The sequence below is a fragment of the Physella acuta genome, unplaced genomic scaffold (genome assembly GCF_028476545.2).
Source record: "Physella acuta isolate Inbredline_101_S28 unplaced genomic scaffold, ASM2847654v3 ptg000168l, whole genome shotgun sequence".
Lineage (NCBI taxonomy): Eukaryota > Metazoa > Mollusca > Gastropoda > Physidae > Physella > Physella acuta.
In genome coordinates this window covers 931,059-1,055,359 of record NW_026731687.1, presented here as the reverse complement: position 1 = coordinate 1,055,359, position 124,301 = coordinate 931,059, and the positions used below count along the sequence as shown (strand labels likewise).

The 124,301-nt window shown below is 37.3% G+C and overlaps 2 protein-coding genes across 9 annotated transcripts; one reads left to right on the top strand and one right to left on the bottom strand.

Moving 5' to 3' along the window:
- Nucleotides 1-3,098: 3,098 nt before the first annotated feature.
- Nucleotides 3,099-98,874, bottom strand: LOC131936102 (ras-specific guanine nucleotide-releasing factor 2). Of its 8 annotated transcripts, none has more exons than XM_059292969.1 (30): nt 98,543-98,874; nt 74,690-74,796; nt 73,001-73,148; nt 67,595-67,687; nt 59,074-59,189; nt 58,800-58,937; nt 58,592-58,671; nt 57,192-57,385; nt 56,727-56,837; nt 56,247-56,364; nt 31,714-31,886; nt 22,709-22,787; nt 19,403-19,617; nt 18,874-18,956; nt 17,756-17,779; nt 15,461-15,536; nt 14,698-14,915; nt 14,259-14,512; nt 12,846-13,643; nt 10,914-11,058; nt 10,379-10,488; nt 9,974-10,083; nt 7,789-7,968; nt 7,453-7,550; nt 7,269-7,353; nt 6,936-7,133; nt 6,183-6,262; nt 5,889-6,006; nt 5,466-5,534; nt 3,099-4,941 (listed from the first exon to the last, which is right to left on the bottom strand). In XM_059292969.1, the coding sequence occupies exons 1-30, from the start codon at nt 98,810-98,812 to the stop codon at nt 4,825-4,827; spliced, it is 4,605 nt and encodes a 1,534-aa protein (XP_059148952.1). In that variant the 5' UTR covers nt 98,813-98,874; the 3' UTR covers nt 3,099-4,824. The 8 variants fall into 8 exon arrangements, with proteins under 8 accessions (XP_059148952.1, XP_059148955.1, XP_059148956.1 ...); XM_059292972.1 differs by lacking the exon at nt 9,974-10,083 and adding an exon at nt 8,670-8,752; XM_059292973.1 differs by having other exon boundaries at nt 13,470-13,643.
- A 5,987-nt stretch (nt 98,875-104,861) lies between these two features.
- On the top strand, nt 104,862-105,428 carry LOC131936111 (circumsporozoite protein-like). The gene has a single exon (XM_059292987.1). It carries the CDS (start codon nt 104,862-104,864, stop codon nt 105,426-105,428), a length of 567 nt encoding a protein of 188 aa, XP_059148970.1.
- The last annotated feature ends 18,873 nt before the right edge of the window (nt 105,429-124,301 follow it).

Below are 124,301 nucleotides of genomic sequence, written 5' to 3'. Positions count from 1 at the left end.
TTTGTGTTGTCCCTGCCTTTGATTCTGTTCATCAGAAATATTTCTTTATGTTATAACATATTATGGTTGACAATACTTCAGATAAGACATGTTAGAAATGTATGATGGCAAGGCTGTACATGGGCAAAACATCAACAACTGTGAATTTGACATTAGTGCACCATTTTACTCATAATTAGATTTTCTTTTCAGTAGCCAATTAGTGCCTGTACACTTATGATTGAAGTTGAAAGCCTTGATTGGTCCACATTTCTTGTTAGTTTTGTTGTTAAAAAAGTATTAACTTTCAATGCAGCTATTGCTGTGTAAAGATTAGCACATAGGGAACTAAACCTTTTAAAGTCTATGTATTATGTATACCTAAATGAGTCTGTTAGATTAGGGCAATGTACCATATGTAAAGTTTAGTGATTTGGGCTAGGTTTCATTTTATTAATACAATCTAGAAAGTTGAATAGATGTTTGTGGTTTCATCTTGGAAGCACAAGAGCTGGCTAATTAAAAGCAAGCCCTGACTGATGTTCACTTTTACAAGAGGCTTGAGTCCTGCCTGATTCTTTATCTTTCTATGGACAACACAACAAGCACATGGCAGTGATAACAGGACAACACAACAAGCACATGGCAGTGATAACAGGACAACACAACAAGCACATGGCAGTGATAACAGGACAACACAACAAGCACATGGCAGTAATAACAGGACAACACAACAAGCACATGGCAGTGATAACAGGACAACACAACAAGCACATGGCAGTGATAACAGGACAACACAACAAGCACATGGCAGTGATAACAGGACAACACAACAAGCACATGGCAGTGATAACAGGACAACACAACAAGCACATGGCAGTGATAACAGGACAACACAACAAGCACATGGCAGTGATAACAGGACAACACAACAAGCACATAGAAATGATAAGAGGACAACACAACAAGCACATGGCAGTGATAACAGGACAACACAACAAGCACATGGCAGTGATAACAGGACAACACAACAAGCACATGGCAGTGATAACAGGACAACACAACAAGCACATGGCAGTGATAACAGGACAACACAACAAGCACATGGCAGTGATAACAGGACAACACAACAAGCACATGGCAGTGATAACAGGACAACACAACAAGCACATAGAAATGATAAGAGGACAACACAACAAGCACATGGCAGTGATAACAGGACAACACAACAAGCACATGGCAGTGATAACAGGACAACACAACAAGCACATGGCAGTGATAACAGGACAACACAACAAGCACATGGCAGTGATAACAGGACAACACAACAAGCACATGGCAGTGATAACAGGACAACACAACAAGCACATGGCAGTGATAACAGGACAACACAACAAGCACATGGCAGTGATAACAGGACAATACAACAAGCACATGGCAGTAATAACAGGACAACACAACAAGCACATAGCAGTGATAACAAAACTCAAGGTCTTGACAAACAGTTTTAAAATCATGATATATTTGTAACAGTTTTGTTCTTTCAGACGACAAACAGTTTTTAAAATTAAGATAATTGTGTAACAATTTTGTTTTTCTTTCGAACTAACCACATTTTTTAAAAATTCATAGTTAATTTGTAAGTGACTTTTCTTTCAGACAACAGTTTTAAATCATGATATATTTGCAACAGTTGTTTTTTTTTTTTTGAGACGACAAACAATTTTAAAAATCAAAATACATTTGTAACATTTTTTTTCTTTCAATCATGTATAGGGGTAATGAAAAGAAGAATAGTGTAAAGCCTTTCGGACAACACTATACAACATTAGATAACACTGGTCTCACCATTTTGTGATATACATCTCAACAATAGCCTCACCTCTTTCAGTTGCTTTATCTTACAACTAATGGAAACATGGACAATAAATTCTTGGTCATTTTTCAGCATGAAATATTTCTTTAAGTTCGGTGAATATTCTTATGGCAGAAATGTATGGGGAATGAATATCATATCGTTTTATAAAATTATGAATATAGTATGACAAAACCATGTTTCAAAAGTGCAAAAAAAAAATGTGAACTTTGTATCCAATAAAAATTCATGTCATGAGAGCATAGATCTGACGGTGCTAACAACCAGAGTCAATTCACATATGCTTAGGAAAATTATCTCAAAAATTTAATTGCAAATGCAATTTTTTAAAATAATATATTTTGCATTTAATATTCACAACTGAATATTTTGCATTTCAAACTCATACTTTGAATCAAATCAACACATAATTTCCAATGCTCAAATTTTATCAAAGTGACAACTAATAGGGATGGAGACACTATTTACATATTTATCATATAGCAAACAACAAGAGCAGGTAATTCACACAGTAATATCTTCAGTAGCAGAATAACTACACATAACAACACTCAAAAATTATCATTCTATAACATAACTAGGTATGCAAAAATGGAAATGCAATATTTCTAAAAAAATAAATATATGAAAAATATTTTTTTTAAAAACAGTAAATTGAATTCAGACAAAGAATGTAAAACACTAAGTGTCATGGATATCATGAAATAGACTTAGTAGGGTTGATCTATCTTCCACTACAAAAGCATTTTACTTTTCATGATAGATATTATAAATGAGAATAAATATATTGTGAGCATTATGCACATTTAATTACATGACTTCACATGGCCCTTTATTGTACACAATTGTATTATATTGTATAAATTAGTGTATAATTAAATGCAGAGAGACGGCTCTGTTTCAGGAGAAAGAAAAACTAAACATCTCAACAGAAATTATTTTAGAACTCTTTCAAAATGGTCAGTAAACAAATTTAACTTTACCAAAGCAATGAGTTAGTAGTTAAAACCTCACAATACAAAATCTTAGATTAGCAGAACTGTGTATAACGTGTATAATATATAATGTTGATATTTTGAGCATTACCAATAAATTTAAAAAAAACAATGTATTTATTGTTATAGATTTTAGGGAATTACAACCTTATACAATTATAAATTAAAAAAACAGGAACATAATATAAAAAAAAAGGAGAATCAACTGTAAATTTTAATGTAATGTATAAATTTAAAAAAGATGAGTTTTGTGTGTATTTAGAGAAGTAAGTTCAAAATGAGTATACAAGAGGGTTTTTTTTAATATTGTTCCCTCTGTTGAGTAACCCTTTAAGTTTAATCAATGTTTTAACTCTTTGATCACTGCTGTGTTTAAATATGATGGTATCAAACATTTAAATACTCTGTTTAATGGAATTGATTGCTATGAGAAAGTAGGAAAAAAACAAGTGTTTAAATATCTCTTAGAGAATGAGAATGATTAGAGAAAATGAAAATAAAAATTAGCTTAGAAGCTTTAAACAATGTAGGGCCTATAAATTTATCTCATAACTTTGAATTAATAAAAAAAAATGATTAATTTCCCAAATTTATTCATGTTTACAATGTGCTTTTTTTTTCACATGTAGGCCTATATGTGTATCATCATTTAAATCTTATTTGGCAAAATGTTTCATAACAGCAAAATTTAATATTTTGAGTGCTGAGTTTTGAAAATATCATCTGCAAATTAATTTGTAAACCTGTCAATAGACTTGACAATTTTTAGTCTAGTTGAGATGCTGCCTTTTAAGTCTATGTTGGCTTGAGTCTAACAAATATCTCTAGGAATCAACTCACCTACATAGGTGAATGTCGGAGCAAAAAATAAGTCTACAACACTGAGAATGACACATGATTGTATGAACAAGTCTGAGTCGTGTTTGAAACATTTGACAACAAAGAAAACCAAGAACCTTCCCAGCTGAAACAAAAAACTGTTGGAATGGTGAAGTACTCATGAGGTAATGGTCCCTGGGTCAAGGGGGGATTCAACTATTGTTTCTAGAATGATTTCACACACAGCGAAATGTTTGAAATATTTACATGTGTAGAACAAAATGGTTTACAACTCATAAGTGCTAAAAACTGTTAAATCAACAGCTAAGAGGCAGAAACCATCAACCATAAAATAGCCATCAATAATATATCACCTATAAAAACTATATCCTCACAATATTTTTGTCACAACAGAAATCTTAAATCCAAGTTTTAATGCACCTGTACAGTTCTTTAAAACTCTCAGACCCTGATTATGCTCAAAATGCAAATTCGGACCAATATTTTTGCCTCTTAACAGACTAAATCTTTAACATTTTTAGTTAACATAATAACTATTATCCAATGTTTTTCATTTAGAGATTTCCACCTTTTTTGCTATTGAAACTTAAATTAATCCAAAAATACTTCAAGTAAAATGGATAATATTTTGAAACAGGAAGCCAATTAATCATGATAGGATGACAGAGAGGGGTGGGGGTTTCATGGAAAATTAAACTGGGGTACAGAAAAAAACAATTGTACATAATTAATATAAAAAGAAATTATCGAGTACGGTAAATTTAACAGATTATGGTGTGCCTTATGTTTTATTAATTTAATTATTACAATTCTTCTTTTAAACCAAAAATGTATACATAATTTAACACTTGCACAATTTTCCTTTTCTAAAGAAATTTTGTATGACTTGACATAGGACAAGTGTGTTACTTTGTGTAATGTAAAATCAAATGATATACATTGTAAACATAGTTTGAAAAGTTGATGGAATACACTTGAACTGCGACCAGCGCTGAATGAAGATATCACCACTTGGATCATTGGAAACATCACCAACAAAATGTATCACAAAGCTATGCCATGGCATGTGGCAAGCGTAGAGTGAGTCATGTCAGAAAAACATTGAGAGGGAAAAAGAGAAGACTTGAGCTTTTCTCAGGAAGGTGTGGAGATCACTGACAAACGAGACTGTTTAGGTTCAATCTCCAAAGATGCTTTGTATGTTTGATCCTCATCTAACAGCCGACTTGGATCAAGCAAATAGCTGGTTACCTGCATTCAATTAAACAATTTACATCCAGCATTAGTAACTTAATGATACAGGTCATGTATTTTTCTTTCACACATAATCAAACTTTACTTATTCTAGAATGAAACTATTTTTCAAATAAAACCCACACTTGATCTTATTAGCCAAACACACAATGCTGACTAGTATTATAAGGTGGGGAGGTGGTAATGCAATTAAGTTGGGTGAGGACAACATAACTTGAAAAATTGCTGAATTTGTTCAAAGTTAAATGTTGATGGCATGGGGCTTGACACCAAGGTGAGGATCATATCTAACAACATGTCAGTGGAGAGAATAAGAAAAACTATGGTTAAGTAACTGACCATTGTTTAACTGCTTATCTTACACAGCTTTAATGAACTGGTTGTAAAAGTGGCTAAAATGCTAAACTCTTGTTACAGCTTTGTAAATGCCTGTTTTACCTTAGATGTGCCAAATTTGATCTCATTATTTTAATTTTATTCTTCACTGCAAAGAATAATCAATGCTATTTATAAATTCTTACCCGTGGATGATGTTCAATCTTGTAGGATGTTTGTTGAAATAAACGAATTTCTCTGATCACATGAGCAATCTAAATGCAAAAGATTTATATAGTTCAATAATTTCATTCAATTAAAGTCACAATTTATTATATAACAAAGCATGATCGATTTAAAATCAATAAAATTTAGTATTTTTTTAAAAAAACTCAGCACGACATATTTAAGGTTGTATTTGGCTAGTAAACGATGCACTTACTCTAGTCCAAAACCCTAACCTTGATTCTCAAACTAACCCTACTACTGAAACCACAATAATATACTACTGTACACTAGTATATAATAAAACTAAGAGATTAAAACATTTATTGTTTAGTATTAATTTTTTAAAAATTCTTTTATATTTATTTTATATGTTTCAGTTATGAATGGTTATATGGCCTTACCATTCTCATTTTAGAAAAATTAACAAGTCCCTCTTCTGTAACATTAGGTGTCCCTTCTTCGATGAATGAGAGATCAGTTAGATACATGCCAAGATAAGGAATGCATGGCGGATCACATCTAAACAGAAAGACAAACAGTTGATAATCCTTATCAGAAAAATACATACAGAAACTTAAATAGGGAATAAATGAAAGCATACAAAACAACCAGGTCATTTTATGACAGACACATTCTGAGAAAGTATCCCAGCTACATGAGAGACAAAACAATAACTTGAAAACTGTAAAGCATACCTGTGTAAAGCATCTCTCATGTTTTTAAACCGGCCTTCAGATGACACTAAATTCTGAAGTCTGTCTATCATCTGTTTAGTCTACATGGATAAATATATATAGGAACTTTTTCTACATGGTAAACAAAGACCAATTTTTGTTGTTACATCAATATTTAGAAGGTGCTGAAAAAACTCTCATGTATCCAGCAACTTGTACCAGTGGTAAAACCTATACTTTAATACTAAACTAATGGATTCAGACTGTTGTTAACCTTCACTATACAACATGGGAGCTATCAAACTAGAACACTGGCCTTAGTTATGTAACCATTCTATATCAGCATAAAAATGAATTACATTAATCTTAAATAGGGCCCTATATGTTTTGAGTGATATAGACTTATGTGTTTCGAGCTGTGGGCCTCTTTCAAGTTTCTTTAGGTTTGTCACCCAAGAAAAAAAAATTAGCTTAATTAATTACATGAACTTTTAACCTTCTGGATGAGACTGCTAAAATACTGTTACATCAAGGATATACTGATAGTTTTAACTTTAAGTTTAGCTGTTCATGAACTTTTTTGGTTTTTCAAGAACAGTAACTAACCACATGTAAATATGATGTGTGTGAGGTTATTTTCTAATAATATCTTTAATAGTTATGTTTTTCTCTATAAAAATGTATGCCTGGATTCTACCCACAAGATACTCTAAGAGAACCCATGAAGGATAACCAAAACAGAGTGCACAGTTATAAAACCTGACCCTAACCCACCTGTTTAGATAGTTTCTCCCACGTTTTCTTGAGCCTGTAAACTGAGCTATTTACAAAAGCTGCACAAATCTGCAGAACTCCATTGTAATTGTGCATACAGCGGCAGATATCAGCAATGGCTGCCCATTTCTCAATACATGCAACACGATCTTGCATGTTGGACCTGCTGACTATCTCAGACACAACCAGACGACTCACCTACAAAATCAAAGAGAGAAGTTTTTACTTTATTTCATGTCTTGGTTTAAAATAGTTGAAATACAAATCAAAGAATCACAGTATCAATATTAAAAGTGTGCCATGGTTACTGCAATGAAGGAAATAGAAACATACTTCATTGAATCTTTTGCTGACTAGGAGAACATGTTGAGCTTTGTGGCATTTATCAGGTTTCATCCAAGCTTGACTTAACAACTCCCTGGCATAAAAAATAGTTTGAAAATGTAGACTAAATATAAACTGTATGCATAATGTAGCAGTCAGCTTATGGTGTAAAAAATACAACTCTTTTACTTACTCGCTTCTAATAGCAATAAATATTTGATGATCTAAGTATGTCAACTGTTCAGCAATGTCTAAAGCTGAGAGTGTATCCAGGTTATCTTTCGATGTTGACTAGGAAAAAAAATGTGGTGAGCATTTACTTTAAAACTTGACACATTTGAATCAATATACAATGTTTACTCTTGCGTTCCATACCAAAAAACACACTTTTTTAAAAAAATGTTTGTATCAAATTTTAAATCGGGCAACAATTATTATTAAAAAGAAATTAAACAATGAATAATAATGTTTAGATCTGAGTTAAGTAGGCCAAGTTAAATTCAAGGTAAAGTGAAAGAGTGCAACATACTGATGGAGGCATGAGTAACTGTGTTAGGTCCACCCTTTTCTCAGGAGATGGTTCTTTACTTATAGTGCGGAGTATTGAAGCAGCAGCTTTGTGTTCGGCAGGCAAGAGGTTGCTATTGACAACCATTTCCTCCAACAAATCAACAACTTGAGACTTCAGTTCAGGGTCTGATTCAAAGTCCTGTGTGTTTTATAGAGAGCATTACTTTTTAAATGGACATGGAATCATATCTTGCTGATGTTTATTTAAAGCTAATGAAGTTGACATAAAAATTATACAATTCTTTTTTATAAATAATTTTAAAACTATGAAGCTGGCTACAGTAGACAATGAAGAAAAAAAGATTAATGTGCATTAGTTTATCCATTTGATCCTTTTACTCTTTTGTCACCAATGCACTATTTATATAAGTCTGATGTAAGCATTGCTTGATTTATTTTGCTTTTATTTCAATTAAACTTGTATTTAAAAATTTGTGAGAAAAATCTAAATTTTACATACAAGCTACACCATAGTTTATTAAATATATGTCCAACACTGATACTGTACAATCATACTTTTAAAAAAAAACAATACTAGTTAACAATATTGATAATAATATATCAATAAATTTTAAAATCTAGAATAAAGGTGCGACCAACAACAAGGACCATCAACACAAATCTATGTATAATGTAAACAAAAGGAATACTACAACAAATTTAGGTCTTCAGTTTTACATTAAGCATAAGTTCAACTGAGACAAATCTTTTTCATTGCTATTTTTAAATATTGAGGCATCCTTTTAAAATGACAAAAATATTTAACATAAGAAATAAAGGTATTAAAATAGAAGTGTTAATAAGATAAAATCAGTGAAGGATGTTTTTAAAATCTGTTACCTCATAATTACTAAAAATCCAGTTTTTCAATATTTTAATGACTCTCATAGTGTGAACAGAGCCAATACTAAGATGGGGGTGACCTGCAGGAACACACAACGCAACATTAAGCAATGATATCAATACAACAGTGGCACCATGCTGGCAGGTTGGGACTGACAATATCTACTGTACAATGGCTTAATGCCATTCTATGGGAGATGTTTTTACAACAGACAGTTGGCTGTGTTTCATGCACAGGTTTATTTTGTAATACAGGAAAGAGAATTAGTAGGTTTGTCAAACACTGATGGATGGTAGAATGTTTGCATACAGTTTAAGATTCACTATCATCAGGCCAACTTTAGTCTTATTTATTCTAAAACTTATTTATTTACTTGGATGAAAAACTTAAGAAGAGGTATTTTTTCATCCTAAAATTTTTACAGCTACTCTATTTAGGCTACACCTGTTTTAACTTGTAGTAAAGTGATGATAATGTTAGTATTTCTACATCAGAGGTAGAAAATAACATTTCAATTTTTAATTATGAAGTCTAAAAATCTAAAATGTGCATATTTTGGACTGACTCAATGATTATTGTTTGACATTAATGGCATAAATGATAATCTGATAATTCTGAAAATAGCTATTACTTTTAAAAAATCATGCCTTGATATTTTAAACATTTTGTTTTCTAGAAAACAATAAACAGCTAATTAAATAATTTCTATTAAAATACATTGCATATATTATTTCAATACTAGCTTTATATATTCTGGTGCACATCACATTTAAACATATTTGCTGAAAAAATATTCATAAAACTGCTCAATAGTTAAGTAAATGTTCTGAAAAGTTGCATACTTTCTTACCATGATATGTTAAGTGATTCAAACAATATTAGTAATTTTAAATTAATAGACCATTAGTTGAATTTATTTTTAATTTTATTTTACAGATTGGTAAGTATATGTTTCAAACAAAAGTATGCAAGATCCCAAACACTTGGATAGATATGATCAAACAAACGTTAAAACAGTCTCACAACAACTACTCTCTAGATTACAGCTACATTATGCAAATACTAGTGCTCAAGATATTTAGTCAGAACTTTGTTAATCATTGTTAAATATTTCTACTACTATTAAACTAAACATCATACTAAGTGAAACAATATGAATAGATAATTGTACGGCTATAGTGCTACAAGTCAGCTGCCAGATAGAAAGACAACAAAGAGTACATTCCAGGAGAATAGTGGTGAGCTGCCATAGATACAACAGTGAGTACATTCCAGGAGAGGTTTCCACCTGCTAGCTTACCTGCTGGTGCTTAGAGACCCAGTGTTTGAGGACATTTAGAACACGCATAGTGGCAGCGGTACTGATGACTGACTCTCTTTTTTTCATGACCGGGCGTGCATCTAATGTACCTGTTAGCCAATAGGGTGTTCAGTAGTTTGCATTGGAGGACTACGGGGTGTCAAAGACACAGCATATCATGAAGAGGACACATATCCAAATGTGTGACTTATTCAACCATGCCAGGAGTGGTGTTAGCAACCATCCAGTGCAAACAATGAATGCTGATATTTTTTCATTGCTAGATCATTTTTATGATAGCAGCTTTTTTTTTCTAGTTTAACTAATTGGCTTGATAACAAAACAGATAAACTAATGAAAAGAATTTAAAGTTAAATAGCCAGATAAAAAGGTGCCAGCACTTACCTGTCCCTACACTGAGGTATCGAGAGATTCCTTTTTGTTGCTGGTCAGCACAACTGGCCAGTCCAGCTGTAGCAGCAGCAAATGCAGTGGTTGCTGCAGAGGAGCTGGATCTGTAAGGGAATAATGGCAGAAAAATAACAGTCAGCTAGGAATTCAAGTGATGGGACGGAGTGGTCTAGCGGTAGAGAGCTGGACTGCTAACCGGAAAGTCTCGAGTTCGAATCCGGGTTCAAGTCAGCAGACCGTCCATGAGTCTACCCAACTCACGTTAGGGAAAGTAAAGGCGGCTGGGCATAGTGCTGACCACACTATATCTTCATATGCCGAGGTCACAGAATCAAGTGAACTTTACTTCCCTTGCCCCATAGACCATCAGGTTTGAAAGGGAAACTTTTAGGAATTCAAGTCAAGTCTAACCAAGAGAGACAGTGGGAAATATGCAAGAAATTTAAGTCAAAACTGTATTAAAATTAAAAGTTTTCAAACAAAAGCACAAATTGTGAAGTTTTCTAGAAAAAAAGCAAGTATAAATTACCTCCTTTTAGAAGCCCGAGATGATGTAACAACAGTTCCAGCCTTGGCCCTGGTTGGAGGGGACCCATCCATCTGGGCAAAACTACTGCGAGGTGAAGATACCATACTGATGCTCTCTGCCTCAGCACTGCCTCTCTTACCTGAGACTAAGATTTACAGAGAAATTTGTTGACACCAAGCTTTAGGTCTTTACTAATGTGTTAAAGTATTTCATACATTAATGTGTCAAAACTACACATGTTCATGTTACAAAATTGAAAACATTAATTTAGAAAGTGCAAATTGTAAATATACAAACATTAAAGGTGTAATAACTAAATTTCAGCATAAAATAACATTGACTTTGTTTGCTTAAATATATATCATTGGAAGAAAAAATAATAAAAAACTTTTGAATTACTTTTTTTTAAATTTATAACTTTTTTTATTTTTCAAGTGTTGAATTACCTTATAACTATAAGTAAGTAGAAATTTTAATTGCTTTTTTAAAAAAAATGTGTTTTGTAGAAAACAAAAGCATTCTGTGTTAGATATAGGCTATAATGAACATTAGGAATACAGAGGATTAACAAGCTGACAATTTGTAAAAAGAATCTAAAATTAAAATGCGTAGGTTAAGATCTAATTTCATTTCAAAGCAAACAGATGTTAGCCATTACAAGGTATGATGAAGTAATTATAAAATACGGCCTACTAAAAGATATTGAACAAGGTTCTTTTTTCTCACTTCTAATTATCATTTCAAAAATTGTGTTAAGAGTGCCAGTTACAGCTGGAAGATTGGATGCGCATGTTCCAGTTCACTTAAACAGATGTTTTTAAGGTCAAGAGAATTTGTGTACAGCGTACAATAAATTATTTTTTAGTCTGACCATTTGTCCTACAACAAAAAAAGATTTTATTTTCAATTTTTGAAAAGGTGTTTTGTTATGTTTTTTTCAAAAGATTGTAGTGTAGTTTAAAAATAAATATAGTATATTACATATCCAAAACATTTAAATGCAGTATTTTGTTAAGTACTGAGATAGAAAGTTAAAACCTTATTTAATAAATGAACATGACTAAAGATATTATAACTAATCTGTATAACTAATCTGACTTGTATCAGTTTTTAGGCAGTAAAAATGTATTGTACATGATATACGAGCAGGAATTATGTAAATAGTAGTGTTGTTTCTTGATGTTTTCCTCTTACAACACACTTGGTATTCAATAAGTTTGAATTATGGCACAATACTGGGTGGCTTCAACTGACTTTCCTTTGTAACTCTTCTGTCTAAAGAACAGCTTTTTGTTTAAATACCAAGTTTAGACTAATATTTTTGGAGATTATCTTGATAAAGTAACAAACTGGTGAGAATTAAAGCACACAACATAAAAACAACAACAGTATATTTATCACATTTATAGATTACATCAGCTTATTTGTGAATTTCACTATTTGAAAGTGTTTCATAAGTAATCTGATTTTCAAATTTCATTCTCTTAATAAAATAAAATAGTTTTCTCCAAAGGAAGTAACAGGCACTGGTAATGTATTAAAAATGAAATATTGTAATACCTAAAGAAATGTTAATCATTTACTTAATGAAGGAAATAACTATGGGTGCATGCAATCTGTGTGAGTAAAAGAGTAGGCTACACATTGCCATGGCTATTTCTACTGTTTGATTACAATTTTTCCAAACTGATGAACAATCTAAGATGGAAATGTAGAGCCAGTGAAGACACACAATAGTAAACAACATTTTTTCAACAATCAACATGTTGCACATTGTCCAATTTAGTGAGTGCTGTTCTTTCATTTAGACCTAATCAGTAGAGAACTACAGTGATAGCAGCAGTGTGGTTGTAACACAGCCTTTGAAAACACAACTACATTTAAAAGCTGGATCTTTAGAAGACAACATCAGGGTGAAAGGGAAAGACTCACATGGTCGTATCTTGATTTGCGGAGCAACAATGTTAGGAGATGAGTAGCTGTAGCTGATGGGAGATGGCGCACGGCGAAGCTTGGGACTGGAGGTAGGTGAGCGGGCTGGTGAGGATGTAATCCGACCAGGAGAGGAGGCTCGTTTTTGTGTCCCCGGAAGAAGAGGGGATGGAATCCTAACAGGTGAAGACATTGGGCGGGGTTTTATGATTCGAATAGGACTACTGCTTGGTGATAGAGCTAGTGCATCTAGTGTGTACGAAGTCTCCATCACTCTGCTTGGTGTTGACGGCCTCTTTGGACTTCCAGACGAGGAGCTTCCATTTATCTTGCTACCCTTCAGTCCTAAACCTAAAACTGGAACCCGTTTGGGACTTCCAAATGGAGAAACCAATGGCGAGGCTCTAGGAGTAATTGGAGTTCTTGGAGTCCCAGGTGTGAGTGTGTCAGAGCTGACAGCAGAGGTGATAGTCCGTGGACTTGAGGGTGAGACCAGAGACTCTGAAGATATGGATCCGGCAAATGTGGATGCCATGGAAGGAGTCAATAGCTGCTTGTCGTCAGCTGTGTCTATATAATCTGCGCTAGACTCATCATCAAGGTCAAAGTCTGAGAGAATGATACCTGTGGGAGATCCTGACTCCTGTCTGGTGATTGAGGGGATGTCTGGCACATCCTGGTCATTCAGAGTTTCACAAGAAGCTATTGGAGCAAGCAGAGCTCGTGGTTTTGGTGGTTGGAGAAAAGATGTGAGTTCAGAGCGGCTATCATCACTGTCCACAGATTCACCACGTTCAACTAAAGAACACAATGTGTAAATTGTAAGATATTTAAAATCAATCTACACAGTAGCTAATGTTCAGAAGGAACACTTCATAGATCAAATTTTTTAACGTGGTTCTTTTTTGCTGGAATCTATTTGTTTAACTAGAGAATAATCTGTTATATAGTTTAGAAATATCTTGAAAAAATCTATTTTAGCCTAATCTTTTGAAAAAAATTTCACACAAACCCTTAAGAAAGATTTTAGTGGAATACTAGGTACAAAACAGGATAGGGCAAAACTACATTAAATAACTTTTTTTTTCATTAAAAGTTTGAAAAAAGTTATAAAATGTTCTACTATTAAATGAATAAGATTTATGTTTCAGGTACATGCTAAGTTAATTAAGGATAAGCATCCAAAGCCTGGTTAGTTTGTTAAGATATTTTCACTAAGGAAGAAAACTAGTCATTAGTAGGATTGCTGTAAACAACTATATTAATTATCTGTGCACAAGTGACACATTTTCTTGCTAAAAAATTTTTTTTAACTTTAGGCTAATAAAATATTGCTGTACATGTTAGAAAAAATCAAAATTTAAAAGCTAAATAAGTAAGAAAGTGTGAAGTAAGAATCTAGTGTAAACCTACATTTCTGAGCTAAGTTGAGGGGATGCTGTTGTTGAAATGAGCCCCTTGATTCAGTACTAAATGATGTCCTAGGACTGCTGGCGCTACTGCTAATGGACACATCATCATCATCTTGCTTCATGCAGCCTGTGCTGATCCTTCGTAGCTTCTCCACTTGGGGCTTTATAACATACCTAGCATCAACTTCTGGAGGTTCACCTGTAAACTCAGGTGGGCTGCCGGTCTCCTCTGTACCTTCCTCTTCTGCTTGACAGCTGTAACACAAGGTGAAATACCAACAAATGTTCAACCAAGATTTACACTACAGATTTATTACAGTAAAATGAAAGTACAATTACCAGATTTTTTAAAAGCAGATTAAAATTGTACCAATTAAATAATTATCTGTGTAATTAATACTAAACAAATATTGATCATATTGACTAGTAGTGAAACTCACTGAGCAACAACTGATGATAGGCTGTTGGTGAGATTTACTCCCCCTTCATTGTTTGGCCCTCCCTCGTGACTTTTGTAAACCTTTTTGAGAGCCTCCAGCAGAGTGTGGCCAGTTGTAAACACTCTGTAAGTCAGCAAGAATGTGTTCAGGAAGTCGATGCTGAGAAACCTCAAATCTGTCAGGCGATCCAAAAGCCTTTCCACACTGGCATGGCGTATCTGTAACAAAACAATTAGAGCTATTAGTAAACAACAATGGAAAAATTCATGTGCTCTTTACACTATTACATCTTAGTGAATTTAGAATTTTTCTAAAAGCATTTTATGAAAATCTTTTTTAGAAAATTAATGCAAATGTCATTAAACAAAAGTGAACTGTGTTTATCTGTAAGTAAAAAATTGCCCTTTAAACTTACTGAAATTGTGTATAATTATCAACATTTAAAGTGATACAGTAAAAAAAAATTGTAACTAGATATTTAGTAAATACATTATTTTTTTGATAGTGTAAAAATCAATACCATAAATGGATCTATTTCATACCTACAAATTAGATAAAACTAAAAAGTTTTGTAGTTTAAAATTTATGAGTTTTCTAAGGAGTTCCCACTATTTTTACTAGAAGTGTTGAAACATTTTTTGTACACTTCTAAATAACTTATTTCCAAACAGCAATTTTAAAATTACAAGCAATGCTGCAGTAACAGAAGTTTAAAAAACAATGAGTTTTAGTATTCTCAAAATAAAAAAGAAACTTTTCTTACCTGAGGAACTTTACACGAGTTCAAAGTTCTACTAAATTTTATATCAACGTCATCACGGAATAGCTTAGGATCAGACCTGTTAAAAAAATAAAGATTTGTCGTTTTTTCTAAAGAAAAAATTAAAATTTTACTAATAAAAACTGTATCAAAAGGAACTAAACAATAGTTTAGCAGCTACATCCATGATGATCTTTAGCTCTTTTTCATCTTTTTATTAAGTTGAAAGAATCAATAGCATTTGATGAATTTTTAAACAGCCATACATCAAGAACAGCATAAAGTACATACTTTTTTCAAATTTCATTGAGTATTTACAACATGTTTTTGATAATAAGTGGTAGATCTATCCCATGGATCCTGAATATTTTTGTAACTGATCATTAATTAGCTTAATATTGAATAAGTGTAATGATTAAAGCATTTAGAATTAGTTTTTATTTTTTCTTAACATATACTAGGTGGTAAAGTAAGGCATACATAAATGCACAAAACAAAAACATATTTCAATATTTTTGTCTAAACCAAAATTTAGAAACTTAAATATTAAAAAATACAGAAAGTAACAAACTTTTAGTCTAAAATAATCTAAGCAACAAAGTTGCATACCAATATGGCAAAGTAAATAAATTTACGCCAACATATTTGAAAAAAAAAGTTAACTACAGAAAATATAGAAATATCAGTTGAGTTTGTACTTAATAAGATGTATGGAAAAAAAATTATTTGAATCAATTGATGAATTTCTTTAAAAATCTGTGAAAATAGCTCAACATACAATTATTGAATGAGTCTGGCGTGCCTTTGTAATGAACTAAAAAAAGTCCCTTGCTGCAACCTCTAATATATCATTTCTATTCTTGTTGCAAGAAAAATGTGCTGGCTATGGTTAGTACTGAGCCATTCAGGCATTCATATTAAGTCATTCACTGCTGGAGGTGTGCAACAGAGAACTTTTCAGTGAATTGATTTAAATGTAGAAAAAGCTCAGAAGTCATGTTTTTGTGTCACTAAAGTTTGTGTGTCTTTATACCTTCATAATCTATTTAAACATTTTTAAACAGATATAATTTTACAATTTGCTAGTCAAGTGCCACTTCTAAACAAATAGTATAAGGATGTTATGTTGCAAATTAAGAAATCTACAAATATATATGTATATATATGTAAATATATAAAGATAAATATGTGTGTGTGCTTTTTATAATAAACAATTTAATAAACAATGGTGACTAATAAACATGTTATTGTTACTAAGCGAAACTGCTTATTGATCGCAAGTCTTGAACAAGAAAAATAGTGTGATTGTTATGCATGGTTATGTTAGCCTATATGTAGGCTCCAACAGGAATACTGTCTATAGTGCATTATAGAATTTTGTATGCCTAAGGTGTTATTGCATTTACTAAGCATTGTAGGATGTTAATGTATCCTCCAAAAAAAAAATGTTTAGTAAATGACTACTTATAATATTAGTGAAGTGAAGTTAAACATGATGGGATAAATACATGATAAAGGAACTTTGATTAGAAATTAATATTTCTCCTTTTTATAGTATGGGCATGAAACAGGTATATTTGATAAAATTGTTAAAAATAACCACATATCTATGTCAACAATGACAGGTAAGTAGCATAAAACAGATCAAGCTAAATGTGTTCTATAAAAAATACATCAGATTCAAAAATGTTTTCATTCTGATGGAATGTTGTCTCATAATCTTTAAAATGTAATGCCACATTAAATTGTCAGCTAAAAGATCTAAACCAAAAAAAAAATTAAGAATAAAATGTGCATTCTGTGACAGGGGTAATCCATATATGACATCAAACTTCTAGTGTGAATGGTTACAATATTTGTGAACTGTAGGGGAAAGAGGTTAAGAATTGGGACAGTATTTTTTATTTCTCACAAATAAAATGATGAAAATCAAGATAATTTTCTTAACAATTTTTGTTATGTGTCTGTGTGAGAGGCTGTGATCATTTTGTGATCAATTTAAACGTACATATTGGGAAGAGGGGAAAATTATATAATATACAGTGATGTCATTTACAGGTGACCCCCATAAAGGCTATTGTTTATTGCATACAGCAAACTTTAAAAAGATAACATGCTTGGTAATAAAATAAAACATTTACTTGAAAAAAAACTATAAAGTGTTTTTTTTTCTTCAAAACATCATTTTTTTAAAGTTCAACACAGGATCTGGTTTGTTTGTTGGTACAAAATAATATATAATATGAATAGTTTGAATATGTAAAATGGCTTTAGTAGTTGCAGATTTTAAAAACTTACCAGATCTGTGTACTGTGTATGTATCTGTGATACAAAGGCATGAAACTTAACTTTTCTAGCCAGTGACTAAAGCACTATCACATTTGGGCTGATGTTTGCATACAACCATTACTTGTGCATAAATTACAAAAAAGGCTAAAACTATTACTATTGTTACAGTTACTTTCAGAATTTTTTCAAATGCATTATTTCTACTAGTTCTTTTTTCTTCTGAAAGATAATAAGTTACCCTGTTGTTTGATAAAAATTAATTGTTTGAAAGGTTTCTACTAACCAGTAATGCTATAATGTGTGATCTGGTGTAATAGAGTGTTTATTGTTTTGTTACCTAACTATTTCTACATTTCTCAACAATAAATAACCAATTAAATGTCAACCGAAATGTTATTTATTTAACATGATACAGAAAAACCTATTATAAATTAAGCTCTGTTAATTTCACTAATTTTCATTTGACATACAATAAGGCTATAAAATGACCTGCATTTAAGTAGAGGTTATTTTGTTCAACAATTTAAACTATGAAATCTATGACTTTCAATGTAGTAAAATTTAACTCAAATTAACATATATAAATCACAATATATAATTGTTTGAAAAATGTATATAGTTATGCCTTATATTGATTACTAAAAAGTTATTTTACATATGCAAATGAACTGATATTATCATATTTTCTATTTTGACAACATCATGAAGAAGTCATAAGACAATAGTTGTACAATGTGGCAGTGAGGTGAACACTTGTAAAGCAACAGTTGTCTCAAACTACAAGAACATTCAGTGAACTCATATTGGCTAATCAAAGCTTAAAATTATCTAAGCAGGGATCTAAGTGAAATTAACCTTTTCAAAAAATGTGCTTATAATATCATTATAATTACTGTATATGCAGGAATTTATTGATAGATCATGAAGTTTTGGATATTCTCAATAGAAACTAGCATGCTATACAACTTCATGCTTGTCAGTATCTGATCTCTAATTACAATAGAATTTGGTACTTAAAGACCACAAAGAAGCCTATTACCATTAATAGGCAAAGTGCAAAGGGAAGATGATCTAATATTTGCAAAAGGACTTGTAATTAATATATTTTAACATCTATAATACTCTACCTGACAGACTGGGGCATAGTGACAGAAGATGATTCGCTCATCGAGCTGTTGAGCAGATCACTGTAGTGTAGATTTTCTATACACTAGAATAGTTAAAAAATACCTTGTTATACATGTATATTTCTGTGTGTATGTGTGTGTTTTTATGTGTGTGTGTATATGTATTTATGTATAAACAGATGTATATGTGCATGTGATTGTGTATGGGTCCAACCTGTACAAGATTTCTGATTATATCTTTAAGTTACAAAAATCCCAAATTAGAATTAAAGTGTGCATGATTGTCAATTGTTTGAATTACCTGACAAATGTCACTATCTGATTGCCAATTGTCTGAGTTACCTGACTAATGTCACTATCTGATTGCCAATTGAGTTACCTGACTAATGTCACTATCTGATTGCCAATTGAGTTACCTGACTAATGTCACTATCTGATTGCCAATTGAGTTACCTGACTAATGTCACTATCTGATTGCCAATTGTCTGTTACCTGACTAATGTCACTATCTGATTGCCAATTGAGTTACCTGACTAATGTCACTGCACCAAGCTGCCTTCTCGTGGAGGGTGCTGGCCACCAAGGTTATTGTCACTGGAGGACCACTTTTTGAGTCAACAATCAATTTGAAATCAAGACCATTGTAATCAGCCTTTGCTTCCCTTTCAATCAAACCTTGCAATGGCAGGAGATTAGCAGCAGAAGTCTGACTTCCAAGGCTAAGGTTTGAGTCCAGTGAAGAAGCTATCAAACAAAACAAAAGTTGCATTTTATTTAAAAGTACAAAAATAATGTATCATTTTTCAAACATTCATTTGTAATGTGTGATAAATAATTTATGTTGAGTTTTGATTTTGGTATAATGTAAAACATCATACACTGTAAATTTATTGAAACTTTTTATATGTGTTTTTAACATAGTAACTTATTCTTATTATAATTATATTTTTTACCCTTAATCTAAAAACAGTTAATTTTCTAATTATTAAATAAACATGTTTTTATAATGATTTACATTTACTTCTAGTAAGGTCCTAGTAATGGATGTCAGAGTGTACACAAATGTGACATGTACATGGAATGTTTTAAAGTTAATAATGTTTCATTGTTGTTTGAGTGTATACAAATGTGACATGTACATGGAATGTTTTAAAGTTAATAATGCTTCAACGGATCTTTGAGTGTATACAAATGTGACATGTACATGGAATAATTTAAAGTTAGTAATGCTTTAACAGATCTCAGAGTGTACACAAATGTGACAAGTACACAGCCACATAAACAGACTACTGACATGGTAAATCTAGTCACTAATGAACTAACAACAGCAAATCTAAAAATGTACTCTTTTCAGCTGCATGCTTAGCATCTGAAAACATCTGATTAAAAGCACATGCAAAGAAGCACTGGATAGCTTTAATTAAGTTGATATTCTTTTGATCCTAATAAACTACACATTTTAAATTGTTTTAAAAATGTATTAACATCCTTTTATTGATATGTTGTTATAAATAACATACTTATGCCTATATCAGTATTATGGATATATAAGTAGATTAACAATTGTTATCACCATCATAGGCTTACCATTATTTCCTTTTATATCACTTGAGCACAGCACATATTATAAACATAACTCTAGACAGTGTCCCACACATACACACTATGCAGCTACAAGGCTATACAAAACATTGACTACATAAGCTCTGTAGTGAGCAGCTTGTAACACTTGATGAGAGACAACAGTTACAGTCTACAGATTCATTCAATCTAAGGGAGGCCACTCTAAGTGAAGTTCTTCTCCATCAAGTTACTAGATGGGTGCCAAAGGACAGTGATAGCAATGACTTCTGAAACCAGAGTACCAATATGAAAACATTGACTAAGCATACAATGACTGGGTACCTAAGTCCAGCAACTGAGTACTTTTGAGAATCCAAGAAAAGTTACCAATATTATCCAGGGAAGCTGAAACTGAAAGTAGACACAGTTTCAATCTTCCCTTGCTAGAGGGTGCAGTAGCATCTAGCTAAAGAGTTCTATACAAACTTTTTTCAAAATTACTTTTAAACAGTGGATGATTGGGAGCTCTTAACACCCAACAATACAAAAGTATTTAAAGTTCTTAAACACTCTAAGATCAAATGATGTACACACAAAAATGTAAACTTTATGTGACTGCAAAATGTGTTATACTAAGACAATGGTTGTTGTTTTTTTTTTATATAAATACTACAGCAAGACAATTTGCCTGCTGATTTCTTTTGAAAATGAATACCAGCCCATTGGTTGTAAATTTATATTTTATATGGCTCTGAAAAACATTCCATTCCATTATGTCACAAAACTCACAATCAAGTTGTACACTTGATACTATCTTAATTTTTAATGAAATCCATTCAAAATGGATGCATGTGGCATTTTTTGTTAGAAGAAACAAATTATATTAAGTTTGTGTGTTTTCTTAAAGATGGTGAGAGGTGGGGGAAGGGGAGGGGGTGTCACATAATAAAAAAAAAAAGAAACATATTCATACAATAGCTTTGCTGAAATCAACAATAACAGACTTCTGCTGAAATATATAATTTATTCCTTGACCTCATTTATTTTAAATTTAGGGTAATTATTTTGTATTTCCTTCACAAAACGAAGTTAAAGGTTAAACCTATATTTCCACTCCCTACCTCTTAAAAATAACAATTTTAGCAATTTCTGCACCTTTTCTTGAAACTCCCCCCCCCCCCCCATCCCAAGTAAAGCAGCTTTAATAGTCTGAATTCTCCTCCTCCCTCACCCCCACCTTCACCACCACACTTTCTCCAAGGTGTGTGAGTTTCTTACACCAAATTTGACTTACGATAAAAAAAACTGCTCGCTAAAAGAATCTCCGTTCATCTCTGTTAGAGAATAATTCTTATAGTCTTGGACTACGCCTAAATTTGGAATCATAAAATACATAGGTCTAGACCTAGTTGCTTACTTTTATGAATTTATTGTGGAAATTATTATTTTGAATGTGCGTGTGTATGTGTTTAGCGCAATACTCTCACGATGCTAGGTCCTTTGTTGTGTTTTGTATTGTGTGCGTTTAGTGTCGCCATAGAGCCGCTGAGAAGTCAGCTCTTACGCGTGTGTAACTACTTGATCAGACGACAAACAATGACATGAGAAGCACGTGCGGCTGTCTGTAGAACTGCGTCGCCTGCTCGTCTGCTCGTGTGTCATTTTTTATTTACAACACCGGCGACACGCTACAGTCGTCGACTAACTGTTGAACAGACTGATACGTGCTTAGACTCGAGATATGGATCTACTGAGTTTAAAAAATTGTAATGGTGTTGTTAAAGGCCATCCTTTCTCGCGGATGCTATAGGCTATGAGAGATACCTGAGTAGCTTACTCACGACATGTTAAAACTCAAGGTCAGAGGTCACACGTTTTCAACAGCGTCTGGGGAAGAGCCCAGATAAGAACACCGGTTTTTTTTAAAGAAATATCCTACTGTCTTCTACACGGCGTCGAGTTTATACAACCAAGTAGGCTAGCCGACAAATACTAGGCATACTTAGTAGTCTATGTCGGCTATATCTTGGTAAAAACAAGCCATATCGACCAATCAAAGAGAAAGTAATAGGCTTAGAATTATTCAATGAATGCGATACATGATTGTGATGTTTTGTAAGCAGTAGTGTTGCTTGTTTTTAATAATACAATATGAAGCCCATAGTGTCAGCGGGAAATCAAACTTTAACGGAACTAAACTTGAAAACAAAAATACAAGACACCACATGAAGCTAAAGAAAGAAACAGGAAAAAGTATCGAACAAAAACTTACTTTCTTCGTCAAAGAAGAATATGTCCGAGTTGGGATCTTCAATTAGTGTGCAGTCGAGAAGAACTATTTTACCGATATGCTGAAATAAAAGTGATGCCGTTTATTAACAAGGTAGACTTGAGAGTATTGTAGCAGATCATCTCTCTGTTGAATGAATACGAATCCCCCATAATTTTAAGGTCAGTATTATTTCTAGTTAATCTGCTCAATGTTTATATGTGAAGGCTAACAAAGTGACATATATTAAGCCTACAATTTAAGAGGTGGACGGAATGAATGGTAGCACACACCATCTCCTCATCTCCTCACCCACCCCTTTTCATTATTCAACCCAGACACTATTCCAGTCAAAGTTAGGATGTATAGATCTGTCCACTAACATTAAGTTAGGCGATGTGGTCAAAGTTAGGATGTATAGATCTGTCAACTGACATTAAGTTAGGCGATGTGGTCAAAGTTAGGATGTATAGATCTGTCCACTAACATTAAGTTAGGCGATGTGGTCAAAGTTAGGATGTATAGATCTGTCCACTAACATTAAGTTAGGCGATGTGGTCAAAGTTAGGATGTATAGATCTGTCCACTAACATTAAGTTAGGCGATGTGGTCAAAGTTAGGATGTATAGATCTGTCCACTAACATTAAGTTAGGCGATGTGGTCAAAGTTAGGATGTATAGATCTGTCAACTGACATTAAGTTAGGCGATGTGGTCAAAGTTAGGATGTATAGATCTGTCAACTGACATTAAGTTAGGCGATGTGGTCAAAGTTAGGATGTATAGATCTGTCAACTGACATTAAGTTAGGCGATGTGGTCAAAGTTAGGATGTATAGATCTGTCCACTAACATTAAGTTAGGCGATGTGGTCAAAGTTAGGATGTATAGATCTGTCCACTAACATTAAGTTAGGCGATGTGGTCAAAGTTAGGATGTATAGATCTGTCAACTGACATTAAGTTAGGCGATGTGGTCAAAGTTAGGATGTATAGATCTGTCAACTGACATTAAGTTAGGCGATGTGGTCAAAGTTAGGATGTATAGATCTGTCAACTGACATTAAGTTAGGCGATGTGGTCAAAGTTAGGATGTATAGATCTGTCAACTGACATTAAGTTAGGCGATGTGGTCAAAGTTAGGATGTATAGATCTGTCAACTGACATTAAGTTAGGCGATGTGGTCAAAGTTAGGATGTATAGATCTGTCAACTGACATTAAGTTAGGCGATGTGGTCAAAGTTAGGATGTATAGATCTGTCAACTGACATTAAGTTAGGCGATGTGGTCAAAGTTAGGATGTATAGATCTGTCAACTGACATTAAGTTAGGCGATGTGGTCAAAGTTAGGATGTATAGATCTGTCAACTGACATTAAGTTAGGCGATGTGGTCAAAGTTAGGATGTATAGATCTGTCAACTGACATTAAGTTAGGCGATGTGGTCAAAGTTAGGATGTATAGATCTGTCAACTGACATTAAGTTAGGCGATGTGGTCAAAGTTAGGATGTATAGATCTGTCCACTAACATTAAGTTAGGCGATGTGGTCAAAGTTAGGATGTATAGATCTGTCCACTAACATTAAGTTAGGCGATGTGGTCAAAGTTAGGATGTATAGATCTGTCAACTGACATTAAGTTAGGCGATGTGGTCAAAGTTAGGATGTATAGATCTGTCAACTGACATTAAGTTAGGCGATGTGGTCAAAGTTAGGATGTATAGATCTGTCAACTGACATTAAGTTAGGCGATGTGGTCAAAGTTAGGATGTATAGATCTGTCAACTGACATTAAGTTAGGCGATGTGGTCAAAGTTAGGATGTATAGATCTGTCAACTGACATTAAGTTAGGCGATGTGGTCAAAGTTAGGATGTATAGATCTGTCAACTGACATTAAGTTAGGCGATGTGGTCAAAGTTAGGATGTATAGATCTGTCAACTGACATTAAGTTAGGCGATGTGGTCAAAGTTAGGATGTATAGATCTGTCAACTGACATTAAGTTAGGCGATGTGGTCAAAGTTAGGATGTATAGATCTGTCAACTGACATTAAGTTAGGCGATGTGGTCAAAGTTAGGATGTATAGATCTGTCAACTGACATTAAGTTAGGCGATGTGGTCAAAGTTAGGATGTATAGATCTGTCCACTAACATTAAGTTAGGCGATGTGGTCAAAGTTAGGATGTATAGATCTGTCCACTAACATTAAGTTAGGCGATGTGGTCAAAGTTAGGATGTATAGATCTGTCCACTAACATTAAGTTAGGCGATGTGGTCAAAGTTAGGATGTATAGATCTGTCCACTAACATTAAGTTAGGCGATGTGGTCAAAGTTAGGATGTATAGATCTGTCCACTAACATTAAGTTAGGCGATGTGGTCAAAGTTAGGATGTATAGATCTGTCCACTAACATTAAGTTAGGCGATGTGGTCAAAGTTAGGATGTATAGATCTGTCAACTGACATTAAGTTAGGCGATGTGGTCAAAGTTAGGATGTATAGATCTGTCCACTAACATTAAGTTAGGCGATGTGGTCAAAGTTAGGATGTATAGATCTGTCAACTGACATTAAGTTAGGCGATGTGGTCAAAGTTAGGATGTATAGATCTGTCAACTGACATTAAGTTAGGCGATGTGGTCAAAGTTAGGATGTATAGATCTGTCAACTGACATTAAGTTAGGCGATGTGGTCAAAGTTAGGATGTATAGATCTGTCCACTAACATTAAGTTAGGCGATGTGGTCAAAGTTAGGATGTATAGATCTGTCAACTGACATTAAGTTAGGAGATGTGGTCAGTTAGGATGTATAGATCTGTCAACTGACATTAAGTTAGGCGATGTGGTCAAAGTTAGGATGTATAGATCTGTCAACTGACATTAAGTTAGGCGATGTGGTCAAAGTTAGGATGTATAGATCTGTCAACTGACATTAAGTTAGGCGATGTGGTCAAAGTTAGGATGTATAGATCTGTCAACTGACATTAAGTTAGGCGATGTGGTCAAAGTTAGGATGTATAGATCTGTCAACTGACATTAAGTTAGGCGATGTGGTCAAAGTTAGGATGTATAGATCTGTCAACTGACATTAAGTTAGGCGATGTGGTCAAAGTTAGGATGTATAGATCTGTCAACTGACATTAAGTTAGGCGATGTGGTCAAAGTTAGGATGTATAGATCTGTCAACTGACATTAAGTTAGGCGATGTGGTCAAAGTTAGGATGTATAGATCTGTCAACTAACATTAAGTTAGGCGATGTGGTCAAAGTTAGTATGTATAGATCTGTAAACTAACATTAAGTTAGGCGATGTGGTCAAAGTTAGGATGTATAGATCTGTCAACTAACATTAAGTTAGGCGATGTGGTCAAAGTTAGGATGTATAGATCTGTAAAATAACATTAAGTTAGGCGATGTGGTCAAAGTTAGGATGTATAGATTTGTCAACTAACATTAAGTTAGGCGATGTAGTCAAAGTTAGGATGTTTAGATCTGTCAACTGACATTAAGTTAGTGGTGTACGACCAGATATCTTGATGAAGTGGTAACTACGCCCTGACCCTGGATGTATAGATCTGTCAACTGAAATTAAGTTAGGGGTGAACGACCAGATATCTTGATGAGGTGATAACTACGTCCTGACCCTGGATGTATAGATCTGTCAACTGACATTAAGTTAGGGGTGAACGACCAGATATCTTGATGAGGTGATAACTACGTCCTGACCCTGGATGTATAGATCTGTCAACTGACATTAAGTTAGGGGTGAACGACCAGATATCTTGATGAGGTGATAACTACGTCCTGACCCTGGATGTATAGATCTGTCAACTGAAATTAAGTTAGGGGTGTACGACCAGATATCTTGATGAAGTGGTAACTACGCCCTGACCCTGGATGTATAGATCTGTCAACTGACATTAAGTTAGGGGTGAACGACCAGATATCTTGATGAGGTGATAACTACGTCCTGACCCTGGATGTATAGATCTGTCAACTGACATTAAGTTAGGGGTGAACGACCAGATATCTTGATGAGGTGATAACTACGTCCTGACCCTGGATGTATAGATCTGTCAACTGAAATTAAGTTAGGGGTGAACGACCAGATATCTTGATGAGGTGATAACTACGTCCTGACCCTGGATGTATAGATCTGTCAACTGACATTAAGTTAGGGGTGAACGACCAGATATCTTGATGAGGTGGTAACTACGCCTTGACCCTGGATGTATAGATCTGTCAACTGAAATTAAGTTAGGGGTGAACGACCAGATATCTTGATGAGGTGATAACTACGTCCTGACCCTGGATGTATAGATCTGTCAACTGACATTAAGTTAGGGGTGAACGACCAGATATCTTGATGAGGTGATAACTACGTCCTGACCCTGGATGTATAGATCTGTCAACTGAAATTAAGTTAGGGGTGAACGACCAGATATCTTGATGAGGTGATAACTACGTCCTGACCCTGGATGTATAGATCTGTCAACTGAAATTAAGTTAGGGGTGAACGACCAGATATCTTGATGAGGTGGTAACTACGTCCTGACCACAGGCGTCCTTGACATTATCTTTTTTTTTCTTTTCAGGTTTTCTTTTCAGCTGTAGCTGGTTTCGGAGCGATTATGTAATGTTTCAGTGTACCATGGTTAAAATGAGATTTGTAACGTGTTCACTTGTCAGAAGTTGACTTGTGTAATGTCTCTGTATAATATTGTGCCCTGCTGTATGTTATATCGCACTGTTTGGTGCTATATGGTCCTGCTGACTTTATGTATTAGCTATTACTATGTCTAATATGCCGATTACTTGGCCCAATACATCATTTTTACTTGCTCCCCCTTAGTCTCTCTTTGGCAGTATTTATCTGATTTCTGTTAGTATATAATTGTAGGAATGTTCCACGCAGTTTAAAAAAATGATTTAATTAGTGTTTAAAATGACGAGTCATGAACATGTACCACTGTAGACGCGAGTTTGAAATTGCTGTTTATAGTAATTAAAGGTGTCAATGCTTTATATTTGTCGCTCTTGCTCTTTTTAAGTCCGTCTTTAACTTGGTAGGCTAACTCGCTAATTTAAAAACTATGGTTAAATAATTATTTTTTAAAAAGTAATTATCTACCGTTCTTTAAATCAAAAATGTGTTGGGTATAATATAAGTGTGAGTTTACTTCGAGCGCACAATGTGTAGTCAAAGTCTAGCCTACTACCACTACTTCGTTTCATCCCACAGACTATGTAAAACTGAGCAATGATGGCAAAGCAGTAAATTGTTGATAAACTTGAGATGAGGGGGACATCCATAATGATGTTATGCAATATTAGTCAACTTACCCCTCCTCCACCCAGCACCCCATTAAGTCACTAAGTTCCAACCCAACCTTCAAGCCTTAAATATTACTCGTTACGTTTTTCATCATGTAATGTAGTTAAAGTAGAAAATATATGCTACGTCACATTTCTTCAACTCCCCAAATAACACATCGTTACAAAAGTCTGAACATGTGAGGATATTTTTGAACGGCCCCTTTGTGAAAACTATGCATAAGTAGACTAAGTAATAGACCTAACATCTGAAAGATCTGTGTAGGCTATCGAAATGTATCTAAATAGATAAGGCTCTTAAAGAACTTGTTGGATCTAGCCATTGCCAGCGTCATGACGCGTCATATTGTTGATGTTTTAGAGCCGAGCTATTTTTAGCTCCATCTCTTGTTTCTAAGCATAGGAGAGTCAAGTCTTATCCCGCGTGGCCGTGTTGACGTTCTAGATCGGGCTATTTTTGGCTACTGGTCCATACCTGCTAAAGCGACCGTTTGATTGCTAAGAATGGAAATAATCAATATCTATTGATGGCTAGCTATTATGTATGTATATCAATCAATAGTTTTTGACGACAAGCTATTTAGACAGACGTCAATTTGTGATAACTCAACAGGTTGAATGAACTGGTCAGTCTAGGGGTTTTTTTGTCTCTTCTGATGTTTTTTTTAATTACTTATTTTAAAATATGAAGTGATTTTTGGTACATGTTATTTTAGTAAGAGAGGGCTTTCTTTATAAAAGAACACTGAGGACATAAAGCAACCTGCTAGATGTATTTCAATTGTTAGAAAGGAAATGGTGTCTGGTGTAGGCTGAATCTGAATTATGGCCAATTAGGCCTAGATCTAGAGTCTATATATTTAATTGTGTTGTCTCAGGTTGAATTAAAATAATTTAAAAAAAAAAATACTGTCCCCTCTGTATGTTGTTGGATTAAAACATGTCCACTGTATGTTGTTGGATTAAAACATGTCCACTGTATGTTGTTGGATTAAAACATGTACACTGTATGTTGTTGGATTAAAACATGTCCACTGTAGATTATGTTGTTGGATTAAAACATGTCCACTGTATGTGTTGGATTAAAACATGTCCACTATATGTTGTTGGATTAAAACATGTCCACTGTATGTTGTTTGATTAAAACATGTCCACTGTATGTTGTTGGATTAAAACATGTCCACTGTATGTTGTTGGATTAAAACATGTCCACTGTATGTTGTTGGATTAAATTATGTCCACAGTATGTTGTTGGATTAAAACATGTCCACTGTATGTTGTTGGATTAATACATGTCCACTGTATGTTGTTTGATTAAAACATGTCCACTGTATGTTGTTGGATTAAAACATGTCCACTGTATGTTGTTGGATTAAAACATGTACACTGTATGTTGTTGGATTAAATTATGTCCACAGTATGTTGTTGGATTAAAACATGTCCACTGTATGTTGTTGGATTAAAACATGTCCACTGTATGTTGGATTAAAACATGTCCACTGTAGATTATGTTGTTGGATTAAAACATGTCCACTGTATGTTGTTGGATTAAAACATGTCCACTGTATGTTGTTGGATTAAAACATGTCCACTGTAGATTATGTTGTTGGATTAAAACATGTCCACTGTATGTTGTTGGATTAAAACATGTCCACTGTAGATTATGTTGTTGGATTAAAACATGTCCACTGTAGATTATGTTGTTGGATTAAAACATGTCCACTGTATGTTGTTGGATTAAAATATGCCCACTGTATGTTGTTGGATTAAAACATGTCCACTGTATGTTGTTGGATTAAAACATGTCCACTGTATGTTGTTGGATTAAATTATGTCCACAGTATGTTGTTGGATTAAAACATGTACACTGTATGTTGTTGGATTAAAACATGTCCACTGTATGTTGTTGGATTAAAACATGTCCACTGTATGTTGTTGGATTAAAATATGCTCACTGTATGTTGTTGGATTAAAACATGTCCACTGTATGTTGTTGGATTAAAATATGTCTAACTTAAACATGAATAACAAAATTGTTTAATTTTAAGAACAGCTAAACTAATGAAACAAAAACTTTTAATATACATTTTAAAGATTAAGAAAACAGAAATGATATATAACTACAATTTTTTTAAATATTGATACAGATAGGGATATTTTTTTTATTTTTCTGTACTTGTGGGCCCACTGTGTTTCATGCTTAAAAATATTTTAATAAACAATTGTTTTAACATCTCAATATTTGGATTAGCTTTACTAAATCCAGCAATATAAGTTTACACTATATCCGATAAAACTATTTTTTAAAATGTAAAATCCATAACGGAATTTAATTTTTTTTCAACTTTCATAAAATGGTAATCATTTTAGTTTCTTTAACAGCCCTACCTAAATAATATCTTTCAATATTTCCAAGAAACTAAACAAAATCTATGACTACTGAGGCTACTTGCATCAAAGTAACAGTAATTCATTCTTGCTTTGTCATCAGGTATTTTTCACTTTCAAAAACTGAATTATCAATTTAAGTTTTAGAAGTTTTGATATGAACAATTTTTATTTATTACAAGTGCATTTTCTATTATTTATTTCTATACTTTTAAATATTCCAAAGGTAAGAATTAATATTTTTTCTAATGTTAAATATTTTAAAAAAAGAGGTTGATATAAGCCTACAATTTTTTATGCTCACTAACAGAAAATTATTTCAGAATGGCGTTGTTGTTTTTTTAAATATTATATTTCTAAACTAAGAGCACTGAAATTGGTATAATCCTTTATTATAACATCTACATAGAACATAACATAGAACATAACAGTTTACCTTAATTATCATTTATTTATGATTAGAGAATGAACATTTAATGCTGTGAGCCATCCTCTTCGTGACTGAGGGTAAAATTATTCTATGATGTTGATTGATCCCCAGAAGAAATGTTCAAGTAAAAAAATATGTGACTACCTGCACGTATTTTAATCAGAGTTTCTTCAAGTCATCTCCCATAGAGAGTCTACCCCCCCCCCAAACAAAGTGGAATGTATATAGTAAATATATTTTTTTAACAGTGTCTACCCCCCCCCCCAAACAAAATGGAATTTATATAGTAAATATATACTTTTAACAGTGTCTACCCCCCCCCCCCAAACAAAATGGAATTTATATAGTAAGTATATACTTTTAACAGTGTCTGCCCCCCCCCCCCCCCCCTCTGTCTAGTTGATCAATTTCTCTGACTTTAAAAAAATTATAGTAGAGGCATGATAATGGTGATTTATTAGCAATTTTATGAGATTGATCTAATTTTTGTAGTGTATTATAAAATAGTTTGACTGATTAATAATGGATTAGCCTTCGTGATTTTGAAATGTGATAGATCTTTTAAAGGAAACCAAAATGACAAATTAACTAAAGATCAAATTTTAAGCTAGTATACGTTTTATGACATAAGTATGCTTATGGTTTTGTCAGTGTTGCTTTTAAACAATTGTTTCATAGATATAAAATTTAAAATGTTTGATACATAGATGCCTGCAAATACGCATGATATGTTCTATTCCTTTAGGTCCTACTATTTTCATGTAAATTATGCATTGTGTTGACGTGTGTTTGGCTTCAATATGTGCATGACCTGGAGTAGTTAAAATGACATAAGAATTTAAGTTTAAAAGTGAATTACCTTGGCAAGGTGTAGTCGGCCATTGGAAGCCCTGGTTGTGAGCAAAATATGGTTGGTGAAGAGAAAAACTTGTCTCACCACTTCTTTCTTGCTTTCCTTAAACGACGAACTAAAAGAGCCTAGACGGCCTCTGTTTGACTTGCCTTTCTCATTCAGAATCTGGAGTAGTGGGCCTGTACACAGACGAAATAATAAATGCTAATAATAGCTGGACATAAGGTTGCAGACAACCCAATATACATAGCCTGCATCGAGGTTTTAGCAACTTCCCCTTGGATGCTGCATCTCCGAATCAAAACAAAATGACCACCAGTACTACCTGAATGATAGCCAAAAAAATCTGCTCGGGAAATCAACACGCTTCGGTCACACAGACTGTCCCTTCAGCGCGCGCTCGGCTGGCAGGGAGACATAATCCGATGACATGAAAAGGGAACAACAGACCCAGACGGTTCTTTTACACAGTATCCAGTAATGCTAGGAATCACAGAACGGTGCATAAACATCCCGAAATAAAGACATCACATAAGCAAGTGTAGAAGACTGTGTCACAAGTAGGAGACTGGATGTGTCATAGACGCACGCTGTTGCTGCCAGTCAGCAAGGAAGCTAAAACCGCTATTCAGCCACGCCGCTAGGTGCACACGACAAATTATTGATGAGTTGGGGCTGGTCGCTCGACACAAACACTCGCCCTGCTTCAAACACATAATACGGCTCTCAGTGGTTTAGGCACTATACGGCTCTCATTGTTTGGAGCGCTACACAGCTCTCGCCCATTGAAAGAACACACAACACTCATCCCTTTAGAAACAGCGCGACTCGCATTGCCCTTCGGTTCTCTTTGTAGTCGCCTAAATACTGCAGTCTCTGGTTGATGCAGACACGGGTAAAAATGAATGCGGTCACAGCTGTCAACCGACTCTATTAGCAGTATATAGGGCCTGCTGCACCTCTCATGGCTTAAAGGGCATTACTAAACAGCCCATGCCAAATTTTTTCCTTAATACAAAACTAGCATGAGTTTCTGTGTGTTACAAACTTTAATTAGCCCCCTAACATGATTTAAATAGATAATGTGCACGTTATTTATATTTAAATATAAGCCCTTATTTATCTTTATTGTATATCCTTACGCTTATACGACCTAAAAAACCTTTATGTTCTTATGACACGAGGAATAAACTTGTATAACCTTCTTACACGTACATCACCTTATTACACGTGTATCACCACCTTACATGTACATCACCTTATTACACTTGTATCACCTTCTTACACGTACATCACCTTATTACAAGTGAATCACCTTAAACGTGCATCATCTTTTTTACATCTGCATCACATTTTTACATCTGTATCATCTTACACGTACATCACCTTCTTACACGTGCATCACCTTCTTACACGTGCATCACCTTCTTACACGTGCATCACCTTCTTACACGTGCATCATCATCTTACACGTACATCACCTTCTTACACGTGCATCACCTTCTTACACGTGCATCACCTTCTTACACGTGCATCACCTTCTTACACGTGCATCACCTTCTTACACGTGCATCACCTTCTTACACGTGCATCACCTTCTTACACGTGCATCACCACCTTACACGTGCATCACCTTCTTACACGTGCATCACCTTCTTACACGTGCATCACCTTCTTACACGTGCATCACCTTCTTACACGTGCATCACCTTCTTACACGTGCATCACCTTCTTACACGTGCATCACCTTCTTACACGTGCATCACCTTCTTACACGTGCATCACCACCTTACACGTGCCTCACCATCCTACACGTGCATCGTACATCACCTTCTTATACGTGCATCACCGTAATACAAGATTCAATAAAGATATCACTCATCTTTTTAAAAACCTACAGTACCCAACTAACCCTTTTGAGAACATTTTATCTACCTTTTTCAGAATAGCAATATATAGGCGTACTATGCATACATTATTAACATGCGAGCTATAATCGTGATTTTATATAGACCTATCATCTACAAAGAGTTGAACTATACTTAATCCTTGTTGACACAACACCTACATTCCTGACGTGCAAACTAATCTGTATCTTATGCCATTTATTGTTGTTGAAAAAAAAATTTAAAAAATAAAAAAATCGTATTATTGTCCCAGGAAGGAGAGGTTCAGAATTGTGTGACGAGAATGGGGAGGAGGGGGGGGGGGGGTCTTTAAGTATGACGTCAACGCATTTGCATTTTTTAAGTTTTTTTTTTTTTAATTCAGTAGGTCAAGTTGTTTCTCGTACTAAAAAACTTTTTTGTTATTGATAATTTTAAAAATATATCAAAACAATCTTGAACCAGCTCTATCAAATTAATAAGTGAGAACGGAATTCGAGTTTAATTTTTTTTTTAAATACAAAACTTTTAATTGAGACAAGTGGTAGGCTGAATCAAGACGACATCTGGGGGGGGGGGGGGTGTCTTACGATGGGCGAGGTTGGAGGGGTAAGGAGAAATGATAAAAGAAACAAAAAGCGTGAAGTGGTTTACGGAGTCCAAATAAACCTGTGTACTAACTTTATATTATGTTAGACATTATTAACCATGTTCTGTTTCAACTAAATAAACCAGGACGAGAGAAGACACTTGCGTTAATGTTTTACCTACACCTATCCTGGCAAACGAAACAGGCCTACCATAGGGCGAAGTTGACATTTATTCAGTATACCTGCAGTCATTAATTCAACACTTCTTTGTTTTAAGCGGCAAAGTCCAAGACTTATTCAAAGTCCACCTAAGATGTATATCTCAAGTGACTATGTCCAACATTTAAGTGAGTCAACCAAACAGCAGTCGCGTTTATTCTGGGTCATAAACTGCGATGAATTTTATTGTAGTTCCATCCCTATACGTCTAAGTGCACAGAAGCCTGCACACGTCTATGTCATGTCTGAAGTCACTTGTTCGATTGCTACAGCGTAACCTCTTGTCCTTTCTAAGACAGTTCTATAAATACCTTCAGCTGTTAGCGAGACCCGATAAAACAATAAAACTATCTACATCTGTCGAGTCTCGCCGCTGATATTCCACAAACAAGAATAAAGATCTACTAGGATGCTATTCCTAAGCATGTATGACTTTAAATGAAACGAATGGAATAAATAAAATAAGTGTGAGCTTACATCTTCTGGAGACAACAAGCACATGATGGCAGATAGATTTGGGCGCTTGTGTGTTGGACGCGAGGGGTGATCTCATGCGATCAATCGATTCAGTTTGGCCAACATTTCTTCGTCTTCTGCTCAGTGTTTTGCCATTTATCTTACTTTTGTAGCACCATTTTAACACTCGACTTTTCTATTGCACTTGCAATTTTAATAATCCACATTTTTTTAATGACCTACAATTTTAACTTTTCTATTAAATCTACTATTTAACACTAGATTTTTCTATTAGACCTTCACACTTTTTACAAGATTTCTATGAGACTTGCAATTTAAACTCTCGGGGTTGTTTTTTTTTAATTAGACCTATAATTGTAACGCTCGATTTTTCTATTAAAACTAGTTTTAACACTCGACTTTTCAAAAAAAAAAAATCTACAACTTTAACACGTATTATAAAAATGAGTTGTAAATAATAACAGACTGAAGTGTGCCTTGTCGCACCCATACATCAAAACGTTCAAAGCAAGTCAAGTAATGCGTATCTGTGAGTTATTCAAACACTCATTAATTATTTAAACGCGAAGCCGGCGTATAATATTCAACAAATGACATGATAGTATCGGGGAAAGATAAGTATCACACTATGTGGTCCAACGCACCAGATATGGATCTTTTATTTACCACTTTTAATTCCCGTCCAATAAATCTTAATGAATTATTTATCTGTATTCAGAAAATCTGATTAACAGATATCATTTTACAAAGAAATGTTTAGTTTCACTGAAGAATACAATGTTATATTGTCTATGTGCTTGACTGTTCTGGTTCAACTAGTTTATTGTTGGGCCGACATATCCGTCTTGAACACACTGAGCTTCAGTGAATTATGAATGCCACTCCATATTCAAGATCTATTAGGAAGTTGATTTGACTCAACATTTTTAAACTCTTGGATGACTATTCAGGTGCATATTTTTCTGTCATCAGGTATTACTTGAGTCAGCCTTCTGTTGGGGTGAGATGATAATTCAGATGAAGACTTTGTAATTGACCCAACATTCGTATGTGATTGGATGACCATTCAGATGCACCAGAGAAGCGTACAGAAGTTGTGTTTGCCTTACCCAGAGCATGTATTTCTCAAGGAATCTCATGATTCTCATCACATCCAACCCTTACTGTGATCGAAAAATATCAGATAAGAGCCACGTTAGGCACACACCTTCTTATTTACTCGAAATATCCTTTTAATTTGAAAGATTACGTTGAAAAATGTATCAAATAAACTTCATGCGAGTAGTATATTAGGTCCCTTTTGGAGCGAAGGCGCAGGCGCAGGCGCTGGGTGAGCAGGAGCAGGAGCAGGAGCAAAGGATATATAGGAAAATACTCGGATGCGGATGGACAACGAGATATAGTAAAATACTCACCCACCTGGGTGGAGTGGGTGATGCGGATGGACAACGGGATATAGTAAAATACTCCCTGGGGGAGCAGGAGGTACACCGACATATAGTAAAATACTCACCCACCTGGGTGAAGGTGGGTGAGGGTGGGGGAGCAGGATGGACAATGACATATAGTAAAATACTCACCCACCTGGGTGAGCAGGTGGGTGAGGGTGGGTGAGCAGGATGGACAATGAGATATAGTAAAATACTCACCCACCCTAGGGTGGGTGAGCAGGAGGGGGAGTAGGTCAGTAGGTCACCACCGGTGACCTTGTGACGTAATCAGTGACCTTGTGACGTAATCAGGGACAATATGACGTAATCATTGACCTAGTTACGTAATTTTAATGCGTTTTTTAATTAGTTTGAATTTAATTTTTAAATTTTAATTAGTTTTTAATTAGTTACGTAATTTAATTACTTTGATTGTATTTTTATTTTGTTTAATTTGTTTGTTTACTTGTTGTTTAATTTAATTACTTTGTTTATATTGTGTAATTTTTATTAACGAGTTACGTAATTTGATTATTTGTTTACTTTTTAAATTATTTTTATTTTGTTTATTTTTAATTTAATTTTATAATTAGTTTGAATTCAATTTAATTACTTTGTTTATATTGTGTAATTTTTTATTGACTAGTTACGTAATTGGATTTTAATTTTTTAAATTTTTAAATTTAAATTTTAAATTTTAATTGATTTTAATTACTTTGTATTTTGTTTGTTTATTTTGTTTGTTTACTTGTTATTTAATTTGATTACTTTGTTTATATTGTGTAATTTTTATTAACGAGTTACGTAATTTGATTATTTGTTTACTTTTTAATTATTTTTATTTTGTTTATTTTTAATTTAATTTTATAATTAGTTTGAATTCAATTTAATTACTTTGTTTATATTGTGTAATTTTTTATTGACTAGTTACGTAATTGGATTTTAATTTTTTAAATTTTTAAATTTAAATTTTAAATTTTAATTGATTTTAATTACTTTGTATTTTGTTTGTTTATTTTGTTTGTTTACTTGTTATTTAATTTGATTACTTTGTTTATATTGTGTAATTTTTATTAACGAGTTACGTAATTTGATTATTTGTTTACTTTTTAATTATTTTTATTTTGTTTATTTTTAATTTTATTTTATTTTATAATTAGTTAAATTATTATTAACTAGTTACGTAATTTGATTTTAATTACTTTGTTTAATTTATTTATTTGATATATTTCTTTTCTTTGTTGTTTAATTTGTTGGTTTGTTTATTTGGTTGTATGTATGTTTTAAATTCTCCCCTACAACGACCGTGTACAAAAAACAGGTTAAATTCTCCACCACAACGAACGTTACAAACATAGAACATTCATTTAATCACATCTGTTACGTATCGACCCGCCCGCGAAGTTTTCTCACCGCTGCCCGTTTTAATGGGAATGTATTGATCGCAGCCGCTGGCCCATCACACCTAATTAAATTTTGTTACGCATCGTCGATTTTATGTGTTGTTCACGGACGCGAACACCGTACGGTCCGGTGTTTAATGAGGTCCATTAAGCGCGTCTCCGCGTTAAGTGTGGGAACACCTGTTACCACGTTAATTGATTTTTTCCCCGCTCGGTTACTATAGTGAGAAGCCATCACGTAACAGCTGGTGCTGTAATTACGCCGACTAAGGACATTGGTTGTAACTATTCGCTTATAGCGAGGGTGACCGAAAACAAAATATATATATTTAAGGGTTGGAATTTTCTTTCAACCACCGATAAATCAGGTTTTGAGACGAAACGAAGTCTCCGTAGGTTCGTGTTTTTTAACGGGCGACAGGGCGACTTAGTGCGTTGGTACGTGAGGTATGCGGGGTAGACATGTTTTTTACAAGTCTGGAAAAGTAATTAAGTTTTTTATGACCGTTTCGATTTTCTTTTGATCTGACCACCACACACATACGCGCGCGCGCGCGAAATTCATACTAGGTCGATAAAGGCGGAGAGAACTTATAGGTATTCATTATCATGGTGACAACAAAAGCGATCCTTATTTTATTTACATGAAAGCGTGTTTTCCAAAAAAGTGTCGCCATACCGTTGTCATTTTCGCAGCGGGGTTTATTTTAAGTGCACCTCGTGCACGTTTGTTTACATTTTAAAAGACGTGTCCCGTGTCTTCCCCACATGTCTTCCCTAATAGAGAAACGAGAGGAAAGACAACTGTTCTAAAATTAGAACAGCCTTGTTTACAGCCACGAGTAGCGTCCCTTGTGAAAAAACTCGCGTCAGAATCCTTAACTAAACATTCAATTTCTTTAACAAGTTAAAAAATAATTTAGGAAGACAAGGGTTAACAACATTAGACGCCACCGTTTTTGTTTCCTGTGACGACAAGGCACAATACACTTTTGTATTTTATGTCTCAAGTAGAGGGGTGGGATATTTTTTCTTTGTAAGAGTCTTGTAAACAATAGGTAGAGGAAGCGATTACCAAACAACAAACGCGTAAAGACTAACAACGACAGTAACGTTAATTCACACACCACTATTTTTCCTGTAGACGACCTACCCATGATACGTTATACATGTGACATATGTGAGCATGCATTCACCTGCAAACATGGTTTGAAACGACATCACGATACGGCACACAGACGACGAAGACATACATGTAGAGAATGTTTGCAAGAATTTACAAGAAAATATAATTTAACGAACCACTATAAAATACCACACACCATCAAAACATTACCAGACGACACATCAGCGACCGACACGAATATCCCATAGGATGACTTCTCACAGACATCTCCTTACACCCAACACAGAAACTCACTTTCTTACTTTTATATTAAAAGACAAGTAGACACAATGTGACATCTCCCCTAGACTGTAGACCGATGGGGTTGTTTTTATTCAATAAAAATTTATTATATATGGTCTTTTGTGATTTTTTAATGTGTTATTGTTTTTGTTACTTGTCCCTGAAAGTTATGTAACTCGGTATCCTGTATAAGAGGTATGACTGGAATCAAAATCACGGGAGAGAACGTGACGTACATCGCGATATTTGAAAACAGGGCGATGTTTAACCTCAACCAAAAAAGACAATGAACCTAGAAGGAAGACGAATATATATCTTAGTCTTGCAGCAGATTACCTTCCCATGTTCGCTTTAGTATTACAGTTTTCATCAAACTTCTTTTTGACTTGAACTTCGTTAATTTTTAAGAAAGTTTACTTATACATAATACATTACGTCTAATGACAATTTTTTTATTTTTACCACTCAATGTATTTTCTTTTTCTATATCTTACATTGTCATCTTAATTTTTGATCACCTTAGGTGGTGGTAAGGTGGTAAGGTGGTGGTAAGGTGGTGGTAAATTTGCTTAAGATTATAAACTTCAAGTTTTAAAAAACAACAACGTTATAGTACGTCGTGTCAAATGACACACCGTTTAAAATGTCTACATTTAAAGTTCACCAAAATAATGACGTAAAATCTAAATATGATATGACGTTAGCATACATATCATTCAACCTAATCACTCTAAAGTACAAATCAATAATTTTTATTGATTAAGGGGCTGGGTGAGTTATTTTTATTCGGGTGCCCAGGGAAGGTTTGGAGTTGGTTGGGACAGATTTTATACACGAGTCGGTGACGTTTTCACCGAGGCAGGGTTCGAATCTAGACCATGCATGTTTTGGAATTGTTAGGGAGAGTTAAACTAAGGTCGGTGAAGTTTTCACCGAGGTTGGTTTTGAACTCGGAACATGCATGTTTTGGAATCGGTAGGTGTAGAGTCCATACTAGGGTCGGAGAGTTTTGCTAACACTGAGGCAGGTTGCAAAGTTGGCACATGCATGTTTAGGAATTGATGGTAGCCGAGTTCATACTAGTGTCGGTGAAGGTTGGTTTTGATCTCGGAACATGTATGTTTTGAAATTGTTGGTAACCGAGTTCATACTAGGGTCAGGGGAGTTTTTGTTAACACCGAGGCAGGTTGCAAAGTTGGTACAGGCATGTTTAGGAATTGTTGGTAGCCGAGTTCATACTAGTGTCGGTGAAGGTTGGTTTTGAACTCGGAGCATGCATGTTTTGAAATTGTTGGTAACCGAGTTCAGACTAGGGACGGGGGTGTTTTCACCGAGGCAGGTTACAAAGTTCGTATATGCATCATTGGAATTGTTAGGTAGAGTTAAACTAAGGTCGGTGAAGTTTTCACCGAGGTAGCTTACAAAGTTGGTACATGGATGTTTAGGAATTGATGGCAGTCGAGTTCATACTAGGGTCGGGGAATTTTGTTAGCACTGAGGCAGGTTGGAAAGTTGTTACATGCATGTTTGGGAATTGTTGGTAGCCGAGTTCATACTAGTGTCGGTGAAGGTTGGTTTTGAACTCGGAACATGCATGTTTTGGAATCGGTAGGTGTAGAGTCCATACTAAGGTCGGTGAAGTTTTCACCGATGATGGTTTCAAAGTTAGTACAGGCATGTTTTGGAAGTGTTAGGGGCCGAGTTCATAGTAGTGTCGGTGAAGGTTGGTTTTGAACTCGGAACATGCATGTTTTGAAATTGTTGGTAACCGAGTTCATACTAGGGACGGGGGCGAGGGCGGCGGACAAAGTTGTCGATGTAGGTAGGGTGCAAGAGATATTCAACGAGGAGTGGTGTCTACAAGTTATGTATCCCAGTCTGTTGGAGTGGTTTCTAGGGGGTTGTAATATTAGTTGGATAAATATTTGTCTGTAGGATTGTCATACAGCCTTTGTCTCTTAAATGGAATAGGTATAGTGCAGGTAGTAGTAGTAGTACGGTCTGTTTATCTAACGGTTGGTATTGAGGTTAGTGTGATGACGCAAGGTTGGATGGGAGAAGGGGAACGGGGTTGCGGACAAAGGGAAGGGGAAGGGCGAATAGTGATAAAAATAACTCACCCAGCCCCTTAATCAATAAAAATTATTGATTTGTACTTTAGAGTGATTAGGTTGAATGATATGTATGCTAACGTCATATCATATTTAGATTTTACGTCATTATTTTGGTGAACTTTAAATGTAGACATTTTAAACGGTGTGTCATTTGACACGACGTACTATAACGTTGTTGTTTTTTAAAACTTGAAGTTTATAATCTTAAGCAAATTTACCACCACCTTACCACCACCTTACCACCACCTTACCACCTTACCACCACCTAAGGTGATCAAAAATTAAGATGACAATGTAAGATATAGAAAAAGAAAATACATTGAGTGGTAAAAATAAAAAAATTGTCATTAGACGTAATGTATTATGTATAAGTAAACTTTCTTAAAAATTAACGAAGTTCAAGTCAAAAAGAAGTTTGATGAAAACTGTAATACTAAAGCGAACATGGGAAGGTAATCTGCTGCAAGACTAAGATATATATTCGTCTTCCTTCTAGGTTCATTGTCTTTTTTGGTTGAGGTTAAACATCGCCCTGTTTTCAAATATCGCGATGTACGTCACGTTCTCTCCCGTGATTTTGATTCCAGTCATACCTCTTATACAGGATACCGAGTTACATAACTTTCAGGGACAAGTAACAAAAACAATAACACATTAAAAAATCACAAAAGACCATATATAATAAATTTTTATTGAATAAAAACAACCCCATCGGTCTACAGTCTAGGGGAGATGTCACATTGTGTCTACTTGTCTTTTAATATAAAAGTAAGAAAGTGAGTTTCTGTGTTGGGTGTAAGGAGATGTCTGTGAGAAGTCATCCTATGGGATATTCGTGTCGGTCGCTGATGTGTCGTCTGGTAATGTTTTGATGGTGTGTGGTATTTTATAGTGGTTCGTTAAATTATATTTTCTTGTAAATTCTTGCAAACATTCTCTACATGTATGTCTTCGTCGTCTGTGTGCCGTATCGTGATGTCGTTTCAAACCATGTTTGCAGGTGAATGCATGCTCACATATGTCACATGTATAACGTATCATGGGTAGGTCGTCTACAGGAAAAATAGTGGTGTGTGAATTAACGTTACTGTCGTTGTTAGTCTTTACGCGTTTGTTGTTTGGTAATCGCTTCCTCTACCTATTGTTTACAAGACTCTTACAAAGAAAAAATATCCCACCCCTCTACTTGAGACATAAAATACAAAAGTGTATTGTGCCTTGTCGTCACAGGAAACAAAAACGGTGGCGTCTAATGTTGTTAACCCTTGTCTTCCTAAATTATTTTTTAACTTGTTAAAGAAATTGAATGTTTAGTTAAGGATTCTGACGCGAGTTTTTTCACAAGGGACGCTACTCGTGGCTGTAAACAAGGCTGTTCTAATTTTAGAACAGTTGTCTTTCCTCTCGTTTCTCTATTAGGGAAGACATGTGGGGAAGACACGGGACACGTCTTTTAAAATGTAAACAAACGTGCACGAGGTGCACTTAAAATAAACCCCGCTGCGAAAATGACAACGGTATGGCGACACTTTTTTGGAAAACACGCTTTCATGTAAATAAAATAAGGATCGCTTTTGTTGTCACCATGATAATGAATACCTATAAGTTCTCTCCGCCTTTATCGACCTAGTATGAATTTCGCGCGCGCGCGCGTATGTGTGTGGTGGTCAGATCAAAAGAAAATCGAAACGGTCATAAAAAACTTAATTACTTTTCCAGACTTGTAAAAAACATGTCTACCCCGCATACCTCACGTACCAACGCACTAAGTCGCCCTGTCGCCCGTTAAAAAACACGAACCTACGGAGACTTCGTTTCGTCTCAAAACCTGATTTATCGGTGGTTGAAAGAAAATTCCAACCCTTAAATATATATATTTTGTTTTCGGTCACCCTCGCTATAAGCGAATAGTTACAACCAATGTCCTTAGTCGGCGTAATTACAGCACCAGCTGTTACGTGATGGCTTCTCACTATAGTAACCGAGCGGGGAAAAAATCAATTAACGTGGTAACAGGTGTTCCCACACTTAACGCGGAGACGCGCTTAATGGACCTCATTAAACACCGGACCGTACGGTGTTCGCGTCCGTGAACAACACATAAAATCGACGATGCGTAACAAAATTTAATTAGGTGTGATGGGCCAGCGGCTGCGATCAATACATTCCCATTAAAACGGGCAGCGGTGAGAAAACTTCGCGGGCGGGTCGATACGTAACAGATGTGATTAAATGAATGTTCTATGTTTGTAACGTTCGTTGTGGTGGAGAATTTAACCTGTTTTTTGTACACGGTCGTTGTAGGGGAGAATTTAAAACATACATACAACCAAATAAACAAACCAACAAATTAAACAACAAAGAAAAGAAATATATCAAATAAATAAATTAAACAAAGTAATTAAAATCAAATTACGTAACTAGTTAATAATAATTTAACTAATTATAAAATAAAATAAAATTAAAAATAAACAAAATAAAAATAATTAAAAAGTAAACAAATAATCAAATTACGTAACTCGTTAATAAAAATTACACAATATAAACAAAGTAATCAAATTAAATAACAAGTAAACAAACAAAATAAACAAACAAAATACAAAGTAATTAAAATCAATTAAAATTTAAAATTTAAATTTAAAAATTTAAAAAATTAAAATCCAATTACGTAACTAGTCAATAAAAAATTACACAATATAAACAAAGTAATTAAATTGAATTCAAACTAATTATAAAATTAAATTAAAAATAAACAAAATAAAAATAATTAAAAAGTAAACAAATAATCAAATTACGTAACTCGTTAATAAAAATTACACAATATAAACAAAGTAATCAAATTAAATAACAAGTAAACAAACAAAATAAACAAACAAAATACAAAGTAATTAAAATCAATTAAAATTTAAAATTTAAATTTAAAAATTTAAAAAATTAAAATCCAATTACGTAACTAGTCAATAAAAAATTACACAATATAAACAAAGTAATTAAATTGAATTCAAACTAATTATAAAATTAAATTAAAAATAAACAAAATAAAAATAATTTAAAAAGTAAACAAATAATCAAATTACGTAACTCGTTAATAAAAATTACACAATATAAACAAAGTAATTAAATTAAACAACAAGTAAACAAACAAATTAAACAAAATAAAAATACAATCAAAGTAATTAAATTACGTAACTAATTAAAAACTAATTAAAATTTAAAAATTAAATTCAAACTAATTAAAAAACGCATTAAAATTACGTAACTAGGTCAATGATTACGTCATATTGTCCCTGATTACGTCACAAGGTCACTGATTACGTCACAAGGTCACCGGTGGTGACCTACTGACCTACTCCCCCTCCTGCTCACCCACCCTAGGGTGGGTGAGTATTTTACTATATCTCATTGTCCATCCTGCTCACCCACCCTCACCCACCTGCTCACCCAGGTGGGTGAGTATTTTACTATATGTCATTGTCCATCCTGCTCCCCCACCCTCACCCACCTTCACCCAGGTGGGTGAGTATTTTACTATATGTCGGTGTACCTCCTGCTCCCCCAGGGAGTATTTTACTATATCCCGTTGTCCATCCGCATCACCCACTCCACCCAGGTGGGTGAGTATTTTACTATATCTCGTTGTCCATCCGCATCCGAGTATTTTCCTATATATCCTTTGCTCCTGCTCCTGCTCCTGCTCACCCAGCGCCTGCGCCTGCGCCTTCGCTCCAAAAGGGACCTAATATACTACTCATGCGCCATTGGACATATTCAAGAGTCAAAGCATTATTGTTTACCTAGGGCCCACCTACAAACAAAAAATTAAAAGCCTAACTACAAGAAGATCTAATTAATAGAGGAGCGATGCGATATTCTAATTAAGGGATCATAAGCTATTTCTGTATACGGTCATTTTTTAAAGTTCTCTATGAAATCACATGGGCTTACATCGACTTTACTTTTTTTTTTAAAAAAAAGCTATCTAAAACGTCTAAAACTGAAAGTGGAGTATCAAAATATTCACGTTTATGTTGAGATGTTGAATTGATGGTACAGCTCTTTAAAAAAATAATGCTGAAACCACCAGGCCTTACTAACTAAAGCATTATCTAAACAAGGTTTTTTTTTTTTAAAAGATAAGCTAACAGCCTGGAATAATTGTGTAAATTAAATACATGCATACAACTTGGTACAGATCTGATAAAGCAGCTACTAGCTACCCACCGCATTGTCAGACACATGAGTAGCCCAGCACTTTGATAAAACAACAAATGTAACTACACACAGCTCGCGTTAGCAGCAGCGACGAGGGACAATCACCGAGTGTATACAGCCAGCGCAGGGGGGAGGGGGCGAGATATTGTAGTACTGGTTGTCTGAGATTCAATATCGATCCTCGACAGACACGTGCAGTGAGGTCCTAAAATCTAGGTCAATCCCACGCACGCGTTCCAGAAATATTCTGACAAGGTCACAAGCATAGAAGCTACACGCGCAAAGTCGCAGCAATAGTGGCGCTCTTTATGTCTTCTCCACATAACCACACATGTCAGCAGTGGCACTCTTTTTGTCTTCTCCACATAACCACACATGTCAGTAGTGACACTCTTTTTGTCTTCTCCACATAACCACACGTCTTTAGTAGCACTCTTTTTGTCTTCTCCACATAACCACACGTCTTTAGTAGCACTCTTTTTGTCTTCTCCACATAACCACACGTCTTTAGTAGCACTCTTTTTGTCTTCTCCACATAACCACACATGTCAGTAGTGGCTCTATTTTTGTCTTCTCCACATAACCACACGTCTTTAGTAGCAATCTTTTTGTCTTCTCCACATAACCACACGTCTTTAGTAGCACTCTTTTTGTCTTCTCCACATAACCACATATTTCAGTAGTGGCACTCTTTTTGTCTTCTCCACATAACCACACGTCTTTAGTAGCACTCTTTTTGTCTTCTCCACATAACCACACGTCAGTGGCACTCTTTTTGTCTTCTCCACATAACCACACATGTCAGCAGTGGCACTCTTTTTGTCTTCTCCACATAACCACATGTCAGTAGTGGCACTATTTTTGTCTTCTCCACATAACCACATGTCAGCAGTGGCACTCTTTTTGTCTTCTCCACATAACCACACATGTCAGTAGTGGCACTCTTTTTGTCTTCTCCACATAACCACACGTCTTTAGTAGCACTCTTTTTGTCTTCTCCACATAACCACACGTCTTTAGTAGCACTCTTTTTGTCTTCTCCACATAACCACACATGTCAGTAGTGGCACTCTTTTTGTCTTCTCCACATAATCACACGTCTTTAGTGGCACTCTTTTTGTCTTCTCCACATAACCACACGTCTTTAGTAGCACTCTTTTTGTCTTCTCCACATAACCACACGTCTTTAGTAGCACTCTTTTTGTCTTCTCCACATAACCACACGTCTTTAGTAGCAATCTTTTTGTCTTCTCCACATAACCACACGTCTTTAGTAGCACTCTTTTTGTCTTCTCCACATAACCACACGTCTTTAGTAGCACTCTTTTTGTCTTCTCCACATAACCACACGTCTTTAGTAGCACTCTTTTTGTCTTCTCCACATAACCACACGTCTTTAGTAGCACTCTTTTTGTCTTCTCCACATAACCACACATGTCAGTAGTGACACTCTTTTTGTCTTCTCCACATAACCACACATGTCAGCAGTGGTACTCTTTTTGTCTTCTCCACATAACCACACGTCAGTAGTGGCTCTATTTTTGTCTTCTCCACATAACCACACGTCAGTAGCACTCTTTTTGTCTTCTCCACATAACCACACGTCTTTAGTAGCACTCTTTTTGTCTTCTCCACATAACCACACATGTCAGTAGTGGCACTCTTTTTGTCTTCTCCACATAACCACACGTCTTTAGTAGCACTCTTTTTGTCTTCTCCACATAACCACATATTTCAGTAGTGGCACTCTTTTTGTCTTCTCTACATAACCACACGTCTTTAGTGGCACTCTTTTTGTCTTCTCCTCATAACCACACATGTCAGTAGTGGCACTCTTTTTGTCTTCTCCACATAACCACACGTCTTTAGTAGCACTCTTTTTGTCTTCTCCACATAACCACACGTCTTTAGTAGCACTCTTTTTGTCTTCTCCACATAACCACACATGTCAGTAGTGACACTCTTTTTGTCTTCTCCACATAACCACACATGTCAGTAATGGCTCTATTTTTGTCTTCTCCACATAACCACATATTTCAGTAGTGGCGCTATTTTTGTCTTCTCCACATAACCACATATTTCAGTAGTGGTGCTATTTTTGTCTTCTCCACATAACCACACATGTCAGCAGTGGCACTCTTTTTGTCTTCTCCATATAACCACATATTTCAGTAGTGGTGCTATTTTTGTCTTCTCCACATAACCACATATGTCAGCAGTGGCACTCTTTTTGTCTTCTCCACATAACCACACGTCTTTAGTAGCACTCTTTTTGTCTTCTCCACATAACCACACGTCTTTAGTGGCACTCTTTTTGTCTTCTCCACATAACCACACGTCTTTAGTGGCACTCTTTTTGTCTTCTCCACATAACCACACATGTCAGTAGTGGCTCTATTTTTGTCTTCTCCACATAACCACACGTCTTTAGTAGCACTCTTTTTGTCTTCTCCACATACCCACACGTCTTTAGTGGCACTCTTTTTGTCTTCTCCACATAACCACACATGTCAGTAGTGGCACTCTTTTTGTCTTCACCACATAACCACACATGTCAGTAGTGGCACTATTTTTGTCTTCTCCACATAACCACACATGTCAGTAGTGGCACTCTTTTTGTCTTCTCCACATAACCACACGTCTTTAGTGGCACTCTTTTTGTCTTCTCCACATAACCACACATGTCAGTAGTGGCTCTATTTTTGTCTTCTCCACATAACCACACGTCTTTAGTAGCAATCTTTTTGTCTTCTCCACATAACCACACGTCTTTAGTAGCACTCTTTTTGTCTTCTCCACATAACCACATATTTCAGTAGTGGCACTCTTTTTGTCTTCTCCACATAACCACACGTCTTTAGTAGCACTCTTTTTGTCTTCTCCACATAACCACACGTCAGTGGCACTCTTTTTGTCTTCTCCACATAACCACACATGTCAGCAGTGGCACTCTTTTTGTCTTCTCCACATAACCACATGTCAGTAGTGGCACTATTTTTGTCTTCTCCACATAACCACATGTCAGCAGTGGCACTCTTTTTGTCTTCTCCACATAACCACACATGTCAGTAGTGGCACTCTTTTTGTCTTCTCCACATAACCACACGTCTTTAGTAGCACTCTTTTTGTCTTCTCCACATAACCACACGTCTTTAGTAGCACTCTTTTTGTCTTCTCCACATAACCACACATGTCAGTAGTGGCACTCTTTTTGTCTTCTCCACATAATCACACGTCTTTAGTGGCACTCTTTTTGTCTTCTCCACATAACCACACGTCTTTAGTAGCACTCTTTTTGTCTTCTCCACATAACCACACGTCTTTAGTAGCACTCTTTTTGTCTTCTCCACATAACCACACGTCTTTAGTAGCAATCTTTTTGTCTTCTCCACATAACCACACGTCTTTAGTAGCACTCTTTTTGTCTTCTCCACATAACCACACGTCTTTAGTAGCACTCTTTTTGTCTTCTCCACATAACCACACGTCTTTAGTAGCACTCTTTTTGTCTTCTCCACATAACCACACGTCTTTAGTAGCACTCTTTTTGTCTTCTCCACATAACCACACATGTCAGTAGTGGCACTCTTTTTGTCTTCTCCACATAACCACACGTACATAGTGGCGCTCTTTTTGTCTTCTCCACATAACCACACATCAGTAGTGGCACTATTTTTGTCTTCTCCACATAACCACACGTCAGTAGTGGCTCTATTTTTGTCTTCTCCACATAACCACACGTCAGTAGCACTCTTTTTGTCTTCTCCACATAACCACACGTCTTTAGTAGCACTCTTTTTGTCTTCTCCACATAACCACACATGTCAGTAGTGGCACTCTTTTTGTCTTCTCCACATAACCACACGTCTTTAGTAGCACTCTTTTTGTCTTCTCCACATAACCACATATTTCAGTAGTGGCACTCTTTTTGTCTTCTCTACATAACCACACGTCTTTAGTGGCACTCTTTTTGTCTTCTCCTCATAACCACACATGTCAGTAGTGGCACTCTTTTTGTCTTCTCCACATAACCACACGTCTTTAGTAGCACTCTTTTTGTCTTCTCCACATAACCACACGTCTTTAGTAGCACTCTTTTTGTCTTCTCCACATAACCACACATGTCAGTAGTGACACTCTTTTTGTCTTCTCCACATAACCACACATGTCAGTAATGGCTCTATTTTTGTCTTCTCCACATAACCACATATTTCAGTAGTGGCGCTATTTTTGTCTTCTCCACATAACCACATATTTCAGTAGTGGTGCTATTTTTGTCTTCTCCACATAACCACACATGTCAGCAGTGGCACTCTTTTTGTCTTCTCCATATAACCACATATTTCAGTAGTGGTGCTATTTTTGTCTTCTCCACATAACCACATATGTCAGCAGTGGCACTCTTTTTGTCTTCTCCACATAACCACACGTCTTTAGTAGCACTCTTTTTGTCTTCTCCACATAACCACACGTCTTTAGTGGCACTCTTTTTGTCTTCTCCACATAACCACACGTCTTTAGTGGCACTCTTTTTGTCTTCTCCACATAACCACACATGTCAGTAGTGGCTCTATTTTTGTCTTCTCCACATAACCACACGTCTTTAGTAGCACTCTTTTTGTCTTCTCCACATACCCACACGTCTTTAGTGGCACTCTTTTTGTCTTCTCCACATAACCACACATGTCAGTAGTGGCACTCTTTTTGTCTTCACCACATAACCACACATGTCAGTAGTGGCACTATTTTTGTCTTCTCCACATAACCACACATGTCAGTAGTGGCACTCTTTTTGTCTTCTCCACATAACCACACGTCTTTAGTGGCACTCTTTTTGTCTTCTCCACATAACCACACATATCAGCAGTGGCACTCTTTTTGTCTTCTCCACATAACCACATGTCAGTAGTGGCACTATTTTTGTCTTCTCCACATAACCACACGTCTTTAGTAGCACTCTTTTTGTCTTCTCCACATAACCACATGTCAGTAGTAGCACTCTTTTTGTCTTCTCCACATAACCACACGTCTTTAGTAGCACTCTTTTTGTCTTCTCCACATAACCACAAGTCTTTAGTAGCACTCTTTTTGTCTTCTCCACATAACCACACATGTCAGTAGTGGCACTCTTTTTGTCTTCTCCACATAACCACACATGTCAGTAGTGGTGCTATTTTTGTCTTCTCCACATAACCACATGTCAGTAGTAGCACTCTTTTTGTCTTCTCCACATAACCACACGTCTTTAGTAGCACTCTTTTTGTCTTCTCCACATAACCACACGTCTTTAGTAGCACTCTTTTTGTCTTCTCCACATAACCACACGTCTTTAGTAGCACTCTTTTTGTCTTCTCCACATAACCACACATGTCAGTAGTGACACTCTTTTTGTCTTCTCCACATAACCACACATGTCAGTAGTGGCTCTATTTTTGTCTTCTCCACATAACCACATATTTCAGTAGTGGCGCTATTTTTGTCTTCTCCACATAACCACATATTTCAGTAGTGGTGCTATTTTTGTCTTCTCCACATAACCACACATGTCAGCAGTGGCACTCTTTTTGTCTTCTCCATATAACCACATATTTCAGTAGTGGTGCTATTTTTGTCTTCTCCACATAACCACACATGTCAGCAGTGGCACTCTTTTTGTCTTCTCCACATAACCACACATTTCAGTAGTGGCACTCTTTTTGTCTTCTCCACATAACCACACGTCTTTAGTAGCACTCTTTTTGTCTTCTCCACATAACCACACGTCTTTAGTGGCACTCTTTTTGTCTTCTCCACATAACCACACATGTCAGTAGTGGCACTCTTTTTGTCTTCACCACATAACCACACGTCTTTAGTGGCACTCTTTTTGTCTTCTCCACATAACCACACATGTCAGTAGTGGCACTCTTTTTGTCTTCTCCACATAACCACACGTCTTTAGTGGCACTCTTTTTGTCTTCTCCACATAACCACACGTCTTTAGTGGCACTCTTTTTGTCTTCTCCACATAACCACACGTCTTTAGTAGCACTCTTTCTGTCTTCTCCACATAACCACACGTCTTTAGTAGCACTCTTTTTGTCTTCTCCACATAACCACACATGTCAGTAGTGGCACTCTTTTTGTCTTCTCCACATAACCACACGTCTTTAGTAGCACTCTTTTTGTCTTCTCCACATAACCACACATGTCAGTAGTGACACTCTTTTTGTCTTCTCCACATAACCACACATGTCAGCAGTGGTACTCTTTTTGTCTTCTCCACATAACCACACGTCTTTAGTAGCACTCTTTTTGTCTTCTCCACATAACCACACATGTCAGTAGTGGTGCTATTTTTGTCTTCTCCACATAACCACACGTCTTTAGTAGCACTCTTTTTGTCTTCTCCACATAACCACATATTTCAGTAGTGGCACTCTTTTTGTCTTCTCCACATAACCACACGTCTTTAGTAGCACTCTTTTTGTCTTCTCCACATAACCACACGTCAGTAGCACTCTTTTTGTCTTCTCCACATAACCAAATATTTCAGTAGTGGCACTCTTTTTGTCTTCTCCACATAACCACACGTCTTTAGTAGCACTCTTTTTGTCTTCTCCACATAACCACATATTTCAGTAGTGGCACTCTTTTTGTCTTCTCCACATAACCACACGTCTTTAGTAGCACTCTTTTTGTCTTCTCCACATAACCACACATGTCAGTAGTGGCACTTTTTTTGTCTTCTCCACATAACCACACGTCTTTAGTGGCACTCTTTTTGTCTTCTCCACATAACCACACGTCTTTAGTAGCACTCTTTTTGTCTTCTCCACATAACCACACATGTCAGTAGTGGCACTCTTTTTGTCTTCTCCACATAACCACACGTCTTTAGTAGCACTCTTTTTGTCTTCTCCACATAACCACACATGTCAGTAGTGACACTCTTTTTGTCTTCTCCACATAACCACACATGTCAGCAGTGGTACTCTTTTTGTCTTCTCCACATAACCACACGTCTTTAGTAGCACTCTTTTTGTCTTCTCCACATAACCACACATGTCAGTAGTGGTGCTATTTTTGTCTTCTCCACATAACCACACGTCTTTAGTAGCACTCTTTTTGTCTTCTCCACATAACCACATATTTCAGTAGTGGCACTCTTTTTGTCTTCTCCACATAACCACACGTCTTTAGTAGCACTCTTTTTGTCTTCTCCACATAACCACACGTCAGTAGCACTCTTTTTGTCTTCTCCACATAACCAAATATTTCAGTAGTGGCACTCTTTTTGTCTTCTCCACATAACCACACGTCTTTAGTAGCACTCTTTTTGTCTTCTCCACATAACCACATATTTCAGTAGTGGCACTCTTTTTGTCTTCTCCACATAACCACACGTCTTTAGTAGCACTCTTTTTGTCTTCTCCACATAACCACACGTCTTTAGTAGCACTCTTTTTGTCTTCTCCACATAACCACATATTTCAGTAGTGGCACTCTTTTTGTCTTCTCCACATAACCACACGTCTTTAGTAGCACTCTTTTTGTCTTCTCCACATAACCACACGTCAGTAGCACTCTTTTTGTCTTCTCCACATAACCACATATTTCAGTAGTGGCACTCTTTTTGTCTTCTCCACATAACCACACGTCTTTAGTAGCACTCTTTTTGTCTTCTCCACATAACCACACATGTCAGTAGTGGCACTCTTTTTGTCTTCTCCACATAACCACACATGTCAGTAGTGGCGCTATTTTTGTCTTCTCCACATAACCACACGTCTTTAGTAGCACTCTTTTTGTCTTCTCCACATAACCACACATGTCAGTAGTGGCACTCTTTTTGTCTTCTTCACATAACCACACATGTCAGTAGTGGCACTCTTTTTGTCTTCTCCACATAACCACACATGTCAGTAGTGGCACTATTTTTGTCTTCTCCACATAACCACACATGTCAGTAGTAGCACTCTTTTTGTCTTCTCCACATAACCACACGTCTTTAGTAGCACTCTTTTTGTCTTCTCCACATAACCACACATGTCAGTAGTGACACTCTTTTTGTCTTCACCACATAACCACACATGTCAGTAGTAGCACTCTTTTTGTCTTCTCCACATAACCACACGTCTTTAGTAGCACTCTTTTTGTCTTCTCCACATAACCACACATGTCAGTAGTAGCACTCTTTTTATCTTCTCCACATAACCACACGTCTTTAGTAGCACTCTTTTTGTCTTCTCCACATAACCACACGTACATAGTGGCGCTCTTTTTGTCTTCTCCACATAACCACACATCAATAGTGGCGCTATTTTTGTCTTCTCCACATAACCACATGTCAGTAGTGGCACTATTTTTGTCTTCTCCACATAACCACACATGTCAGTAGTGGCACTCTTTTTGTCTTCTCCACATAACCACACGTCTTTAGTAGCACTCTTTTTGTCTTCTCCACATAACCACACATGTCAGTAGTGACACTCTTTTTGTCTTCACCACATAACCACACATGTCAGTAGTAGCACTCTTTTTGTCTTCTCCACATAACCACACGTCTTTAGTAGCACTCTTTTTGTCTTCTCCACATAACCACACATGTCAGTAGTAGCACTCTTTTTATCTTCTCCACATAACCACACGTCTTTAGTAGCACTCTTTTTGTCTTCTCCACATAACCACACGTACATAGTGGCGCTCTTTTTGTCTTCTCCACATAACCACACGTCTTTAGTGGAGCTCTTTTTGTCTTCTCCACATAACCACACGTCTTTAGTAGCACTCTTTTTGTCTTCTCCACATAACCACACATGTCAGTAGTGGCACTCTTTTTGTCTTCTCCACATAACCACACATGTCAGTAGTGGCACTATTTTTGTCTTCTTCACATAACCACACATGTCAGTAGTAGCACTCTTTTTGTCTTCTCCACATAACCACACGTCTTTAGTAGCACTCTTTTTGTCTTCTCCACATAACCACACATGTCAGTAGTGACACTCTTTTTGTCTTCACCACATAACCACACATGTCAGTAGTAGCACTCTTTTTGTCTTCTCCACATAACCACACGTCTTTAGTAGCACTCTTTTTGTCTTCTCCACATAACCACACATGTCAGTAGTAGCACTCTTTTTATCTTCTCCACATAACCACACGTCTTTAGTAGCACTCTTTTTGTCTTCTCCACATAACCACACGTACATAGTGGCGCTCTTTTTGTCTTCTCCACATAACCACACATCAATAGTGGCGCTATTTTTGTCTTCTCCACATAACCACATGTCAGTAGTGGCACTATTTTTGTCTTCTCCACATAACCACACATGTCAGTAGTGGCACTCTTTTTGTCTTCTCCACATAACCACACGTCTTTAGTAGCACTCTTTTTGTCTTCTCCACATAACCACACATGTCAGTAGTGACACTCTTTTTGTCTTCACCACATAACCACACATGTCAGTAGTAGCACTCTTTTTGTCTTCTCCACATAACCACACGTCTTTAGTAGCACTCTTTTTGTCTTCTCCACATAACCACACATGTCAGTAGTAGCACTCTTTTTATCTTCTCCACATAACCACACGTCTTTAGTAGCACTCTTTTTGTCTTCTCCACATAACCACACGTACATAGTGGCGCTCTTTTTGTCTTCTCCACATAACCACACGTCTTTAGTGGAGCTCTTTTTGTCTTCTCCACATAACCACACATGTTAGTAGTGGGTGCTCTTTTTGTCTTCTCTACATAACCACACGTCAGTAGTGGCACTATGTTTGTCCTTTAGAAGTCTAGTGTAAACGTACCAAAAAGAAGTTCTAGTCTTTCTAGCCTTAAAAAAGCTTTTCTCAGATTTTTGTACATTTGTAAGAAGAAGTTCTTCAATATTATTGTTACATCACATTTTTTCTAATTTTATTAAAAAGTCTGCTCAGAAATTATTTTATTATTACTGCAAAAACTTTATGAATTTTAATAGACAATATATCCTTGTAACACCCCTTTGAAAAATAAATAAACAACCTTTCTGGGATTTTAAAACTAGTTACCCAGGTAAAATTTTAATAATATTTTTATTCTTATCTATGGGGGTCTATTAAATTAAATTAATTAATGTTATTGTTTTACTAATCACAAATAATATTTACAAGCACATTCTGTGTAATACTTTTTGTTGTGATCCCCCTTGACAGTCATGTAGGCTAGAAACACATATCTTAATGCAAGGTCAGATTACACTGTTAGCCTACTTAAATAGGCCTTAGTGAAATATATTACTACATCTATAGTCAGTCTTTGAGAATCAGGATAAACAAGGGCAAATTTTGATAGGAATAAAATAAAGTTATTGTACACAAATCTGATAGCTGCAAGATTTATCATTTTGTTAAATTGTGCAATATGGATTGAAGTGATAAAGGGAAATCTTATGTAAAAACTGCCTTTAGATTTTCTTCAATTTTTTTTTAGCCAAAGTTCTAGATAAATGATCTAGGATAATGTTCTTGGATAAATCTTTCCCTAACTGATTGAACATTATTTCAGAGTGTTTATTTTTATATTTTAATTTGTTCTTTATTACAATCTGTGTGACAGCCTTGGGATCTTATTTACTGCAATTACAAGCATTTGGTTGACACAAGTGTCAGTGGCAGTTGTTTAATGAAGATGATAACATCAAAATTCATTTAATATTTAATTTTATTATGGGTTGTGTTGGGAAAATATGAGAGTAGGATCTATGCAAATATTAAGTTTTATAATTTGTGCGCTATCCCTAAAATAAAAAAGGAAATGTAAAATTATGCTTACCTTGTCGTACAAATGTTTGATTGACATCTAGAAGAATATCACAGCCTTCAACAATCATGCGTTCAATAGCCAGATTTTTTCTAATGTTCTCTGTTTCACTGACTTCGTCATGCATGACCTACACACAAAAGTTTACAATGTAAAATACATCTATAAAGATATAGATAGATCAAGGTTAATGACTTTATTTCCTTAAACGTCAAAGTCTGCAAATTATTAGTATTATTTTCCTCATTTAGCCTATCTAGTACTTTCACAAAGAATTACACTGATAAATTAGTCATTTAACCAAGAACATAATAATGACATTTAGATAATAAATAAAATAAATATATTTCACTACATGGATAACTATGAGGTACAGTTTAAATAGGTGGTGAGAACTGTAGTAATGATTTGACAACTATGGAATCCCCAGAGTATAAATATAATAGTGCAAACTCAAACAATTGTTGTCATCTGAGCAAATGTTGAACTTACCCTTGACAGTTCTTCAAGTTTACTTTTGGCAAACTCCAGACTTTCTCTTTCAACATGATCATGGGGAGTGTGGGCTAAAAGCTCATGCAATGTAATTATGTACCGAGGAATCTGAAACAAATTTTAAAAAAAACCAAGAGACATTAATACATTTAACTTAAAACTAAACAAACTTAAGCAAAAGATTACATTCTAACAGTTAGGTAGGAATATATGATTAACTTTTTACAACCCATGCTCATTAAGAAAGTTTAAATTGTTAGTTGTAGACAATGTAGTTCTCAATCCTTCTGGAGCTATCATGTTTTGGTCAAGTGTCTTTCTGGAAAATATTTGCTGTTTGATTTTTTCCCCATACACTTGGAGGATGGTTTCAAACAGTAGCTCCAATAAGTAAATTATTTTCCCAGAAAAAGAAAGTCATATAAATTCCACAGAAATGTGGTTAATTATATAAAGTGACACCTGATGCATAGGATAGGTCAGAAAAGTTTCCAGTGTCCGTCCTTCACATGCTGGTTTCTCCTCATATCTCTTTAATAAATTGTTGAACTCAAATTTCTGTTTGTACTCTGCCAGCACTTGTAAGCTGTAATGATGATTGCGAACATACTCTTGGTAGATGCTCAACATTGGTAGCAACATGTCAAAAAGGTCACCTGAGGGAGAGATAAACAACTTTGTGTTAAACTGTTGACAAACTAGGCACTTTATGGTAAGATATTACTGAAATAATTTTAAATTGACATAGAATAGAATGTAATAGGTAAATTGCCTTGAATGAGATCGTGTAAAGGAGAGTAATAAAAATAACTAGCAAATCTTTAAAATCCACTTTCTGAGTAATTTGCCTTGTCTGTTTTTTTTTTATAAATTATTATTTAAATTCTGAATATTTTTTACAAACCAGTTTACAATTTCAAGCAATTATAAAGAACATAATCATTCTATTAGGTATTAGTCAATAAAAAGGGATTCATCAAGCTTACAGCAAACCTTAATAACTAAACTAATTTTATTTTATTTGACTTCAGTTTTTTTACACAAATATAATTTAACATGAAAATTCATGTTTATCAACCTGTTGTTGGTGGTAAAAAAACAATTTGCAAAACACAGAATTATTTTAGTTCAGCAGGAAAAATTGTATCTAATAACCAAGCCAAATTTTAAAAACAAATGCTTATCACAACATTCTAAAGTTAACAAAAATAAATTCATGGGTTATTTCCCATGCATTAAGCTTTTTCACAAACTTCATTTTGTTGTTGATTTATTTCAATCAGCCTTTATTGATGTGACTATTTTGAAGAGTTTCTAAATTATTCAACCACCAGGTCACATAAACAGGTGAACTCTACTTCAGTAGCCCTATGGTTCTATACTTTACTTTTAAAAATGTGCAATGAGGGTACTTATCAATGTTTGTTTTGCAATTAAATTTCAAAAACTGTCAGGTAAAATTATCTTTAGGGTAATCTTAGCAATTTTGAACCAAGGTAAAATAGACTCTGGTCCAAACCATGTTAAGGTGGATGCCAAACACAAGCTGGCACTGCAGGACAAATGAGTAATCTTTTAAGTTACAACAGGGTGAGCCAACTCATTTCCTGAAAGATTTAAGTTGGTTTCAGCAACACCTGTCCTTTGGTGTGCCCACAGTAAATACCACACTTTCTACATAACAGCACTTTGAACTGATATGGTCTAGAATCTGGCCCTATAGAATAAGCAGCTTACTGAGTCTAAGACCACTGCCAACACTGTGCTGTGAGAACCTCCAGTGTTAAAGTTTAGAACAGAGAAGAAGAACCAGAATGACATTTATAGTTATATTTTAATATGATTATAAAAAAATTTCTAACCTAAGACTAATGTTGGCCAATTTTCAAGCCGTGCTGTGAGTCCCTTTAAGAAAATTTGATGAAGAAACAACAAAGTTTCGCTGTCAAATAAAAGAGATTACACAGAATTAGAATTAATCTTTAAATCAATTTTATGTTAATTAAAAAAAATTTCAAGAAGCAAGATTTTTTTTTAAATTAATTTTATTAAAATTTTTTCTACACAGACCTGTTGAGAAATATGGAATTGACATCTTCATGGCTAATAGGAGGTTTCTTTGAGCTAGCAGCCATCCTTAGAGGTCTTAGGAAGCATGTTACCAGACAGGATAGTTGCCTGTTATACTCTTCCTCACACTCAACCATGCTGAAAAATAAAGAGATAATTTACCTTGAAAAAAATTTAAAAAACAAAATTTTGATCATAGTATACTGAAATTCAAAGTCAACAAAAGAAGAAATCAAGAGGTGTTTTTTTTTTAAAAATCTGAATAAGAACATACCTAAAAACAATACTGTTTCTCTTGCGCATACTTTCTGCATGTGGTGATCTTATATATAACTCTACAATTTGTTTCCACCTTCTTCTGCATAACCATCCTCTGAAAAAGCTTTGTACCTATGTAAAAGAGATGGGAAGAAAGCGCACCAGTGCATTGTTTCTATGCTAAAAAATAGTAATGTTGCTAAGAAATAAAATAAAGATTAATAAACATATAATACTAATATACATACAGTGAATTGTAATGTGAATGTTCTTTGTTTTATAGAATTGAATTATATATAATAGTTTAAAATTTCCTTTTGTTTTTATTTGAAAATAATATAAAGTAAAACATTTTATCTATGCTTTGTTAAAAGATTAATTGTTTAGGACAAGAATATTTGTTAAAATAATTTTAAAGACAATTCACAACTTGAATAAAACTTTACATTTTAAAATTAAAATGATTGAAGAATCAATCAAGATGCTGTATCAGTTTTTTCCAATAGTTTTGAATAGTGAATTCATTTGTATATATTAAATTACATCTTCATAAATATCACTTTCAGAAATATTTTACACCCTCCGCAATTAAGAATTGAAGCAGATCACTGCCAATATTTAGCTACCAAAAAGCTTCTATTTTTTTAATTTAATAAAATTTGGATTTATATTTCCAGAATTTTAATTTTTTTAAATAAAAAACTTTTTAAAAATTTACACTGAGTAATAAAAAAATCAAACAAATGCTATGCTTAAATCTAAAACAAGCATGCCCAGCTTAAAAAAAATGTTTTCCTTGCACAAAATTTAGCTTCAGTTCTAGATAAACATGCTAGTGTGCTACTTCATACTTCAAGTGATCAACTCAATAACTTAATAAATGAGCACAACTCTACATTCCTAAAAACCAACAAAATTATGTCAAGACATCTAAACAAGTACGCCAAAATATATGAACTATAGCTGGTTCTAACAAGTGAAACTGCTGAGTTGAACTGTTTAAATAATTAGAGAATCAAGTGATCTTAGCCATTTCTAACTAGTGGCACATTAATCTCATAATGATCATACGACCATTTGTTTGTGGAACTTTTTGAACAGAGCAGAACTTACACACTTTTTTTAATTAACTACTCAGCAGTGGGGATGTTTTAAAAATAATCCTCAAAAATCCTATTTCACTATGAAGAGAGGATAAAGCTTAATTTAAAAAAAAATGTTTTAAAATATTTATTTTTTTAAATTGTGTTGATTTCTGCTGCAAGAGTAAACAAATATGTTCAAAGAAAAAATTATAACATTTCCTTTTGAGTTTTAGGAAAATAATTGAAATTAGGTCATGCTTGTAAATATATTGCATTTATCCCCCCTTGCCTTCCAAAACACAAGAATTAAATGACAACAGCTATCTACTGGACAGTTAAAGTACAGGACCAGTACAGCACTTCTCAAACCATTCATAACAAAGAATGTCAACTCCTGGACAACAAGCCATAATCAAAAGGGGCTAATTCATTGCAGATCTATCAAAAGTAAAAAATAACAACTTATCACAAGTACAAGTGCACAAATATTGTGATATCTGTTTCTTAAAAGCTTTTAAGCAAACATTTGAGTTAAATAACCAAGTATTTTGTGCCAGCAAAATAACCAAGTATTGTGTGCCAGCAAAAATAGTTGACATGGACGACAAATTTAAATTCATTTGTAGGTAGAGCTTTATAATCTACAACAACTTTTCTTGTAAATGACATCAGTTGGGTTAATTTGTCACGGTCATAACACATTTGCCTAAGTCACGTTTTCATGTTTTGAGAAAACTGAAGAAATAGGAATAACTTTAGTATTACTTCTGCTATAACACTATGGTACAAGTTTTCTGATTGGTTCATGACTTAGGCGATTTGCCATATAATATAATAATGTGTAAACATTGTTTTTTAACTATTAGCTCAAAACCCCCAAAAATGACTTAGGCGAATGTGTTGTCTGTAAGAGCATCTGCTAAACCAGATTAAATTCCTACTGATTTGAACTAAAAAATTTTATCATAAAAAATGGTCTTTATTTTAAGAGGTTTCAGGGGGTAGTGATGACTTTTAAAAAATAATAACAGTACATATTAATATAATATTCACCATCCTAATCATTATTTTACAAATCTTAGGGTTGAGTATCGATAAGCCAACAGGAAAAAAAGAATAATCATAACAATCACAATACTTTTCTAAGATTATGGAACATAAATGCTGCTTAATAATCTAAACTACTTTTGATCATTTTGGTTAGCTAAGTAGTCTGACAGTTATTTTCTTCCAAAAGCACCTAAAGTCACATTTTATAAACATCACAAGACGAAGAATACATTTTGAATTATACTGTGACAAAACATACTTAAAACAATGTAAACACCAAAACAAAGAAGTTTACAAAAACTTGAGATATGAAACATAACCAACTTTCATTTACAAAATCAAGGCTATTTAGTGTAATTTCTATGTAGCATCCTCAGTAGAGATTTATACCATACTTTGGAACTGGTTTAATCGCAAGCACTGTTATAATTACATCACAGATATTTGTTTTCATTGGTAAACCTCTTGCATTTTAAGTATATTGGTTAAAAGAGTTGCATTCTTATTCATTTTCTTAGCATTTTGATCCCAAATATGTTGTTGTGTAAAGATTTAATTTGAAGTTTATCGATTCCTCAAGTTAAATGATAATTTTTGAGGCAAAGACAAGGAACTGATTTCATAATGATCACATATGGAATTCACCATAATTTTAAATGTTTTCAGACTATAGAAATAATTCAGAAATTCCTTCAGGTTTCTGCTTTGCACTTTTATACATTCTTGATATCACAGCTGGTTGATTGCAAAAAATAGCTCCAGATATGTTACTAGTTTAGAATTTTCTTGTATTTGATAAAACATGGTTTCACATGATGTCAAAACTGTACCAAAAGCAAAGTAATCCAAAAACTAAAACTATCAACAAGCGATTTCAATAAACTAGCAACAGCTCTCCTAAAGAGCTGATGAGCATCTAAATAAAAAAATTAAACAGTACAAACATAAAAGCAATGTTTTTCATAAGGTATACAAATATTTCAATTATTACAGTTCTGGTTTTTTAAAGACAAAATGGTAATTACAAATCTATGTTTATAGCAAAGATAACCTAATGACTTGAACAAAAGCAAATCTAGGTCATAATTAACCATTTCAAAATAAAGAACTTCAGCAATACAAATTTAATTTAATGATGCATTGGCAAAATTTTAATTTGAAAAGCAATTGTTTTTACAATTGTTTTTAGCAATCTAATAACAGATTTTTTAAAAATATATCTTACAACATTACTTGTTTTATGTTTAATCTCTAAGTGGGAAATTATCCAACAAATAAAACGAAAGCAATAGTAAGATAGTTAAATATGGATTTAGAATTTTCTATCTAATAACTAAAATAATAAATCTATAGAAGACATTCTCATTTTATGCACTGTAACACTAGAAACTCAACATAAACTGTGCTACAGACATAAAAATCACAAACATGGTGCTCTGAGAAAGAAAACCAAAGCTTGATCTACTAGTCAAAGGGTGACTTTATCAATGCAACAAATGGGATACAAAAGTGCAAAGAACAGCTCATTTAAGAGATTATTTTAATACAACAAAGAAATACTACTAAAAACATACACATCTAAAGAACAACCCTAACTTGCACATGAAACAGAACTCACCGATAAAAACTGGCAAGGGGAACAATAAACAAGATAAAATATCATATTAGATAGACTTGTCACACTTTTACAAGGCAAGGGGAAAGGGTCGCAAGTGCCTATTTAAAATTTTTAGCATGACATGAAATATGTAGCATATATGAACATATATTTGTTATCTCTTGCTGCAGATTTCTAAAATTTAAGACAATATTATCTTTTTGAAAGCAGTTTATTAGTAAGAAATATTGTAACTGCTGGCACAACAGGAACTTAATTTATAACAGTTTTTATTTTGTAATCAATTTCAATAAAGAAACTTTCCTAATTTTAAAAAGTACTACTCTATCAGCTTAAAGTTGTTTGTTGTAACTTAATTTTCAGTTAGTGATACCCCCAACTGAATGGCAACATTACAGAACGACAATTATGAGACTTTGGCTAAATGCTATTTATCAATTAGCTAGACTCCGACTGGATTACTATTTATTACAAATTACAGCTATGGGGGTAAAGCTAACTAAAAAGAAACTTCTTTGAATTTAGAGTTAACTAGCTCTATAACTAACCAAGATTGATCTATCTGAGATGTTTATATCTAGATACTACTATACAGTGATCTTACATGACAAATGTTTGCATAACATTAAAACAAGCACATTTCTAGATGGTGTATTGGGAAACTAATAATAATTAGTGATTAACATAAAACAATGACAACTTGCTCTACTCTCCAAACTACAAATTTACACTATCACTAGCTCCAGTTTTAAACCGGTATATTAATATTATATCATCATTAAAAATTACTTATAGGGACAACATTAATTTAGCTAAATAAACTATCAAAACGTTAACATTTTGAGCATATTTGTTTTTGTGGAATTTTTAATATGTATCAACAATTAAATTGAAGCATATTTGATATTATTAGCCATATTGATCTATTTTTATAAATATTGCTCAGAAACTAATGATACCACTGTTTTTTAACGTAATTCAATGTATTATATTGACCAAACATATTCTTTTTAAAATGGATTTATACAGTCACTTGTTAATTTATTATTAAATGAACACCAATGATTTTTTGAAATATAATTCAATGATCATCATATCCAACTTATTTTTTTTAAATTGGTTTATAAGGCCACTTGTTAATAATTAATTTAATTAATAGTAGAATCTAGATCTAGATGAATTCATTTAGAATTGTGGTAATCAGTGTTTCTTCCAGACTTTTTTCTCCAGGGGGGGGGGGGGGGGGGGGCCACGTAATTTTCAGGGGGGGGGGTCAACATTTTTTTTGGGGGGGGGGGGGGCAGACACTAGTAAAAGTGTATGTTTACTATAGAGATCTATATATCTAAATTCCATCTCGTTCTGGGGGGGGGGGGGGAGGCGGTAGACTTTCTTAGGGGGGGACTGAAGAGATGCCTTGAAGAATAGGCTTTTTGATGAGAATTACAGAATGATTTTTTTATTAAAAATGTATTAATAATAGCTAGAATACTAGTAAACTAAGCTAATTTAGCATATTTTAACTTTCTGTGCAAAGTCATTATTACTGAAAAAAATTCCAAAGTCAGGTCAGCCTGTGGCACCCTCCACTGAACTTGAAAGAAGGAAAAAAAACTTGACCTGTGACCTTCATTAAAATAGAATTTACTTATGTTTCTTTTTAACTATTAGTAAACATGTGCTTAATATTACCCAATACGTAATAAAAATTTGACAATTAATTTTAATTACTGTTGTAAAGTGAGATAAACAGCTTAATAAACACGTGTTTTCTTGAGGGGGTGTGACCCGGGTGTGGCACATCGCATGTAACTTTTTATTTCTGTGTTTTATGACTATTTGTTCACAATCAGCATGCTATGCTTTTAAAATTGATAAAGGGTAAGTATACCAAGCTACAAAACCTAAAATCTAACTAATAATTCATACTTTCAGTTTAAAAAATAATAAAAACGATTATCAATGAAGAAAGCGTAAACATTCTATTTTTAGGTGTGACATAAAAAAACAGTCATAAACCTAGCCAAATGATTGGATTCTTGCGCGGCACACATTTTCCCGCGCCTCGTGTTCACCAAAAAAGATTATAATAAAATGGCATTATTACTTGCACGGACCACATCTCATTCCGACCATAAGTTATTACCAGTTAATTGTAATGTGTGTAAAATTGATACTTTCAAGTTTCATATACACATAGTTTGGTTTATTATACACGGGGTATTTTAGAGTTATTTGATTCGAAAGATGAGAATTATATAGAGCTACTTTCACTAAGGCGCCGCTTGCGAGACAAACAAAGAAATTAGGCCAAAAGTAGATCCGACAATTCTTAATTAATAGACTTAAATAGAAACGGATAGTTCCGATTTCTAAAATTAACGATGGCTTCGTAATCATTAGTTTTATCCCTCTACCCATTAGTGAAAGCGAAACTGGTCGCCATTTTTGGTAAGCGCATGAGCCGTGAGATGGCTTCAAAACAACAAACCCGGAAGCTGTGAATCGAACGGCCTACCTTGAAGAAACTCTGGTGGTAATTTAATTAAATCTCATTTTTATTACATATAAAGTAGATCTAGATTCTAGATTATTTTCTAGAGTCTAGTACCGTAGCCGTAAAGTCTTAAAGTTAGCCCTGCAGCATTTTTATATCTAGAATCTTATTTTTTTCTAGATCTAGATTGATTCTAGATCTAGACCCTAGCTAGATCTAGATCTAGATCTAGTTATTCTAGAGTATTCTAGACTCTAGATCTGGATTTATCCTAGACTATTTTCCTAGACCTAGATTTTCAAACAGCCTTTATTTATATTATAAGATCTAGATCTAGATCTAAATCTAGTTCTAGATCTAGATCTTGTTTCAACTCTAAAAGTAAGCCTATTATTACTAGATCTAGATCTAGATTCTAAATCTAGATTCTAGATCTATTCAGTTATTATACTAAGATCTATTTGGGGACTTCGTCTGCTGCTGAAAAGGAGCTGGCCAGTTTTCACAAAGATTTTATTTTAACTATAGAATTGATCTTTTAATACTATTAGATTTTTTAGTTAAAAATAATTATTTAGAAAATAGTTCACGACTAACTCAGCGTTAAAGTGTGTGTATATTTTTATTTTGTCTTTTCTTTAAATTTGTCAACTAGTCTAAAAATGTATAGGTCTAGATTCTAGATCTAGATCCAGATCTATATTAAAATAAAGTTATCGTGCTAAATTTTTCTTGTAGCCTATTTCAAAATACGACATATATTTTATGACTCATCCGACACGATGTATCCGTTTTCAGTTCTATTTTAGATGGTGTTTATCGAACGGATGTCTCCGGTAAAAGTAAATGTTCATTTGTTTTGAGCGCTTGTATGGATGTATATTTAGGAGATGACGTTATTTTCCTTCATCCAACTCCAATTTATCCAAGTCCAATTTCAGTCTTTGGTTATTTCCTTTATAGGCTTTTTTTTCTTCTTTAAAATCTTTGTTACCGATACTTTTATTGTTATTATTAAAAGCAAAATTGCCGTTAATACAGAAACATTTTAAGCATGTGTTTTCACACATTTTTCTTCAATTTCTAAGTTTAAGTTTAACATGTGAATCTTAGTGAAAACTATATCCACTGGACTCCAAAATTTTTGTGTCTACTTTTCCATGTACAAAAGTCTCATCATTAACCTGTTGTTTTTTTTTTATTGTTCTTGTCATAGACAAATAAGTATGTAGGCTAAAGAAAATATCCTATGACACTGCAAAACAATTAGTGAAAAGGTAGTGGCACTGGCACATGGGCATTTGAAATAAGCATCTAGGCCTAACTAATCTAAGGAGTAAATATATATTCTGTCCGATTATTCATGGAAAATAAATCAGAAATTTATTTTAACAGTAAAATTGATTTCACCGTGAAAAAATCTGGCCATTAATATTTCTGGCACTAGGCCTAGTTTACTCAAAAACTGATAGGTTCGGCTAGCCTGGCATAACTACTACCTCCTAGTGATGGCAATAATTTTGATAACAAATTTTATCAACATTTTTGCAAAGCAGAAAAAAGGCTCTAGCGTAAAAACTCAAGCATATTTTTAATACATGTAACTTCTATTACTAAATTAAGAGACAGACATGTATTAAATTCACTAATTTAATAACCTCATATATATATATATATATATATATATATATATATATATATATATATATATATATATATATATATAGCTTATATGTGATACCTTAAAATACTGCATAATGTGCAACTGTCCAGTGTGTCTAACACTAAAATATTTTTTTTTTTTATCCTTGCCACTGTGTGCAACAGGTAAAAAGCTTCCTATATTACCATTTTTGTGTGACTGCGTGGCGCGTTGATAATATTTAATTGTGTGGCTTTCTGGGAAAGGCAGGCAGCATTTCATCCATAGGCTTTGTATTGGGGACATAGGTGGATCGATTTTCTTAAAAAATAATCATATGATGAGGTTGCATGCAACACCTTGTATCTATTTCAGCTACGTGGAAAACATTTGGATAACATTTTTGTCATTATTTCATGCATTGTATTTTTTCCCCCAATGGACTTTTTTTTTTTAGTTTCGGGAAATCATTGTGAAAGCTTATCTCCCCTGAAGCTGCTAAATTTCTAATTTTTCCATTTATTTAATGAATTCATTTTGCCATCAAAACTTAGTATTGCCTGCCTTCCACTGAAGTGGGTGGACAACAACAACAACTAAGGAACAGGAGCTAAGGCAGGCAGAAGTAGGAAATGAAAGACCCACTGAAACTGCAACCTTTTTTATTTTCTTCAGATCGTCGGTTTCTTCATCGGATTTGCAGTGGTTACCGTAAACCTCTTTTTTAAACTTTTGGAGCTGAAAAATACAGTGGTTACCGTAAACATCTTTTTTTAACTTTTGAAGCTGAAAAATAGAAGTACATTCATTCACATGCACTACTAAAATATCATATCTAAGTAGAATATGAAAATTTAAAAAATAACAATAATAAAAATATAAGTTTTATTTAATGAATTTTCTGAGAAATAGGCCTATGCCTTAAACCGCAAAGATTTCTACAATTAACAACAATATTACCCTCTTAATATACTGGTAAAATTAAACCGAAATGTAATAAATATTGCGATGATCATAATAAAATTAAAGTGATTGAAATGACAGCTATGTGAGTAAAATACTTTGTATAAACAACAGTCAATGAAATAACGTTTTTAAGAAATGCAATTTTTTTAAAATCTGCAATCCCGCAGTGAATGGCGTAGTTTTAAATGGCTTCTTCGTACAATATCTGTTGCATGAATTTAGATAGGCCGACCCATCCACGCAAGTTTGTGTAGCACATAATTAGGACACCAGAGTTTTTCTAATAGAATAAAAGCCGCCGATACTTCGGATAATTATTATTATTATGGTGCTTTACTGGCCATATACTTCCTTGTGTTATTACAAGAAATCCATTATTTCCGTAGAGAAATGACACAGGTTACCATCACGTATATTCTACAATAGCTACATGCAATCACCTACGACTGGAATATATACTTTAATCAGTGTCCGCCCCATCCCTCACCAGAACTTTAAAAAAATTTAAAGTGTGCCCCACTCCCCCCCCCCATACTTTCTCTCCCCCACCCTAGTGAAAAATGTCTGAAAGAAACACTGCCACCAAGCGTAAACTATCCTATGTATTTGTTCAATACGTGAAGTGGGGATAAATTGAAGGTGAACTGCATTAAGGAAGAGTATGAGTTCGTTTAGAACAAACGCATGTATCTATTCAAAATTATAAGTCTAGCCTATATTAAAAAAATGAAAAGCCAGTTCCCAAAATGTCGTTTAAAATAGCGTACATGCAACTATACAATTGTTATTTGCAGCTTTTTAATCAAAATCTTGTGATACTTTAGCCGAAACCCCGATGTCAAGTGATGTAGGCCTTTGCTCTCAGTTCTATTCTAGCCAATGGCTAATCTTTCAACGTCACAGTACCACGTGACCACGTTCCAATCCAGGGCTGACGTTTCATCACGCGCTCCAGTCTGTCTAGGAGTCACAGCTACAAATGTTGGACTGTCTGGGAGTCACAGCTATAAATGTTGGACTGTCCAGGAGTCACAGTTACAAATGTTGGGTTAGGACTGTCTGGGAGTCACAGCTACAAATGTTGGGTTAGGACTGTCTAGGAGTCACAGCTACAAATGTTGGACTGTCTGGGAGTCACAGCTACAAATGTTGGGTTAGGACTGTCTGGGAGTCACAGCTACAAGTGTTGGTTTAGGAATGTATGGGAGTCACAGCTACAAATGTTGGTTTAGGACTGTCTGGGAGTCACAGCTACAAATGTTGGACTGTCCGGGAGTCACAGCTACAAATGTTGGACTGTCCGGGAGTCACAGCTACAAATGTTGGACTGTCTTGGAGTCACAGCTACAAATGTTGGACTGTCCGGGAGTCACAGCTACAAATGTTGGACTGTCCGGGAGTCACAGCTACAAATGTTGGACTGTCTTGGAGTCACAGCTACAAATGTTGGACTGTCTGCGAGTCACAGCTACAAACGTTGGACTGTCTGAGAGTCGCAGCTACAAATGTTGGACTGTCTTGGAGTCACAGCTGCAAATGTTGGGTTAGGACTGTCTGGGAGTCACAGCTACAAATGTTGGTTTAGGACTGTCCGGGAGTCACAGCTACAAATGTTGGGTTAGGACTGGGAGTCACAGCTACAAACGTTGGACTTTCTGGGAGTCACAGCTACAAATGTTGGACTGTCTGTGAGTCACAGCTACAAATGTTGGGTTAGGACTGGGAGTCACAGCTACAAATGTTGGACTGTCTGGGAGTCACAGCTATAAATGTTGGACTGTCCAGGAGTCACAGTTACAAATGTTGGGTTAGGACTGTCTGGGAGTCACAGCTACAAATGTTGGGTTAGGACTGTCTAGGAGTCACAGCTACAAATGTTGGACTGTCTGGGAGTCACAGCCACAAATGTTGGGTTAGGACTGTCTGGGAGTCACAGCTACAAGTGTTGGGGTTAGGACTGTCTGGGAGTCACAGCTACAAATGTTGGTTTAGGAATGTATGGGAGTCACAGCTACAAATGTTGGTTTAGGACTGTCTGGGAGTCACAGCTACAAATGTTGGACTGTCCGGGAGTCACAGCTACAAATGTTGGACTGTCCGGGAGTCACAGCTACAAATGTTGGACTGTCTTGGAGTCACAGCTACAAATGATGGACTGTCTGCGAGTCACAGCTACAAACGTTGGACTGTCTGAGAGTCACAGCTACAAATGTTGGGTTAGGACTGTCTGGGAGTCACAGCTACAAATGTTGGACTGTCCGGGAGTCACAGCTACAAATGTTGGACTGTCTTGGAGTCACAGCTACAAATGTTGGGTTAGGACTGTCTGGGAGTCACAGCTACAAATGTTGGTTTAGGACTGTCCGGGAGTCACAGCTACAAATGTTGGGTTAGGACTGTCTGGGAGTCACAGCTACAAATGTTGGGTTAGGACTGTCTGGGAGTCACAGCTACAAATGTTGGACTGTCTTGGAGTCACAGCTACAAATGTTGGGTTAGGACTGTCTTGGAGTCACAGCTACAAATGTTGGGTTAGGACTGTCTGGGAGTCACAGCTACAAATGTTGGATTAGGACTGTCCGGGAGTCACAGCTACAAATGTTGGGTTAGGACTGTCTGGGAGTCACAGCTACAAATGTTGGGTTAGGACTGTCTGGGAGTCACAGCTACAAATGTTGGTTTAGGACTGTCTGGGAGTCACAGCTACAAATGTTGGTTTAGGACTGTCCGGGAGTCACAGCTACAAATGTTGGGTTAGGACTGTCTGGGAGTCACAGCTACAAATGTTGGGTTAGGACTGTCTGGGAGTCACAGCTACAAATGTTGGTTTAGGACTGTCTGGGAGTCACAGCTACAAATGTTGGGTTAGGACTGTCTGGGAGTCACAGCTACAAATGTTGGGTTAGGACTGTCTGGGAGTCACAGCTACAAATGTTGGAAGCTGTACGGAGTTTGGAGCTGTTGGTTCTTGCAACAATGGAAGCTGTTAGTCTCCAAAAGCATAGCGCTACCAGTGCGTGTGTTTATTATGCCAGGCATCAAACAGGCAGATAATGAAGAAGGGATATGTTAGCACTGGGAGAATGGAAATCTTGCAGATGTGCCCGATTCGGCCATTCTCCGCCTTTGTTACGCGGAGTTTTTCCCCCTGATTATTTCGGTATTGATTTCCTTAGCGCGGTAACGCCATTTCTATTGTTGGCGCTTCTATTACCATATATAGATGTCACTTGTAGAACCATTTTTTTGACATTTGTAGCTTCGAGTTGTAGACATTTAAACGTAAAATAATGTGTGATGTGCAAGAGAGGGGGGGGGGTGGAGAGAATCAAAGAATTTATAAGAATTATTTAGACATTTTTACAGACTACGTGTTTACCATGTACACAATATTTGTTTTAATTTCTAGAAGCATTACAAATTATTTGAAACACCAATTCCCCCCTCCCCCACCCCCACCCCTTCCTTTTCACCCCCCAGCGTTGGTTGTCCTGTCCCGCTTTCTGTACACGTGGTTGTTGTCACACCGCGTCACGCCTTTGATGCCGATAAAGATACGGCGCCGATAAGATCAAATCGGATATTGTTTCAATTTACTCGAGGGGACGGGAGGGATCGCCACGTGATTAAATCGATATTTCCTTCAGTTATAGCAATCTGTTCCCACTTTTTATGGACACCTTTTGCATCGTTCAGTGCTGGAGTTAACACTATGTCCACATTTTTGGCACTATATCTATTACCATTTTTGGCACTATATCTGTTAACACTTTGGACGCTATATCTGTTAACAATTTTGGCACTATATCTGTTAACACTTTGGACGCTATATCTGTTAATACTTTAGGCGCTATATCTGTTAACACTTTGGACGCTATATTTGTTAACACTTTGGGCGATATATCTGTTAATACTTTAGGCGCTATATCGGTTAATACTTTTTAGGCGATATTTCTGTTAATACTTTGGGCGATATATCTGTTAATACTTTAGGCACTATATTCATACGACGCTGTTTGATACCAAACCTAATGATTGTTTAGCTTTTCCTTTGATAAAATTTATTGAAGTAACGGAATGATTGAGTAAACTAAAACTTAATTCTCAAGACATTAACAAAAATATGTAACTAGCATAGTATCCTCACTCGCTCGTACGAAATATGCTGTGTGAATCAACATGATGTTGAATCGAGCGTTTGTGTAGATATGTTTTCTGTGTAACTTCATATAACAGCGTATCATAGCATATATGGGCTTTCTGTGTAACTTCACATAACAGCGTTTGATAGCATAAATGGGCTTTCTGTGTAACTTCACATAACAGCGTTTCATAGCATAAATGGGCTTTCTGTGTAACTTCATATAACAGCGTTTCATAGCATATATGGGAATCACAGGGCAGTTCAGTCGTGTGTTAGTTTTGTCGTGGAGCACTTGAGCGAGGGACAGTTCGATCAAGGCAGGAGGTACACTTTCAATGCAAGGAACTAAACCCTTGACTTTCTGTATGACCAGTGCACTTTCTACCACTAGACCACGCTAAGTACAGCATCCATACGCTAGTACCCTAATCCTTACACTACCACAACACTCCGTAACTATCGACTATCCTACCATTAATCCCAACCACAGCATCTAAACCAAACGACCAACCATACCGTCAACTTTAGCACAGCAGCTAAACCAAACGACCAACCATACCGTCAACTTTAGCACAGCATCTAAACCAAACGACCAACCATACCGTCAACTTTAGCACAGCATCTAAACCAAACGACCAACCATACCGTCAACTTTAGCACAGCATCTAAACCAAACGACCAACCATACCGTCAACTTTAGCACAGCATCTAAACCAAACGACCAACCATACCGTCAACTTTAGCACAGCATCTAAACCAAACGACCAACCATACCGTCAACTTTAGCACAGCATCTAAACCAAACGACCAACCATACCGTCAACTTTAGCACAGCAGCTAAACCAAACGACCAACCATACCGTCAGCTGTAGTACGTCAGCTAAACCAAACGACCAACCATACCGCCAACTTTAGCACATCATCTAAACCAAACGACCAACCTCATCTTTGAGTTTCTTGACCTCGCATGCAAGTTCCTCCGTCTGCTGTACGTAGTGCCACTTGGCCTGACGCTCGCTGTCCAGAATCTGCAGAAGATGCAGGTGTTTCTGTTCCAGCTCTTCTTTCTGCTCCAGCACTTTGCTGTAGCTAAAATAGAAATATTCCATACAGATAGTTGATACGTGCATAATTAATGGAAAACTTGGCATAAACCAAATGACAAACTTGGCATAAACTAAATGACAAAATTGGCATAAACTAAATGACAAGCTTGGCATAAACTTAATGACAAACTTGACATAAACTAAATGACAAACTTGGCATTAACTGAATGACAAACTTGGAATAAACTAAATGACAAACTAGGTATAAACTAAATGATACACTTGGCATTAACTAAATGACAAACTTGGCATAAACTAAATGACAAACTTGGCATTAACTAAATGACAAACTTGGCATAAACTAAATGACAAGTTTCTCATTAAAATAAATAACAAATTTGTCATACAATAAATGCTAAACTTGTCACATAATAAATGGAAATATTGTAAATAATCTATACTGAACCCTTAACAAGCTATTAACTGAAGTTAATTTAAATAAGAAAGCTAAAATGTGCTGGAATGTCATTGCTACTTAATCCACATCAAGGGTACTAGATTCTTGATCAGCGTGATTTTAATGAGGCATCGATGATGGATCAGTGATGAGTGGTGCCAGCAGGGATGAATGGCCTGATCAGTTTTTACGGCCGGTGTGTGCTAATGCCCCCCCCCCACCACCACCACGACAGTGCTCCTCCCACCCATTCTATCGTCATGCAACCCCCCCCCCCCTTTCCCCCTACACACTGCATGTTGCAAGGTCGATAGCAATCCCCCACCCCTCTATGATTAAAAAAAGCAAATTTTCCGATCAGATCTAACAATCAATTTGGTAGGTGAAGTAGAGTTCATATGTTTCTTAGAGTTGTTGTGGTTAGCATTAAGGGAACCCGCTTTTACTTTCCCTAACGTGAGTCAGGTACCTACTAGAGCTGGGTGGACATAGGAACGTCATGCAATCTCGAGTGTGTGCCCCCCCCCCCCCCACCACCACCACCGAGATCCGAGCTCTAGACCTCCATGCTAACAGTTAAGCGCCGTCCCAACATAGTGCCAATTAAAACATCTTCATCCACATCCTGATCACTGATGAAAAATCACACAAAACACCCATCCCAGCCCACTCTCACCACATGTATTTGATAGACCCCATCAACTATTTGAGTACCCCAACCAACTGCACGTGATGCGGATCCCCATCGCCTTCGTGCTATGAACCCCCCCCCCCCCCCCCCACCTTCCGTCCATCACCTGATTTCAATGCAAAGACCCCCGTCCCCCACCCCCACCTTTATCGCGTATCTCACTCACATATCCCCATTAGACCCCTGTACATTAGACCCCTGTACTCCCGTCTGATATCCTAGCTGGGGTTGCATATCAAACATGACATAAAAGCTGACATTTAACATAGCTTTAATTAACTTATGCTATCAAATTACCCAATCCTTTTACACCACTTTGAGGAGACTTCTTTAATGTAATTTTAACATTACATCCTGGCATGCTGCAATATTTCACAACGCTATCGTGTTGGGCAGTACAAGAACCAACAATATGGATCACACCACGGACTATTACCTGGCTCTTTTGATGGCGTCAATCCAAGCGTTGCATTCAACTTCCGACTCGCTTCTCAAATCATACTGCCGTTGGCCTTCTATTTTGTATGTAATGGTGAACGCATACTGGAATAAACGAAAGAAATAACTTTTATTACAATAGTTAGAAATCTTTTTTTTTAACTTTTAAAGTATGATTGATTCAAATAAATAAATTAAAATAGCATGAAGATGACAGATGTATTCGATAACTTAAAAAAAAAAATATCGAATCAAGTAATTCGGTTGTTGTGGGCGTACATTTTGCCATCATGTATCCACTTCTTTTTAGATATCGCGAGACATTTAAGATTTTCTATAATCAGTTCGAAACATGTTCAAAAACTGCATGTCTCGAGAAAAATAGCATATAGATCTACCTCCTAAACTCTAAACTTTACATGTTGGCAGTGTTTGATTTAACTAAGTATCTAATCAGCTGAATAAAATGGAACATTATAAACGTGATAAAGAAACAGAAATAAATGTCAGATTAAACAACAGCATAAAAGATATTTCAATGGATTTTATTTGCTATTGAAATATATTTCATAAATGTTTGTAAGTAATGAATAAAATAGCAATTCTAAAGATTACCAACTACATCTATTTTAGTTTATTCTTGACAAGCAGATTTTCTAATGTGGGTTTTAAACGTCAAATTGATTGATTAACATGGACTGAGCTGTTTCCTGTCGTCATGGTGTTTCAGTCTGTCCGGATACAGTTGCCTCACATTGGCTCTCCGGAAACACGTTGTCTAGCACTGACTAACCTGTCTGGCACTGTCCGGATAGAACCTGTCTGGCACTGTCCGGATAGAACCTGTCTGGCACTGACCGGATAGAACCTGTCTGGCACTGACCGGATAGAACCTGTCTGGCACTGTCCGGATAGAACCTGTCTAGCACTGTCCGGACATGACATAACCAACACCAGTGGACACAGGTCAAACTGACCGCAGCGACTTTTTTTCAGTTCATTCTTGGAGCTTCAGAGTTGAACTTAAAGCTGGACACTTTACACACCAATCAACTCTGCCTTAATTGCTTGGATTAAAACGACACGCTAATTGCTTAGATAACAACGACACGCTTATCAATGCATATACTAGTATCTGCCCGGCAAAGTATACAGTATCTCGGCACTTATCACCGCGTATATTACCCAGACACACATAATAGCTTCACGGTTCGTACGCGTACAATAGCCATCGATCCGCTTGGGTGAATTATTCATCCCCCACCCCGGGGCAAGGGTCTCAATAATGCAAGCGGCACGGTACAAACACAAACCTCGGGCGAGCTACCTAAGGCCACACTCGACGGCACGGCCGTTACGCGAAATAACCGACTTGCGAAATAACGGCTCGACAAAATGACTGGCTGGCGAAATGACTTGGAAACAAAAAGCTGAAATCTTGCAAGGATCATCAAATATTCATGGTCTGGGGACTTGACACAAGCCAGAGAAGAAGTCTAATAGTCAATGATTGCGGTCAGCTTTTACATCATGAAAACCAGGGTCTAATAATCAATGATTGCGGTCCATTTTTAAATCATTAAAGCTAAAAGGTCTAATAGTCAATGATTGCGGTCAGCTTTTACATCATGAAAACCAGGAGTCTAATAATCAATGATTGCGGTCCATTTTTAAATCATTAAAACTAAAAGGTCTAATAGTCAATGGTTGTGATCAATATGATGGTTGATAAGTGTGGTTATGCTAGATTAATTAACATCAGTTTAAAAATTATAATAATTGCCTTTAACGGCATAAATAGCTTTAAGTAATCACAAACATACTAATTTGTTAATCACGCGAAGTACAAAAAAAAAAAAAACATACACAAAACATCCACATAAAAAAAATCTATAAGTAAGTAACTTTAACAAAAGACCAAGGGAATAGAAATCGAGAGACCAAGATCAAGAAGGGTCAAGGTACCAAGAGTCTCAAAAGACTAAAATATCAAACGACCAAAAGTCAACTAGTCAATAGACCAAGTCAACAGACCAAGTCAATAGACCAAGTCAAAAGACCAAGTCAATAGACCAAGTCAAGTGACCAAGTCAAGTGACCAACTCTGAAGACCCAAGAGATGATTAGACGAGAGACTACGGGTCAAGAGACCATATACCATCCCCAAGTTTTCACCAAACACAACTTGATCCTACAATAGCCCTACACTTTGTGTATGCCAAACACAAGTCCATCAATAATTCAAAAGGGAAAGTTGGTATGGCCAAATGCTACCAATCAAGGCTTCACTTTATATGGAGATCGGATGATGTCCAATGATGTTGGTTTGGAAAAATGCTTCAATTTAAGGTTTGAATTACTGAGGATGTCAAATGATTTCAGCTGATGTCGAATGATGTTGGTACGGCGAAGGTCACGAATCAAGGCTTCACTTGCTTTGGGTGTCAAATGATGTCAGAATGATGTCAAATGATGTCAGAATGATGTCAAATGATGTCAAATAATGCCAGAATTATGTCAAATGATGCCAGAATGATGTCAGAAATGATAGCAGAATGATGTCAGAATTATGTCAAATGATGGCCGAATGATGTCAGAATGATGTCAAATGATGTCAGAATTATGTCAAATGATGGCTGAATGATGTCAGAATGATGTCAAATGATGTCAGTATGATGTCAGAATTATGTCAAATGATGTCAGAATTATGTCAAATGATGTCAGAATTATGTCAAATGATGTCAAATGATGTCAGAGTAATGTCAGAATGATGTCAAATGATGTCGGTATGGCGAGATTCCATGAATGAATGACGCTCAAAATCCGACATAAACAAAGATGTGTGGTATATGGTCGTTAAACTGTATCAGCCCTTAGAACTTGCTTGGTCCTGCAGGTGTTATAACATACATTTGTGAAATATTTAATTTCTAATTTCAAATGTAAACCTTTAGATTCTCCCGACCCCAAAGTGTGAGGTTTATTAAGGAGAAGTTATGTACAGAGCCAAGTTTTTGGTTCGTGGGAACAATTAAATATAAAATTATCTGCTCCTCATTTGTCTTAACGTCTACGTTAATGCCATTGAAAATAACATTAAAATAATTTGCCCATAAGGTTAAAACACTAAATTGAGTCATTTTAAAATATTTGATATTTCAGTGTCTAACTAAAGTAAAGCAACTGGTCTTCTAATGTCAGATTGAACTGATATTCCAACTAATGATTGAATGACTTCCTCTGCAAACAATCCATTGTGTGCACAAAATGTCGAAAAACATGTATGATTGGGGAACGTGGAGCATTAGGGAACATCACCGTATGTCCACATGTATGATTGTGAAAACAAGGAACATTGACTGGAACATCGTAATTTTGTACACATGTATGATTGGGCGAACATTGACGGGAACATCATCTTATATCCACATGTATGATTGGGGGAATATTGATCATTGACATAACATCACCTTATACCTGTAACTGGCCAACATACACCTGAGTCTGGCCTAATTTGGTACAACTCACCAGACTGGCCGTGATTTTATTTTGATCAGGACATGCTCGGCTTTCATGTATGGAGTTATCGATCTTACGCCCTCTGGGGGTTTTCGTTATTAATTAAAAATCTAATTTAATTAAGCAAACAGTAAAATGTAGTTTAGCGTCACGAATAATTAATATTAAAAATAGATTTCAGCACAAAACTAGAAAGAGATGTTGAAAATGTTGATCAAGTCAACACAAGACCAGACAGAGATGTTGAAAACGTTGTTGAAGTCAGCAGTTTGAGTTGTATCTGTCTAGCTGTCAAATTATTGCTTGATTTGTATCGACCTGTCTGTCAAATTATTGTGGGAGCTGTATAAGTCTATCTGTCAAATTATTGTGGGAGCTGTATCTATCTGTCAAATTATTGTGGAAGCTGTATCTATCTGTCAAATTATTGTGGGAGCTGTATAAGTCTATCTGTCAAATTATTGTGGGGGCTGTATAAGTCTATCTGACAAATTATTGTGGGAGCTGTATCTATCTGTCAAATTATTGTGGGAGCTGTATAAGTCTATCTGTCAAATTATTGTGGGGGCTGTATAAGTCTATCTGACAAATTATTGTGGAAGCTGTATAAGTCTGACAAATTATTGTGGGAGCTGTATCAGTCTGTCAAATTATTGTGGGAGCTGTATAAGTCTCTCTGTCAAATTATTATGGGGTCTGAATAAGTCTATCTGACAAATTATTGTGGGAGCTGTATAAGTCTATCTGAAAAATTATTGTGGAAGCTGTATAAGTCTATCTGACAAATTATTGTGGGAGATATATAAGTCTATCTGTCAAATTATTGTGGGAGCTGTTTAAGTCTATCTGTCAGATTATTGTGGGAGCTGTATAAGTCTATCTGACAAATTATTGTGGGAGCTGTATAAGTCTATCTGACAAATTATTGTGGGAGCTGTATCTGTCTGTCAAATTATTGTGGGAGCTGTATAAATCTATCTGACAAATTATTGTGGGAGCCGTATATCTGACAAATTATTGTGGGAGCTGTATATGTCTATCTGTCAAATTATTGTGGGAGCTGTATCAGTCTGACAAATTATTGTGGGAGCTGTATATGTCTATCTGTCAAATTATTGTGGGAGCTATATAAGTCTATCTGTCAAATTATTGTGGGAGCTGTATATGTCTATCTGTCAAATTATTGTGGGAGCTGTATAAGTCTATCTGACAAATTATTGTTGGAGCTGTGTCAGTCTATCTGTCAGATTATTGTGGGAGCAGTATAAGTCTATCTGACAAATTATTGTGGGAGCTGTATAAGTCTATCTGACAAATTATTGTGGGAGCAGTATAAGTCTATCTGTCAAATTATTGTGGGAGCTGTATCTGTCTGTCAAATTATTGTGGGAGCTGTATAAATCTATCTGACAAATTATTGTGGGAGCTATATAAGTCTATCTGTCAAATTATTGTGGGAGCAGTATAAGTCTATCTGTCAAATTATTGTGGGAGCAGTATAAGTCTATCTGACAAATTATTGTGGGAGCTGTATCTGTCTGTCAAATTATTGTGGGAGCTGTATAAATCTATCTGACAAATTATTGTGGGAGCCGTATATCTGACAAATTATTGTGGGAGCTGTATATGTCTATCTGTCAAATTATTGTGGGAGCTGTATCAGTCTGACAAATTATTGTGGGAGCTGTATATGTCTATCTGTCAAATTATTGTGGGAGCTGTATAAGTCTATCTGTCAAATTATTGTGGGAGCTGTATATGTCTATCTGACAAATTATTGTGGGAGCTGTATAAGTCTATCTGACAAATTATTGTGGGAGCTGTGTCAGTCTATCTGTCAGATTATTGTGGGAGCTGTATAAGTCTATCTGACAAATTATTGTGGGAGCTGTATAAGTCTATCTGACAAATTATTGTGGGAGCTGTATAAGTCTATCTGACAAATTATTGTTGGAGCTGTGTCAGTCTATCTGTCAGATTATTGTGGGAGCTGTATAAGTCTATCTGACAAATTATTGTTGCAGCTGTGTCAGTCTATCCGTCAGATTATTGTGGGAGCTGTATAAGTCTATCTGACAAATTATTGTGGGAGCTGTATAAGTCTATCTGTCAAATTATTGTGGGAGCTGTATAAGTCTATCTGACAAATTATTGTGGAAGCTGTATAAGTCTATCTGACAAATTATTGTGGGAGCCGTATCTGTCTGTCAAATTATTGTGGGAGCTGTATAAGTCTATCTGTCAGATTATTGTGGGAGCTGTATAAGTCTATCTGTCAAATTATTGTGGGAGCTGTTTAAGTCTATCTGAAAAATTATTGTGGGAGCTGTATAAGTCTATCTGACAAATTATTGTCGGAGCTGTATAAGTCTATCTATCAAATTATTGTTGGAGCTGTGTCAGTCTATCTGTCAGATTATTGTAGGAGCTGTATAAGTCTATCTGACAAATTATTGTGGGAGCTGTATAAGTCTATCTGACAAATTATTGTGGGAGCTGTATAAGTCTATCTGTCAAATTATTGTGGGAGCTGTTTAAGTCTATCTGTCAAATTATTGTGGGAGCTGTATAAGTCTATCTGACAAATTATTGTGGGAGCTGTATCTATCTGACAAATTATTGTGGAAGCTGTTTAAGTCTATCTGACAAATTATTGTGGGAGGTGTATGTCTATCTGACAAATTATTGTGGAAGCTGTTTGAGTCTATCTGAAAAATTATTGTGGGAGCTGTATAAGTCTATCTGGCAAATTATTGTCGGAGCTGTATAAGTCTATCTGACAAATTTTTGTGGGAGCAGTATAAGTCTATCTGACAAATTATTGGGGGAGCTGTATCTGTCTGTCAAATTATTGTGGGAGCTGTTTAAGTCTATCTGTCAAATTATTGTGGGATGTATTTCATCCGTCAGTCCCGTAATCACCTAATCAAACGCGGCACTGGCGACATTTACCAGTCAGAAAACGACATCCACATCAGACCCGTCTAACCACTAGCACCGAACACAGCTTAATGGCTGTTTGTGCACATTGTATACGTGTGATGTCTGGGGTTTATACACTGATGAAATCGATAAGAAATGAAAGCCTAGTTGTTTTTTTTTTAAATAATGCCTGATGAAATTCTAAAGAAAATAAAAGACCAATGAAGCAAGATGTCTGACGTTGATTAAAACGGAGATTAAGAGCATGTACAAACTAAGACAGGAGGAAATCGAATATTTGAATTGTGTTGTTTGAAAACCTGAAACTTCGGTTGTTTAAAAACAGTAACCGAGAACAGCCAGGCAGAATACGACTTTTTGTGGGACGAATGAGTTTTGGCATGAATAAAATAGTTTTCATGCGTAGCTGTTGTCACGTGGGCTGGTAATGAAATGACTGTCATTTCCTAATTCCCATAAGGTTGTAACTTTGCACGGAATTGCTGAAACAAGGAGAACAACTCCAATACTACTTAGCCGTGCTTTCCGTCCTGATTACCCTTAAGCAAGTCGGAAAAGTGAGTTACTGGCCCTTACTGAGTTACTTGTAGCTTGCAATTGGTTGGAGAAATTTTGAGTAGATGGGAACAAAAAATCAGCAGAGGTTTTTGGGTCCAAGTTCTGTTTACCTAAGAACTGATTTGGCGGATTCTTCGATTACGTATATCACTGCAGGATTTTTTTTAAACCCGTACACAAAAGATGAAATACCTATTTATTAGACATAGCTTTAATGAGGTTTAACTATTAAAATAATTATGTTCGTGAACAAAATAAAAATCTTTCTATATAGATCTACATCTGACACATCTGTAAAAACCGGAATATGATACAAAGCCTTTGCTAAACCTGACACAGGCACTCAGCGCAATTTACGATCGATCATAAGAACAACATTTACCAAGAAAAATGCAGCAAGCAAACTTAAATAGCAATAGGTTAGCGGTTACACGTGAAGTTGATTGAACTGGTTTTCTCTTCATAAAATTAACTGTGTCTTCATGTTGAACTCTCTAAAGTTTCCCAGTCATTCCATCCACATGCCACTTAAAATCCCCCTACTTCAACCATTTTGACCATAAGCTCAGCTCTTTTAAACAGCAATAATCCTAACCTCCAACCTATAAACAAAACAAATCCTAACCTTCAACCTATAAACTAAACAAATCCTAACCTCCACCTATAACAAAACAAATCCTAACCTCCAACCTATAAACAAAACAAATCCTAACCTCCAACCTATAAACAAAACAAATCCTAACCTCCAACCTATAAACAAAACAAATCCTAACCTCCAACCTATAAACAAAACAAATCCTAACCTCCAACCTATTAACAAAACAAATCCTAACCTCCAACCTATAAACAAAACAAATCCTAACCTCCAACCTATTAACAAAACAAATCCTAACCTCCAACCTATTAACAAAACAAATCCTAACCTCCAACCTATAAACAAAACAAATCCTAACCTCCACAAAACAAATCCTAACCTCCACAAAACAAATCCTAACCTCCACAAAACAAATCCTAACCTCCAACCTATAAACAAAACAAATCCTAACCTCCAACCTATAAACAAAACAAATCCTAACCTCCACAAAACAAATCCTAACCTCCACAAAACAAATCCTAACCTCCAACCTATAAACAAAACAAATCCTAACCTCCACAAAACAAATCCTAACCTCCAACCTATAAACAAAACAAATCCTAACCTCCAACCTATAAACAAAACAAATCCTAACCTCCAACCTATAAACAAAACAAATCCTAACCTCCACCTATAACAAAACAAATCCTAACCTCCAACCTATAAACAAAATAAACCCTAACCTCCAACCCTATAAACAAACCCAAACCACAACCCCTAATCTCCCAGCCGCCACTTCTATAAACATAACAACCCCCCCCCCCCCTTCCATAAACTGTTGTTTCATGTTACCGAATGACGTCCCATTTGATCTTTTATCTGTTCTGCCAATTTTGAACTATTTAAAGCACACAGCTCATAAAAAGAGGAGTTAAAGATGTCTTTACCCCCCCCCCTCCATCTTTTTTTTTTCGCTTAATCAATCGATAGATTCATAATCCAAGAAAATTCTGGAACGTTTCTTTAAAAGAGCAGCCAGCTTTTGATCTAGACTTAATGAATAAATTATATCACGCAAAGAACGGTTGGAATAAATTGCGAATAAATCGGAGAGAACGAGGCAAGCTAATCCCAACATATGGGGGTGGGGGTGCTAATGGACGACTGCAGCTGAGCCGTGTGGTGAGGGGTGGGAGGAGGATGGGAGGAGGAGGAGGAGCTGTACTGCTAGAACAATCTATGTTTGTGTCACGTGACTCCATTATTGAAAGCGTTTGACCTAGATTCTAGTCGGAAAATTGAATTTACATTTATGAAGTGTGTTTAAGTGCTCGTATGCGCCTGTGTTTATGTATTGAGATAGGCGTGTACATATGTTATTGATTTAGTGTGTGTTTGATCGTGCCGTATATTCATACGTGAGTCTGTGTGAATGTAGGGTTATAGGCACTGAGTTGTTGTCTAAATTGTCTATACTAACCTAGATAAGAACTTTATTACAACAACAAAACAGTTAATCACAGTTATTAACGCTTAGCCAAACTTAACGACAAATTATTTCACACAATATACCATCTACTATATCAGCATCTACCCAACCATTTACACCACCTCTTATACCACCAATCTTATAACACATTTAAAATCCATTACACCACCCATTATAACACAACACCGTCCACTACATCACCCCCTTATAAGTAAGGCTCCCGTTTCAGACGTAACGATTCATAGGTTAGATGAAGTAGAGTTTATGTGGCGTGATCAGCACTATTGCCAGCCGCCATTACCTTCCTTAACATGAGTCAATTACCCATTAAAGTGAGTCGACTCAGGGACATCCTACAGTCTCTTGTCTGGACTGAGATTCGAACTCGAGATCTTAGAGCTAGTAGTCGAGCGCTCTACCACTCAAGCACACTCCCTCCCTTCTTTATTCACCACCCTTACACCACCATACCACCTACTACCACTGCTTACACCACCACCCATTTACCACCCCGTCCGTCACGATAATCCCCACAACACCACTATAAACAGGCAACAGCAACAGCACTATCAACAGGCAACAACAACAGCACGATCAAATTGCAACAACAACACGATCAACTTGCAACAACAACAGCACGATCAACTTGCAATAACAACAGCACTATCAACAGGCAACAACAACACGATCAACTTGCGACAACAACAGCACTATCAACAGGCAACAACAACAGCACGATCAACTTGCGACAACAACAGCACTATCAACAGGCAACAACAACATCACTATCAACAGGCAACAACAACAGCACTATCAACAGGCAACAACAACACGATCAACAGGCAACAACAACATCACTATCAACAGGCAACAACAACAGCACGATCAACAGGCAACAACAACAGCACGATCAACAGGCAACAATGAAAGTGAAACCTCCCCTGTATGTTGATTGGGAGCTAAGATCGACTTGTCAGATCAATTGTTTTTATGTATTGTGAAATGTGTTCAGCTGGAGTAGTCATCAAAGAAAGGCTGGACAGTGCTTATCTCCCTTACAAAGCCAGTTGCCTGTTATGCCTACAGTTACCTCGTCTAAATAGCCCGTTATCACATCCATATAGCCAGTTAAGGCCCCATCTTATCCTACTAAACCGCTTACCGCCCCCTTTTAGCCAGTTACCGCCCCTACTTAACCGCCTACTGCCCCTTCTGAGCCAGTTACCGCCCCTACTTAACCGCTTACCGCCCCTTCTTAGCCAGTTACTGCCCCTACTTAACCGCTTACTGCCCTTACATAGCCGCTAACCGCCCCTACCTAGCCAGAAATATTTGGGTAGTCTGCCAGACCAAGAAACCAGAGATCGCTTGCAATGTTGAATATTCGCCCGCCTAATGGAAGACGGTCAAAGAGGAGATAATGCACTCAATAATTTATTCTGTTTATGAACAATAAAAAGGGGCAAGCAATCATGGTAAATGTCAGAGTTAAAAGGGGCGAAACTCCGGATGTGGCAGGTTAGAAAAGCGACAACTCCGAGTGAGTCGAGTTTTCGGTTTAATTATCTCGCATAGTCGCATCAGTTATATGGAATTATTCATTAATTATTTAGTAAATTAATAAACAATAGTTTAAAAAATATTTTTCAAGTAGTGATCTGTTATGCTTAAATAATTTACAGGGTGGGGTTAGGGTTACGATTGGAATTTGGTTTAGGGGTGGGGTTAAGGTTGCGATTGGAATTAGGGTTAGGGGTGGGGTTAGGGTTACGATTGGAATTAGGGTTAGGGGTGGGGTTAAGGTTACGATTGGAATTAGAGTTAGTGGTGGGGTTAGGGTTTTAGTAAAATCAACAGATACATAGCTACATACTGTCCTTTTAACAAGTGTCGAGTTTAAAGTTTATTTTTGAAATTTCTAAACAGAATTAGATTTTTCAACAAAAAGGATGCATATAATTGATGATTTACAACTGTAAGAACGATTGACTAAAATTGTAGCAATAGCAAGATAATGTACAAAAAATTGTAACAATAGCAAGGTAATGTAAAACAAATTGTAGCAATACCAAGGTAATGTAAAAAAAAAACTGTAACAGCGATTGACTAAAATTGTAGCAATAGCAAGGTAATGTAAAAAAAATTGTAGCAATAGCGAGGTAAAATAAAAAAAAACAAGTGCGACGTTGATGTGTTGCGTCTATCGTAGTGAAAACAGAAACGGCTGTTGCGACATTTAACAATGTGTCTGTGTCGCTAGAATAATTTCAAAATGGAATAAACTAAAGAGCAATCAATACGTCATATGGTTGCCATGGAGATTAGCTGATGATGACCAATCAAAATTTGTATTATAAGGTTGCAAATAACTTCGTCCGCACAACGAGCGTTCGTCCATCAGTTGCAAACATTTTTTTTTAAATCGTCTGCAACAAAGACGAGAAATGTTGCTATTTCAATTTGTCTACTACAATAGAATAGAAGTGTCGTCTGCTACAAGATAATAGATATATCATCTGCTGCAATGGAATTGAAATGTCGTCGGTTATTCTAGAAATAAGAGTAACATCTGCTACAAACAATAGAATGGAAATATCGCCTGCTTCACTAGGAATATTTTAACACTATACCGAGTTTTAGCAAAGATAGAGATATCTCCTTCTTTATCTACAGATATAAATATATTCCATTTTCCTTTCTTACCAATTACTTACAAAACTCAGGTTAACATCTGCGCTAATCTTTAGGCAGAAATTTTGTTCCTTTAAAAACCTTTTAATAACAAGCTTTTATGTAATACTCCACTAAAAAGGAGACAATAAATGATGTTCTTTAAATATAAGAAGATAATTAAACATCTAATTAATTCACATTTTATGTCACAGTGCACTGTCACCGATTCTTGAAGTGATATTTTTAAAGAAATCGGAAATAGCGTAAGTACTACTTCCGTTTAGCGGAACTCACTCAAAATTTGAAAGAATCAAGAAAACAAGATCCTGTACCTTTCGCCGACCACCGGTAATCGAAGGTCACTCAAAAACTGAAAGTAATCCAAGTATAATTTCTTACACTTGTATACCTAAAAGTAACAGTACTCGAGTTATCGCGCTCACACGGAAATAAAGCAAAGTACCACTTCTCTTTACCGGAAATCGTTCGAAATTTGAAAGAAAACTGTGAAAACAATTATACTCTTAGTTGTGAAATTTCGGCCACCTAACTTAAACGGTACTTAAGATATTAGCTTTTGAGAAACCGGAAGTAAAGTAAGCATTTTGTCCCGTTTTCCGGAAATAACTCAAAAGTTGAAAGAAAACTACAATTTGATGTACTACTTAAATATTAAATATCTTTAACTTAACTGAAATGGACAGGAGTGTTTACCTACACACAGAGAAAACAAAATCGCAAAAACTAATTTTTTTTTTCCGGATGATTGGATTCGGAAGGATGTAAAACGTCAAAACTTGTCAAAATCTCTTACAACACAAAACACATCAAAAACACACACCAGATAAAACACACAAACATGCATAAACACAAACACACATAATACACAACTCCACACAAACACGACACACAAACATACACGGCTGCTCCACATGTGCGGATACCTGCGTAGACCAATCAATTAATTATCAAATAAAGCTGCAATTGGAGCTGGTCATAAAAAAAGTTCCGCTATGAAATAACGACAGCCATTAATTCATGCTGAGTAACAAAGTGCTGTTTTATTTACGAGATAGCCATAGTAATTAGAGCTACGGAAAACGGAAGTGGCATGTGTTTGTTTTGTTGTTATATCATCTTTAAAGTTATGGAAGTTCAACATTTCATGGGTTTGTTTATTTATTTATGTTGTAGTATCTGTATAGAGTATATATCCTAGAGAAATGGTGTCTTCTTCTGAGTAAATTTTAATAGTGGATTAGATGGGATTTTAAAAACCCAAATGAAAACAGCATTTCTCTCCCCAACGTAATTAAATATTGCTGTCCCAAATTGTATACGCCCTATGGCCCTTGCCCCACATTGTCATATGGCCCGTGTCTAATTTATGTCATATGGCCCATGTCTAATATTGTATGTGTCATATGGCCCATGTCTAATATTTTATGTGTCATATGGCCCATGTCTAATATTGTATGTGTCATATGGCCCGTGTTCCACATTGTATAAGTCATATGGCCCATGTCTAATATTGTATGTGTCATATGGCCCGTGTTCCACATTGTATGTGTCATATGGCCCATGTCTAATATTGTATGTGTCATATGGTTCATGTCTAATATTGTATGTGTCATATGGCCCATGTCCCACATTGTATGTGCCATATGGCCCATGTCTAATATTGTATGTGTCATATGGCCCATGTCTAATATTGTATGTGTCATATGGCCCATGTCTAATATTGTATGTGTCATATGGCCCATGTCTAGTATTGTATGTGTCATATGACCCATGTCTAATATTGTATGTGTCATATGGCCCATGTCTAATATTGTATGTGTCATATGGCCGATGTCTAATACTGTATGTGTCATATGGCCCGTGTTCCACATTGTATGTGTCATATGACCCATGTCTAATATTGTATGTGTCATATGGCCCATGTCTAATATTGTATGTGTCATATGGCCCATGTCTAATATTGCATGCGTCATATGGCCCATGTCTAATATTGTATTTGTCATATGCCCCATGTCCAACATTGTATGTGTCATATGACCTTCTGGCTCCGACCTGATTGTATATTCTGTGTGTTCTACCGTAGCAGATGTCCACCTTAGAATATTGACTATGTCGTTAGGGTAAGATCTCATGTACCAACATCAACTAGAACATTCTAGATTTCAATTAGCTATGTATTTTCTTTTATTTCTCTGGTTAATTCTAAACAAAACACATTGGTCAGGAACAACAGTAGAAACTTTCAGAGACCTTCCAGTGTATGTTTAGATTTCCACACACCCCCCACCCGTATCTAGTGAAAGTTTTTTGTTGAGTGTAATGTTAACAGTACAGCGGTTATGTGTCTTCCATTGTTGCTGGTGTTTAGAGTGGCGTCAGATATTAAGTGACAGTCGTTTTTGTACTAGTTCAGATGTTATTTTACTTAAGTTGGTTATTGTATTTTGTAAATCATTCTTTGATTTTTCATCAGGTGTAGTTGCTGTATCCCAGATGTGTTGTTACACCTGAGAGAAAAACATTTCAAAAACACGCTTCAAGGTGTGCCGTAAACTAGTCGGGTTTTAACATATGATCGATCCACGGGAAACAAACTCGAGACTTTCAGATTACCAGTTGTCCACTCTACCACCCAAAAATATCGTCCCAATTTAGCTGATTTAATTGGAGATTCTTAAATATTTTTGTATCTTTGTATTTTTAAATGATTATATATATATATATATATATATATATATATATATATATATATATATATATATATATATATATATATATATATATATATATATATATATATAGGATGTTTAGTAAGACATCCAATTATCCGACCCGTCAAACACATCCATCAAACACATCCATTACACATTCATCAAACACATCCATCAAACAACTATCAAACACATCCATCAAACAACTATCAAACACATCCATCAAACAACTATCAAACACATCCATCACACATCCGTCACACATTCATTAAACACATCCATCACACATCTATTACACATCAATCAAACACATCCATCACACATCCATCATACACATCCCTTAAACATCTATCAAACACATCTATCAAACACATCCATCAAATACATCCATCAAACACATCCATCAAACACATCCATAAACACATCCATCAAACACATCCATCAAACACATCCATCAAACACATCCATCAAACACATCCATCAAACACATCCATCAAACACATCCATCAAACACATCCATCAAACACATCCATCAAACACATCCATCAAACACATCCATCAAACACATCCATCAAACACATCCATCAAACACATCCATCAAACACATCCATCAAACACATCCATCAAACACATCCATCAAACACATCCATCAAACACATCCATCAAACACATCCATCAAACACATCCATCAAACACATCCATCAAACACATCCATCAAACACATCCATCAAACACATCCATCAAACACACGTCATTCAACAGCTGATGTTGGACACTGGTGAAACTTGGCCAGTGTTGTCATGGTAACCATGGAAACGAACCCCCACGGCGCTTAGTTCCCGTCGAGTTGAAGAATTTAATTAGTGGGGATAAAACATACTATGACCTCTCAGGGGCAATAACTGTACACATAAGGGGCGACAACTGCACACGAAACTGTGGGCGAACACTGGGCAGAGGGCCCTGCCGGTAGATACACACAGCGGTGCATGAGGAAAGCTTTCTGATGTAAATTTGAGAGATGGCTGTTGACGTTGTTGTTGGGGCGTGCCATATTGGCTCCACGCCATCTCAAAAAACATCAGTAGATCTATGGCCAGGATGAATAAATCGAATGCAAAAACCAACAAAAAATTGTGGCTATTTTCATCAAATAATTTGATTTCTGAGAATGTAATTTTCCGACATAAGTAAAAAAGATGATATTGTAAAATATAAATAAAATATGTGTGATGTAGGGCTACAGGGAAGTGTAGTGACTTGTGAGTCATAGCCCAACTGGTGAATGGGATAAATGTGGTTGGTGGCCCATATCCCAACTGGTGAAATAGGATAAATGTGATTGGTGGCCCATATCCCAACTGGTGAAATGGGATTGATGCAGTTGGTGGCCCATATCCCAACTGGTGAAATGGGATTGATGCAGTTGGTGGTCCATATCCCAACTGATGAAATGGGATTGATGCAGTTGGTGGCCCATATCCCAACAGTTGAAATGGGATTGATGCAGTTGGTGGCCCATATCCTAACTGATGAAATGGGATTGATGTGGTTGTTGGCCCATATTATAACTGATATTATAACTGATTAAATCGGATTGATTTGGTTGATAGAATACAAGCCAGCAAATAAAAAAGGTGCAACATAGAGTCTAGACAGTGGTCTTAGTGCTGAGAACTAAAGCTAAAATAAACGCTAAGTAAATCACTCAAGTTCTCACATACGCTAAGTAAATCACTCAAGTCCTCACACAACAAAAAGTAAATCACTCACACAACAAAAAGTAAATCACTCAAGTCCTCACACAACAAAAAGTAAATCACTCACACAACAAAAAGTAAATCACTCAAGTCCTCACACAACCAAAAGTCAATCACTCAAGTCCTCACACAACAAAAAGTAAATCACTCACACAACAAAAAGTAAATCACTCAAGTCCTCACACAACAAAAAGTCAATCACTCAAGTCCTCACACAACAAAAAGTAAATCACTCAAGTCCTCACACAACAAAAAGTAAATCACTCAAGTCCTCACACAACAAAAAGTAAATCACTCAAGTCCTCACACAACAAAAAGTAAATCACTCACACAACAAAAAGTAAATCACTCACACAACAAAAAGTAAATCACTCAAGTTCTCACACAACAAAAAGTAAATCACTCAATTCCTCACACAACAAAAAGTAAATCACTCAAGTCCTCACACAACAAAAAGTAAATCACTCAAGTCCTCACACAACAAAAAGTAAATCACTCACACAACAAAAAGTAAATCACTCACACAACAAAAAGTAAATCACTCAAGTTCTCACACAACAAAAAGTAAATCACTCAATTCCTCACACAACAAAAAGTAAATCACTCAAGTCCTCACACAACCAACGCTAAGTCAATCACTCAAGTCCTCACACAACAAAAAGTAAATCACACAAGTCCTCACACAACGCTAAGTAAATCACACAAGTCCCGCTTCTGACACGGCAGATTAAAACAGCACTAACTCTAAGACTCGGGGCAAAGCTCTGCTAATGCTCTAGGATATCTGTGAGGGCAAGTGAAGGGACTGGGTGTACCAGCTGGTTCTAGAGGGTTGGTAGTGGGCTGTCTTTTTGGTAGCTCGTTGTAGCTGGCAGTACAACTGGTTGGCAGCTGGTTGGTAGCTGGTTGATGGTTGGTGATTGGTTGGGAGCTGGTTGTAGCTGGTTGGTAGCTGGCTGGTAGCTGGTTGGGAGCGGGTTGGTACCTGACATTACAACTCCTGCACAGTTCCACCACTTTGCGTTATCTTCCCGACTCCATGCTATCCAACCCCAATCTATTTCCTCCGGCTTCAGTAGATTTCACCCGGCATAAGCCTGCCGGATCCGGCTCTGCATGGCTGCCTGCGACACGGGGCGCTATTGACGTGAGCCTGCTGTCGTGCCACTTCGATCAGGCGAGAGGCAATTATGTCGTCCTCCCCCAGCCACCCGTGTCATCCGTCCCAGGCTCGGGAGTGGCACCCGCTCTGTGGCACCCGCTCTGTGTCTGTGGCACCCGCTCTGTGGCACCCGCTCTGTGGCACCCGCTCTGTGGCACCCGCTCTGTGGCACCCGCTCTGTGGTACCCACTCTGTGGCACCCGCTCTGTGGTACCCGCCTTGTGGTACCCGCTGTGTAGCACCCGCTCTGTGGTACCGTGCCTATAATTGCTGAGTCGTTAGGAGTGAGTAGTTAAAATATATATGTGTACCATAAAGCAACAACATTGTTCCCTCCATAAACCAACAACATTGTTCCCTCCATAAACCAACAACATTGTTCCCTCCATAAAGCAACAACATTGTTCCCTCCATAAACCAACAACATTGTTCCCTCCATAAACCAACAACATTGTTCCCTCCATAAACCAACAACATTGTTCCCTCCATAAACCAACAACATTGTTCCCTCCATAAACCAACAACATTGTTCCCTCCATAAAACAACAACATTGTTCCCTCCATAAACCAACAACATTGTTCCCTCCATAAAACAACAACATTGTTCCCTCCATAAAACAACAAAATTGTCCCCTGCCAGTGCCAGAAACCTGAGACCTAACAGCGGCTGTACACCACGGATCCATTTACCGCCGCCCATGCACACAGCCAACAGGCCGTCGGCAGTTTTATCGAGAGTTCAACTCACGCGAACAAATAAATAAAATAACTGGCTAGATCTAGCAGGCATTGCAGAGGATGATTAATACAACTGTCACTTGTTGTTATGTGCTTTAACTCAAGTATGACCTCTTTTTAGACACCTGGTCTGTTTCTATACATTACATCTGGTCTATTTCTATACATTACACCTGGTCTGTTTCTACCCATCATAGCTGTTTCTACCAATTACGCCTGGTCTATTTCTACCTCTCACACCTGTTTCTACCCATCATAGCTGTTTCTACCAATTACGCCTGGTCTATTTCTACCTCTCACACCTGTTTCTACCCTTACACCTGGTCTGTTTCTACCCATTACACCTGCTCTGTTTCTATCCATTACACCTGCTCTGTTTCTACCCATTACACCTGCTCTGTTTCTACCCATTACACCTGCTCTGTTTCTACCCATTACACCTGCTCTGTTTCTACCCATTACACCTGCTCTGTTTCTACCCATTACACCTGCTCTGTTTCTACCCATTACACCTGTTTCTACACATCACACAACTTATTTGATTCTATACACTGCATCTCTTTTATTCCTTCCATCAGCTAACTAACCCCTCAGCTCATAAATACCAAATTACAAACTTACCTATTGGACAACTATCAATATTTCCAAATGAACATCTTAATTAAGTCTAATTTGTGAATCATGAGAGCGGTCCATACGAGTAAGGCCTGCAGAATTGAACTGTGAGGTTAGTTCTAGAATGTTCTCCCCGGTTCTCATGGGCAGCACTTCAGGTCAATGACCCGCTAACCACAGCCTCCATCTATATCAACTGTACCACAAGACACATCAACTGTACCACAAGACACATCAACTGTACCACAAGACACATCAACTGTACCACAAGACACATCAACTGTGCCACAAGACACATCAACTGTGCCACAAGACACATCAACTGTACCACAAGACACATCAACTGTACCACAAGACACATCAACTGTACCACAAAACACATCAACTGTACCACAAGACACATCAACTGTACCACAAGACACATCAACTGTACCACAAGACACATCAACTGTGCCACAAGACACATCAACTGTGCCACAAGACACATCAACTGTACCACAAGACACATCAACTGTACCACAAGACACATCAACTGTACCACAAGACACATCAACTGTGCCACAAGACACATCAACTGTGCCACAAGACACATCAACTGTGCCACAAGACACATCAACTGTGCCACAAGACACATCAACTGTACCACAAGACACATCAACTGTACCACAAGACACATCAACTGTACCACAAGACACATCAACTGTACCACAAGACACATCAACTGTGCCACAAGACACATCAACTGTGCCACAAGACACATCAACTGTGCCACAAGACACATCAACTGTGCCACAAGACACATCAACTGTGCCACAAGACACATCAACTGTGCCACAAGACACATCAACTGTGCCACAAGACACATCAACTGTGCCACAAGACACATCAACTGTGCCACAAGACACATCAACTGTGCCACAAGACACATCAACTGTGCCACAAGACACATCAACTGTGCCACAAGACACATCAACTGTGCCACAAGACACATCAACTGTGCCACAAGACACATCAACTGTGCCACAAGACACATCAACTGTGCCACAAGACACATCAACTGTGCCACAAGACACATCAACTGTGCCACAAGACACATCAACTGTGCCACAAGACACATCAACTGTGCCACAAGACACATCTTGCAGTCCAGCCCACCAGTCCAGCCCAGCCAAGCCCATCCAAGCCTAGCTCAGCCAAGCCCATCCAAGCCTATCCTAGGTCAGGCCAACCAAGCCCAGCCCAGACAAGCCCATAAACACAAACACCAGCAAATCCACATCTAATGCACTGACTCACTACTCCATACAGCTAGCTGCCTCACTACTCCATACAGCTAGCTGCCTCACTACTCCATACAGCTAGCTGCCTCACTACTCCATACAGCTAGCTGCCTCACTACTCCATACAGCTAGCTGCCTCACTACTCCATACAGCTAGCTGCCTCACTACTCTGTACGACTAGCTGACTCAGAACTCCGCATAGCTTTCTGTACGGCTAGCTAACTCAGTACTCCGCAGGGGCGTAGCGAGGGGGGGGCGGGGGGTGCGGACCGCACCGGGTGACACCATTTAGGGGGGTGACACCAAGGCAAAAAATAGCAAAATATATAGAGAAAAACTCGACGGGGGGGGGGTGCAAATCGAAAACTTGAGGGGGGGGGGTGCAAATCGAAAACTTGAGGGGGGGGGTGCAAATCGAAAACATGAGGGGGGGGGGTGCAAATCGAAAATTTGAAAGTTTGTCCCTGGGAAGGGTCTCTATGCCTCTGGGGGGTGGTTGACACCATTAAGTGCCGCACCGGGTGACACCCGACCTCGCTACGCCACTGGTACTCCGCATAGCTTTCTGTACGGCTAGTTGACTCAGTACTCCGCATAGCTTTCTGTCAGTCCTTTTCATAGCTTTCTCTACGACTAGCCGACGTGAGATTAGACAAAACAAATTCAATCAGCTCTGATGAGTGGTTGAGTTCAAAATTTCGTCAACAAATTAGTTCTAAGCTGACCAGACGAAGCGTTTGATTTATCTTGTAATCTGGCCACCGATTGGCTAAATCCTGGCAAATATGGGCAGCGGTCCAGTTTTTAACTCGGTTAAAAATGCTAAAGGGAGAGAATTCTTATCGTAGCGAAGGAGGATAATCAAAGAAAAAGGAAAGTTGTTTTTTTCTTTAAGTTCATTGGAAATGTAAATTTTGCATGGAGAATGTTTTTTTTAAAAAAGGGCACACACAAATCGGTTGTAAATAAAGAATACGTAGTTTTATTGGAGTTTTTTTTTTATTTATTTAATTCGCGGTGGATGTAACGAACGCTATCAAGTCGTTATTGAAAGTAGCCTACATTTGAAACTAGGGCTCACAAATATATGGTAGTCACAAACATGGCTTACAAACATATGGTAGTCACAAAGATGGCCTACAAACATATGGTAGTCACAAACATGGCCTACAAACATATGGTAGTCACAAACATGGCCCACAAACATGGCCCACAAACATGGCCCACAAACATATGGTAGTCACAAGCATGGCCTACAAACATAAGGCAGCTCCAAGATGGCTGACAAATGTAAACAAAACAACATGTGTCAGAAGCCTAATTTCTCGGTCACGAGGCCATGTGTCATGATGTCACATGAGGCCATGTGTCACAATGTCACATATCTCAGTGACAGCCGGGCTTGCTGGCATTATGCTTGAGATCAGAGGCTGTCATCAGATTCATGATTAATCTGATCGGTCTCGCCGCAATGATTAATTTAATCTGCCTCGCCGCCATGATTAATTTGATCAGTCGCCGCTAACCACACAGTACTGTACCTACATAGCGGTGGAAGAGTGGTCGAGTCGCTATACTAACAACTGTATGCTGTGTGAGGTCTGATCGAGATTAATTTCTTCATTCAATCTAGAATGTTCTGCTGTTACTAGTTATCGCGTCTGCTTAACGTGATAGAGAAAATAGATAAACGTTATGGACATGCGCAGTGACTACAAACTCCCCGCATCTCAATGCTTATTAGTCCATTTCAAATGTCTAAAGAAAATGTCTAGGTCTTACAGTAAGCTACTAGATGGGGACAACACGTTCTGAGTCAAGTCGACCCTATCCAAATCTATATACACCCCAGAAATATTCTTACACTTAAAGAAACCAATTCGACTTTCGTAGAATAACCTCGTCAACACCCAACATGGCGAAGTAACGTTTGTTGTGATTTCACTATAAAGCTGTCACCTCTTGATAATAGGACACAAAAAAAAACAATAATAAATATTTATTTACATATAACAGCTGATTTAAAAAATATTTTTATATCACGTTAAAGCCATTAAAATGATGTACGTAATTGATGAAAGTCATTTTAAATCCGGCATTATAGGTTAGTGTGCTCAGCGCAAGCCAATGAAAATAAACCGATTCAACCATTAGGAAATAGCGAGGGAAATAAAATTAACAATTCCTTCAGTTCGTCTTTACTTTCTAAATGGGGCGCCGAGTCGCTAGATTTGGAATCCTGTTCGTCTGCTCCAGTACTTTGAATTCACAGTCAGAACTAATCGAGGACATCCATGGAAATAGTTTTTATCGATTACTCTGGTAGGTGACTTTTTGATCAATTTTAAATTCGTAGGGAGATCCCAAGTTGGTAATTTCACAGGGGGTTGGTTAAAGCGGTGTTATGATGAGGGGGTCGGGTGTGTACGGGGTCAGGGATGCGGGGGTCAGGGATCAAGGGGTCAATTATGGGGGGTCGAAGGGAGATTCCAAGTTGGTAATTTCACAGGGGGTCAGTTAAAGCCACACACACACACACCACACGTACCTCACCCATACCACACACGCACACACAAATACCACAAACACACATATCACACACATACCAAACACACACTTAGCACACACGTACTACTCACACACGTACCACATACACACACACATACCACACACACACCTACAACACACGTACCGTACGCCTACCACACACATATATCACACAGTGTACCACACACACATACACACACAAACGTACCACGAACACACACATGTACCACACACATATGCACACATTACCCACACACGGCATCCCACCAACGCATATATACACACATCACACAGTCCGCACACGTATATAACATAATATACCAAACACACATTGTTCGCTAGTTTGCGTTTATCATTTTACACTATCCAATTTCAAATGTCGCAGCGCTGAGAAAAATTCCTGTACAGTTGATGTTTTCTCAGTTTTAAACTACGGGGGGGGGGGGGATGTTTGACATTGTTGACATAGGAGTGACGTCACACAGGCCAGGTAGGTCGTGTAACGGAGTAGGGGGAGGGGGGTATTAGCATACGTACTTGTATTTTTTTTAAGTTTCCATAAAATGTGAACTTTGGTAGCTGTTTGACATCCGATGTGTCAGTCATGTGATGTATCAGTCATTTGATGTGTCAGTCCTGTGATGTGTCAGTCATGTGATGTGTCAGTCACGTCATGTGTCAACATAATATGTGTCATTCATGTGATGTGTCAGTCATGTCATGTGTCAGTCATGTCATGTGTCAGTCATGTGGTGTTCACTTAACAAAAAGCCCGCAACAACAAACCTAAACAACAAACTAGATCATTACGTGCAAATGGGAGGGATGTGTCACGTTGGCATATCATTTCTGATAGAGACGGATAAGACATTAAAGTGCAGGGTAAATGAAGCAAAGTGAGGGCAGGGGTGACAAGTAACGGGAGTAACTGCTAGCTATTTAAGGCACTGTGTGACGTTGGATGTCTGGACCACAGCCCGTGTACAGAGCCTGTAGGAAGACAGTCCCCAAAAGCTAGCCACTCTCTGTTGATACATATGCCTCAAACGACAACATCCAACACTTGTTTTACACCCTCCAACCTCAGATACACTCACAAAACACGTTACCCCATACACAAAGTTTGCTGTTATGTTCCCCTACCTACAGCCCAAATTTTGGACTGACACAAAAACATGTTCCCCTGTGTGACACAAATACATGCTCCGCAATCTGACACAAAAACATGTTCCCCTACCTAACACAAAAACGTTCCCCTACCTGTTTCTCAGTCTCCCGTCCTTTTATAGCCGCAGGTGCGATAATTCTATCGCAGTAGCTCCCCTCCAGCAGGGCCACCCCCGAGGGTCGGGCCGAGGTCTCGTTCTCGTAGTAAAAGAGCACGTTCTGGTAGAGGACGAAGTATCGCTGCTGCCACTTGCCCATGTCGGTGCTGCGCTTGTACAGGTGTCCACACATGGTGTTCTCCACCCTCGCCTTGTGGGCCAGGTACAGGAGCTGGCCCTCGCTGATGCGGATCGTCTTCTGCATGATGCACGGGACCACCCCCGGGCCGACTCAGCATATAGAACAATCCAGAAGTTCTATCAGCATATAGATAAATCCAGAAATTCTCTCAACATATAAATCCAGAAGTTCTCTCAGGATATAGATAAATCCAGAAGTTCGCTCAACATATAGAACAATTTAGAAGTTCTATAAACATATATATTAATCCAATATGTCTGGCAACATAGAAATAGAACAATCCAGAACTTAAAATAATCCAACTGCTGTAAGCATTTGGAATGATCTCAGACTTGGGTCACAGTATAAATTATCCATCACACATTTTTGATTAATTCATCTAATTTACAGGAATCCGAATTTTTACTTACTTCAACATTTAGGATAATCCCATGCATGTGCTACCTTGTATGAAGAACAATCCCAAATTTGTGTCATACACGCAACAATCCAAAACCAATCTAAAATCCTTGCGAAAATGTGCGATATCCCAAAATATCGAAAATTCGATAGATCAATACCACATTTCTGTCGACATTGAACTATCCCACAACACAGTTGAATATTCCTCGATTAAAATATCCACGATTACAAATCTCCACTATTACAAGTTTCCACGATTACAAGTATCCACGATTACAATATCCACGATTACAAGTATCTGAAAAGGTTAAAGGTCACATGAGTATTGACACACACGTTCTGCAGGGAAGACGGTCACGTGACTGAGAGTTCGATCAGTGACCTTGAAATAGTGACAGGTGACCTTGGTGTTAAAAGATCTTTCAGTTGTTACTGGTGACGTAACGCAGTGACATACGGTGATCTCAAAAAGGTGACTCGCAGGTGACAGTGGTGACACAAAGGTGACCTGGAAGTAGTGACACGACGATGGTCAGGAAATGGTGACTCAATGGTGACTCAATGGTGAGCTCGAGGTAGTGACAAGACTCTCAGTCTGAGGAAAATAGAAAACAATAGATGGTGACAAAATCAATCAAGTCATCTTCAGAAGTTGATGGCATTTTAAAGTCAGTTGGCATTGTCATACATTCCAAATTATTCTACTAGAAACTCAAACAGAATCAAATGGACGTTGTTATATATATATATATATATATATATATATATATATATATATATATATATATATATATATATATATATATCTATACTAATAGTTTCGCTGTCTGTCTATCTATCTATCTATCTATCTATCTATCTATCTGTCTGACAAGAACGCTCTAGAGAAAACACAAGCAATTTAAAAACATGCATAGTAATTCGAAAAACGAAGTATGACGTCGACACATTTAGCGCACAGAGTAGAAAATAATCTCACAGTAATATAATGACGTCATTGATTCTGGCGTAAATATTGAATAAAGAGGAAATGTTGTCTAATCTAAGTGGTTTGCGTGAAGAGTTTCTTGCATACAATTCTTCGGGTAGGGGCGAAGCCCCACCCCCCGCGTAAGAACGTCTGAGCCCCTCCCCCTCCCCAACTCAAAAGAAATTTCCTCATCGATACTCTATAATAAAATTACCGCCTAATTAATGTGTCTAATCTAAAAAGTGGTTTTCTTGCAATGGGACGGTAGACATGATTTTTTTTGGGGGGGGGGGGGGGGGGGGGGGGGTGGAGGGGTTGGGGGGGGGAGTGTGTGTGTGGGGGGGGTGGGGGTGTGGGTGGGGGGGGTGTGGGGGGTGGGTTGGTTTCAGTGTTTCTTTCAGACTTTTTCCTCCCCGGAGAGGGGTGGGGGTACTTGAAATTTTCGGGGGCGGGGGTAGAATTTTCTGGGAGGGGGCGGACACTGGAAAAAGTATATAATTATATTTCGTTGAATGGGACGGTAGACATGTTTTTTTGGGGGTGGGGGGTGGTGGAGGGGTGGGGGGTGGTGTGTGGGGGGGGGGGTGGGGTGGGGGGGTGTGGGGGGTGGGGGTGGGGGGGGGGTGGGTTGGTTTCAGTGTTTCTTTCAGACTTTTTCCTCCCCGGAGAGGGGTGGGGGTACTTGAAATTTTTGGGGGCGGGGATAGAATTTTCTGGGAGGGGGCGGACACTGGAAAAAGTATATAATTATATTTCGTTGAATGGGACGGTAGACATGTTTTTTTTTTTGGGGGGGGGGGGGGTGGGGGGTGGGGGGCGGTGTGTGGAGGGGGTGGTGTGTGGGGGTGAGGGGTGGGGGTGGTGGGGGGTGGGGGTGGGGGTGGTGTGTGGGGGTGGTGTGTGGGGGGGTGGGTTGGTTTTAGTTTAGAGAAAAGAGACAGCACTATCAGCCTAGCGCCCGTTGTACCCTTCCTCAACGGGCCATTTTTCTCGTATATAATAGTTTCGCTGTCTCTCTATCTATCTATCTATCTGTCTGACAAGAACGCTCTAGAGAAAAGACAAGCAATTTAAAAACATGCACAGTAATTCGAAAAACGAAGTATGACGTCGACACATTTAGCGCACAGAGTAGAAAATAATCTCAAACCCAGAGAGTGCACACAGTTATATGACGTCATTGATTATCGAGTAAACATATTCAATACAAAGGCAATTTGGTCTAATCTAAGTGGTTTGCGTGAAGAGTTTCTTGCATACAATTCTTCGGGTAGGGGCGAAGCCCCACCCCCCGCGTAAGAACGTCTGAGCCCCTCCCCCTCCCCAACTCAAAAGAAATTTCCTCATCGATACTCTATAATAAAATTAATGTGTCTAATCTAAAAAGTGGTTTTCTTGCAATGGGACGGTAGACATGTTTTTTTTTTTTGGGGGGGGGGGGTGGAGGGGTGGGGGGGGGGGGGTGTGTGGAGGGGTGGGGGTGTGTGTGTGTGGGGGGGGGGGGGGTGTGGGGGCGGGGGGGGGGTGGGGGTGGTGTGTGGGGGGTGGGTTGGTTTCAGTGTTTCTTTCAGACTTTTTCCTCCCCGGAGAGGGGTGGGGGTACTTGAAATTTTCGGGGGCGGGGGTAGAATTTTCTGGGAGGGGGCGGACACTGGAAAAAGTATATAATTATATTTCGTTGAATGGGACGGTAGACATGGTTTTTTTTTGGGGGGGGGGGGCGGTGGAGGGGGGGTTGGAGGGGGGGTTGGAGGGGTGGGGGGTGAGGGGTGGGGGTGGGGGGGCGGTGTGTGGAGGGGGTGGTGTGTGTGGGGGGTGGGGGGTGGGGGTGGGGGGTGGGGATGGTGTGTCGGGGTGGGGGTGGTGTGTGGGGGGTGGGTTGGTTTCAGTGTTTCTTTCAGACTTTTTCCTCCCCGGAGAGGGGTGGGGGTACTTGAAATTTTCGGGGGCGGGGGTAGAATTTTCTGGGAGGGGGCGGACACTGGAAAAAGTATATAATTATATTTCGTTGAATGGGACGGTAGACATGGTTTTTTGGGGGGGGGGGGGCGGTGGAGGGGGGGGGGGGTTGGAGGGGTGGGGGGGTGGGGGTGGGGGGGCGGTGTGTGGAGGGGGTGGTGTGTGTGGGGGGTGGGGTTGGGGGGTGGGGATGGTGTGTGGGGGTGGGGGTGGTGTGTGGTGGGGGGTGGGGGTGGTGTCTGGGGGTCGGGGGGGGGGGTGGGGGTGGGGGTGGTGTGTGGGGGGGGGGGGGTGGGTTGGTTTTAGTTTAGAGAAAAGAGACAGCACTATCAGCCTAGCGCCCGTTGTACCCTTCCTCAACGGGCCATTTATCTAGTATATATATATATATATATGTATATATATATATATATATATATATATATATATATATATATATATATATATAAGTGTATATTAATTAAATGTGTATATGCTGTATATTATATGTGTATGGGTATTATGAAACACTGTGAAGGTGTATATAAGCCATTGATTACCCATAATTCCATCCGGCTTTATGTTATCACACAACACTACCCCAACCCATTAGCTAACATAAGTGGCTCTGTTTTTTTGTATTGACGTCCGTTATAACATCGATAAACGGTGTTCCATCCCATAATTTCCACAGTCATATTTTTTTATATTTTTAATTGACCTACTTTGTCATTGAGATATAGAATCTATCCTTTTTCCACTTTACGCATTTTTACTTTCTCGTATATACGAAGTATAGAGAAAGTATTGTAATCGTGCACAAAAATCACTTGAAATTTTAACAATTTTCACCGTATTACACCTCAGTCCTTCATCACATCCGAAGTTTAGAGGACTTATTTTAATCGGGCAAAAATTATCAATCCAGATTTATCAAAACTAAGAGGTTTTATGCGTAATCCAGTCTGAAAAACCGGGCTTTGCAATTCTGTCCGTATGTCTGTGTGTGTGTGTGTCTGTGTGTCTGTCCGTGTGTAAACACGATAACTTGAGTACCGTTACAGCTAGGTTGATGAAATTTCATATATAAGTATTTAATCAAAATCGTAGATCCGTATCAACTTTTGAGCGATTTCCGCTAACCGGAAGTGGTACTTTTTCTACTTTGAATTTTTCAAAAGCCTATAACTTGAGTACTATTTCAGATAGATAAATGAAATTTCACATGCAAGTAAAACATCTAATTGTCTACCTTCTGTTACATTTTGAGTAATTTCCGTTGACCGGAAGTAGTAATTTACGCTACTTCCGATTTCTCAAAAAACTAATGTAAATTTTAAAAGTACTAATAATATTGCGCACTATTATGCGCTTTTTATTAGGCGTTCACTTGGTGTGCAATTAATTTGTCTACGAGTTTTTATTCTATTTTAAAAACTTTAAGTATTTAAAATGGATTAAAAATCATGTCTATAGACCGAGTTCCCATCCCCTGTTATTTTATGTAAGAATATTCGAGAAAGTTTAGGGGAGATCACTCCCGGTTTATTTTAAAGTCTGATGCTAGTACGAACAAAATGAACAGTGAACATAATAATATAGTTACTACAATTATCACAATACAAATTGATGAACGTTTCTTCCTATATAAAACGTTATACACCCGTTACATCTATTTTGCATCTATTGTTCAGCGTTTTTCCCCCCAGCCGCAAAGAAAAAGGGGACAAAACTCTGACACAGGGAAATAACTCTGAGCTCGACCCTTGAACCCAGCTATGTAAAAATTCTGACGTTTACGTATTGTCCACGGAACGTTACATGTCAATGATGAAGTCTAGAGTCCATAAAATTTGTTTTCATAAGCGTACGGTATGACATCTCGATTAGACATAATGGTAGGGGTAGGTTGGGTACTTGTATGGCTTGCCTTAGTTTTATTTAGCTTGTCCTTTTGAGTCAACTTAGGGGTTAAATCTAAAAGTCTATGTTATATCCCAGTCTTGGGACAGATATTTTTAGGTCAGACCTCAGTCTTGGGTCAGACCCCAGAGGTCAGACAGTCTAGGGTCAGAACACAGAGGTCAGACAGTCTAGGGTCAGACCTCAGAGGTCAGACAGTCTAGGGTCAGAACACAGAGGTCAGACAGTCTAGGGTCAGACCTCAGAGGTCAGACAGTCTAGGGTCAGAACACAGAGGTCAGACAGTCTAGGGTCAGACCTCAGAGGTCAGACAGTCTAGGGTCAGAACACAGAGGTCAGACAGTCTAGGGTCAGACCTCAGAGGTCAGACAGTCTAGGGTCAGAACACAGAGGTCAGACAGTCTAGGGTCAGACCTCAGAGGTCAGACAGTCTAGGGTCAGAACACAGAGGTCAGACAGTCTAGGGTCAGAACTTAGAGGTCAGACAGTCTAGGGTCAGACCACAGAGTCAGACCTCGATATTAGTCAGACCATCTTGGTCATTCAGTTTTGTGTCAGATCCCAGAGGTCAAACAGTCTCAGAACCCAGACTGACGCCATATAGTCTAGGGAGGGACCCCGCATTCTCCGACGAGACTCTTGGATCAGTACGAAGCTGGTATGTGCTAAAGAGAGAAAGGGAGAGAGAGGGGGGAGAGTGAATCTTGACTTTTACTGTAGTAACATAGACATCGTTAGGTATGGGCTGTTGACTTGTGTACTACCGTAAACATGTGTTTAATCCACCTGTAGCTCTAGAGGTTTGTTCCGGGTGGAGGGAGATGTTAAAAATGTGGAGGGGGTGGGGGAGGAGGGATACAGATGTCCAAGCCTTAATAAATGAATAGCAATGTTGCTGACAATGTTGCTGACAATGTTTCTGGCAATGTTGCTGACAATGTTGCTGTCAATGTTGCTGACAATGTTGCTGACAATGTTGCTGTCAATGTTGCTGGCAATGTTGCTGACAATGTTGCTGACAATGTTGCTGGCAATGTTGCTGACAATGTTGCTGACAATGTTGCTGACAATGTTGCTGACAATGTTGCTGGCAATGTTGCTGACAATGTTGCTGACAATGTTGCTGGCAATGTTGCTGACAATGTTGCTGACAATGTTGCTGACAATGTTGCTGACAATGTTGCTGACAATGTTGCTGACAATGTTGCTGACAATGTTGCTGACAATGTTGCTGACAATGTTGCTGACAATGTTGCTGACAATGTTGCTGACAATGTTGCTGACAATGTTGCTGACAATGTTGCTGACAATGTTGCTGACAATGTTGCTGGCAATGTTGCTGGCACTGTAGCTGACAATGTTGCTGACAATGTTGCTGACAATGTTCTTTGGCACCAATTACACGCTGTCGTACACATTAGGATGTACAATGTTTGCTTGGTCTGAGGTATGGAAACTGTAAGTGGTTATGTCCAAAACATTTGGATCACATTTGATACATCTGAGTTGATGAAATAAGTGGTGTAGATAATCATGTCCCTTTCATGGGCTGATCTAGGGAAACATTGTGATGTCCCTTTCATTGGTTTAACTTAGGAAACTGTTGAGCTAGTCATATGCATTACATGGGCTGAAATAGGGAAGCAGTTAGTCTAATAAAAACGATTTAATCAGTCAAAGATCAAGATTGTCATTTTTTTTTTATTGAAAAATTAACAGATAGAAATCTATCCAGTGAAGATTGGTCATAATTTAGCTGGACAGTGAAGATTGGTCATACTTTAGCTGACCAGTGAAGGAAGATTGGTCATAGTTTAGCTGACCAGTGAAGGAAGATTGGTCATAGTTTAGCTGGACACAGTTGTGCTAACATCCCCCCCCCCCCTAATGCGAGGGAGCTGATGAATTGATGCCACTTAGTCAGCTGAACTAATCGATTGATGTGTCGGCATTAAGTCGATTACATTTTTAATGTTCACAGTTCACAGTTGAGGAAAAATCAAGTTTGCTATTTATGTAGATGTGGTGGATGTAGCTGATGGCGGTGGCTTGAGTGGAGTGTGGATTAGAAGATGTGAAATGTGGAGGTATTTACATGATGGATTGATGGTTGTGTGGATTTGTGGACAGTTGGAAATGCGGATTGTTTGAAATCTATGTGATCCACGGATGTGCACTGTGCCAGGTGTAACAGATGGATATATGATCAATGGATATGCTGTAAATATAGATGTATGATCAAGGATATACTGTAATTATTGGGTGTGTGATCAATGGATCAATGGATATAATGGAGTTATGGATATGTGATCAATGGATATGCTGTAAATATAGATGTATGATCAAGGATATACTGCAATTATTGGATGTGTGATCCATGGATCAATGGATATAATGGAGTTATGGATATGTGATCCACGGAACAATGGATATGTGATCCACGGATGTGCACTGTGCCAAGTGTAGAGGAATGAAGTGAGCTGTGCAGGCAGTCAATAGAACTGGCAGTGTATTGATCTATCTCTGGCATTAGAAGCTTACACCAGTCAAACCAAGCAATTATCTCTAGGCTAGAGGCATCGAGCGACAGCATCGAGCTACAGGCATCCAGCCAGGTGTAGCATACAGCTACAGCATCCAGGTGTAGCATACAGCTACAGCATCCAGGTGTAGCATACAGCTACATCATCCAGGTGTAGCATGGGGCTACAGGAACCAGGTGTAGCATGGGGCTACAGGCATCCAACCAGATGTACCATAGGGCTACATGCATCCAGAAAAAGCATAGAGCCACATCAACCAGATGTAGCATAGGGCTACAGGAACCCAACCAGGTGTAGCTTAGGGCTACACTTTTACGTTAAAATTGCATGTCGCTTTGTTTCACTAAATTTAAATTACAAAGAAAAAACTTTAAGTAGTCTCCTATTTTTTTTTTACAAAACAGTTTTTAAATATGTAAGTATGTACAATGAAAACAGTTTATAAATATACATATACATATATATATATATATATATATATATATATATATATATATATATATATATATATATATATATATATATACATTTTGCATTAAAATTTATTTATTTGAGCAGTTAAAGAATGTATGTTAATTCATATAAATAACGCTCTGCACATAAACGCGAAGGTACGTGTATGGTTTCACTAAAATACTTTTGGAATGTTTATAAAACCAGTTAGCTTTAGTAGGCTATTAATAGTATAAGAGGTAGGTGGCATTGGTAGGCTTTGGAAAGTGAAGATTTACACAGCGAAGTTGTTGCTGTTTAAAATTGTAGGGAGGTTTTTTAAAGTAAGTTTTTACCTGAGGTAACTATTTAAAATGAAATGAATTACCTTGGTAAAGTCTTTAAAAAGCCCCAGGCAATATCACGTGTATATCCCGGCATGAAAAGATGTCAAACAGCTATAAAAACACACTTATTCACACGGAAAACACTCGTATCAAACACCACTAAACACCACTAAACACCACCAGATAGCCGTCACAAAAGCACTTAACACCAAATTGATGTGCAGTTCACAGTGTACATGCAAGCTGATGCAGTAATCCTACTAGCGCGCGTCATCCCTAATTCGTTCCCCCTCCGCGACTGAGCATTGTTTCCGTGGGACGGAGGGGATGGCGGCGGGCCGCGGAAACAGCGCGGGTACCGCGGCCACAGGCGGGAAACAAGTTCGATAACCAGGAGAGGTTCGTTCACCGCAAGACTGCCGCCTCGTAGCTTTTGGTAGTTACATGCGTAAATATTGGCTTCTCCGGGCTGAATCGTAGCATTTTTGCTGGTAATATGGAGGAGCTTGGGGGATGAATGTAGGATCTTTTGGGATACAAGTGTAGAAGCTATAGCGCTACAAGTGTAGGAGCTATAGCGCTAAAAGTGTAGGACCTATAGCGCTAAAAGTGTTGGACTTTAGCGTTGAAATGCAGAAACATTAGCGACAAAATGATTTACCCTTTAGTGCTAGGATTTTTTTTTACTTTTAGGGCTAACAATTTTTACATTGAGAGCTAAATTAAATCTTGAGCGATAAAATACGCAATCTGTAGTTTTCAACTTGCAAGTTAAAGCTGTCAGAATATCAACACTGTCCTCAAAATTGTAACAGTGTGCCCAATGTCTAACTTCCCCACACTTTTGCTCTATTGTGAGGCTAGGGACACGTCTCATGTTAACGCAGAATTCGTGATGCTCTCAACACGTTCTGTTTCAAAGTAGTGTCATGGAATCTAATGGTCATTCTCTCTTTATATTATATATATATATATATATATATATATATATATATATATATATATATATATATATATATATATATATATATATATATATATATATATATATATATATATATATATATACATATATATATATATATATATATATGTGTGTGTGTGTAGGATGTTTAGTAAGACATCCAATTATCTTATCCGTCAAACACATCCATCACACATTCATCAAACACATCCATCAAACATCCATATATATATATGGTATACATATTATTCTCTGTCAATTCCCCCCCCTCCCCTCCCCCCGACCATTGCCCTCTGTCGCAAATCTCGCTACACCCCCTGACCCCCCCCCCTCTACCGATCTGCCAATTTTTAAAAATGTATTTCTCTCCGCGTATATCTACTTACATATAAATGTATGTATCTATGTATGTATCTATGTATGTTTCTAAGAATTAATGTACGTTTGACATGACTTTGATGGCACCCCCGGGGGGGGTGAGTAAGTGAGGTCTGAGTGGCAGAAAAGCTGGAAGCCATGAGAGGAGGAAGCTGCTGGCTTAACGTTATCATCAGCCAAAAACAAAAGAACCCCCGGGGGGACGGGCCGTAACTTGCTGGGCCGACACCTCGTGACAATATGGGGTAGAGAACACCAACAGCAGAAGCTCCCTGTGGAGTAATACATAAGCAAAACTCCGGGATTGGTCAGCTTGTTACAAACTGTAAACCAATACGGTTGGGGGGGGGCAAGGTGGGTACGTAAATGGCGGGGGGCAGATTTAACGATGTACACCAACTCAAAGACTGAGCTGTACATTTAGTGGGAGTGGGACGACTCTAGACCAACTCTTGTACTATGGGGGGGGGGGGGGGCTCTTGATCTTGTACACTGGGGGTGGGGGAGGGGGCTCTAGATCAACTCTAGTAAGACTTTAAAGATCGTAGAAAAAGAAGAGTAGCCCAACAAGGAACTTCTTGGGGTTACTCTAACAGACTCTACAAGGACCTATGTTACAGCCTTTATAAAGACCTCTTACACAACATGCAAGGACCTATGTTACAGCCTTTATAAAGACCTCTTAAAAACATGCAAGGACCTATATTACAGCCTTTATAAAGACCTGGGACCCTGCATAGACCTCTACCTACAAGGCCAGCCTGCACCCTACAACAAATTCTCAATGAAAAAAAATGCCAAAAATTTCGCCAGAATTTTTTGTTCAGCTCGACGATCACCTCAAACCTCTCCGTTGAACGCGCCGGCTTTTGGTGTGCATTATTTATCAACTTTAATGGTGCTAGGAGACGCGGGGAACGGGAAATCCCCCAGATCTAGCACGGGCTTGGCGCGCACTAATGGGCCTGATCTGCAATCCAGTAAGTTTGGTGGATCCGCTGGAAGTGGAGGTACCAGCAGTGGAGCGAGCGTTAATTTGATTACTGCTGTTGGGGGGAAGCCGTTGATTGCCACAGATGTTTGGCTGGGGGATTAGGATCGTTGCACTTTAAAACCGATCCTAGCGGGAGCCAGATTATCAGTGGCTGATGTTTAGAAAGTAAAGAAAGTCTGTGAAGAACAGTAAGTTTTAAACGAAGAGGTCCAAAAAAGAATCATCTATATGACTGTTCTTTTTGAGAACATGGGTAGGGACATGTTACAAGAAGATACAACGGTCTATCATATACAATGCAATGTACGGTGCAAGGTGGGGGGTATGGGGGAGGGGGGGGGGGGCTCGGAAGACAAAAACAGAATAAGATGGAAGACATCAAGGAATGGACTCTGTTGTCTGTTGCAGAATTATTAAAAGCAGACGAGAACTGTGAAAGATGGCAAATCATTGCGAAAAAGTCAACTTTTTGGTAGACAGAAATGTAAATGTTCTGCAACAAACATAATGGCATGTCTTTGTATTCCTGCTTCCATCACCCCCCCCTCCCGCCACACACACACACACACACACACACATACAAAGTTAGAAAATACAGCTACCCCATCTTTCTAACAAAAACATTACCCCTTTCTCCGTCCAACATACAGCTAATACACACCCCCCCCCCACACACACACACATAATCTGCCTTGCAAAAATCTTCACACCGTATCCCAATCCGAAACTTCTGTCATGAAAACTCTCCCCCCCCCCCCCAAAAAAACCTGCCACTAATCTTCCAATCTCCATACAAATATTCCATAATCGCCCCCACCCTAAAACCCTTAATAGTCCCTCCCCCACCCCCACCGCATACTCCCCCCCCCCCCCCCATCATACCGTGAGGTAAATGATGTGATTGCTCCACTTATAAAATCTCTGACTTGAGTTCACCATCATCAGCCCGGGGCTGAGACCGCTAGCCCCAGCCCCTCGCTGATACAGTTCAATACACTTTTCAAATATTGATTGGGACCAACACCAAAGTCTCGACACTATCATCAGGCAAATTGTAAGTTCTAGTCTTGGTGTAAAGAAACTGTTGTAAGTTCTGGTCTTGGTGTAAAGAAGCTGTTTTAAGTTCTAGTCTTGGTGTAAAGAAACTGTTGTAAGTTCTAGTTTTGGTGTAAAGAACTGTTGCAAGTTCTAGTCTTGGTGTAAAGAAACTGTTTTAAGTTCTAGTCTTGGTGTAAAGAAACTGTTGTAAGTTCTAGTCTTGGTGTAAAGAACTGTTGTAAGTTCTGGTCTTGGTGTAAAGAACTGTTGTAAGTTCTAGTCTTGGTGTAAAGAAACTGTTGTAAGTTCTAGTCTTGGTGTAAAGAACTGTTGAAAGTTCTAGTCTTGGTGTAAAGAAACTGTTGTAAGTTCTAGTTTTGGTGTAAAGAAACGGTTGTAAGTTCTAGTCTTGGTGTAAAGAAACGGTTGTAAGTTCTAGTCTTGGTGTAAAGAACTGTTGTAAGTTCTAGTCTTGGTGTAAAGAAACTGTTGTAAGTTCTAGTCTTGGTGTAAAGAAACTGTTGTAAGTTCTAGTCTTGGTGTAAAGAACTGTTGTAAGTTCTAGTCTTGGTGTAAAGAAACTGTTGTAAGTTCTAGTTTTGGTGTAAAGAAACTGTTGTAAGTTCTAGTCTTGGTGTAAAGAAACTGTTGTAAGTTCTAGTCTTGGTGTAAAGAAACTGTTGTAAGTTCTAGTCTTGGTGTAAAGAACTGTTGTAAGTTCTAGTCTTGGTGTAAAGAAACTGTTGTAAGTTCTAGTCTTGGTGTAAAGAAACTGTTGTAAGTTCTAGTCTTGGTGTAAAGAAACTGTTGTAAGTTCTAGTTTTGGTGTAAAGAAACTGTTGTAAGTTCTAGTTTTGGTGTAAAGAAACTGTTGTAAGTTCTAGTCTTGGTGTAAAGAAACTGTTGTAAGTTCTAGTCTTGGTGTAAAGAAACTGTTGTAAGTTCTAGTCTTGGTGTAAAGAAACTGTTGTAAGTTTTAGTTTTGTAATAAAGAACTGTTGTAAGTTCTAGTTTTGGTGTAAAGAAACTGTTGTAAGTTCTAGTCTTGTTGTAAAGAAACTGTTGGTTGTAAGTTCTAGTCTTGGTGTAAAGAACTGTTGTAAGTTCTAGTCTTGGTGTAAAGAAACTGTTGTAAGTTTTAGTTTTGTAATAAAGAACTGTTGTAAGTTCTAGTTTTGGTGTAAAGAAACTGTTGTAAGTTCTAGTCTTGTTGTAGAGAAACTGTTGGTTGTAAGTTCTAGTCTTGGTGTAAAGAACTGTTGTAAGTTCTAGTCTTGTTGTAAAGAAACTGTTGGTTGTAAGTTCTAGTCTTGGTGTAAAGAACTGTTGTAAGTTCTAGTCTTGTTGTAAAGAAACTGTTGGTTGTAAGTTCTAGTCTTGTTGTAAAGAAACTGTTGGTTGTAAGTTCTAGTCTTGGCGTAAAGAAACTTTTGCAGATTGAAGAAGATCATTGGTCGAAATGTCACTCAGATGTATTTGTTCTTACATGGTCTCATTTCATTTAGGTGAGATTTAGGTCTGATGCTGTTAGTGCTGTCCAGTCTATCTGATGCTGGTGTCCAGTCTATCTGATGCTGGTGTCCAGTCTATCTGATGCTGCTGTCCAGTCTATCTGCTCATGGTGCCATACATATCTGCTAGAGGTACCCAATCTTAAGCGGAACCCAATCTTGACGCGGTGACCAACCTACTAGAGGTACCCAATCTTGACGCGGTGACCAACCTACTAGAGGTACCCAATCTTGATGCGGTGACCAACCTACTAGAGGTACCCAATCTTCATGCGGTGACCAACCTACTAGAGGTACCCAATCTTCATGCTGTGACCAACCTACTAGAGGTACCCAATCTTGATGCTGTGACCAACCTACTAGAGGTACCCAATCTTGACTCGGTGACCAACCTACTAGAGGTACCCAATCTTCACGCGGTGACCAACCTACTAGAGGTACCCAATCTTGACTCGGTGACCAACCTACTAGAGGTACCCAATCTTCACGCGGTGACCAACCTACTAGAGGTACCCAATCTTCACGCGGTGACCAACCTACTAGAGGTACCCAATCTTCACGCGGTGACCAATCTACTAGAGGTACCCAATCCATCTTCTAAGGCGGCTTGTCCAATCAGCGTATCCCTCATTTCCTGCTGGGCCCGACCCCCCGGGCACCAGATCAAAAGCCATTGTTGGAGTCCACACAAAGCCGCACCCCCCTGACCTCGCGCACTTAAGGCCAGGACCTGGCCAGGGACGCACATTCCTGGGCCACTTTGGCCACTTCCGCTAAAAGTTCCAAATGTAAACACTGTGTCTGGTGTAACAATGGTTGCTTTTATTTTTAAAAATCCTTTCTTTAGATCACTTCTACCCTGTTGTGTAATGATCCATAACTCTAGCTCACAAAAAGTGTTTTTAATTGATAAAAGACCACACGTCGAAAATCTAGACCAAGCATTAAAATCTAGACCAAGCATTAAAATCTAGACCAAGCATTAAAATCTAGACCAAGCATTAAAATCTAGACCAAACATTAAAATTTCGAACGAGCATTAGAATCTAGACCAAGCATTAAAATCCAGACCAAGCATTAAAATCTAGACCAAGCATTAAAATCCAGACCAAGCATGAAAATCTAGACCAAGCATTAAAAAAATCTAGACCAAGCATTAAAATCTAAACCAAGCATTAAAAAATCTAGACCAAGCATTGAAATCTCGAACAAGCATTAAAATCTAGAGTAAGAATTGAAAATCTAAACTAAGCATTCAAAAATCTAGACCAAGCATTGATTTAGCCTGTGTGGTTGAAGTACCCCCAGCACACTAGAACAAGCTAGAAGGTTATATTGAGTTATATCGACACCCGTATAGCCTATAGCTGTCCTTCAGTATTCCCAACATTGCAATCATACGCGCCACTAGGGCTATCCCTATGGCCACATAGCTGCTCACTGATTTCTGCACGTCCATAGGAAGTGGGCCGGGGTCAGGTTTTGGCGGTCACGGTTGGTTTCCTCTGTCTGGCACCATACGCGCCTGTCAGTCAGGGTAATGCACAGCAATTTCCCTCACTGCGTGGTGCTGATTGGTCAGCTTCCTGTGTCACGTGTTCTGGTTGGTCAACTTCCTGGGTCACGTGTGCTGGTTGGTCAACTTCCTGGGTCACGTGTCCTGATTGGTCAGACTCTTGGGTCAAGTGTCCTGATTGGTCAGATTCCTGTGTCACATGTGCTGATTGGTCAACTTTCTGGGTCACGTGTGCTGATTGGTCAGCTTTTTGGGTCAGGTGTGCTAATTGGTCAACTTCCTGTGTCACGTGTCCTGATTAGTCAACTTCTTGGGTGACGTGTGCTGATTGGTCAGCTTTTTGGCTCACGTGTGCTGATTGGTCAACTTCTTGGGTCACGTGTCCTGGTTGGTCAGCTTCCTGTGTTACGTGTACTAATTGGTCAGCTTCGTGGGTCACATGTGCTGGTCGGTCAGACTCCTTGGTCACGTGTGCTGATTGGTCAGCTTTTTGGATCAGGTGTGCTAATTGGTCAACTTCCTGTGTCACGTGTCCTGATTGGTCAGACTCCTGGGTCAAGTGTCAAGATTGGTCAGATTCCTGGGTCAAGTGTCCTGATTGGTCAGATTCCTAGGTCACATGTGCTGATTGGTCAACTTCCTGTGTCACGTGTCCTGATTGGTCAGACTCCTGGGTCAAGTGTCCTGATTGGTCAGATTCCTCCACTGTCACATGTGCTGATTGGTCAGATTCCTGGGTCACGTGTGATCACACATAATGACTTCATCTGCATACAGGGCAGGGTGTTGTGGGCATCACGTGATCGGTCTCACGAGCTGCATGTTACGTCAGAACTCAGCCATAATAAATTGATCACAAATTTGACGACAGCAAATTGTTCGAAACAAATTGAATGCAGGATGAACATTCGGTATCCAATGAGGAGGTTTCTAAACGGGCGGGGGCTGGGGGGGGGGGGGGCAAACAACTGATGCAGGGGTCGACAACCTGTTCTGAGTGGATAGCCATTTTAAAAATAATTTCTTTTAGGAATAAATATTTTAGGAGCTACTTCTAAAGTTTCATTTTGGCTCTTAGCAATTGTTGAAATTGTTTTAAAACTGTTTGTGTATCCCAGAGATTTGTATAATATTTTTGTTATATTTTGAAAATGGTGACACGGTCCATTTTATACCTAGCAGGACAATGTCCTGTCTGTAGTTGCAGGACAATGTCCTGTCTGTAGCCAGCAGGACAATGTCCAGTCTAGCACCACTGTCTAGCGTGTACCAGCAGGACAATGTCCTGTCTATAGCCAGCAGGACAATGTCCAGTCTAGCACCACTGTCTAGCGTGTAGCCAGCAGGACAATGTCCTGTCTATAGCCAGCAGGACAATGTCCTGTCTATAGCCAGCAGGACGATGTCCATTCTAGCATCACTGTCTAGCGTGTAGCCAGCAGGACAATGTCCTGTCTATAGCCAGCAGGACAATGTCCTGTCTAGCACGACTGTCTAGCGTGTACCGGCAGGACAATGTTCTGTCTGTATCCAGCAGGACAATGTCCTGTCTAGCACGACTGTCTAGCGTGTAGCCAGCAGGACAATGTCCTGTCTATAGCCAGCAGGACAATGTCCAGTCTAGCACCACTGTCTAGCGTGTAGCCAGCAGAGAAAAGCTACTCACCCTATGTCCACCAACCCTGATAAATATTTCACGGAGATTAATGTCTGCCCCAGATTTACGGCCACGGTGACGTCTTTCTAATCTCAGCTTTTCAATTTTTAACCATGGCCAGAAGAAGACTCCTCAGTTTGGCAGCTCCTGGAAATAAAATCTGGCAACATCACGATCTCACTCTTTCGTCACAGACACAGGAAGTATAAACTTAAGGATGACTATTTTCATCCTTTACACGGTTGGGTTGAATTATTGAGTTGAATTATTGTCTAGTTTGGCAATGCTGTATGTGTGCTTGCATATAATAGAACAAAGAGGTGGAGAAGGGTGGCTTAGATATTCATTATTCTGTAAAAAAAATTAATCTATGGGATTGGATGAGAGGTAAAACGTGCTTATTTGTATGTTATGTCATTCAAAGTTCTAATTCAAGTTGTATTTCGCAATGGCAACACAATCATACACATCTTATATATATATATATATATATATATATATATATATATATATATATATATATATATATATATATATATAGGCCTATATATATATATATATATATATATATATATATATATATATATATATATATATATATATATATTTATGTATAGAGTCCTTGCAAACACGTGACCTAAATCACGTGATACCTACGCCCGCCGCCACAGTGGTGTACATCAGACGTAAACACAATCAGCTGTTCGCCAGCGCTGGACGTGTTCACCAGCGCTGGACGTGTTCATTGTATGTAAAGAATCGCGCCCGCGGAAAAGGAAAAATATGTTAAAAACTTGAACTCTTAGGAATTGAAGATCCTTATACAGTTATTGACAGTTTCGTGGATAATATAAATATGTGGCCGAAATTTCTAAATAAAAATACTGTTAGTAATACCGTTTGCGTTTAGAGTTTAAGTAGACGAATCTGATCAAATGCAGTAATATATTATAGGTTATCTACTGTAGCAAACGTGAGACCACTTAACTCCTACAAAACCCACACTACAACGGCTAATATAATCCATGGGTAATAACCAATCTGGGTAGCATGTTATACAATTTAAGACCTTATAATCCAGCAGGGAAGTTATCAGACACATTAATACTGACGTTCAACCCTCATGATGGCTGCCCCCACTGTATCTAGCCCACAATAAAACCAAAGAGGAGTCTGCCCTGCCCTCCCCTGAAAATGTCTCACCTCCGTGATACCCAGCCCCACAGAGATAGTATTTCTTATATAATTTTAACCCTCAGGGCCCAGCAGGGAGAACAAAGGGGAAAGTCCCACTGCTCTCCCCTCAACACTTCTCACCTCGGTGTCATGTTATGTCATTTATAGCACACATGGCTTATCAGGGGAAAGCATTAAGGCATTAAGAATCTTAACTCTGGACAGCTACACACTAGTATAATAGCTACACACTAGGTGCCTACTGTAAACTACTAGACTGTAGGCCCTATGTAGACCTGCAATTGTATCAATTGTAGACTGGGTCCATTGTTATTATTCTAAACCATCTCACTTATAATGTTTCTAGCTTGATTTGTTACTTTTATAAACAGTGGATTTAAAAAAAAAAATTAGCCTAATCATTAACCAAATAATAATAATGTGGTTATTTGTTGTTGGCTGGTATGATCTAGATTGTACTACTAGGCTACAAAAACTTAGTAGACCAATTACTAGATATGAATTTGAATTTAATTAAACTCAGTCCAGTATCAGATACATATTGATGTAAAAAGACAACAAAGTAGGTAGGCCTTAGTAATTTATTAAAGCCTTCTACTACAATAATATCAACTACATGCTTGTATAAAGTTTTTACAATTTAATTTAAGTAGCAGATTCTAGATCTAAGTCTAGTCATACAATCTATTTCAATTTCAGAAAATTTCGTTTGCTAAAAAAATGATTAGATAATAGAGCGAGATTTTAGATCTTAGAGACAATTAAATGCTTTATTAGGCCTATTATGACTACTTTTGATTTATTATGGGTGTATTTTGAATAGAATGTAGATCTAAAGTAATTAAATTTAACTAAAGAAGTAGATTCTAGATTCTATGTCTACCCAGCGGAGCCAGGTATTAGGCCTACTATTAGATCTTATTATTCTTATTATTACTTTTGACTTTGTCTTTTACTATTAGTATTTGTGAAGGTCGAGCATATTTATTTTATTAATAGTTAGGCCCTATCTTTTATAATTAAAATGAAGTTTATTATTTTACTGTCCTTACCTGAAACAAAGTATCGAGAACTGCATTTGATCAGATTCGGCTACTTTAACTCTAAACGCAAACAGTATTACTAACAGTATTTTTATTTAGAAATTTTGTCCACATATTTATATTATCTACGAAACTGTCAATAACAGTATAAGGATCTTCAATTCCTAAGAGTTAAAGTTTTTTAACGTATTTTTCCTTTTCCGCGGGTGCGGTTCTTTACATACAGTGAACACGTCCAGCGCTGGTGAACACGTCCAGCGCTGGCGAACAGCTGATTGTGTTTACGTCTGATGTACACCACTGTGGCGGCGGGCGTAGGTATCACGAACGGACGTGACGTCATATGAAAGGACTCTATATATATATATATATATGTATACGAATTTGATTTCCAGCCCCCCTCCTCTGATTGATATGCAGCTCTGACTCAACCCCACCCCACCCCCATTCTAATTGAACAAGATTGGGTTGAGAGCAGCAGACAGCAGGAACGGTCGAACGAACAAACGGTTTCCCGCCAAATGTCGGCCGTCGACGCTAATAAAGGGACGTTACTGCTATTGATTTCTAATGAGCGGGGAGGGCGGGGCATCCAGGGGCGATCATCTATTACTTTTGTTAACTGGCCCTTACACGACAATAAAAGCTGTACAGCAATTTTTGTGTCTGATTCAGTGCATTGGTTGAGTAGGACTAGTTAGTGGGTGCATGTGCCCAGTTAGTGGGGAATCTGCCTAATTCGTTGAGGGCATGTGCCCAGTTATTGAGGGCATGTGCCCAGTTAGTGGAGGCATGTGCCCAGTTAGTGTGGACATGTGCCCAGTTAGTGGGGAATCTGCCTAATTTGTTGAGTGCATGTGCCCAGTTATTGAGGGCATGTGCCAAGTTAGTGACGACATGTGCCCAGTTAGTGGGAACATGTGCCCAATTAGTGGGGACATGTGCCCAGTTAGTGGTACCATATGCCAAGTTAGTGGGGACATGTGCCCAGTTAGTGGGGACATGTGCCCAGTTAGTGTGGGGCATATGCCCAGTTAGTGGGGACATGTGCCCAATTAGTGGGGACATGTGCCCAGTTAGTGGTACCATATGCCAAGTTAGTGGTAACTTGTGCCAAGCTACTAAGTAGAAAAATCTGCACTGGACATAATCCCCGCTAGCTTTGTGGTAAAACCTGACTCAATCAAGCACGAGAGTCTAAAGTCAACACTTTAATCAACCGACTACAAGAGCTGTACTTCATCGAACATTTCCTCCCCTCCCCCACCTCTTTCACCTCTCCCCACCCCTCCCCCACCTTTACGTACGACACATTCTACGAAGCGGATATGTAAACACACATCTTGTGTTCTCTCGCATGATGACAGGCCTTTCATGAAGATCAATCAGCCTCTAACGATAGGTATCGATTTCTAATTTCCGATTGATTTTATTTGAGTTAGTTAACACTCTGCCCCATTCTTTAGGCTGTGGAGTGAAAAAATAATGGCTCTTTCGCTCATCACGCTGAATATACAGGCGCAACAAGAGCAATAACTCGTGTGTTTTGGCGACATTCAGTGGTTATCAGGGGCATTAACTCGTGCATCTTGACGACTTTCAGTGGTTATCAGGGGCGATAACTTGTGTGTCTTGACGACTTTCAGTGGTTATCAGGGTCGATAATTCGTGCATTATTTGCGACCTTCTTGCGTCCGGTTTAATTGCGTCGCTAGATGACAGATAGGAAGGCTAGCGCCAATAGAATGCCTAGCTCCCGTAGAAACAATGCCTACCACTAATATAATGCCTACCTTCAATAGGTAGAATGCCTAGCACTAACAGATTGCTAAGCACCAACAGAAAGCCTAGTACCAATAGATAATGTGCCTAACAACAAAATGCCTAGTTTCAATAAACAGAATGCCTAACACTTACTGAATACCTAACACTCTCAGAATGTCTAGCACTTAAACGATACCTAGATAGAATCTAGAACAAATACGTGGAACGAGCCGACCCGCGGCATATATAATACGCTGCTATTTAGTTGTTGTTTTTTCTACTTTTCAGTTATTTATAATTTGTGAATTCGACACTACCAACGCTGCCACTGAAAATATTTCTTTAAAACACTATAAGTAGCTCGTTAAGGACGATACCCCCCCCCCCCCTCCGTTAAAGTAAACTCCACTTAGTTACCCCCCCCCCCTACGTTTAAAATCGTTTCAAACTAAAGTATCTGCCCCTAATAGTCGTCACTTAACCCGGCTGTGTTTGTAATGTTTGTAAACATAAAGAGTGAACCACAGCTCACCAGACCATGTAGGGGTAGGGGTGGTAGGGAGCGCGTTTACAGCTTGTTTTCTAGCGGCTCCCAGAAGAGAATTATATATATAGATAGATAGATGTTTAGCCCAAGGAATACAATTCTTATCATGAATAAATAGACGCTTAGCACTCAAATCCCTCGCGCCAACCAATAGATCAAGACTTAGAATGTATAGCCTCATTAGGCCTACCCGTACAACAAAAGGCATCAAATAATATCAGAAAAAAAATAAAATAAAATAAAAACGCCAACCCAAAAAGAAAGTGTATTTACGACTACTGCAATAAATTCCCTTTCCTCCAAACAATGCGTAACAAAATTAAAGAATTTTTAACTGAATTTCGATTTCATATTTTTATAATTCTCTTTCCATTTTTATTTTTTCTTGATTTTCTTTTGAATCCTACATTCCACCAAGGCCTTTCTTCTTAAAGCTAAAACATTATTATTTTAAAATAAAAAAATATTCCTGTCGCTGCTAATTTAGAATGCCACTGCTTCTAATTGTTTGAAGTTGCAGGCCTAATTCTATGGTCTATTGAGAGCCATTGGTTGCGTCAATCGAAGCAAGTTATCGATTTAGTTTTTAACTTGGCGTTCTTGCCAGTTTTTCCGCCATTTTTTCTTTACAATTCAAAGCTCGTTCATTTTTCCGGAGTTGTAAGCCCTAGTGGCGGGTCGGGTTGAATTATCTCATTAAAATAGAATCACTAATCAGGTCCAGGGCTGTCAAAATAAAATACGTTTCAAGTGTTATTATTAGACTCCACAAAAATAATAACCGCTGAGTCCTAGGGTCAAAACTTAATGGGGGGGGGGAATTCAATTGTCTACTGCTTTTGTTGTTCTTATTTTTCTTTTTTTTTTTTTTTTTTTTTTTGACGAAGTCATTTTGTCGAAGCGCCAACCGTTTCCACTGCTGTTTCAATCAAATTGAGACACTCCAGTATTTTGGGTTTGTGGTTTTGGTTTTATGTCGTACTAAAAATACCTTATAAAGGCGGGCGTAGTTAAAATTGTAGTTACGCCTACTGTCACATTACAAATACCTTACAAAGTAAGGAGTAGTTAAAAATGTAGGCGGTGATCGGTGAACTGGAAGTGACCTTGACACAGAAAAAAACAACTGGAAAATTCGGTCACTCAATTCCAGTTGGCATTTCCGCGCGAATATTTCTAAAGGTTATACGATAAAAGGAACTTTAGTCCAAATGTGTAGTCTGAGAATGTGTGTTGGTATAGAGTTCAATGTTCACATCTCAAGATAAAATGTGTATTCTTAAAATGTGTAGTCTGAGAATATGTGTGTTGGTATAGAGTTCAATGTTCACATCTCAAGATAAAATGTGTAGTCTGAGAATATGTGTGGTGGTCTAGAGTTCAATGTTCACATCTCAAGATAAAATGTGTAGTCTGAGAATATGTGTGTTGGTATAGAGTTCTATGTTCACATCTCAAGATAAAATGTGTATTCTTAAAATGTGTAGTCTGAGAATATGTGTGTTGGTATAGAGTTCAATGTTCACATCTCAAGATAGAATGTGTAGTCTGAGAATATGTGTGTTGGTATAGAGTTCAATGTTCACATCTCAAGATAAAATGTGTAGTCTGAGAATATGTGTGGTGGTATAGAGTTCAATGTTCACATCTCAAGATAAAATGTGTAGTCTGAGAATATGTGTGTTGGTATAGAGTTCAATGTTCACATCTCAAGATAAAATGTGTAGTCTGAGAATATGTGTGTTGGTATAGAGTTCTATGTTCACATCTCAAGATAAAATGTGTATTCTTAAAATGTGTAGTCTGAGAATATGTGTGTTGGTCTAGACTTCAATGTTCACATCTCAAGATAAAATGTGTAGTCTGAGAATGTGTAGTCTGAGAATATGTGTGTTGGTCTAGAGTTCAATGTTCACATCCTAAGATAAAATGTGTAGTCTGAGAATGTGTAGTCTGAGAATATGTGTGTTGGTCTAGAGTTCAATGTTCACATCTCAAGATAGAATGTGTAGTCTGAGAATATGTGTGTTGGTATAGAGTTCAATGTTCACATCTCAAGATAAAATGTGTAGTCTGAGAATATGTGTGTTGGTATAGAGTTCAATGTTCACATCTCAAGATAAAATGTGTAGTCTGAGAATATGTGTGTTGGTATAGAGTTCAATGTTCACATCTCAAGATAAAATGTGTAGTCTGAGAATATGTGTGTTGGTATAGAGTTCAATGTTCACATCTCAAGATAAAATGTGTAGTCTGAGAATATGTGTGTTGGTACAGAGTTCAATGTTCACATCTCAAGATAAAATGTGTAGTCTGAGAATATGTGTGTTGGTATAGAGTTCAATGTTCACATCTCAAGATAAAATGTGTATTCTTAAAATGTGTAGTCTGAGAATATGTGTGTTGGTATAGAGTTCAATGTTCACATCTCAAGATAAAATGTGTAGTCTGAGAAAATGTTTGGTGGTATAGAGTTCAATGTTCACATCTCAAGATAAAATGTGTAGTCTGAGAATATGTGTGTTGGTATAGAGTTCAATGTTCACATCTCAAGATAAAATGTGTATTCTTAAAATGTGTAGTCTGAGAATATGTGTGTTGGTATAGAGTTCAATGTTCACATCTCAAGATAAAATGTGTAGTCTGAGAAAATGTTTGGTGGTATAGAGTTCAATGTTCACATCTCAAGATAAAATGTGTAGTCTGAGAATATGTGTGTTGGTATAGAGTTCAATGTTCACATCTCAAGATAAAATGTGTAGTGTGATAATATGTGTGGTGGTATAGAGTTCAATGTTCACATCTCAAGATAAAATGTGTAGTCTGAGAATATGTGTGTTGGTACAGAGTTCAATGTTCACATCTCAAGATAAAATGTGTAGTCTGAGAATATGTGTGTTGGTATAGAGTTCAATGTTCACATCTCAAGATGAAATGTGTAGTCTGAGAATATGTGTGTTGGTATAGAGTTCAATGTTCACATCTCAAGATAAAATGTGTAGTGTGATAATATGTGTGGTGGTATAGAGTTCAATGTTCACATCTCAAGATAAAATGTGTAGTCTGAGAATATGTGTGTTGGTATAGAGTTCAATGTTCACATCTCAAGATAAAATGTGTAGTCTGAGAATATGTGTGTTGGTACAGAGTTCAATGTTCACATCTCAAGATGAAATGTGTAGTCTGAGAATATGTGTGTTGGTATAGAGTTCAATGTTCACATCTCAAGATAAAATGTGTAGTCTGAGAATATGTGTGTTGGTATAGAGTTCAATGTTCACATCTCAAGATAAAATGTGTAGTGTGATAATATGTGTGGTGGTATAGAGTTCAATGTTCACATCTCAAGATAAAATGTGTAGTCTGAGAATATGTGTGTTGGTACAGAGTTCAATGTTCACATCTCAAGATAAAATGTGTAGTCTGAGAATATGTGTGTTGGTATAGAGTTCAATGTTCACATCTCAAGATGAAATGTGTAGTCTGAGAATATGTGTGTTGGTATAGAGTTCAATGTTCACATCTCAAGATAAAATGTGTAGTCTGAGAATATGTGTGGTGGTATAGAGTTCAATGTTCACATCTCAAGATAAAATGTGTAGTCTGAGAATTTGTGTGGTGGTATAGAGTTCTATGTTCACATCTCAAGATAAAATGTGTAAACAGAGCTCAGTTACAGCAACATTGTACGAGGGGGTGGGTGTGGTGTGGTGTGTGGGGGGGGGGGGGGGAGGGATGGGTTTGGGGGTCAAGTGGTGACACTCGGTGGTCGTCGTGAGCAGACAGCAGACGGTAATGAGAAAATATTTGCTCTGGTCCATCTCCTCCTCTGTGACCCCCGGCGATATGTATCTTCGGCGGTCGGAGATACTCGGAGACTGTCGGAGATATTCGGAGACTGTCGGAGATATTCGGAGACTGTCGGGCCAATCAAATTACCCACGTCAGACTCGTGGTGTTATTGGGAGAAGGAAACGGAGATACTCGGAGACTGCCGGAAATACTCGGAGACTGTCGGGCCAATCAAATTACCCAGACTCGTGGTGTTATTGGGAGAAGGAAACGGAGATACTCGGAGACTGCCGGAAATACTCGGAGACTGTCGGGCCAATCAAATTACCGACGTCAGACTCGCTGTGTTATTGGGAGGAGGAAATGAGAACGACGTTAATAAAAACATACCTACTCTAGAAGATTTGTAGCAGCTCCAGACTATCTTGACAGTATACTTTTGGAAGGCATCAATAAAAACATACCTAGTTTAGAAGAATTCTGACAAAAGTTGTCAATGAACTTTTACTTAAAATTTGTCATATTTATCCTAGCATCGGATCGTCTGGTTGTGGAACGAACACGGGGATGGCTTTGACAGACCCTGCGACTAGCAA

Excerpts from the sequence above, each read along its gene's own strand:
- LOC131936111 (XM_059292987.1), top strand. The coding sequence starts at position 104,862 with ATGAATAGCAATGTTGCTGACAATGTTGCTGACAATGTTTCTGGCAAT.
- LOC131936102 (XM_059292969.1), bottom strand. The coding sequence starts at position 98,812 with ATGCAGAAGACGATCCGCATCAGCGAGGGCCAGCTCCTGTACCTGGCC. Across the intron at positions 17,780-18,873 it reads ACTATGCCCCAGTCTGTCAG|ATACATACACAGTACACAGA; the intron begins GTAGAGTATTAT and ends TTTGTATCACAG. Across the intron at positions 11,059-12,845 it reads GCAAATCAAGATACGACCAT|TCTCAGGTAAGAGAGGCAGT; the intron begins GTGAGTCTTTCC and ends TGTAAATCTTAG.